The sequence below is a fragment of the Gossypium arboreum genome, chromosome 13 (genome assembly GCF_025698485.1).
Source record: "Gossypium arboreum isolate Shixiya-1 chromosome 13, ASM2569848v2, whole genome shotgun sequence".
NCBI classification, from domain to species: domain Eukaryota; kingdom Viridiplantae; phylum Streptophyta; class Magnoliopsida; order Malvales; family Malvaceae; genus Gossypium; species Gossypium arboreum.
Window position 1 is genome coordinate 259777 of NC_069082.1, and position 142715 is coordinate 402491.

General features: G+C 32.0%; 15 protein-coding genes, 1 long non-coding RNA gene and 2 pseudogenes across 35 annotated transcripts; 5 read left to right on the top strand and 13 right to left on the bottom strand.

The window, feature by feature from the left end:
- Positions 1-468: 468 nt before the first annotated feature.
- On the bottom strand, positions 469-3448 carry LOC108463678 (tRNA-splicing endonuclease subunit Sen2-1-like). Of its 5 annotated transcripts, none has more exons than XM_053023882.1 (5): positions 3355-3448; positions 3122-3233; positions 2863-2991; positions 1562-2298; positions 469-1232 (listed from the first exon to the last, which is right to left on the bottom strand). In XM_053023882.1, the coding sequence occupies exons 4-5, from the start codon at positions 2291-2293 to the stop codon at positions 1203-1205; spliced, it is 762 nt and encodes a 253-aa protein (XP_052879842.1). In that variant the 5' UTR covers positions 2294-2298; positions 2863-2991; positions 3122-3233; positions 3355-3448; the 3' UTR covers positions 469-1202. The 5 variants fall into 5 exon arrangements, with proteins under 5 accessions (XP_052879842.1, XP_017619059.1, XP_017619061.1 ...); XM_017763570.2 differs by having other exon boundaries at positions 3122-3251; XM_017763572.2 differs by having other exon boundaries at positions 469-1243; positions 3122-3251.
- Positions 3449-6168: 2720 nt separating this feature from the next.
- On the top strand, positions 6169-8955 carry LOC108463680 (LOB domain-containing protein 1-like). The gene is made up of 2 exons (XM_017763573.2): positions 6169-6621; positions 8078-8955. The coding sequence occupies exons 1-2, from the start codon at positions 6355-6357 to the stop codon at positions 8444-8446; spliced, it is 636 nt and encodes a 211-aa protein (XP_017619062.1). The 5' UTR covers positions 6169-6354; the 3' UTR covers positions 8447-8955.
- Positions 8956-11396: 2441 nt separating this feature from the next.
- On the bottom strand, positions 11397-13222 carry LOC108463681 (uncharacterized protein At3g28850). The gene has a single exon (XM_017763574.2). It carries the CDS (start codon positions 13035-13037, stop codon positions 12000-12002), a length of 1038 nt encoding a protein of 345 aa, XP_017619063.1. The 5' UTR covers positions 13038-13222; the 3' UTR covers positions 11397-11999.
- A 730-nt stretch (positions 13223-13952) lies between these two features.
- LOC108463682 (calcium-dependent protein kinase 1-like) lies at positions 13953-18401 on the bottom strand. 3 transcript variants are annotated; one of them, XM_053023884.1, is made up of 9 exons: positions 17944-18401; positions 17684-17738; positions 16744-17517; positions 15933-16076; positions 15660-15812; positions 15407-15522; positions 15139-15306; positions 14499-14723; positions 13953-14320 (listed from the first exon to the last, which is right to left on the bottom strand). In XM_053023884.1, the coding sequence occupies exons 3-9, from the start codon at positions 17468-17470 to the stop codon at positions 14180-14182; spliced, it is 1674 nt and encodes a 557-aa protein (XP_052879844.1). In that variant the 5' UTR covers positions 17471-17517; positions 17684-17738; positions 17944-18401; the 3' UTR covers positions 13953-14179. The 3 variants fall into 3 exon arrangements, with proteins under 3 accessions (XP_052879844.1, XP_052879845.1, XP_017619066.1); XM_053023885.1 differs by having other exon boundaries at positions 16744-17037; positions 17944-18398; XM_017763577.2 differs by having other exon boundaries at positions 16744-17738.
- A 1351-nt stretch (positions 18402-19752) lies between these two features.
- Positions 19753-24408, bottom strand: LOC108463683 (fasciclin-like arabinogalactan protein 15). 2 transcript variants are annotated; one of them, XR_008277157.1, is made up of 3 exons: positions 22860-24408; positions 20785-20918; positions 19753-20197 (listed from the first exon to the last, which is right to left on the bottom strand). XR_008277157.1 is itself a non-coding variant. In XM_053023886.1 (2 exons), the coding sequence occupies exons 1-2, from the start codon at positions 24154-24156 to the stop codon at positions 20842-20844; spliced, it is 1374 nt and encodes a 457-aa protein (XP_052879846.1). In that variant the 5' UTR covers positions 24157-24334; the 3' UTR covers positions 20779-20841. The 2 variants fall into 2 exon arrangements, 1 of the variants encoding a protein (XP_052879846.1); XM_053023886.1 differs by lacking the exon at positions 19753-20197 and having other exon boundaries at positions 20779-20918; positions 22860-24334.
- A 3894-nt stretch (positions 24409-28302) lies between these two features.
- Positions 28303-32796, bottom strand: LOC108461280 (protein RBL). 2 transcript variants are annotated; one of them, XM_053023719.1, is made up of 5 exons: positions 32544-32796; positions 32371-32454; positions 30757-31841; positions 30417-30684; positions 28303-28866 (listed from the first exon to the last, which is right to left on the bottom strand). In XM_053023719.1, exons 1-5 carry the CDS (start codon positions 32560-32562, stop codon positions 28667-28669), a joined length of 1656 nt encoding a protein of 551 aa, XP_052879679.1. In that variant the 5' UTR covers positions 32563-32796; the 3' UTR covers positions 28303-28666. The 2 variants fall into 2 exon arrangements, with proteins under 2 accessions (XP_052879679.1, XP_017616564.1); XM_017761075.2 differs by having other exon boundaries at positions 32356-32454.
- A 1804-nt stretch (positions 32797-34600) lies between these two features.
- LOC108462901 (ethylene-responsive transcription factor WRI1-like) lies at positions 34601-37626 on the bottom strand. Of its 2 annotated transcripts, XM_017762813.2 has the most exons (7): positions 37289-37626; positions 37073-37155; positions 36912-36920; positions 36733-36821; positions 36532-36656; positions 36180-36256; positions 34601-35312 (listed from the first exon to the last, which is right to left on the bottom strand). In XM_017762813.2, the coding sequence occupies exons 1-7, from the start codon at positions 37528-37530 to the stop codon at positions 34795-34797; spliced, it is 1143 nt and encodes a 380-aa protein (XP_017618302.1). In that variant the 5' UTR covers positions 37531-37626; the 3' UTR covers positions 34601-34794. The 2 variants fall into 2 exon arrangements, with proteins under 2 accessions (XP_017618302.1, XP_052880350.1); XM_053024390.1 differs by having other exon boundaries at positions 36180-36259; positions 36912-37155.
- An 8994-nt stretch (positions 37627-46620) lies between these two features.
- Positions 46621-59882, bottom strand: LOC108463805 (membrane-bound O-acyltransferase gup1). Of its 8 annotated transcripts, none has more exons than XM_017763735.2 (21): positions 56583-56957; positions 54708-54922; positions 54544-54605; positions 54278-54459; positions 54131-54179; positions 53934-54037; positions 53750-53814; positions 53035-53105; positions 52313-52372; positions 52109-52222; positions 51180-51304; positions 51051-51102; positions 50308-50370; positions 50009-50118; positions 49827-49919; positions 49659-49740; positions 49165-49242; positions 47997-48072; positions 47866-47915; positions 47290-47379; positions 46621-47145 (listed from the first exon to the last, which is right to left on the bottom strand). In XM_017763735.2, exons 2-20 carry the CDS (start codon positions 54838-54840, stop codon positions 47338-47340), a joined length of 1611 nt encoding a protein of 536 aa, XP_017619224.1. In that variant the 5' UTR covers positions 54841-54922; positions 56583-56957; the 3' UTR covers positions 46621-47145; positions 47290-47337. The 8 variants fall into 8 exon arrangements, 7 of the variants coding, with proteins under 7 accessions (XP_017619224.1, XP_052879674.1, XP_052879672.1 ...); XM_053023714.1 differs by having other exon boundaries at positions 46621-47087; positions 56583-56955; XM_053023712.1 differs by lacking the exon at positions 56583-56957 and adding an exon at positions 59762-59882 and having other exon boundaries at positions 46621-47087; positions 54544-54922.
- LOC108463804 (histone-lysine N-methyltransferase, H3 lysine-9 specific SUVH3-like) lies at positions 57119-59889 on the bottom strand. 2 transcript variants are annotated; one of them, XM_017763731.2, is made up of 2 exons: positions 59762-59889; positions 57119-59580 (listed from the first exon to the last, which is right to left on the bottom strand). In XM_017763731.2, the coding sequence occupies exon 2, from the start codon at positions 59384-59386 to the stop codon at positions 57383-57385; it is 2004 nt and encodes a 667-aa protein (XP_017619220.1). In that variant the 5' UTR covers positions 59387-59580; positions 59762-59889; the 3' UTR covers positions 57119-57382. The 2 variants fall into 2 exon arrangements, with proteins under 2 accessions (XP_017619220.1, XP_017619221.1); XM_017763732.2 differs by having other exon boundaries at positions 57119-59447; positions 59762-59870.
- A 618-nt stretch (positions 59890-60507) lies between these two features.
- LOC108461550 (nascent polypeptide-associated complex subunit alpha-like protein 1) lies at positions 60508-63238 on the bottom strand. Its single transcript, XM_017761417.2, has 4 exons — positions 63068-63238; positions 62894-62978; positions 61991-62124; positions 60508-61916 (listed from the first exon to the last, which is right to left on the bottom strand). Exons 1-4 carry the CDS (start codon positions 63134-63136, stop codon positions 61578-61580), a joined length of 627 nt encoding a protein of 208 aa, XP_017616906.1. The 5' UTR covers positions 63137-63238; the 3' UTR covers positions 60508-61577.
- An 849-nt stretch (positions 63239-64087) lies between these two features.
- Positions 64088-80421, bottom strand: LOC108462345 (ABC transporter B family member 15-like; annotated as a pseudogene).
- Positions 80422-80918: 497 nt separating this feature from the next.
- LOC108463522 (polygalacturonase-like) lies at positions 80919-82514 on the top strand. Its single transcript, XM_017763450.2, has 4 exons — positions 80919-81365; positions 81480-81769; positions 81847-82075; positions 82217-82514. Exons 1-4 carry the CDS (start codon positions 80919-80921, stop codon positions 82433-82435), a joined length of 1185 nt encoding a protein of 394 aa, XP_017618939.1. The 3' UTR covers positions 82436-82514.
- A 1998-nt stretch (positions 82515-84512) lies between these two features.
- LOC108462346 (polygalacturonase-like) lies at positions 84513-86097 on the top strand (annotated as a pseudogene).
- Positions 86098-92143: 6046 nt separating this feature from the next.
- Positions 92144-93753, top strand: LOC108463602 (polygalacturonase-like). Its single transcript, XM_017763523.2, has 4 exons — positions 92144-92587; positions 92699-92988; positions 93078-93306; positions 93456-93753. Exons 1-4 carry the CDS (start codon positions 92144-92146, stop codon positions 93672-93674), a joined length of 1182 nt encoding a protein of 393 aa, XP_017619012.2. The 3' UTR covers positions 93675-93753.
- A 6962-nt stretch (positions 93754-100715) lies between these two features.
- On the bottom strand, positions 100716-104075 carry LOC108463105 (WAT1-related protein At5g07050-like). The gene is made up of 7 exons (XM_017763053.2): positions 103761-104075; positions 103601-103663; positions 103394-103510; positions 102416-102668; positions 102141-102302; positions 101600-101751; positions 100716-101154 (listed from the first exon to the last, which is right to left on the bottom strand). The coding sequence occupies exons 1-7, from the start codon at positions 103961-103963 to the stop codon at positions 100920-100922; spliced, it is 1185 nt and encodes a 394-aa protein (XP_017618542.1). The 5' UTR covers positions 103964-104075; the 3' UTR covers positions 100716-100919.
- Positions 104076-118654: 14579 nt separating this feature from the next.
- On the bottom strand, positions 118655-124785 carry LOC108461484 (dolichyl-diphosphooligosaccharide--protein glycosyltransferase subunit STT3B). Its single transcript, XM_017761336.2, has 6 exons — positions 123329-124785; positions 122564-123100; positions 120245-120699; positions 119693-119815; positions 119540-119599; positions 118655-119108 (listed from the first exon to the last, which is right to left on the bottom strand). Exons 1-6 carry the CDS (start codon positions 124178-124180, stop codon positions 118979-118981), a joined length of 2157 nt encoding a protein of 718 aa, XP_017616825.1. The 5' UTR covers positions 124181-124785; the 3' UTR covers positions 118655-118978.
- Positions 124786-126584: 1799 nt separating this feature from the next.
- On the bottom strand, positions 126585-130634 carry LOC108461175 (transcription factor TGA2-like). 3 transcript variants are annotated; one of them, XM_053024215.1, is made up of 9 exons: positions 130558-130634; positions 130262-130458; positions 130032-130109; positions 129899-129947; positions 129699-129776; positions 129562-129613; positions 128292-128659; positions 127934-128182; positions 126585-127039 (listed from the first exon to the last, which is right to left on the bottom strand). In XM_053024215.1, the coding sequence occupies exons 3-9, from the start codon at positions 130088-130090 to the stop codon at positions 126893-126895; spliced, it is 1002 nt and encodes a 333-aa protein (XP_052880175.1). In that variant the 5' UTR covers positions 130091-130109; positions 130262-130458; positions 130558-130634; the 3' UTR covers positions 126585-126892. The 3 variants fall into 3 exon arrangements, with proteins under 3 accessions (XP_052880175.1, XP_052880174.1, XP_052880173.1); XM_053024214.1 differs by having other exon boundaries at positions 128388-128659; positions 129899-129958; XM_053024213.1 differs by having other exon boundaries at positions 129899-129958.
- Positions 130635-136826: 6192 nt separating this feature from the next.
- Positions 136827-137707, top strand: LOC128286574 (uncharacterized). The gene is made up of 2 exons (XR_008277187.1): positions 136827-136881; positions 137500-137707. It is a non-coding gene; the product is annotated as an uncharacterized LOC128286574 (long non-coding RNA).
- Positions 137708-142715: the final 5008 nt, after the last annotated feature.

The following is a 142715-nucleotide window of genomic DNA, read 5'->3' on the forward strand; positions in this document are numbered from 1 at the left end:
TTTCTTTTGTTATTTCGAACGTAACTATTTCGATTTCAGTCACTCGAATTTTTTATATTTTTTATCTTCTTTTGAAAATTCTAACTGTTCTTAACATGATATTAAGAAATCTCATTGCTATTACTCAAACAAGCATGAAATGCTTGCATATTTATCTATAGATCAAATGGAATATGTAATTATTAAAATAATTGTTGAGACTCATCATGAAAAGGTTAAGAAAAAATTAGATATCTAATTGATATTCGAAATTAAAAATAAATAAATGAGATACATGGTGAATGTTTTTTTAAACAATTTCATTATAAGTTTTGATCATATTTACTCTTTTTAATACAATGTCTAGAATTACTCATATCCCCTCCTTAGAAAAGGGATTGTATGAAACTGTAATTTCGCGTCATCTTTATTCATTTAGGAAAATAATTAATTAATTTTTCCTCCTGAAAAATTTCAAATCGTTAAAACTTATGAGGAAAAATCTGATTTGTATTTCTACTATTGCAAAGAGATAGAAATAACGTGGAATCACAGTTTTATACAATCGTTTCTCCCTCTCCTCAACCCATAAATAGAAAAATAATACATTTTTGTACACTCGAATCCACATCCTCTTACATTGATAACAATACTCATACCAATTGAACTAATTATCGATGTATCAAATATTTATTTATTCATAAAAAAAAAATGAAAAAGCGTTTCAACTTAGGATTATTATTTCGGGCAATTTCCTACTCCCTCAACTTCTCTTAAATTTTGTAATCCTTAAGAAGCTTGTTTTTCCGATTTTTAGTTAGTGGCAGTTACCTTATGGCCAGTCGATGGCCTTCCTCTCCTTCCTACTCTCTTCCTTCTACTCTTTCCTTTTATTTCTTTACATTTCCTTCTTCTTCCCCCCTCCATTTTCTCCCTTCTCTACCTCACTTATCCAACGACCCTTCTGCCATGCCATTTGTCTCCACTGTCAGTGCAAGCCTTAATATCGATTGTCGTGGGCCCTTCTTAAATAACCTCGAGATTTCTCCCATTCCCCCTAGGCTTCTAGTTGTCGGAATAGTGGAGGAGATATTCTGTGGTCTTTCCACGGTTTTCCCTTGGAGCTTGGCTCTTTTTCTCCAATAAAAAGTCTCCTCAACCTTTGTCTTTCACTGTTCCAGCAAGGTCATTGTGTTTGGTGGACTGACTCGTGCATGGCGATGTCAAATATGATTGCACCAATCCTTTAAAATCTAGTTACACCCTACTTAAAAAATTATTTTTTTAAAAATATTTATAAAAAGGACTTTACCAAATAATATTCAAAAGTTATAAAATAAAACTTAATATGTCAAAATAAAATCTAAAATTAGTATAAACCCAACTATCACGAACGACTAAGAAACATTTCAAAAAATCTGACCAAACCAAATCTAACTCAGTGCTATCCATACTAAATACGAATTAGATACAAATGTAGAACACACATTTTAGAAAAATAAATGAAAAATGAAACAGCATAAGATAAAGAAATAAAGATACACATGTATAGGGTAATGCAAAACAAGATTCTAAATTATACCTTCTTTGTTCCATTCTTAGGACCGGTTTGATCTTCTCGGCTTCGTTCCGGGTTCCATCTCGTGATTGTCCGTTCTTCAACAGTGTAGTGCTCTAAACATGAAGGAGAGTTTGCACCTTGGTTATTACTATTCACGATAACAGTCAATAACGTTTTTGCAACACTTCCACAAAGACGAACTGTACAATGAACATCTGACCACACTCTCAATCGACCATTTAGATCATTATCTCCTTCTGATAGTGCCAACACCGCGTACTCAGAATGAACAAGAGCTGGATGGTGACGGTAGGCAACAAAGTCCACACCATACTGCAATCCTGATCTTACAACCCAATTTTTATGCCGAAGATGAGAATACACCTTGTAAGAAACAGGAAACACTAGCTTTTTGGATTTGAAGTAGTCCCATAGCTCTTCATTACTCTTTATGGATCCGTCTTCACCGATGACTTTGAGGCATTTGAGTGAAAAACACAAATAGAAAGCTTCCTCCATATCCAATTGAAACCATTGTTTGTCCTCTTGAGCTGTAATTCTCGGTCGACCGAAACATGAACGGTTGAGAAGATCAGCTAATTCAGCATCCACTTCAACAAGTACACTGCAGCTCGAGAGCAAACCCCGAGTCTCAAATTGGATCAAAGAGGATTGGAGTTGTGAGACAATTTTAGACATGGGATCAGCATTAGCTTTGGCTTGTAAGCCTTTTCCTTTCCATCTAGGCATCATTTATCCTTCAAAATACAAAAAAAAAAAAAAATAATAATAATAATAATAATAATAATTTCGGTTTATGCTCACTTAAACTCTTCCCAGAAACTCTCTTACTCCTAATTTTTCTTGAAGTACTTGGGTTCTATGCATATCTAGAGACGGATACATGAATATGACCGACCCTCGAAATATATAAAAAGGCTTACAAAGACTAAAAATATCTATGTCCAGCATGGTTGTTAGAACTGGACTAGACCAGTCGGTTGGACTGGGAACCAGCCGGCATATTGGTCTAAATAAAGTGGTCAAACCGGTTTTTGAGCGAACCACTTGAAACTGATTGAACCGAGTAATAACTCATTTAATTGAAACCAGAACAACGAACAAACCAGTCAAAATGAGAATCGACGATCTAACCGGTTTTTAAAACCATGATGTTCGGTACATACCCATACAGAGATTCTCATCCCTCCTATAAAAAAAACCCTTCCTCTGTCACAATTCCAAAACGCAAGACATTTAACTTGCCATAACCAAGAACTACAATAGGAAAAAGAAAAAGACAACTTTAAGTTTGCTCTTACTTGAGAGAGATTGACGGCTACTTTAAACAAGAGAAAAGATTATCTCTAGTTTCGCTTATGGAGAAATATTGTTCCAACACTTGCTGAAAGTAAATAGATGGAATATTGTACACAGTTCAAGGCTCTAATCTGCAAGAAAATAAACATTTTTTGAAATTTTCATGCTTCCAAATTACCACAACAAAGACAAATGAGAGGAAAATAGGCACACACACACACAAAAAAAAAAAAAAGAATACAAATTTCATTTTGCTCTTACTTGAAAGAGAGTGACGACGGGTTTGCTTTAAACAAGAGAAAAAAGATGATCAGCTTCTACTTTTGCTAGTTGAGGAATATCGTCGAACACTTGGTGAGCTAAGAAGATGCACCTAAAAACTCCATAAAAACTGTCAACACAAGTACAAAATATACCATAAAAAACAATTAGAAACCACATAGAATGGTCAAAACAGCAAATTAAAAGAAGAATTAAAATCGTCGTCGACCCACCGATTTGTTTAAATGAAAACAAAGCCGAACAAATCCTTGGTTTATTCGAAAGATAAAAAAGAAGAGGGAAAGGAGGTTAATGGGCTAAAACCACAAATAGGAAATATTCGAAAGATTAAAAAAAAAGAGCGAAAGATGGTTAATGGGCTAAAAACACTAATAGGAAATGGGCTAAAACCACAAACATAGATCATGAAATGTAATATTTAGATTATTTTTTATCAAATTACATTTAAATTATTAAAATATTAATTATAAAAAAATACGAGAATAATTATAAATGTTAGAGATTTAAATTTTAAATCTACTAAATGTAATTTCTTAAAAGATAAAACTATGAACGAATTTAAAAAAGTTTTGGGTTCAATTAATTTCTTACATTGTTGATGACAAATTAAAGTAGGAAAGGAGATGACAATTCACACCGTGGAGAACGTGTCAAGAGCTATAACAGAATGTGTTTTATTCCTACGGTGAAGAAGGTTTAACAGGAAAGATATAAGGTCTTTCTAATGTCAAGGACGAGTATTTATAAGTGAGGGTGACCTTTTCTTATTATTGAGTCTTAACACATGTATGGTGTAGGTGTCATTAAGTCGGCCACTTGAGGAACTCAGTAGCCTTCTAAATAGACGATGATGGAATAGAGATGTCTAGACATAATCACTCATTGAAAGAATGATCCAACACGTATTATGCATATGTATATTTATAAAATCTAGTGTTTGGTAAATTTTTACATTTAATTTTTTATTATAAAAAGTTATCAAAACACCTTGAAATATCTAAATTATAAGAATAATAATATGTTGAGAGTAAAAGGAAGTGATTTTCAGAAATTGAAGGTCATAAGTAGGTTGATGTTTGTCTTCTTCAATGTCTGACCTTCTAAATAAATGGACATAAAAAGGATAAGGTTTCCAAAAAGTCTTAATTCCTATCATTTTATATTTCCACTTTTAAGAGAGGGTTAGAGCAAATAATTGATCTAAAGGTTGAATTAATAATTGGGTGAACTTTGATTTATTAAATTTATGTATTTTAATATTTATTTATAAATATTTCATTGTTAATTTAAAATTATAAATTCTTTTTAATCCACGATTCAGCTTTAATTAAATGAAATAATTGTTGTTATAAAACAAATAAGATGCGAGTTTAAAATTATTTAAAGAAAAAATTATGTAAATAACATATATTTAAGATTATTTAATGAAATAATTTTGCTAATTGTACAGCTTCCGTGGCACAAAATCACACTCTGTAGGAATAATCAAACATTTCACCAATTTTTCTTTTAAATCTTACACTTGGATGCGAAAGGTAAGAAATTATGGGCCGTTTGATCTTAGTTACCGATGGATTCCAACTGTTAAAGATATGATATATAGTACCAATGGTAAATAAGATACTATAAAGTGATGTATGAATGTTATATTCACAAAATAATCCCAAAAAGAAAAAAAAAAAACAAATTGACAATGAAACCCAACACTAGAAGAATTCAGAAACAAACCATAGATGCATCATTAAACTAAACACTATAAAGCATACCCGTTTTTATGTAAAAAAATTGTTTAGAAATATCTAATATCGTTTATAGATATTTAACATGTTTAAGATACTTTTCCAATTAATATTAGATTTGATACATATTGACTTCGCTTTACTAAATGTTTACAAGGACTAATTAAACTATTTATCTCTAAAATTGTTTGAATCATAACTCGAACTGACTTGACTCAATCTATGAACACCTTTGAAGCAAAATTGACTTTGTTATATATCTTTTTATATAATGGTTAACACTAGTGGGAGTAGAGGGAGTAATTTGCAAACTCTTTTAACTACTTCTCCACTGCAAAATTGAATTAAATTTTCTTTATCACTTCCCACTTTCTTTCTACCAAATTGGAAATTTTGTAATTAAAACATATTTAATAATTAAAATTTTATGAATATTAATATAAAATAATTTTATCCTTTAATTTTTTTGAAAATAAATAAACCAGCTTTTACCAATTGGTAAATTTATTTTTATATTCCCTTATTTTGTTTTCACATAAGAATATATATATAAATACAAATACAATCACATTGATTATAGATTATAAAATTTATATAACATCCGAATACTTACAAGTTGAATTAATAATTACAAAATATAAATCAGATATAACTTAGATTAAAATAACTCTAGAAAAAATTTACACATGACGGATTTAAATCAAAATAAATCTTAATATAATAATATACTGAGTTAAGCTTGAATACTCAAAATTAGATTATATGTAAAATTATAGATTAAGGTTTATATATTTAATATTGGTATCTTACTATGACCCACGCATATGATATATATATATATATATATATATAATTTTTTTATTGTGGAGAAAAAACAAAATAATTAAAGTAAAATAGAAAAGGGTTATTGGTATGGAAAAAAGAGTTTCAAGGGAGAATGCTTTTTTAAAGCAATAAAAGCCAAAAGAAAATGTTAAAGTCATACAAGTCTAACAAAACTTATAAAGACATTTTTCCCCTTTTTCTTCCACGGTGAAAATGCAATAAAGTAGCCACTCAACCAAGAGAAGAAGAATAGCTTTTTATTGGTGTAAGCGGTGTAAACAGAGAATGTCATAGAATAATAATTTTAATTCGAATAACTTAATAATTATTTTTGTAACTTTTTAAAATTAAGTGATCAAAATGTAAATTTATTAATAATTTAGTGGTCTTTGAATGTATTTACCCTTAACTGAGATAATAAAGGGTGGGGGAAAAGAACACGTATGCAAAGATTAGGTAGAAGAATTTAGAACCGTTGAGGTCATGTTTCATACTACATGACCTCACTCTTTTGCTTCATTTGTAGTATAAATAATAGTATACCCCTTTGTACCCAAAACTAATTTATAAGCTCCATAAATCTTTTTCTCTTTTACAATTTCATCCTGCTTTTTCATATCCTTTCCCTGAAAACTCATTTTGCAAGATATGGAATACAGTGAACCAATTCCAACTCCTACTATTTCTTCTTCTCCATCCCTTTCTCCCAATTCTTCGATCTCTTCGAACTCACCACGTTCTCCACCGTTGTCGCCGCCGCCAGTGGTTATTAGCCCATGTGCCGCTTGCAAAATTTTGAGGAGAAGGTGTGCTGATAAATGTGTGTTGGCACCTTATTTTCCTCCTACTGAACCAGCCAAGTTCGCCATTGCTCATCGTGTCTTTGGTGCTAGCAACATCATCAAGTTCTTGCAGGTGGTTTTATGGTCCTTCCTACAACTAAATTATATTCCTTGTCATGTTTTAACCCTATTGGAAATGATAATAAGGGTATTTTTTTGGTTAAATTGGATTTTAGATTTTATGCTTAGTATAAATATCATATGTAGTTGTTCAAGTTTTAGGATGGGTTTAGATGAGCGGTGTGTTTACCTGCGATTAATGTAAAAACAACGGTGGCGGTAAGATTAAATACTGTAATGATATTGTAGCACGAGACAAAAAATAAACTAAACATACTACACTGTACCCTGCCGCCCATTCAAACTCACTCTTAGTCAATTTAAAATATGAGTCTTGAATTTTGCCTAAGATCACTTACATAGTATAATATATTTAATTTTTCATCTTATATAAATTACATAAGATATAATGATAAATGAAATAATAAGATATTATAAATTTGAAATTGAGTTAGGTCAAACTTGAACTTCTAATATTAGAGCCTAAGGTTGACTCATAATTTAAACTAATCTGATTTTTCTCTAAGCTCATTTTTCAAACTTAATATTTTTATTCAAATTATCCCAAATTTTGGATAAACCTTTAAATTTAGATAAATAACTCGGTTGGTTTATCAAGTTTATTCCACTTCAATAACTACAAGTCTATTTACTTCTTAGTGTAGAAACATCACTTGCTCTCCCACCAAAACGATTTGTATTAGTCTTCCTATGGGAGGGATTGGTTGTTGTACATAGGTAGGGACATTTCATGTGGAAAGAACCCTACTTTTCTAAACAAAAATGTTGACACTCACTAATACCCACTTTGACATTGTCAAGATATGTATGTACTTAATATATATCCAACTTCTACAAATACCTTGCCTTTTCCACACATTGAAATGAAGTGATTCCCTGTCTACCAAATCTCTTTTTTTTTTTTAAAATATAAACAAAATTTTATTATAAAAAAGTCAAAGAAATGGCAAAAGAGGTGGATAGGCAATACATAGGTCAATAAATTTACCCCATACACCCATTTTTAGAATTACTCTTAATCCTTCAAAAGTTTACTGTATCAATTTAAAAGCATTCAAACCTATAATCTCTATATCAAAGAGCAAAAACAAGGGAGGCAATTAGTCGTTCTAGCACCTAAAATGATAAATTTGTCATTTAGACTTTTTAAATTTTAAAAAAAAAAAATTAATTAGTATAGTGATGAAATTACATTTTGCCCTCATAAAAACATTGATTTATTTCTAGTTTTTTAAAGTAATTTTCTAACTTTATTCCTGCTCTAAGTTGCTACAGCAGCAATGATTTCAACTGAACTAATGCTGATTTAGACTAATTGTATTCTACTTTTGTGGAGATTTATAGTCAATATTTTGACATTAAGCCCTATTGATTTGATATAGTGGTTAAAGGTGTAACATCAACGTTGGCTAAACCATGGACTATCTGAAATTTTTGTCCGCGTGCAGGAGCTTCCAGAGTGTCAAAGGTCGGACGCGGTAAGCAGCATGGTTTACGAGGCTGGGGCAAGGATCAGGGACCCAGTTTATGGCTGTGCGGGGGCGGTTTTCCAGTTGCAAAAGCAAGTGAACGAGCTTCAAGCACAGTTGGCCAAAGCTCAAGCCCAAGTCGTCAACATGCAATTCCAACAAGCAAACGTCCTGGCTTTGCTTTGCATGGACATGGACAAGGACAAGGCACCGTCGTCTCCTCCACCAAACTCTCCACAATCAGCCGTTGATGACACTTTCATAACCAACAGCAGCTACCTAAGCTTCATGGAAGACATCAACAACGATACCAACTTAGGGTCCCTTTGGGAGCCTCTTTGGACATGAATAATGCCTCAAATTATATAAAAGAGTTAATATATCATTTGGTACCTAAGGTTTTTTTTGTGTCCCAATTTAGTATCCAGGGCACAATGAGTGTTAGACATTCGTGCTCTAGTATAAAAATATAGGTATTTAATTGGGACAAAAAAAAAACTTAAATTCAATTACTGAGTTGAACATTAAAATTAAACTCAAGTACCAAATAATATATTAACCTTTCTATGAATAGTTCCTCTTTGGAAATTCTCCTAACTCAAAGCTAATGGCTCTAAAGGAGGAGAAGTTGAAGGACATTGGAGTAATGAACTTAGCTTATTTTTATGGGTTTATAATGTAAACTAAGATATAAATATGTATATGAGGGGGAAGTATAAGTTTAGGATCTAATTTACTTTGATAAAGCTAAGGCAAAGTAGATAATTAAGGCTTTTTTTGTTTCCTCCATGTTATTTTCCATGTTTTTGAAGAAATAGAAATATGATCTATATTACACTATTAAGAGTTTAATTAAATTAGTATTATTATCGATTGAGTTTTAGTTCGAATGGTATGAACATTGTTACAATGTAAGAGAATGTGGGTTCAAGTACGTTGAAACGTATGATCTTTTTATTTATGGGTTGGAGAGAGACTATATAAAATCTAAACCCAAAACATAATAATTCTTATTAATTCAAAACATAATAATTCTTATTAATTCAACTTTGTTATTTCTTGACATTTAATTTTTATTTCAATTTTTTAATTAATTTGTGACATACAAATTTCCACCCACGTACATCATAATTTAGTTTACATATATATTTACTTGATTTCTCTAAGTTTTATCTCTACGCTCGTTGTTGAAAATTTCACAACTTTTAGGTAACCAACTTTTGTTTAGTTGAATATTACTATTTTTATTTTTATAAAAGGTTTTGAGTTCAGTTTTAAAATAACAATAAATTAAGTCAATTTGAGTTCGCTTTTGAATATAAATGTAAGATTAATTTGGAAAAGAAAATTTAAAATTTTTGTTTGATATCTAAATAATATGGATTCAAATAGGAGCACTCTTTTTCTTTTCATTAAACTTTCTATTTAATGATCCTGATATGAATCTAGAGCATTATCAAGGTCAACATTTAGATCCGGCTTTACCCAAACTTTTATGGTTCACCCCAACATTCCCCACTGTCCGATTCTTTGAGCGCTTTTGGATATCAAATGGACCTCCCGTAAGATTATTTTAATGTGGCGATTTCCTTCCTTTATATCGGTTTAGCATAACAAAGACTGCTGCTCTAGCTAAAAGTAAAGGGAGCAAGCATTAAGCTACCCCCAAATTTTGATATGAGAAAATATATAATAAAAATAAAATATATATTTAAAATAAAGGATAAATATCAAAATTACATGAAATGTTATAAATAAACTTTAATTTTGTACAAATTTATATATGTTTTTTTTAAAAAAGTTATATATATAGAATTTTAGTTAATTCAATTTTCACAAATCATTAATATATATTATTATCCATATAATTATTTTATATTTACATATCACATATATAAATAATTAAATTGATCAATTTAAAAATAAACTGAGGTGTTTATTTCTTTATATATATATATATATATTTGAATTAAAATTAAAATTTTATATAATTATATTAAATCAAAATTTATGTATGTATTAAAATAATAAAAAATAAAAAAATGAGGATAATAGAACCTAATAAAGTGAGAAATTGTGATGTCTAGATGACTAGAAAGTCATGATTTCGTAGTTGAGTTAGGTTTAGGGTTGACTGCTTCCTATAAATTAAAGATAAAATATATCATCCATCTATTCTATGAAGTAATAAGTATTTAAATGTGGAAAAAAGAAGTCTTCATAGAGCTGCTTCTTTTGTTTTATTTTATATATATATATATATAAGAAACAAAAATTAGTGAAATAAATGGATTGAAATGTTGATGGACATGTAGAAATATAAGACTGAATGTAAGAAGGTAATGATGATGAAGTTCCTAAGGTTTGAAAGGATCATATGATTGGAATGTTATGTGTTGCGTGTGGATTGATGGGTATAAAGATTTATTTGGAGATTCATCTAAAAAAGGTTTGTACAAAAAATGAATTGAATAAAGATTTAAGGCTCGTTTCCTATTCGACCCGAGCATATGATAGAATTATTTAACTCAGGTTTAGCTAAGTTCAATCTTGAATATATTATATTATAATTGTATTAGTTATATATGTTAAAATATAATAATAATAATAATAATAATAATAATAATAATAATAATAATATATTTTGTTATTTTGTTAATGCTTTTGTTTCATATTCTCTTTTAAGTTTCCGATACTTTATTTTAATGTATTTTCAATGTGTTGTTTTAGAAATTTTTAATGTATGCAACGATTTTTTTTTTTAATTTTGTCTCAATGCAAAAAAATAATTAAAAAAATTAAATATAGGTGGGCAAGGTCGGGCCTCGAGCTTTTAATTTTCTATTTGGGTCGAGTTTATGTAGAAAATTAGATCCATTTTTCGGTTTGAGCTTGAGCAATAAAAAATAGTATAAATGTTATGTATGGACTTAGTCTAAACCCAGCTCAAATTGGCCCATGAATAGGTTTAGTATGTAGCGGCATTTCTAAAATAAAGTTGTAGATACTATTTTCAGAAATGGATCAACCGGTTGGAATACCATCGAAATCAATTTTATTTATTTATAGAATTACACTAGTATGTGTGTTACTTGCTCTTGTGATGTGTGATTTTCATTGAGGATGAAGGTAGGTAGACTTGGAAAAAAATTTAGTGTGTTATACCTACACCATATGAGCCAAACTTGCAGGTCAATGCCTACAGCTAAAAAGGATGCCCTGCAAGCCCATAATCTCATGAGCCTAAGACCTCACAAGCTTGTTCCATTGGGATTACACCCTTAACATGGATAGAGTATCTTCCATCCCTGCTTTATATATATATTTTTTAACATGATAGTTCATACTTTCAACAACAAGACATTAATAGATCAATTAAATATCAATAAGTCTAGAACCAATACATGAACAACCCATGGAACTTTGGGAATGATCAAAGACACTCCCTTATAAGCATATAAACATCAAACAAAAAGATCAGGACACACTCTCGTCTTGAATTCTCTCTTTCTCCTCTAATACTTTGATCTATCTCTCTTCCTCTCCTTGCACCCCAATCCTCTCCCCTTACCACCTTTCCAATTACCATTATCTCCTTCCAACTCTTCATCCTTCGAGTGAACTATTACAAACTACCACCACTTTCATCTTGAATCAACACCATCATATATAATCTAACAAACCTTAATTAGATGAAGGCTTAAGCTCAAGAAAAGCAAGCATGCATGATACATAAGATGATCATTTATCATCAATCAATTCTACATTAGTGTTCAGTGATAAACAACAAATTAAGGAATGGGAGAAACAATGATTTATATATATAATACCACTAAGTGAGAAGAATAAGAATCAAGAGAAAGATAGCACCACAGTTACAATACAATACATCAAATTTTTTTCAGCAGCAAAGAGGGCAAACAATCAAACCATTCTCATTACACTTCATGCATTCACTTGACATCCCATCATCACCAATGATCTTATGACTACCATTACATACGAAACAAAGCACAAACCTAACACCACCACACCCTTCACAAGCTCCATTACAAGTATCCAAAGGGATACCATTGAAAAGCACCTTAAGCTTCCCTTGTTCATGTAATGTAAGTACCTCATCAGCTCCACCAATGTATCTACCCTTTATGAAAAGCCTCGGTGGCATCACTTTCCCACCCAAAATCCTCCATAGTTCTTCTTTATATTCACTATGCATTGATATATCTCTTTCGTAGAATATCACTCTGAAACTTTCGAGTAAGAACCGAACACTATTGCAATCCTCGAAGGTCTTTCGTATACCTTTGAGTGTCGTCGTGTAAAGTATGACCGACCCATCGCCGCCGGCTGGACACTTCTCTTCGAACGCTAATAAAGGGTCTCTTTCTTCTTCTTCTTCTTCTTCTTCTTCTTTTTCCTCGATTCTTGGTTTTTTCTCAACATGATGGATCTCTTCATTCATCTTCATATGTTCTTTCACAGCTCGTTCAAATGCAGCTAATAAGTTAGGATCGAAGAGCGTACAAGAATTCAAATCCGGTCTCCGGAATGACGACACATCGATCTCCGATAACGGAACGGCGGTGGTGGAGCAATTCTGCCGACTACAATCCACATTCTCTTTCTCAATATTTGGCCTAATATTCTCTTTGTCGTCATCTTCTTCTTCCCCATCTTCATCTTCGTCTTCGTCAGATTCAAGATCTTTCATTAGCTCTTCTACATCGATGATTTCAGGCTGGTTTTCTTTAATAATTTCTTGCTCCTCAAATTCTTTGGTGAACAACTTGGCTTGTTCATTGGGACTCGGTGTTTTCGTATAAGAATCAATAAACCCATCAATGGCAAACACTTGAAGAACACGATCTGGCTTTAGGTAACCAACTGGTTTGATTGATTTCAGCTTCTTCAAGAATTTTCCTTTCACACTCTTCATTTTCCTTTTTTTTTTTTTTCAAATTTCCCAATCCAGAAAAAGAATCCCTGAACTTAAATTTGATCCAATTTGGATACCCAAAACAAGAAAATTGAAAATAAAATCAATGATTGAACCAAAGATTTGAGCTTTAGTTTTTGTTTGATGTACAGAAAGGAGGGGAAATGGGGGGCCGAGTTTTCAACGGCTAGAAAGCTGAATATATTTTAAATTTTGCAGAAAAAAGGAAAATTGGAATCCGATGTAGACAAAGTTACTTTTGAATACGCGAATTGAGCAATAAATTAATGACACGTGGAGAGTTTCAAAGACACACATGGAAGATAGAGATAGGTGAGTTTAAATGAAATAGTGGTTCTGTAAAGTAGAAAAGAGGGAGTGTATAACGGTCATAATGTGCTTTATAGGGTCCCTTAATGACCTCTCCATACTCGAGCTTATGTATCTTAATAATTAATTTTTTTTTCACAACTTATACTTAAATTATTTTTTATTTTTTTCTTAAATTGGTACTTAAATCGTATATTTCTTGAACATTTTTTTAGTCACGAGCAATACCTAAACTACTATTTTTTCCATATTAATATTTCAGTTAGTTCAATCTTTAGTCAAATAGTTTAAAGTCTTAATTTTTTTTAAAAATAACCAATTAAAAATTTACATGTGGCAAAAAATATAAAAAGCATTATTTTCTTACAAATTTTTTCAGGACTGTAATGATAGTCAAACCAGTCGGACCAATTTCCGGTGTAGAATTAAAATATTATTGTGCATTTGTTTTTGGCACTTTGCCAAGAAACATATAGCAACTTGGGATTTGTAATTTTGTGATCATTGGATTATGTATTTTTTAACAGAAAAATGAAAAAAAAATTCCAAAAAAGAAAATAATAAATAAAAGAGAAACCAAATTCCTTTGTGTAGAAGCATACAACATGAAGGAACCTCATTCTGATTGCAGAAAAAAAAGGTTGAAGAAAATGGAAAATCCACCACCTGCTCCTTACAATGAGCATTGCTTTGGTACTTTTTACTATACAAATCTCAGTCCTATTAACAAGTGTCACGATCCGTGAGTAAGGCTATACGTGACCGGAGCTAAGTCTCGGATCATAACACAAGAACATGAAGAGATGCATACGCTAAAGTTTAAATGCTTCTCTAAATCCAAGACCAAAACTATGTTGTAAGCCTTCCTTACCAGCACCAGCACTGCCAGCATTTGTGGTGACATGTCCTTTCTGCATCATGGCTACAAACTCGTTGTAGTCTATGCGTCCATCCTGCATATGATTGGTACGGTATACGATAAGTGGACAAACGATACAGGCGACAAAGTGCTAAATAAAGTTTATTAATTCTTTCAAGCAACTTCGTTATGCAAAGAGAGGTAACTTAAGACTTTGTTCTTGTTCTTAGCCAATATATGGTATAATGATTGTTTTAAAATGAAGAACTTACATTATCTTGATCAACTTCATGGATCATTTCTTCAAGTCGAACATCCTCTATGCCAAACTCTTCACATGCTTGTTGGAGTTCATCGGGAGTGATATAACCACTACCATCCTTATCAAAGTAGGAAAATGCAGCAAATAAATGATCTTCTCTCTCGATTTTGTTTAGGTGCAGTGTAGCAGCTACGAATTCCCCATAATCAATTGTGCCGCTATTATCAACATCAGCCTGTTTAAGGACACGTGTGTGCATTAGAGACAACTAATCATAGCTATTCATGATTGGATTTGTATTATGAATAGATCAAAGAGCAAATCGGTCATTTCTATTAAATATTTCATCCCTTTTGTACTATTAAACACTAACATGGCTGATAAAATAGCAAGTTATTGACACGTGGCATATCACATGTGCCTCATCCTAACATGCAAAGACCAATTTTTAACAGTTAAAATGGATAAATTTTTTAACACAATGGCAGGTTTGCTTTTTGATCTAACATACAGGGACTAATTTGCCAATTTTTTTAGTAAAGCAGCCAAAATGCAATCCGACTCCTAATATAAGGGCATCCCTAGCACTTTTACCAGATTCAGAGTTTTTTATCTCAATATACTACATCCAAATTGGGTATCATACTTACTGCCTGCATAAGATCATAAATTTCAGACTCCTTAAGATTAGCTCCAACTCTTTTCAGTCCAGCTTTAAGTTCTTCGAAGGTGATTTGACCACTGTTGTCCGTGTCTATCATCTTGAACATTTCTTTCAGGCCGGCTATTTCTTCTTCAGAGAGATTCTCCGCAATCACCTAACAGGCAAAAAGAAAGAAAAATCATGATAAACAAGTTATGATAGCTTGCGTATCCAGTGAAACCCCCCTTTTTCCCTTAGCATGTACTCAGACTTACCCTAAGCACCATTTTCTTGAGCTTATTCATTGCCGAAAATTGCTTCAACCGACTTAACACCGCAAAATCAAGGGGCTTGTTGGGTGCAATACCATCAACCTGTATCCAAGGGTGACCTGCATACAGTTTAAACAAATTAGTAATTGGAGAAAAAACCGAGGTGCCCAACCGAAATTTATATAGTATTTCCCTTTGGCATCGACATTTTATCTTATACACTGTTTCTGTCTGTAACATGGATAGCATGACTTACATAAAACAGCATGTGCAGTTAACCGTTTCTTGGGGTCTCGAATGAGCATTCTTCTCACCAAGTCTTTTGCACTTTCAGAGATGTTAGGCCAAGGATCTGACTCAAAATCGAGGTCACCATGCAAGACTTGGTCGAATATACCTTGCTCACTTTCTAAAGAATGGCCAAAAAGGTGAAGATCAAAACATAATCATACTGGAGTAAACCAAAAGAAGTGTCACTCGGCTAAATCAATCAAAATGGAAAAATCTTAAGAATCAGCAACTTTCTTACCAGCCCAAAAGGGAGGAACGCCACTTAAGAGAATGTAAAGTATTACTCCTGCACTCCAAACATCAGCTTCGGGACCGTAATGCTTTTGTAAAACTTCTGGGGCAACGTAGTACGGACTTCCAACCACATCCGTAAATGTTTCACCTACATGGAGAAAGTGACTATGAGGATTACAAAATGCAATGTTTAATGGCATGAATGAAATCTATGTAATAGAGAATTTCTTAATTTTGCTGATTCAATAACATATTAGGAATTGAATCACTAACTTTCAGAATTCATCAGAACTCGGTCAGTCTTGAAGGTAAGAAAACCATGCAGTTTTAATGGCAAAATGTGGATCAAATTGAAAAGATTTTGTTAGCCTAAACATGGTAAAAGTACCATGGGGGCCCCTGTACTAGGAGTCAAATTGCATTTTACCCATTTTACTCAAAAAATAAGCAAATTAGTCCCTGTACATTTAATCTAGGAGTCAAAAAATGTTGACATATAGGAACCGGTTTTAATAGTAAAAACGGATGGAAATTTTAACAAAAAGACCAATTTGCTCTTTGAATTAATGTACAGAGATTAATTTGCGCATTTTTTTAGTAACGGGGACAAAATGCAATTTGACTCCTACTATAAGGGCTTCCCTAGTACTTTTACTGCCTAAACACTTATTAGCTCATGAGAGTCGAGAAAACACATACTTGCTAAAGCTAAAATTTCAAGTAGCTTATATAATTGCTTCCCCTAGTATGTTCACTAAACCAAGTCAGCAAAGATAAGGCTTAAAATATGTACCAAATAAGTGCTCAGTATATACCTGGCTTAAAGAACATCGATAATCCGAAATCAATCGTCTTAAGAAGCGAATCCTCTTGCTGGTTAACAAAAAGAAAATTCTCCGGTTTAAGGTCTCTATGCATAACCCCTAAAGAATGACAAGATTCCACAACCCCAACTATAGTCCTTGTAAGTGCAGCTGCCTTTTGTTCCGTATAATGTCCACGTTGAATGATTCTATCGAAAAGCTCTCCACCAGCACATAATTCCATAACAACATGAACCGCCATTGCATCCTCATAAGCACCTTTTATTGATATAACATTAGGATGCCCTGCCAAGTGATGCATTATTTGAATTTCTCTTCTCACATCCTCAACATCCTCATCAGTTAATAACTTTCTCTTCGCAATCGATTTGCAAGCATATTCTTTTCCGGTTGACTTCTCCACACAGAGGAAAGTCATCCCGAATTGACCTTGTCCTAATTTTTTCCCCAAGCTATAGTATTCCTTGAAATTTCCAGTCTTTGTTTGTAACACTGACTCAGTCCTCAACCCTGCACTAGACACCCTCTTCACATGAGGAGGCTTAGGTTTTTTCGGTTTTTTGGATTTAGTCTCTTGCCTAGTCTCCGATTTCGGCATTGTCATTTGTTCTGGAGGTCTGCTTTGAACCGGTAATGCTAATTCAGGTTCTTTAGATGCTCCTTCATTACCAGTTTCCCTATGAGAAACCGAGCCCTCAGGTGATCGGTTCGGCCACATTACAGCTGAAACCGATTGGAAAAACCCATTTTTCGAAATGCTTGGTCCTACACAAGTATTACCCATCTACTCTCTTTACACTTAAATTCCTTCCACAAAAATAATACCACTAATTATCACATCTAAATCCCTAAACCAATTGATGGGCTAATAATCAAACACATAAAGATCTGATCTTTATATCACAAAATAAAAAAGTTGAAACAACTATACCTTACAAAATTAAGCTAAAATTTAACATGATTGAAGAGCCAAGTTCCAAAACAACCTAATTCATTAAAAAGAACAAAAAAAAGGTCAGGAAAACTATAAATTACAAACTAATAACCCATCATTTATGCTACAGCAATATATATATGTATACAGACACACTCATACAACTTTTGATATAAAAGAATTGAACAATTCAACTTGAAATGCTTCAAAAAAATGAGTAAAGTTGAAGAAAACAAATGGGATAATATGGGTTTTACCAGGTCATAGGATTTGGTGGGTGGGTGTCTTATCTTTTTTAAAGAAAGGCCTCAACTTTGATAATATCTAATACGAACTTTATATATATATAAATTGGTATTAAAGAAATAGGAAGAGGCAGATACGTGGTTTTGGACATTAATAAAGAAAAAACGCGTTTAAAAGTGGTTTGCTGGAAATGGCCGGATTTGGGGTTTAATCTGAGGAAAGGACCACTTCGCAGCCGGCGGCCAGCAGCCATTAATTTGGTTTTCAAGGAAAAGATCAAAGAAGAAGATTTGGTCTTTACTGTTTCTGTTTTTTCAACTCTTTGGACGATGGCTTCGGGTTCTGGACCAGACAATGGTATGGCATTGTTGACCCCTATGGCCTATACAATATAGAATATACTCTTCAATTCTTCATATTCATGGATTTAGGGTTTTTTTTTTAATTATTATTATATTTTTTACTTTTTCAAACACACATATATATGTTCAGTCCTAGAATCAATTTTATGTGATTAGTTTCATCAAAAATTTTTATTTTAAAAAATATATGATATATCTGTATTTTTATACGATATAGGAATGAAAAAAAACTCGAATTTAACGGTTTTGATCTAACCCGATTTGTTAGGATTAACTTTTTTTTTTGAAAATTTGGATTTGGACGAGGCGATGCAGGTAAAATTTAAAAAAAAATAATTGAGGTAAATTGATCTTATCCGAGATATTTATAAATTAATTTTTTTCTCGTGCAATGCAAGAGTTTAACATGTATAAAGTTATTTAGGATGTAATATATTTAATATTTTAAATATATTTTATGCATAAATGTTATGAAAGATAAATATTAATATTAAAAATAAAATATAAATCTAAATTGAATTATAAATTTAATCTTTTATGTCTAAATCTTACTTTAGTGTATATATACAATATAAGGTTGTACATTTGTGCATTTGTGTACTTGTGCGGGTTGATTTTATTAATAATAAAAGAGTTTATATTTATTACATTGATAATGAATATTTTTATTCTATAATTAATTTTAAAAAAATTATTATTAGTGTATTAAATAATTTTCCTAATAAAAATATGTTAAATATATATATATGTAAAGATTTATTTATTTTTATAGACTATATATATATAATCCAATAAAAATAATACAATTTAGAGAGTGGGATCATTCGACATAATTATGGCATTAAAGATAGCAATTAAGAAAAAAAATAAAAGAATTTTATTATATCTAAATATTTTTATTTGAATTAAAAGCATCAATTTTATATTATTTTTATTCAATAAAAATAAATTTAATTTTGGAGCAAAAATTTCGAGGTTAATTTTAGAAAAAATTGTACTAACTTGATATATGTATATCATTCATTTATTTATTTTTAATATTTACATTATAGTAGTATTATATATTATGATTGATTTAATTCTTATGTATTATAAATTATATAATATAAAATATTACAAACATAAAGATAGATCAAGTTGAGCTTGGTTGTTCTTTTAAATTGACCTAATTTTTTATCCAACCCATTTTTCAATCCTAATATGTATAATATTATATCGTAAAAGATACAACTTAAAACAAATGTAACGTATAGTAGCAAATGATAACACTATCCTATATATATTATATAATTTTTAATACATATATGCTATAATATTAAAAATTTTAGTCGATTTAATCTAATTCGATTGACATAGACATTATTATTTATGTAAAAGACATAAATTTAAATGTCTGAAGTGTTTTATCTTCCTATAATGAATTGCAGGAAATTCATATAAGAACAATAATAATTACAATTTTATTTTTCTTAAAAAAGAATATATTATTTCCAAATATAATATTGATGTGATGCTTTTTTCTTTTTGCTTTCTTTTATTATTAAGCTGGATTTGCCCACATGGTGGACTCTTTATCTTCCATATCTACTTCACACAAAACCAAACCCCTCTCACCCCTTCATATCTCCTCCCCACCACCGCCACCACCACCGTGCCGCCACATTACACACAATTGAAAAAAAAAAAACTTGTACATTTAGAGGGTATCAGCAACTAACCAGGGTGAATCATTGAATTTCAGCATGTGGGAATGGAAAATATTATATATTTTTTGGTAACCATTTTCCATATCTTCCCATGTTTAGCTGCTTGATCCCAACTTTAAAAAAGAAAAACCTAAATCCTATTGTAGAGAGCAATGCATCACACCATATTCAAAGAGTTTTAAACTATGCTGCTTCACCTGCATTTTATCAGCAACCCCGTAATTAGTTTAAAGAAAACACTGATATTTTTTTTTTTTTACTTGGACAGCAAGCAATATATATATGAACTTCTGCATTGAATTTGTTGAGGCCATATAAAAAAGAACAGGCAAGAAACATCCACCAACCCTGTTGTTGACATTTAAAATGATAGGGTAGGTAGACACATTAATTGTATATTAAATAATATGACATACTTTAGCAGCTTGGTTGTTCTTACCTGGATTTAGCTGCAAGTGTTTCTCACTATTGAAGGAAACTATATATATATATATATATATATATATATAAAACACAATGTAGTAAAAATCTAAGGCCTCTTCTTATTGTAACATTGTTAAAATTCTTTTACTAAATTCAGGTTCATTAAATCATCATCGCTACGTATTTGTTTATTTCAAACTGTTAAACCAGTAAAATTAACAGAAGAAGGTTAATGAGGTTAAACAATGGGCAGAATTTTAAAATCTGAAAAAGTAAAAGGACTAAATTTCAAATCTACAAAGAGTAGAGGGACTTGTAGTATATATTTTAGCCAAAAGATAAATAAAAAGGAGAATTATACCTTCCAATTCTTTTTAAGTTTTTTGTTTATGATATGGGGAAATGATGGTTGTGATTTTTATATTTGGCATGTGCTAAAATGAGAATCTTGACCAATTGCCACAAGCATTCTGCATGCAACTTCAAGCAACTTGCCTGTCGAAAAACATTTAGGGAATAAAAAAAAATATTAGTCATTACACAATCACGTTTTGTTTTTTCTAATTGAAAGTACAGAAGATCAACTGATACCTACATATTAACTTCATGAAAATAACACCCCATCTTAAATAAATTAATGATTGATTGGACAGAAAATATAAGCAAATTATATTAATTAAGCATTCACAAATCACTAATATCATATTAACCTTTGACATTCTCAAACTTAACTACCACGTTGGGTCTTGTGGGGGAGGGGGCGTAGAAATGAATTATAAATTATTGAAGTTAAAGTGCAATTTTACCATTATACTAACATGGCAAATCTACCCTTTTTTGGGGGCCTAGGCCACTGCTTGCCCCCTTTGCCTTCCTCCCTGCTAGGGTCTCGACTAAGTGCAATTTAGACAAGGAAACTCCAAAACATATCAATGTGGTCCCTTTGAAACAAAGTTGTTGTAATAAGAAGAAATAAAAGAACAAACATGTGAATAAAGAAATGAGTTTATTTAGGAGAGAATGGGGTATGAAGATTCTTCTAAAGTCTTAAAAAAATGGGAAAATTTGTCTTGTTATGGTTGAACTTTCATGGTCTTTTGTTACTTGACAAAGTTTTATAAGCTACTTAATTCCAAAACAACCCCTTAAAAAAGCAATATATTCCCATTATTTCCTATAATAGAGACCTTTTACCCACACTCTTTACTGTATCAAAAAATATCCATGTCAAACAAAGATATATAATATAGGGATAGGATTTACAAAGTCAATAAACTAATATTATTAGTTACCAAAGCAATGAATCTAGAAAAAAATATTGTATAGGTAGCCATTAAAGTTTATGAAAAAGATAGGGGAAAAGGTGGTGAGTCATGTCATTCAAATAATAAACTTGAAGAGGAGGTTTACAAAACACTCATTCCTCACAACCACTCGGGTGATATATGTTCAAATTCCAGATCACAATTCTTCAAAGAGATTAAAGCAACCTTTAGTCCCCCATTTTGACAACTTATTACTCTAGCAGTAGCTTTTCTTAATTTGATCCCTGAACTTAAACATATGGCACTATGAGATTGTTTTATGTCATCACAAAAAATTCATGAGTTTTTTAAGTGATGTCATCGTACCATAAAGGAAAAAGCTGCCGAGTAATAGGGCTAATGTGGGTAAAAAAGTTCAAAGACCAAGGTGGGAAGAATTGTGAAAATTCAAGGACTAAAATGTTACTTTTATCTTCAAGTCATGTCAACTGAACTCAGTAAGACATGATTAAGCAACTAAACTCATTGGCAAATTGTTGATTAAGCTAAAGAAGGTGAGATTAGTCAAGAACCATGGAATTAAAAAAAGACAAACTCCACTACTAATTTACAATTTATTCATGATTTAGATGATTTATCTAGTTTCTTATGTGCCACAAAACTAAGGGCCCTTTGGATCAGCATTTAACTTTTTATTATCTCATACTACAATATTTAATATTACCGTTATTATTATTTTTACACTAATTGCACGTAAATATACCGCCAATTCAAAAGAGAATATCCTAATCCTTTGGAACAAAGGATTGTTTAACTTTAGCTTTTAAATATTTTTCTAAATTTATTTTTCAAGTATAAGCTATCTTTTTTGTGTGGATGAGAATATAAAACTTAAAGTATAAAAGAAATTTATGATTAATTGCCAAAAGAAAGAAAATGGAAGAAAAATAATCACACACCAACCCTATATTCCTAAAATATCATTATTATATAAAAATATATACTAGAAACTAACAAAAAGACAAATGTACCCTTTGACCTATTCTGACCCACCGACACTCCCTAACCCGCCATAAAATTCCCGGCGACCACGCTACCATTTTCTAGCCGCCACCCACGAATTGTAAAATAACAATAAAATAAAATAATATAGGGTGATAATTTTAGTTACCTCTTCTGGGTTTCGCTGTAGCAACTTTGATAGTCTTCTTTTCTTCTTTAGTTTTCTCTTCAGGCGGGAAAAGTACACCGTCGATTCCTTGCACCGAGATCCTTCCGTCGGTATAAATGTCCGGGTCGAACAAATAAGCGGATCCATCGGCGTGCCCGAATTTAACAGACCCATCAGCTTCTTGAGCTGATACTTTGTGTGGTAACCTCAATGTATCGTACGATACTTTCCCGAATCTTCTCACTGTATTGTACATACTTTCTTCGGTTTGGTACTCCGGGATTATGTGATAATAAATGATTTGTTCCGGTGCACCGGGTTCGCTTAATTGATCGGTGGTTAACTTAGCCATGGCTTCATCGTTGGGTGCTAATACAGTTAAAACGTAACCCTCGGAAACTAACCGACCCATTTCAGTGGCTAATGATGTTAAATTCACTAATATATCAGCCATTTCATTGTACCCACCATATTGAATTAGTGTTTGAATGAAATCTTTGACTTGCCTCATTCCGTTGAAATGATGGTGAGGTCCACCGGGTCCTGGAGCTGGTGCCGGGGCTAGTGATGGACCTGGAGCCATTGCGTCGTAAATCGGAAGAACGGGTGGTGAACCGGGTTTCACTGGCGGGGCCGGTTTCTTCAAGCGGTGGGTTCTTGGATCAACTTCGGGCGCACCTTCTGGTTTCACGGCGGAGATTGAACGGAGATTTCTCCGACTGTTGAAATCTTGTTGTACTGATTGAGGGATTAGTAACTGTTCGATGCCATGGATAACCCCATCTGGACGGTTCACAGCATTTGGGTTAATAACCTTAGCGCTACCAATGAATTTAACCCCCATTGAATCTTCACTCGAGAGCTCAACATTGTGATTTGATAACGTACGGTGAATGATCGATCCCGTTGTTGAATTAGGCCATGAATGTGGCTCAATCCTAGTCGGCACAATGTGATAAAGCAATAGAGTTTGTAAGGATTTAAGATTACCAGGTTCCAACAAAAACCGCTTGAATTCAGGGTCTAGATTCCTTTCAAGAGCTTCATTCTTAGGAGCAAAAATGGTAATATTATGCTTTCCCACAGACTCTTCTAAGCTTTGTAACAACAAAGCTTTCTCCACTAATTCAGCAAGCTCCGTATAATGCGAGTCTAACAAGGCCACAAGCACCGAGTTAGAACTGATTTGACCCAAGTTTTTAGCCACCAATGGGGTTTCTTGTAACGCCATTGAAACCCCAAAGCCAGAGAGCAAGAGAAGGAACTTGAAGAGCAACGAAAAACCCATTATCTCCATTGAACAAGCTTAACAATTCGGATGAGTTTTTCGTCGTGAGAAAATGGGATTATAATAAAACCAATGAAACACAAGGAGAAAGAGAAGCCGGGAAGGTTTTAATTTGCTTCAAAGATTTAGCTTCGTTGTCCGTTTACCTTTAGCTTTAATTTGTTGTTCATGTTTCTCTTTCTATCTCTCTAAGTTTCTCACCTTTTAGTTTCGCTGTCACTATCAATTTGCCACATTGCTGACGGTTATGTGGTCTTTTGGTTTGTACCCAAGAAGATGAAGTGGTAATTAATAAATGGTGAGGAAGATAAGAAAAAAAGGGGTTAATTGTATAACACCTCCTCATATTATAGTTTGATTTTAATTTGGTCCTTGAATTGTGAAACTGATTAAGTCTTTTAAAGTATCAATATCAGTAATGTTGGAAGAAAATTGGTTGAATCGAGAATCAATGGTATCGTATATAATTGAAAATAGAATAAATTTTGTGAACAGAGTCAGTCGATTATAATTTTTTCTAATATTTTTTATTCTTAAATTATTTTTGAACCAATTGAATCGAGAATTAATGGATCACTGACTTGATTTTTACAACATTTTTCAATATTGTATCAATCAAGTCCTTCTATTAGTCTACTTCCCTATTTAAGTATTAAATTTTATCTCAAATTTGAGTTGGACATATTTAAAACACGTTTTAAATGCATTTTTGCATACTAAATGAACAAATTGTATCTAAAAATTTTGATGAAAAAAATATTATTATCGAAATTCAAAAGTTTTTTTTCCAACACATTAGATCTAAGCTATTCACGTAATAACTGCATGTATTTAAAATTTAATTTACGTCTTTTAAATACGTTTAATATTATATTAAAGCAGTGATTAACATCTAAACTAATGAATAGATTGATGTAAGTACTTGACTGATATAAGTACTTCAAGGATTTAATTAAAATGTTTTAAAGAACAAGGAGTAATTTAAATTTTCAATCATAGTTTGAGGGCAGATAGTGCAATTAATCCAAAGATAAGTAAGTGAAATCGAGGGTTAAAATAGCGTCGGTTGCGGTTAAAGATGAAAAGGGAACACGTGGACTTGGGAGAGAGAAAAAAATTTGTTTTCAAAGATTGCCGGCTTGTCTTGTCGATTATTGATTGATGGTTTAAATCCTCATTTAGCCCCTGAATTTGTCACTTTCTTCCAATGTTAGTAACACCTTTACAAAAATAAAAATAAAAAATACAAAAACCCCACATGGAATGAAAATTTAGGTACCAGCTAGGGAGAAAATGAAAAATTCAGGGGTTAAACGAGTTTTTAAGCCTTTTTTAATTTAGAGTTAATATATTGTTTAGTATTTAAGTTTAGCTTCAATATTTAATTTGGTACTTGACTATTTTCAATTTGATACATGAACTTTTTCTTTTTGTCCCAATTAAGTACTTATGCTTTTTTATCAGAGGACACATGCCAAATATTCATTCACCTACATAATACCATTTGATTTGAGTACCGATTTGAACATTTGAAGCGAAGTTAGAAGTACTGAATTATATATTAACCCGTTTATTTAATTACTTTTTTGTTGATTGAGGATGGGGTATGGTTTGGTTGGAAGAAGGTTCTTTTTGGCATGGAGTTCATTTGTTTCTTAGTGGACTGACCTCACTTCAAGCATCTCTTCTTCTTTATATTTATACGTTAGACAAAAATTTTAAAAAATCAATTAAATCTTTCTTTTAAATTTGTATTTAATTAAATTTGTGTCGTTAATTAAAATTAATCAATTAAATTTATCATTATTAACCTAGATAACGACATATGATAATTTCTGGTTTAATCTCAAATATTTCTCATAAAAATATTAAAATGATATAAAAATATAAAAATTATTAAAAAATTATAAAAATAAAAATATTAAATATTAAAATTATAAAAATATAAAAATCTAATAAATTATAAAAATAATTATAAATTAATAAAACTTATATAAAACATTTAAAATTAAAAAACGTATTAAAATTCTTATAAATTACAAAATATAGGGACTTAATTTCTTTTTATTTTATTTTTACATTTTCTTAATAGCTTCTTTTACATATATACTTTCTTTTTTAAATGACAATTATTTTATCAAATTGTTAGTGGAACGTCCATTTGAACAATGCATCATATATATATATATATATGTATCAATGTATACGCATTAACCACACAATTATATATATATATATATATAATCTAAGTTTGTGATTTAGCTGAATGTAAAATCGCATTTAGAAATTATTTATAGGTTAAACTAAGTTTTCGTTGAAAGCATTTATTAAGTTCAAAGTTAGGAACTGTATATGATGACTTCAAGGTAAGTAGGATGTTCATTTCATTTTTCTTTATTTATTTGTTTGGGATTCTATCTATTTATCATAATTTTTACAAATACATTTACAACTCTCTCTATAATAATCGGGTAAATATTTGGTACATCGACAATATATTTTTATCCCACAAATAATTTTAAAAAAATTTACATGTGTCCTTTTTTTAATATTTTATTTTATCTGTATAAGGCACTTATCAATTCTCGACATTGTTTGTAGAGTCTAAAACACCAATCAAAATCTAAAAAGTACAAGTTAGTTAATTAATTCTCTTTAATAATCTCTTGTTTTAAAATTTAGTGAAATTACTTTCATTACTAAGTGAAATAAAATTATAAAATTTAGTTAGAACATGTTTGACTACTGGTTATTAATTCAACCAATTTGATTGTTGAAATTTAACCTGTTGAACTGTCAAATTTTTTTATTTATTTATGATTTTCAAACTTCAGCGATTTCAAGCAATTTTTGAGTTAATTAATTCAATCCCTTTGTTTGAACTATTATATCAATCAATTCTCGATTCGTTCGATCCAGTCTTACTTCAGTAACACTAGTCACATCATTAAATCTCGATAGAATCTAAGTTTAAGGAGCATAATAAGTCTAATTGCTAAGTTTAAAGACCAAAATAGACAGAAAAAAAATACAATTATCAAATTGAATTTAATTGCCAAGTTTGTGAGGCAAAAAATTATATTTTCTAATGCTTTGAGGATGCTTTCAAAGGGATCCATATGCAACGATTGGAAACGCTTGTAGGGAACATCTCATTATAAAAATCGTGAATATATATAATTAGTCCTTGTACTTTGACCAAATTTGATATTTAATCTCTATACATAAAAGGTCAAAGTTAAGTCTTATTTTTTTTTAAAATAAAAAAATCTTATTCCAATAATTAAAATCATAAGCATTTTTCATTTAATTTTGTTAATTTGACATGTTGATTAGACTACCCTTATGCAACGTAGCATATTATTGACAGAAAATAAGATGTTAAATTGACAGATTTTAACAGAAACTACAAATGACAATAATGATCGGACTAAATATATACCAATTAAAACATAAGTGTAACATCATGAAATGAGCCAAGTAGAAAATAAAGACAAATGAGTTGGACATATCCAAAGTCATAAAACAATGAACTTATTGCTAGGTCAAGAACAAAGATTGAACAATACAAAAGATAATCATATAAATATAAATTATTACACTCCAAGATCAATGAATGAAGATGAATCAAATTCACAAGATAAAAGAACAAGGACCAAAACACTTTCATAAATAGTTGGACATTATGCTTAAAATTTTAAAACAACAAAAAAAGGAAAAACAAAATCTCCAAAGAAACAATTTTAAGATTAATGAAAAATTAAATAAAAAGTAATTTAATGTAAAATTTAACTCTTTTATTTATCATCAGATATATGTAATGTAATTAAAAATCATGTTAGTAAATGACATAATGACAAATTTAGTCTAACAGCTTATTTTTCGCCTCAAACAATTAAAGACTCCCCCATGGTGAAGCAGCCTCCTCTCAGTCTTATATTCATATCACATTCATACTCATATTCAGTATTCACGGCTAAACAGTATATACATGTCAAATTTAATTAACAGAATATAGTGTGACATAATAGTGAAGCAAATTGGAAGAAGGAATTATCTGCATGATATTTTCAAATGTATCATTTTTCAAAGCCATCTTCTAAGTAAAATTTAGGTGTCCGTGTAAAGTTGTGAGTTTCCAACATTATGATCAACTTCTTTCTGAAACCAATACCCTGTTTGAGATTAAATATTCTTTCCAAAATACCTCAAAAATCAATCTGCCAGAGAAATCTTAGGATAAAGTGAATACAACCTATCTAGAATGTTAAAATTGACCTTTGCCCTGACCATGTCTAATATATGGTGAAAACTTAAGTTACAGCTGCTCAGTGCAGACTTCAGTCATCTATCTAGGTGATATAAGCAATGCATCTAATGGATAATAACCTCATTTCCCAATATCTTAAAAAGAAAATTGATAAATAGCTCTAAGCTGTTTAGCTACAGGTTTTTCTCTTTCTTTCTCAATTTTTTTTTTCTTCAGTTCAAATGGCAAATATATGATAGTTATGACCTACTAGTAATCATCAGAGCCATCGTCAGCATATAAGCCATTTCCAGAATCCTGATCAACAACGGATTTATTTTTTGTTTTCGATGACCTACCAGTAGATTTCAAGGGTTTCATGGGCTTCCTGACCTTCTCTGCCTGTAACTCCAACCCCTTCTCTGAAAGCTTCCGTTTTCTTTTCAACTGATTGCCTCCAGCCGTGTCCTCTGCTACAATCAACGTTTGAAACACATAAGCGGTCATATTAAACTTGGGAAGCAAACATAGAGCATCAACAATCTAAAAAAGATTGACTAAGAAACTAAATTTATGTGGATCAAAAAATTTCAGTAAAATGGCATCTAACTCGAACTCCAAACAAACACGCTGGGTTAAGCATTTTTCCCCTGGAACAGCAAAGAATTTGCTTTTCATTATTTTCAGCTTTTAAGAAAACCTAAAGAAACAGATCTCCATTTATGTCATCATCTGCAATAACCTTCTCATTTATGTCATCATTTGGAAAGATAAAATAGTACTTAAAACTAAGAAATCCAGAAAAAAAATTCTAAGACATATAGCATATTAAAAACTATCTTAGCCATCAGCAAATCTCAAATTCATTAGCAATCACATAAGTTGACCTTTTTGCCATAGATGCTCACCAAGCCCCCTTTGTCTTCGCTTAGTGCAGAAAGATTCAGCTAAAACAATGTCCTATTCAAAAGCAACAGACTCAAAATGCAACAAACTTCTCAAGATACCATTCCACTTTTCGTTCTTATCTTAATAAACATCCCTTTTAGTTCACTCAGTTGCTATAGTACCTAGGAGATTTCTACACTAAACAGCAGCATCTTGAAAATTTAGCCAGAACAAACATTCTGACAGAACCATGACAGCACAACAATCCACTGAAAGCCAGGTTCCTTAAATTGGTTGCACTCAGTAATACAACCATCTCTAGATTGTAAAGGGGAGACAACCAAGCAAATCTAAGTTCAGATTATTGTTAGTATCCTTTGAAATTGTTAACATTTACGTTTATCGAAACTAGTTATCACCGACACATAAAATGCGTATCAGTGATATTGTTAGTTGTAAAGGGGAGACAACCAAGCAAATCTAAGTTCAGATTATTGTTAGTGTCCTTTGAAATTGCTAACATTTATGTTCATCGAAACTAGTTATCACCTACACATGAAATGCGTATCAGTGATATTACATCTGAAAATGACAATTACAGATAGAGATATTGCTTCTATTTCAGTTTAAAGAATTAACAATATCCTTACAAAGTTTAATGGTAGAATAGAAGTTGAATACAAGTTAAATAGAATGGTAGAATAGAAGTACAACAAAACAGAACAACTTTTTCTTGTATAAGAGAATAACAACAAAATTTGAATCAATGAACTCTAATAGATCCCTCCCTCCATCCCAGTAACTTAAGTGGCCAAGTGGCTGATTAGACCACCTTGTTACATTATACAGGAGATAATGGTGTTATGCATAATCCACACAAATAACTACTTATCAAAACACAAACTTAGGAATTTGATTTTCTATAAAGTTGGTATCACCACTGATACCTTAAGAGAAACCCAAAAGATTGGCCTAGAACTCATTTGGATTGTAAACTTATTTATTTGGAAACCTATTTTACAAATGAGACCAATGAACTTCACTGTTTTATGCAGCTAGCGTACTCTTCCACTTAAACTGGACTAAAAGAACTTTGAAACACTTACAATACATTTGAGGGAAACAATTTTACCTTCGAGTGGACTTGAAGCGTTGTGGACTGCTTGTCCATTTTGCCCATTCTGTCCATTCTCTTCTGAGAGAGGGGATCCGGAGTGATTGCTATCAATCAACTTTGATGAACTTCCCACACGCTTGTCCTGCTGTTGGGGATCATCAGGACAAGGAGTTGCAGGCAAGAAACATAACTCATCCTGTGACATATCAGAATCACTGAACGGATCCTTCTCCACTGTCACAATATCAACTTCATCATCTTCATTTATATCAGATTCTTTCACCTGCACCAAGAAGAATATTTTAGAAACAAAAAAGTCAATCAAAATATTCATACACAATCTGTTTTACATCACCTTTTCAGTTTCAGGCACCAGATCAAATTCATCTTCTCGTTCTACATACTCCTCATTTTCTTCAAGCTCTTTGAAATCAGGAGCAAATGCACTCCAGTTTTCAGTGTAGTCTTTAGCCCAAATATAAACCAAGCCAGTCAAGGAAACAGAGACAATAATAGGGTGGACAGGATGCCATGCTAAATCAATCAGTTGTTCCTTTGGACCTTCAAGGATCTTTACAAGATGACCAGCCCTGTCCCATATGTAGATCTTATGCTCTCCTTTGCTAGCAGAAGCAGATATTACCCACTCACCGTCACCACTAAAACAAGGTGCTTTCCAATGTGTCTTTGTGATTGAATCCTGAAACTCTCGAAAAAGAACTAAGCATTTGGATCCAACTGCCTTCAGATTCTCAAGAGTATCTTCCTCTTTGATGGTCTTGTTAAGGTCATGAAGAGCTCCAAGCCCATCTTTCAAAGGCAGAATATTTTCATAAATCCTGATAATTCGATCACTTGAATTAGTAAGGAGATGCTGCCCATTTCTGCTGAAAACAATGTTCTTGACAACAGCGCCACTAGAAATTGGAACCATAGCAAGCACTTTAACGTTTTTGTGATCAATTATAAGTATTTCACCTTTGGAGTTCCCCACATATACCAGATCTCCATTCTTGTTAAAGCATGCGGCCGTCAATGTGTAAGGAGCTCCATCAGGGAACTTGTTGCGTGAAGGAGGAGCAACAACATTTCCCATATCAGGAACGGTGACTGGGAGTGCAGTTGTATCTCCAGTACTGAAGTCAACAATCACTGGAGCAGATGACAGGGGGCAAGCTAAGCAGACAGATGGCATTGAAGAACCAGGATGTAAACGAGCTTGTAGAGGCGTTTGTTGCAGAACGATATGCGTAACCTTCTGACCACTAACTACATCCCAAAGTGTTAATGACTTGTCAGCGGCAGACACTAGAATTCTATGACCATACTTTGACCAGCAGACACTTGTTATAGCAGCGGAACAGTCTCTATCCTTAAGCTCCTTTGCAATGCCCCTGGTCTCAAAATCCCAAATTACACAACTGCCATCAGAGCATCCAGCTGGCATAAAATGCAAAAACCACAAAGATATATCAGTTGGTAAATAATCCCAGTGAATTGCAAATAACAAATACTTTAAAATATCATGACCAGGAATTCGTCATACTTTCCCCAGCCAACTAAATAACACACTTATCAACTTAAACAGAAATCAGGAAACATAAATAAATTAAAGAAAACCCAGAAACAAAATCGAAACTGAAGAAAAAGATGCCGCATTTGATGGGATTTCCTTAGTTTGTAAACTGTGTAACGTTATTAACAATTACCTATGGGTTTTCGTTCCCTTCTTCAAATTTTATTAAATAATAGAAACTAACTAAGCCTTGACCCCAAAAAAAACCTTAATTGCAACTCATATTAGCTCAATTCGCTAGGAAAAACTCACCCAAAATAGCTCTTAATCAAAGACCCTTAACATTCATAGCAGCAATTTTATTTTTTTCTTTTTCTTTTTTTAAATAGCAGAGAGAGAGAGAGAGAGAGAGAGAGAGAGAGAGAGAGAGAGAGATACCGGCGAGAAGGGTACCACGGCGATTAAAGGCAATGCATTTCATAAGCCCATGCTCCAAATACTCTTCTATAACCTCTGGAAAATCCCCTTGCAATGGATCTTCCAGAATCCAGACAAAACCCAATGTTAAAAAACAGAAAATAATTAAAAAATCATTTAAAGAGAGGGAAAAAGAGAAGAGGTGGTACCAATAATCGGGGCATTCATCTTCTTCTACTGCGTTTTGCCGTGCTTGAAGCTGCAACTGAGACAGACACCCTAAGTTGAAAAAAGGAGCAAAACGAAGACAAATTGAATAAACCCTTTGTTTCTTTTCTTCGATTTCGAGTAGAAGAACAGAACCTTAATCCCACGATGAACTTATTGGGTAACTAGGAAACAAAATTTTGAAGAAATAAAAGGGATTAATTAGGGAGGGAAATCCACTGAAAGAACTTACATTTATTGCGCCAAGTACATATATTATAGGTCAATAAAATACTTTTTTGGTTAAAATATGGAATAAGGACCTTTACTTTTCGTAAATTCAGTCCTTTTACTTTTAGTTCTTCTATTTTTTAGATTTCAAAATTTAGGTCTAATTACTAATATTGTTAATTTTTTGTTAAATTCATATTTATTATAATGCCATTTTTAATTACATGGTCATTAAAAGAGTATTTTTTATTTTAAAATGTCAAATCAATAAATTCAACAAAAAATTTAATTGTATTTACAACTACACTTAAATTTTGAAATTTGTAGTGTAGAAAGACTAAAATCTTAAAAATTAAATGTACAGAGACTAAATTTTAAATTTATAAAGCGTACAAGGACTTGTGGCGCATTTTAACTTTTTTATAATAATTTTAGATAAAATATTAGGCTTTAGACAAAAAAGGAAAAAGAAACTGGTGAGTTTAAACTTCAAATAAGAATTGGGCTTGGTTTTTTTTATGTGTGTTTCACCTTTGATACATTGAGCTAGAAATTCCCAAGGGTGGCTCTGGAGTGCCATGAGTTTAGCAACACTGGATTAACCTCATCATGACTTGTGTGGGTTCAGTGACCTTTCAAGTGCTCTTGAATGGGCAAATTAGAAGTCTAAATACTTGGATACAAGGGGCAGGCTTACTATGATCAAATCTACCTTGCCCAGCATTCCCCTTTTATCAATGTGCTTGCATTTTATGGTCGATCTGGATTCATAGAAATAAGGTGCGCTTTAAGGGAAATAACTCAAACCCGTATGGCTCTCTGATGATGGCTAAAGATATGATATCAACGTGTGAAACAGCCTTTGGTGCTTCTTCAAGACAACAACACGAACACCCGAGGCAGGAGCAAGAGGCTCCTTCACCAATGGCAATTATCAAGCCCGATCTTATGTATGAAGACCTGTTGTATTGCAAGTGTGGACCAATTGATGATACTGGTGCTGCTTGTATTATCAGAACAACGAGGCAACAGCAACCTGTTTTGTCGTAATTCCGCAGAAACATAGACCAAAAGGATGGCTTCTCTTACACCCAAGTCAAAAACCAGCTATAGATGGACATAGCTCCCTTAGTTTTTTTTCTTTGATGTTTTTAGGTGTATGTATTCTCCTCGGTTTGTGCTAATGCTACATTGTAGCTTTATTTGAGGCCACTAATTCTTTATTTGATTGGAAGATTATCGTTAAGGTGTTGACTTTTCTGAGAGAAAGCTTCAAAGTGTCATTATTGGGTAGTTGACCGAACCCCCAACAATTGAAGGCCTTGTCCTTGTGTTGAGGTTTTGTCCCTAGTCTCCACGGAGAACTATGTATGGTTCATAGAGGGGAGCGTCTCGGTTGGTGATACCTACAAGACTTGAGAGAAGTGTTAGTTTTGTGCGTGAGAATAATTATAAAATTAGTTAAGTGCATGGCAACTTGAACCACTAGCCTTAGGCTTATATCCCCGTACTTGCAACCAAGGTATCACTTGAGTCCCGAGTCTTACAAGTACCACCAACCGAGGCTCTCGCGGAGGCTGGGGACAAAGCTCCAATAAGGAGATAATACTTTTGGTTGTTAAGGAATTCTTTAACTACTCAATAAACGACACTTCGAATACTTCTCTTAAAGGAGTCGATCCCTTAACAAAATTGATTTTTTGGTGATTATATGAAAAAAGGTAAATTTTGTTTTTAATTGTTCAAAGATCTTTGGTGAGCTACCTTCTTTTAATTGCTTGGTACAGAAGTTATCAAAATGTAATATTTGAGTGAACTGAGATTGGGATTAAACAAAAAAACCAAAAGGAGAAAACTTTACCTTTTCTTTTTGGTCCCTCTATTCTCTTTTCATTTTAATTTAATTAAAGAAAAGAAATACATGCATATATATATATTGAATCTTTGGCATATCCATCCACCACCAAAGTCCCAACAATCCCAACTCTTAACCCCAAAATGGAAAACCATTAAACAATGCAATCACAAGAAGGTTGTTGAGGAATCACCAACTTCAACACAACTTGCCTCATCCGACAAGCATTTTCGGCCGACTGCATTTTTGTTATTCCCTAAATCGAATAACAAATCGATATTATCCTCAAACCCTATATCATCGAACACGTTCGGAAACTCCGGCGAAAAAAACGATGTCAACCCTGAATCCATGCAGAAACTCCATGCTAGCTCGTTGCCATCGGTCGTCTCCGTTCCCACCATTGTCGTCGCATTATCGTTGCATAGAGGCAGCTGCATTTGCATGTTCTGAAAATGTTGATGTTCATCAGCAGCTTCATATCCTTGTTGCGGTTGTTGTTCGACTTCTATTGGTCCAACTTCAACCGAGCTGGGACTTTGTTCGGGCGTTGGATCGAGAAATAAAATCCCTTTCTGCTTCAAACGTTCAACGTAATGGCTAATATCAAAATTGGTGATGGCATTGACTCCCCTATATTCCAATGCTGCCATATCATATGCTGCCGCAGCTTCCTCTTCTGTGTCTTTCAAAACAAATGAGAAAAACATGACTAAATTAATAAAAAAAATTCAAATTAGTCCATCTAAATGTTTCCTTGGGGAGTTAAATTAAAAAAAGAATCCATGCTATGGTCGACTAGCAAATCAAGGAAGATTCTAAGGTTAAAAAATATCATAATCCCCCTCACTTTGTTGAACTTTTAATTGTATGGCTATCAAGTGAGAGTTTTTTATTTTAAAATATCATATCAATAAATTTAACAAGAAAAATTAACTATATTAACAATTAATAGACCTGAATTTCAAATCTGAAAAAATAAAAATATTAAATTTCTAAAAATAAAAATATAGAGACTAAATCATAAATTTATGAAAAGTACATAAACTCATAACACATTTTAACCTTAATTTAATCAGTACCGGCCACTGTAATTAGGCACGTGATATCTGCCGGCATTGACTGACTAAAGATTTAAGTGGGAAGGTGCTTGTCACGTGCCATTATTTTTATGCCATAATATATGGTTGTAAATTAAGGCACGTATATTAGTTTGCTCCCATTTTTAGTAAATGCGAAGTGTAATTTTTTTCAACTTCTTTTTATCGATGTTTTCACTAGGTAAATCTATCCATAGCTCGGGTAATTTTTCAAACTCGATAAACTTAACTCGATTAAGATTAAATTTAGACAGAATTTTTTATGTTTGAAAAAAATTTGTTTAATCTGAATTCAATCTAAATGATAAAAAATATTCTTTTAAATGAATTGGCCAAATAAAAAATAGATCTAAAATTGATTTTTTTAAAAAAATTGAACTTCAACTCGATCTATCAATAAATCTAATTATAAGCAGATTGAAGCTAGTAAAAGTCACGAGAGAGAAGCTTACTATAAGTTCCTAAATAGAGATATTTGTTCCCAAAAACTCGACCAATTCGTGCTTCCCATCTCCCATTGTGGTGATGCCTGCTAATAAAACAATTATATATTTTTTAACTCTAATAAAAATAAATGATAATAATTGCGTTCACACGAAATCATTAAATTTCGCAAATAAAATCAAAATGTAATTAAAAGGATTTAAAAAAATAATTTTTTTGTAACGTACAAAAAATTTTACGAGCGGTTAATTGAACGGGACTTAAGTAACGCTTTATATGAAAATGGAGAATAGACCCGTTATCTTCCGTCTAGGGTTTTAACCCAACTCGATTTTAAATTTTTCAAGAGATAAAACTAACCTAGCAACCCCGCGGTATTTTGAAATTCCTCTCGAAAATCCGCTGCTCCGCCGCCGTAAGGATGCCAAATACTCTTCCTTTGATACCTTGTTCATTTCTTCAATCTCTTTTCCATATCTCTCTACCTGCATAACAATAAGAATATTTTAGAAATAATCCTCTCGTGAGTGTACCATAATCTAATTATTATTATTTGAATACCGAAAAATTCAAGGTGGTTTCCGGTCCCCAATACTTGAGTGCTGCGAGATCATAGGTTCTAGCTGCATCTTCCTCACTATCATAAGCCCCTGTACATAAATATCCCATTTCCTCTTAAATTAATAAAATCAAAAAAAATTATTTAAAAAAGGGGAGTGAACTGAAAATTAAGCACTTACCCAAATAAACTGAAGGAGGAGACAAAAGTGTAAATGCATGCTCGATACAAGGAATAACAAAAAACACAGTCAGTATTCTGACTAGAAACTGAAACAAAACCATAAATTAAAAAAAGAAGAATTTAATTAATTGAAATTTATTTATTTATTTATTTATTTACCTTGCCTTCCCTTCTTGTTTTGAATGTTGTTCCATGATGTCTTGTCCCAAAGGTGAGCCTCAAATCTCCCGGTCCATCTATGTCTGAAAAATGTTGAATGTTTTATGGATCAAATATATATATATCAGACATGCAAAATTAACCAAAAACCCAACATTTTTTTTTTTGTCTTCAATTTTTTTTCTAAAAACAAAACAAAACACAAAAAAAAAAAACCTGGTGACTCCTCTGTAAATGGAGCTTCTTCTGTTAGTGTTAGCATTACTGGAGATGCATTTCTGGTTTTGATTCTTTCTGACCCTTTTACCCTTGGGTTTCTCTGATACCACTGATACAACATTTTGAGGAGACTCAGATGATGATGATGATGATAATGATGATGATGATGGTGATGATGGTGATGAAAGTGAGGCTATGGAAGAATTAGAGGAAGAAGAACAGGTTGAAGACCTTTTCATTTTTTTTTTTTTTTTGGTTCTTTTCTATACACAGTTAGTATAGGCTTAGGAGATTGGCTTTAGCAACATAATGAGAAGAGGTTGTTTCTTTGGTGATATTCTACTATATATATATATATATATATATATATACACATATTTATGATATATGATTTTGGGTTATTTTGGGTTATGGAGGTCCCAAAAGTTGTTTACCAAAAGAAAGAGTTAGGAGTGAAAAGAAAAATATCTATGGGTTTATATTTAAAAAAATTAATTTGTTGATTAATTTTATTTTCACAAAATTTATCAAATAACATTTTTAGTGGTCAAAATTAAATTTTAATTTTTAATAATTTATATCTTTATAATTTTAAAGGATAAAATTAATTTTTATCACAATTTTATATTTATTAATTTAAAATTTTAAAATTTCTAAAGGACTTAAATGGATAATTTTCTATCTTAAGGGTGAGGCCCTACTAACTCCCTAAATAAGCCACTGTTTATAATTATATTTAAGTTTTGATTGAGTTGATGTCAGTATATTTTTCTATATATAAAATAGGTTATAGTACTACAAGAGTATTTTTTTATATTTTATATAAGACAATAAAAAATTAATTATATTGAGATTTGAACCTATAATAAAATAAATTTTAAATATATAATTAACATTATCATGTTAATCTGATTTTAAATCAATTTTTGCTATATAAATGTGTTCACCCACATCGATGTCATATTGTATTGTTAATTAGATTGTTGTGAGATGTAATTGATAAAAATAAATATATTAACAGTTTTAATGATTAAATATAAAATTAATTTTCAAAATATGGGGACTAAATCTTAATTTTTTTCAAAGTATAGGGACCAATATCACATTGATCAAAAGAAAATGGGAGATGCCAAAAGAGAGTATGAAATAAACCATGGAATAGGGTTAAAAGTGGGTTTGAAATTTGGAGGGGAGTGAAGGGTTGGGTTAAAATGTAACCATATACAATTAATTTAGCCAAAAAAGTAAGATTTTAAAATATTAAAAAAAACTCCCCACCAACCACTTGTTGTTTGAGTGCAGCCATGCTACCAATAGGATTTATTCACTCACATTAGCAATTTTAATTATGTAATAGAAGAATCATTGTCTGTCCAATCCATCCCCATCCCCATCCCCAAATCTTTTCCTCCATCACATGATCAAACCTTAAATAGGGGACAAATAATTTTCATCAATAATTATATTAAACATAGTAATAATTTTTTTCTCCGCTAAGTTGTTAATAAGTTTACGTTTTAGTCATTAAATTTCAGAAAGTTATAAAAAATCATTGAGGTATTAAACCGACATTGTTCGGTTTTTTATGTTTGCACCGTCACACCAATCGAAAGTCCTTTTTTTTCCTTCTATCAAATTAATTTGAATTTAATTTATGTTATTTTACCCGTTGATGGATATTGACCCACCATAACAGTTATTGAATCATTGTTTAAAGCTCGCTAGCCCAACTTTAAAAAAATAAAACTTAATAACCCAGTAACTTAAAAACTTTCAAATAATCCAGTGACTTCTTAAATAAATTTTTTTGAATAGTTTAGTAACCATTTTGTAGCCTTCTGAAATTAAGTGACCAAAGTGTAATTTCCTAATAATTTAATGACTTTGGGTGTAATTTACTTTTTTTAAAAAATTATTTTTTAAAGACTGCATTTTGTCCAAAAGAGATTGGCTTATGAAGAAAATATGATTTACAAATTTCTAGGTAGCATCTTAAATAATTAGAATATTAAAAAATGTGGTCAAAATAATAAATATTTATATATGTGGGATAATAATATTTTTGATATTCATCATGTGTGTTTTATGGTTTGTGAATTATGGTTGCTCTCCTCCATTTATAATTAATTGTTATAATGGATAAATAGATGAATTGATAATCAAAATATATCTAAACTTAAATTAAAATAAATTTGATAATTATTATATTATTTTTAAGTTAAAATAAAAATAAAATAAATTAGTTAAATTAACACCAAATGATGAATATTGTACTAATTTCACCAACAAATTATCTCCATAAATCAAAAATGTTTTCATAATTTTTTATATATTATATTTTTCATCGTTTATAAATTATACAATAATTAAAAGTGGATAATAATTTGAAATATTAGCGGTGAAATTTTTAACTTCACAAGGAGGATTAAAATGTTGCCACATGTCCTTAATTAATAATTTAAAAGGAAAAATATTTGATATATTGTTAGTTGTTAAAAAAGAGACACGTGATAATTTTTAAGACCGCTTGTGGAATAAAACAATACACTACCAAGATAACAAATATTGACACAATTTCAAAATAAAAATAAATAAATGAAACACATAACTACATTTTAATCTTGATTCGAACTCGTTTATCAAATAATAATTCTTAATTATTATTTTTGCAATACTAATTCTAATAATTTTATACATACATGGTATTGATTATTTTTAAGATTTTTTCTCCCTCTTGTTCACATTTTCATGGGTTATATATCGTATTTTTTTCGTTTTGGTATTTGAATTTGTAATTAGATTCATTTTAGTCTTTGAACTTATATTTCATCAAGATTTGATGATGTGACTAGTCTTCTTGGAACATGACTAGATTAGTCGATCGGACTAATTGAACTGAGAATTAATCAGTATATTGGTCAAAACAAAGAGACTGAATTGATTGAATTGAAAACTACTCAGAATTGGTAAAAAACAAAAATTTGGGACAACAATCAATAGGTGAACATATTGAATCAATTTCATAATATTTTTTACTTTTTAAAATTTTTATTAATTAATCAATTATTATTGGTCTAGTAGTTGAACCTATTAAATCGGGAACTAGTAGTTCAACCACTAGTCCGATTATTAGAACATTGTATGTGACAGGAAAGGATTGTATGAAACATGGATACCACGTCATCTGTACAATCCTTTCTTGTATGTGACATTTTAAGTTTGTATCATGCCATTGCTTGAATTTTTTTTCAAATGATGATGTGGCACAATCTCAGAGTGTCATGTTATCAAGCTTTTATAAATTTAAGTTCAGAGACTAAAATGAATCTAATTTTCAAGTTCAGATATCAAAATAAATAAAAAAAATACAAGTACTAAAGTGGACCTAATTATCAAAATTGAGGGGCTAAAAAATATATTATTGGTTTGGTTGAGTAATAGATGAATCGTGAAATCTTTTGAAAGATACTAAATATGAATTTTTTTAGAAAATTGCATATGAAAAAAGTAAAACATTAATAGAAAGATAAGGACCATGAATGAATTTTATTTTTGTTTGATGCTTTTGACCTACCAACATCAATGAAAATTTTAAAATATTACAAATTTATTTTCAAATACTAAAATATACAGTTCGAAAATTAGAAAACACTTAAATGGTTAAATTAGAAAATAATTATAAAAAGAGAGTAAAATTAGTAAAAAAAGATATTATTGATAGAAAAGATAAGACAATTAAATATTTTAGGACAAAACATTTATCAATCAACTATGTAACAAACACTTAATATTCATTTATTAATATATTTTTTGAGATAATATCTAAAATTACCCGTAATCTTTCTCAACTCATAAATAAAAGAATATTGTACTTCACTGCACTCGAAAAGTCTGAATCGACTACTAATACTTAATATTTTTTCTATAAAATATTATTAATGTATATAAATCACGTGAGTGGACCCATACTAAACATATTGCTTATGCCAGCCTCGAAGGTAGGAATCTAATTTGATAAATATTTTAAATTTTAATTTGGAATGATAAAACTTCATTAAGTAATAGTTTCAAATATGAAAGAAAAGGGTAAATACATATTTTAGTACTTAAACTTAGTTTTAAGGTTCAAATTGGTACTAATTTTTTTTTATCCAATTAGGTTCCTAAACTTGAATCAAGAAGCCAAGTTCATGTGCCTAACCGGATTAAAATGAAATTTAGGTACAAAATTGAAACCTAAAGTTAAGTTCAAGTACATAATTGGACAAAAAGAAGAAGCTTAGGTACTAATTTTAAAAATAAATATTTACTATAAATCTCAAAATTACACATGAACTTTAATATTTTTATAAATTATACATATAAAATTTTAATTTTAGTTTAATTATATATGTGAAAATTTCATTTTAATTCGATTATATGCATTTATAAAAATAAATTAATTTAATTACTTTTATATCTAGTAATATAGTGGCTTGTGAATACAATAAATAAATATAAAATGGTGTCATGTCAGTAACAAAGACAAAGCTAGTGAGCACGAAGGGGACTTGGTCCCCTTGGTCAAATGAGAAAATATCATTAATACTACTTCTTAAGTATTAATCATTCATTTTAAGTCCTTTAATCAGTAGTATAAATGGAAAAATTGTAGTTTTCCCCCTTCCTAAAAAATAATTATATAATTGAAGTCCTTTTAGAATAAAATTTTTAACTTCAACACCTTTAAAATTTTATAATTTTATCTCACCCTACTTGAACAAAAAATTTTAATTTTATCCCTGATTGGTGGTTATAAAATTGAACTAAAATTGAAATTCCATATATATATGATTCCACAATTTAAAATTAATGTATTACATTAATACTAAATTTAAATTAATATACAAAATTGAAACTCGTGTGTTGGCCTGAAAGTCAGGGTATTTATCACCCCAGACGTGGTGTAGGTTTAAGTCGCGCTAATCGAGTTATTGTTAGGACTTTACTCTCTTTCTATAATTTTCAAAAAAAAAAATTAATATACAAATTTGAAATTTATTTGAAAGAGTTAAAATGAGGTGAACCGACCCATACTAAAAAATTTGATTAATGCAGCCGCAAAAATAGGATAAGAAAACAAAATAAGTTGGGGTTAATTGGGACATTTTCTAAATACCTAATTATTGATTTTTATACAAAAGTGGGGGGGATTTTAAGTCACGTGAAAATGCATGCCAAATTTGGCCGGCAGTGAGAACCAGCCGTAATCCAGGTTGATTGGTCGGACCGACCGGTCCAACTGCCGGTTCTAACTGTACACTTCTGTTTCTGTTTCTGTCTGCTGGGGGTAATATGATCAATATACGAAAAAATTCACTTATATTGCAATGCAAGGAAACCGAATAAACAAAAAAGGGCATTCAAGATTCCTAAGGGTTGTTGGTACCATTTTTATGGCGGTTAAATCACAATATATTAGGTTCCTAAGGGTAATGAATGACATGTGCATATTTTCATGCATAACTAGTTTGACCATTCATCAAATACGATGAAATTACTACATTAAGGTACAATAATCTAATAGAGGTCATGACATGTTTGTAGATGCTGAAGTTGGCTTGAGAGTTAAGCTTTCGATGAATTGAGGTTGAAGGAGACTCCAAGGCCATCATTATTTGAGTAGCATAACAAGATTGAACGTATATTTGATAGAGTAAAGTGGACACTCACTTTTGAAGTCTATATTTTTTGTCTCACTTTGGATGATGAAAATAGGGTAACCCATTGGTTGGCAATGGAAGGACAGCAAGACAAATGAAACCCTTGGTTTTCTCGAGTTTGCACTGGAATATGAAAATAAGGCAAGATATCATCATCTTTCAAAACAAACTTTTCTCTTGTAGGTACACCAGGTTTAGTTCCTTTGACGTCTAAGCATCCAATCTATATTGGTAATCTTCATAAGAAAACTCAAGAAACCTTATCAAGGCTAAGAATCCACTTTGTTGGGGCAATGCTAGCTACCTCATCACATGGATCCAACCACCTAAGTTGAAATGTTGTGAAGCTGAAGAAAGATGAAGAAGAAATTCTAATTGACCAAGGCAAGAATCCAAGGAGACTAAAGGCTTTCCACATGCTAAGTAGGGTACCTAAGTGGAATTAGTAGCCATAGAGTTTTCAACACAAATTTTTGGTATTTGTACCTTCATCTCTATTGGCAAAAAATATAATCACATTTGGTTAAAAAATATTAACCCATCGTAATCACTCAAATATTGAAAGAGTCAAAAGTAATTTTTCTATTAGATCTTTCAATCTATGATACTCATTCGATCTTTTTTTCGTATTATCCCATATGAACTAAAAACCATGAATACTTGTTGACTACCTTCACTTTAACCATATTAATCTTCCAATTCTTTATATTAACCTTGATTAATTGCCTTCACTGAGGATTTGTGGTTAATGTGAATTAAGAAAACTTAGGATTATGTCTCATGTCATACCCGATACCACCCACCATAATCATCCATTCTTGGGATCTGTTTTTGAAGAAATCAAAGTATGGTACTTATCATACAAGGAGGGCCAGTTCTTCAAATCCAAGGATCAGCTAGATTACTGACACATGCAAATATTTCTAGAGGCACTTGAGTGGAATACAAAGTGAAGCTCTTATTCAATAAACCTGTTTTTAACAAGCAGCCGCATGTTATTCTCAAATATCCTATAATTCAGTATATCGGATCTACTCTATGCATCTATGCATGAAGGTTTAACATGTGTTAATATTTAAGCATGAGTTAACACACACCTTTATGGTACTATGACTTTTATTCTAAATTAGTCTTCAAACTTTAAAACATTCTAATTACATCCTTAAATTATCGATGTTGTATTAACAAATTCTTTCTATTATAAATAAATTTAACCTTAAATTAACTTTGGCATTATAAGAATGTATCATATATAATGAATCTGTAAAATTGTTTGATGTGGGAAAGTGAAACAAATTTAGATAAATCTCTGTATAAGATCAAGTTGTCAGTTAAATGCTTCTTTCATAATCAACTATAAGAATTTAAATCTCTTTAGAACAACCATTATCTAAACTATAAATGCTTGCTTTCTTAACTTTTATAAAGGATTGAGTTGTGGTATGCTAAATTGCTAACCAACTACCATAATCTTTCCATTTTATCTCTATATTTAGAATCCAATAATTAATAAGAAATTTATTTCAATCATTTTCAATCTTCTTTATCTTTAGAGTTAGATTAATTTTATTGGTTTATGTTCGTTTATTTAGTAAACGAACATGAACAATATTTTGAGACTTATTTATCAAAAAATTAAATACTGAAACTAAATTATTTTAATTTATTTATGTTTATATAAAGATTGTCGATAAATCATTTGAAATTTGTTTATTGTATATTAATAAAAGTATTATTGTTTGAAGCCAAAAAAAAATTTATTGTTTTTGTGCTTATTTTATTTATTTATAATGAAATTATTAATATTTGTAAGTAATTATTTTGTATCTGAAAAATAAGATATATGTTTGGTTTTGTTTATTTGTTTACAATTCATAAACATGTTCGCAAGTACATTCGTTGAACTTAAATAAGTGAATATGAATACAAACATATATTTTAAATAAATGAAAATAGACAGAATTTTAAAATTTTTAGCAAACATAAATGAAATACAAATAAACTTAAAATAAATAAATGAAGAACAAAATTCCAAGTTGGATTGAATTATGGCCCCACCTGTCATTCTCAAAACCTTTTACTGACTTGTTGCTCACATATATGAGTAGGGTTAGACAGAAAAGGAAATACGGAAGATTCAAGTCTATTTCCCTAAAGAGGCAATTGACACAGGAAATTCCATCCATGTATGAGGCCCATGCTTCAAGATTTCTTAGCTCCACTGGAGCGAAGTCAAAAAATTATTTTAAAGGAAAGCAAAATTAAGTTTTATATTTTTAAGATACTAAAAATATAATTTTATTATTTTAATAATTTATATTTTATTATTTTTAAAAATTAAATTAAATTATTATTATTTTAGGATAAAGTTTAATATTATCTTTACTAATTTAAAATTTTATAAAATTTTAAAAAAATTATTTTGGGGAGCCAAACCCTATCAACTCCCTAGCTCCGCTCTCACGTGAGAGTTCTCATGCCATCAAATTCAACCAAATAGTCATGGAAAAATAATAATATAATTTTATACATGTTAAAACAATGGTATGCTTGATTCAATGAAATGAAATATGGTGAGAATTGATTAACTTATTTTATAGGGATGAAATAAAGATGTAATAATTGGTTGAATGGAATAGATGCTTAATGTTATTATTTATTTGGTTATATAGATTAATAGTATGGAATAAGTACAAACAATTTTATCTTTACATTAAAAATAGTATATTATCTTTAATATGTTTTAACATTTTTAAATATATTATATTTATTAATAAAATATAAAATTATCATCATAAAATATTTTTAAATTAAATATTATTATAAAAGAATAACTATAAATATGTAAAAGATGAATTTAAAAATAATTATATATATTATTAACGCTTTATACCACATGTCATACAATAATTCTACAAAAATATAATATTTAATTTAATTTAAAATATTTTTATTAATTTATTAAACTAAGAAACAAATTTGTTTAGCTTATTTCTCTCCATTTCTTCCTAAATCTCTACCCACTTTTTTTCTATATAAACCCAGAAATAACATTGTTCTTCAATTTTTTTTGGATGAAGAAAAAGGAGGCTAAAAGCCAAAAGGAAAATTCTAATCCACTGCATGTCTTAAAAGGAACCCAAGCATCTACTTGCACAGTTGCAATATGCCTAAAATTGCAGCAGTAGCAGCAGGTCTGTCATTCAATGGTAGTTTGGTTAGACGATCAACGGCGGTCCTGTCTGTGCATATATAAATATATATGTATGGACATTGCACCATCCTATCAGTTTTTGATAGTTCTGTGGCTATGTTCATACCCACAGAATTCCATCTCTAGTTTTATTTTCTATAAAAGTCACTATAGTTTTTGTAATTCTACAGAAGAAGTCCACAGCATCCCACTCCTTTAATCTCTTTCCCATTTTGCTTGCTTTTGTTGGTACATTTTTTATTATAATTTTTAGTTTTATGGGCATTCTGAGAATGATATTTCGGAGGCTATTCCATCCAATAGCATTCCTATGAAACAAATACTAGATTTTCATGCACTCACTTCAATTTTACTTATTCAGACATTAAAATTACTCCATACCACATGATACCATGCTCATCAATCATCTGCACTTTTAAATCATTAACTTCACTAATATAGAAAACACAAATTTTCATATAGTATAGAAAGAAAAATCACACATGTGCTCTACTACTTGTTCACACCAACATCATACACAAAAGTCACTTTTATCTAAAACCCAGTGGTACAATACCTATTGCAAGACTTTAAACATATATGAATGCCAAATACCTTACAACTCTATCATCTTAAACATGGATGTTGCTTGAGTTGTTCTAAGTGCCAACTACCTTAAAACCGTTTGGCTTATTGGCCATTGCAAATCCAAGAATAGGATGGACGCTTTACATAAATGTAAAAAATTAGAAGTAAATGAAGGGCAGTGTCAACTACCTGAAAATTGATGCTTACTGCTAGGTAGTCTCATTGCACCATTCCAAGGATGAACGTTGTTTTTGTAAAATAGACTCTTGCTGAAACTGTTATTGTCACATTACAGTTCAAGCAGCTGAGCAGCCTGCAGGGTATCAGTGTGCAGAAGTATCATTTGGCCTTTCATACAAAAGTTTTTGATCCTGAGACAGTATGCAAAAGTTTCACACCATAGATAGCTCAAATGAGCAGAATTATATGTAGCATGAATCTCTATCATAATCTCCAGCAATTTCTTCCCAGTATGAATGAACATTATGGATATAGTATAGTATTATGATGCTTACCAGATCAAGGCACCAAATATGGATGATCATGCACACCAGAAAAGAACTTCATTGCATACTTTGCTTGGCATCACTTATATGAAACATAAGCTGCATGTAAAAGTTTTATTAGGTAAAAATTAGTGCTAGCCAGACAGGCATCAAGAAAATAATTAATCCTTCGTTTGGCAGGGAGGATGGAGAAGATTGAGGACGAAAATTTTTAAACTAATAGCAGGGGCGGATAGGGGGGAGGAGGAAATTTTCAATTCTAGCCTCCCCCCTATAAATGACCGAATTATAAATTAATATAGGGGAAAATTACACTTTGGCCCCCCAAGAAATGAAAAAAGAAAATTCTATTTACTCCTTTTAAAAATGATAAATCATACATTAATACATGATAAAAATTTATAATTCAAATTTGAACCCCCCAAAAAAAAAAAAAAAAATTCTAGATTCGCCTGACTAATAGTTAAGATAAAACTTGTTCTATTTTGTACTTTGACCTTTGGATTATCTTTTTTTTCCCTTTCCTTTCTCCTCTGTCCTTCCTACCAGATGCAGTGTAAAGTAAAGGCGTCTTATGCCGTTTACCTTAGTTCCCACATAAAATGTCAGCAGCATAAAGCCAAAGACATTAAGTCCTGAAAAAAAGGGTAAAGCATTAATCAGCCAGCTACACGGTACATGAGATGCATAAAACAGGGTGAAAGGTATTCCCTTACCTTCTTTGCTTAGGAACTGAGAAATCAACCAACTAAAGCCTGACGGACCAATAACATAGCCAACAAGGTTAGCAACCTGCATCAAGAAAAGCTTGGTAAATTGCAGATGCAAAGACTATTTCCCTTGGGCAGCAGATACTTGTGTTCTAAACTGCAGTTGCAAAAAGACATCTATTTCATTTAAAGTTTTGCTTGCATTCCGTACAATAAGGTTCCATCTGGTTGGCGCTTTTATCATTTACATTGTGTTTGGAAGCAAGTAAGAAGAAATTGCTTTTGGCTGCAAAAGCAAAATATATTTTTTAAAAGGATCATATATGGGATATTTAATATTATTTAGATGAGAAAATGCACAATTTCATGTTATATAGACTAAGTATGTCATTATTATGCTACAGTTCAATTATTTTTCCATTTAAAATCAAACTATGATAGAATTCTTTATCTTTAGCATCCGCTTTAAAGGAATTTTAAAAAAGCTTAAAGTAAAGAAAATGACTAGATAGGAAAAACATAAACCATATGGAACCTTAATAACAGGCATAAAAAACATTCAATAATCCAACAAACTCATGGTCATCAATTTGACAGGTAAAATTTTCAAAATAGGCTCGTCGTTGCTAGTAAACATCCCTTAATAGAACAAAGCTCCCACGAAAATTCATTGACTCAGCTCTTTAGCAAAAGATGCATTGAAGAGAAGGCTGGCAACTAAAATAAATTCTAGGCTTAAGGTCACAATTTAGCCTCTAAACTATACCTTTTTCCCACTTTTGTATTTAAACTCTTTTTTGTCCCATTTTATATTACCTGAACTATCATTTTCGTCCCATTTTACCCCAAAAATTACTAGTGACCAATAAGAGTATGCCATGTGTCACATTCTTATCGGCAACTTTTTTATTTTGGGGTAAACTAAAACAAAAAATGATAGTTTAGGTATCAAAGTGGGACAAAAAAATGTTTTAAGTACCATGTGGGAAAATAGGTATTGTTCAGGGGCTAAATAATGACTTGAGCCTAAATTCTATAACTGAAAAAAACTCCTTGACCATAAAACAGTAGAACACAACACAATATCAGATGTAGATAAAATGCTTGCATGAAAAAATCTGGAGTCTATAAGAAGTTGCAATATTAGGTTTTTCATGCACACACTAAGACTGACCATGAGACATGTGATTGTGATGGTACCACCAGCTGCTCTAAGTTCACGAAAAATAAATCCGTCCAAAGCGCCCTTGGCCTGAGAAAAAGAAAAAAAAAAAATGGCAAATTGAACTAAGAAAATCATGAAGCTTGTTAAAGAAGAAGAAAATTTTCATTTCCTTATTTTATAACAGCACTCCTCAAATATAGGGGTGTTATTTCAATACCTAATTTGATCTAGGATCTAGATAAAGCAATTGAGCCATATTTTAAATAATTTCAAGTCCTCGTTACGGAAGCCACTATAACTGAAAACTCACAAGACCAGTCGTTTATGCTTTATACAACCTCTTTTTTACTTGCATGCATGATGAGAGGCCAGCAGTTCACAACAAAAGATTATTTCCCAGACAGATGTCAGCCGGATCAAGGTGCCTTAAGGCTAACTAACAAGGTTCAAAAAGTCATAAAAAATATGTAAAATTAATAATTGCTAGAGAACATTGACTTAACCTGGAATGCATTTGTTGCTGACTTCACCAACAATTCAGGAACAAAGAATAAACATGTGAGCCATGCCCATGAAAGAAGTTTCCTATGACCGAAGGCAATAAGCATTTACATAAGGAATAGGCTACTCGTTAAGAACAAAGCAAAGAACAACCCAGTAACTTTTCATACCATTCTAAATCATGCCATACAGCAACAAATGTGAATATAACCCATATGTTGATTAGCTTTCTTTGAGATCCGCCAAGAGGAATATACATGTACCTAAAAAATTATACCATATTGTAAGTCAGCATGTAAAACATAAAAATGCAGAAAAGTGAGCAGTAGAAAAAGTGTCGACAAATGAAAACCTCACAATCCACTTGTTGAAGGATGCATGCCAACTTTTCCAAAAACTTTCCAAGTCATGACAATTATTGATACACTTTGGCATGTTTTCAGGGGCCTCAATTCCAGCTATCTACAATTATAACAGTGTAAATGAATTTGTTCATATGGGTCAAAATACCATGCTATAATCTTGGCACAAATTATTACTAAAGGAGTGATATGAACCAAGGATTAAACCATCTAAGAAGGAACTCAACAAGGCAGCATATAAAGGGAGAAAAAAGTACCAATCAGACCATCATCCTTAGACAGAACATACCAGGGAACAAAACCGAAAAAAGCGCCAGATAAGGAAAAACTTTAACCACATGAAATTTATGACCTGTAACAGTATAATGAATAGCATTAGACTTAATTTTAATAATTTATGCATTTAAAATTCGAAAACTTGTGGCATATAGAAAATTTAACCTCCAAGTTATTTTAGAGCTCATATCATAGACAGACTTTTCATTGATGATGTAAGTTTCTTATTTTCCCCTTATGGGTAGAAGCATACGACTTCCGTTCTTAACAATTGAGGAATGGTGTTAGCTAGCTCCACTAATATCTTTGTTTTAACTATACATCACTTCTCAATATTGGTTAAAAAAAGAAAATATTTCCTTAAACATTGGGTGCTTGAGAATCAATGAACAGTCAAGATATTAACCACCCTCAATGAGCCCTTTCCATCAGGACTGGTTCAAGAATGGTACCAATTATACAAGAACAAAAAGATAATTTGGATTTTCTTTATTTTCTTCTTTGAAAAGCAAACAGATGTTCTCGATGGAAAATACTTCCCAGATCAATTTCTTTTTCACTCGTATTTACAGAGATACCATCCAATTTTTAGACAGTCACTTCTCTTCTGTCCTAGGGAAAAATGGAAACTGTATCTCTTTTCACATATTACACTAGATCTAAGGCTCTGCCATTTCCTTAAAATGTAAATATGTAACCCATCATATTTTAAGGAATTCCAAAACAGATTCAAATAACTAGACATTAACTCCTTACCCCATATCCAACGATGAATATGTCCATAGGAGATAACATTTTCCATGAAGCACTGGTCATTGCAAAAAGAAAAATTTAGAATACAGTAGGCTCTAGAAGTTTCTGTACACTAAAATGTAAGTAACTCACCTAGTAGCAAAGGCATTAAAGTAAAACAGATGAGTCATTAGTTCCATAAGACACAGACCAAATACCCAGCGTAACCCATACCAAATCACCTCTTTGATCGAGTAATGATTTTGTGGCACATCTAGCTGCAAAATATCGTAACAAGAAAACCTAATGAAACTACACCACATAGAACAGATCAGTATGTTTTACTAGAAATGTACAGTCTTAGAATACACATACATAAGCAACATAATATGAGACAGAGAGACAGAGAGGTACAGTAAATGTTTGGGAAAGATAGATTTGAGAGATGGGATTTGGTTCATTAAAATGTTGCGAGGATGGTTAAGAAGATCACTATGAATTCCCTTCTTTAGTTTTGGTATGTCAATTTCCAATTCCACCTAAGTAGAGATCTAACGAATCCATGAATTTGAAAATAATCGTGAAGGTCGTGTTTTTCTGAATTGTATAACACAATTACAATATGTATGAAATAGAAATCCTCTCTTTCAAATCCAAGTTCCCAAATACGACTGAGAATTTAAAGTAGTGCATTTTGGTTGATCAGACAGTTCATATGGAAAAAATTTCAAGTTTCTATTTCTAACTTGAGGGATGAAGGTGCATGAGTTCAATAGCTCATGCACAAGTGCAGGAATAGCTAAATGGTTTCTACTTTCACATTCAACCTTCAAGAATTCATCCAATTAAATCCTTTATTTAGTAATAGCCTAGAGTAGATAACTATATTTTTTCTCCAGTTTGTTTATTGAATAACTTGCATTTCCATCAAAAAAATGGTAAAACAGCAGGCTGTGGTTTCACTTCAACTATAGAAGGTATCTAATTTCTAACAACACTCTCATCATTCATGAGCAAGGGTGATTCTGTGTATGGAGAGAAGGAGAAGAAAAAGCAATAGTAGTCATCATGAAGTGACAAACCTGGGAGGCAAATGAATTAAAACTTATGATTGGCCCTGCAATGTAAAGCGGTGCATACACCAGATAACTGAGGTATGTTGTAAAGGTATAATCATTCATATGGGCATTTCTCTCCTGCACGGGACATGTATTTTATGAGAAAATGAAGTAATACTTTCAGGCAATAGTAACAAGAGTAGGGCTCCTATCTAGTTAGCAAGTAACCTGTAGAATTTGATAACAGTTTTTTCCTGATTTACAAACATGGCATCTTTGGATATGCTTCTGCAATTACAGAAACAGAATTATCTGAAAACCTTATATTCAAGTCAGACAAGATATACATATTTTCTGTGTAAATATAAACTCTCAAGCAAACATGCAATAAGTAAACCTAGAAATCAGAAAAGTTTCTAAGGGAAAAGGAAACATAGAGAGTTCTTTCAATGGATAGATCCACAATGCAGGATATCTTAAAATTCTTGGCAAAGTTGTTCTTCACAAAAGTACTATGTGAAGGTCGGGAACACTGTTTACACTCTTGAAGCCAGAGTTTGAAGATTAATGGCAAATGAAAGAGACAAGTGTGATGCTAAACTTAATTGGAAAGACTGCACCCAGTTTAATGGATGCACAAGAAATGCAGAAAGGAAGCAAAGAAAAACTAATGTCCTTGTACAAGACTAACAAATTCTGAAGGTGAAACTACAATTCCTAGACAACTTACAATGTGATTCTCCACTGTCTAGCAACTTTGTCCATTAGCCTAACAGATATGATAACACACCTCATAGTCAAATTGATATTAATTAGAAGAAAGCAAGGAATCATGCATAACATGGACACAAGAGGACAATTCCAATGATAATCTGAACTAGAAAAAAGGAAGCGTCAGCAAAAGAAGGGGAAGGGGGGTAAGAGGGAGAAAAATAAATAGCAGAAACTACCTCTTGATCAAAACGAGATTCTTGATGAGCCCAATGGTAATCGTAGCCAAAGCTTATCATGCGCAAAACAACTTCCAAATAAAAAGAAAAATAAATAAATAAATATAAAACCTTCCATAAGATGCGTGTGAGCTGTTAAATACTAGCCAAAGAGTTAGAAAGTTAACGAACGAATATCATTCTTTCATTAAAGAAGGAAGAACTTAGAGAACCCCAAATTCAGAATTCTCAGTATTAGAATCAGGATATAGACAATAAGTATATTGCCTTTTTTTATACACATATATTCTCAAGTTGGCCTTTGTTTGTAAATCTACAAGCTGCAGTAAGGGAGATACATTTTAAGTAAATGTCCTCCTTGTTCAACTTTTAAATATCAAAGCTACTTTATGAGAATTTAAATAGTAGTGAATGCTCGACAGAAATAAAAAAGTAATTCATGACATTATACAACGAATTTATGATCACCTAAACAACCTGTTCAGTTCAACCAAAGATTAATAAACAGCATGCCAAGATGGACCATTCCAGGCACAAGCGCTTGCTAACTTCTGGTCTATACACCATTCACTACAAAACTATTTCTCTTCTGCTATTGGATACCAATGTTGGTTTCTATACCAATGTTCTATCATTTCATTTGCACACTAGCTTAGAAGGTTTTCATTTGCTACTGAATTGTAACATAAATAAGACCAGAAATGCAAGGACATACCTAAGTTAAAGCAAATGTGCCATCTAAATGTGCCTCGAAAATTGTCCAAATACTCCCAGTATTCCCTGCTTGCAACCAAAATTTATAAAAAGGCAATTACAGTAAGCAAGATTAGCATACCATATACATATATGTTATATATCATTCCCTACTAAGTAAACATCTTGCAGCTTAGACTACTCACCCAAATATAGAGAATGAGTATCCTTGATAAATACGGTTGCAAAAAAGAAAACCTAGGTTGAAAATCCAAAGTAGAAATGTGAAGTACTTTGCACGTGCAAATATCTGCAGAAACAGAAATCTAGTAATGGTATTAAAAAAAAAAGCTAGAATATAGCAAACAATTCATAAGAAATGAAAGAGAAGAAAGAATTAAACCTTTACTAGGAGAAAGTTTGATGAAGCAATTAAAAAGATAAAAAGGATGCTGTGAAAACAATGTGGACAAGGTGAACATAAGCCAGCAAAGCAAGAAAAGAAGAAGACAAGTGGTTTAAGTAGCAAACTTGAAAAGCTAAAACTAACCAAGCTCCGTGAAGATAGGAAAGGTAAATGAGAGAAAGGAAAAACCAAAGAAAGGACATCCCTCTGGCTCTCAAACAGAATAATTTCCTGAAGATATTAGCAAGCAAGGTAAAGATTCCAAAAACAAGGCTAAGAATGGGTAAGTTTGTTCGGAAATTTCTCCATTGGTCATCAGAAGCATCCTACATTTAATAGAAATACAGGAGAAATTAGGAACTGAGTATTTATTAAAACAAGTAGTGAAAAATTTATAAAAGATACCGTACATTGAGGCGAGCAGGAGAGAAAAGCCATCCGACACGCAAGCCACGGAGTTTGGAGAAATGATCTGCAGCAAATAAGCAATTGAATTTACAAAATATAGCACTCCAAGTGTATGAGAAAAGACCCAAAAGAAAATTGAGAAAGAAAGAAGAAAGAAAAGAAGTACCCCGAGAAAGGCGAAGAGAGCGGTGGATGCAAAAGATGTAGAAGCCAATTACATAAAGTATTAGAAGAAGCAGCTCAACTTTGTTTTGCTTCTGCTTGAATTTACTCTTACTATTATTTTTGCTCATATTCATATTCCTAGTCACCCAAGAATAAGATTTTTCTCTTCTCCAATGAACCAAAAGATAAAGAAAGTAAAACCCTTGTTTGGTTCACCTGTAATAATTTGAGAAAAAGAACGTTAGATTCAAAAAGCTTTGGGGAAAAAAAGCCCTAAATTTATTGATTGGCCAACCCAAATCCCTCGGGAGAAAATACCCGATCATGGCATCCATTCAAATCGATCTAACAAAAAAACCCCAATTTGAAAACCTAAACACTGTCAAATCCCTTTGCAACCAAAGCATTTGATTGCCTAAAGTTTCAAAGCTCAATTTAGAATGAAATGGAGATAAGAAGGATTTATTTGTAAGAGGGAATCAGGAAATAGGATGGATATTGTTTAAATGGAAAAGGTTCAAAAACACAATAATTGAACTCGTATGTATTTTAAAGCATCTGAAAATATAGATAACCAGAAACTTGCATAGGGTAAGCTTTTGTTAGAATACACATTCAATTTTTTAATGGCAAGAGAACTTAGTGTACCTTCAAACAACCACCTAAGCATCCAACCTCATAATGTTCAAAATTATGAGAAATTTATAGCTCCTTAATATCTTTGATCGAATGAGTAAACTCACGTGTATATCATAGCTACTTCTAGCTAACGTGTATGTTCCATTTGCACCTTTCACTTCTTGACTTACAATAACCATCAAGAAAAAAAAAGGGTTCATCTAATCAATAGAAATCAACAATACATACCATACCATAGAAAAACCAAATTTTATCAGATAACAATTAGCCCAACCAAAGTTCCGATGATTCTCGAAAGAGAGAACAATGAAAATAATTAGTGGGGAAAGACCGTTACATTCCATTCCAAATTCTAGTAATGTTAACTAAAACAACATAATAAAGCTGGCTGAAATTCTCTATGACTATGACCAAATAAAGCTCTCAAATACAAATAAGTGCACCAATGAAACAATTAAAGTTACAAATTTATCATTACATAGGCTTAATAAACATAAAACATCAAAACTGCCCCAATCCAATGAAAAGATATAAACACATGAATGCAATTAAATCTCTCATTTTAATGCTTCTATATCATAAAACTAAAGCAATCCCATTACTCTTTAACCAAATTTATATCTAAAAAAAGACTATCAGCATCATCGATCCAATAAGCATTAGCAAACCTTAACCCACAGTTTTTCTTGATGTGAAATCGAAATAAAAAGTTCAATTAAAAAATAAGAAAAAGAGGCAAGATATTTAGGACAGACAAAAGCTCATGAAAATAAAGAATTATCCAAAAAACCCATCGATCTGAAGTCAATTTACCCACATTTCGACAACGACAAAAGAATTATCATCCTTAAAAAAAAAAAGAAAAGGGAAAAAGAAACAAAAATCTATCAATCATTTAAAACTTAGCATTGCAATTGTCCAAATCCCTCTGAATGAATTTCTTCACGTAACCCACATATACTATCAGCTTGAAGTAGCCAGAAAATTCCTTCCATAAAAGTATATAGGGAATCAACCCTAAACCCAATAATACCCACCAGTCAAACGTCAACACTACGAAACCCACAAATAAATTTACTGACCTATAAAACTTCCAATCTAAAACCCTAAATTAATTTTTCATGATAAGAGCCAAGTAACCCTAAAATAGAAATGCTAAGTGCATTCACATTCAAAAAATTTTCAACAAAAAATACAAAAAATGACATTAAAAAACAAAAGAGGGAACGATCCTTACCTTAAGAAACTTAATTAATCAATATCTTCGGTAGCAAAAAGCCGGTGGTTAATCGGAGTTGGGAGTGAGAGGATTTTTATATTTGGAAAGAATGAGGAAGAGGGTTGGGAACAAGTGAGTTAGGGTTAACGAGAGAAGGGGAAAAAAGAAATAGATCGAAGCTCGAAATACAAGCAGTAAGGGAAATAGAAGAGAATGGGAGAGCTTTGGATTGTGATCATGCCGCAGGGAGATGGATGTTTGGAAACAGAAACAACTTTGAAATTATTCTCCTTTCGGTTTTCTAACCGGATCAATGAATCATCCTATCAAATATTATTAAAATTTTATTTTAAAAATTTAACAATTATTTAAAAAATTATAAAATCCGATTCCTATATTGATTCACAAGTCAATTAATTCTCGATTCCATTAAAAATTAATCCCATAAATAATTTTGGAGAAAATATAAATTAAAATTTATCATAAGTCTTTATTCTCTTCATAAATTTAAAATTTAATTAATATATTCTTATTTTTAAAAATATAGTCCTACATTTTAGATATTCAAAATTCAAATCCTGACTGTTATTACTATTGTGAAATATGAAAACAAAGTGAACCTGAAACCAAAACCTAACTTCCTACAAACCAGAGAACAACAACAACAACAAAAAAACATCATCATGCTTTGGTTCACATATGTTGTCAGTTCTGAGCTACAAAAACTAGAGATGAAAAAGCATATAGAATTACATGATTAGATATCCAAAAACCCAAAAAGTCTTTGCTTGTCTACATGATACAGCTTTTTTGTAACCTCAATAAAAGTAGCCTCTGCATTTCAGCGATCCGCATAAGCACTTCTTCTTCCCGTGTTCCATGTTGTTACTTTCGGCTTCATCCGACTGTGGAATACCGTAATCGTATGTCAACTCGGTCATTGGAGGTATGTGTTTCTTAGCAAAGAAAGCAATATGGAGAAAAGCTTCATTGTTATGTTCAAACATGATCGGTTGCCAAAAAACATTCGGGGAGCAACTATGATTCATAAATCGAGCTATGTTTCCACTGTTCTTTGAACTTATGATTAGAGGAGACGGAATATCGAACTTTTCACTAGTGTCAGATCTTTCCTCTGCTGACTCGGTTTCATGATTCCATTTGAAGGATTCATACACTCGATTAGTATTGAAAACATAATCGTTGTTTTCACCGTCATCCCCGTCTGCTTTTTCCTTAATTTTTTCAATAACTTCACCTGCGTATTCACAAATAAACGTACCTGCACGAATAGGATCCCATGACCGTAGACCCCAACCCTTGTCTCGTGTCTTAAAAACTTCAAAGTGAACTTTAAAACCAGTTTGTAAAACCCGGTTTTTGCAGTTACGAAAACAAGGGCACGAGGAACCACATTCAAATATCATAGGCATTCGACAAGCTAGAATCCCAGTGGTAATGTAAGGGAAATCGCCTCCGTTTTTTTGAATGCAGGAACAGTTTGAATTTCCTGCTTGACATGCATCACGGCAATTGCATCCGTATGAAGGTTGTACTAATTTGAATGATTTTGGATATTTAACAGTCGAGACATATGTGAAATAAGCAGGTCCCTTTTCATCATCGACCTCATTTACAAGTGAAACAGGTATGCTTTCAGCACCTGAAGTGAGGTCTGGAAGAATAAGTCCATCTCTTGAAGATGGATCTTCTTTCCATTTCCGAATGGATTTCCATGTCGAAAATGCACCCGTTTGCCCGGGAAGCCTTACTAATTTATACTTGAACATGTTACAACCCGTTTTCCCTTTCTCCATCCACGACTCTTGGACCTTGTAAAGCCCATCGTATACATAAACCTTAGAAGTTTGATGAGTAGCATCCTTGAAACCCCGAATAACTCTTACTTCATTGGCTCGGTGCAAGCTCCTTTCCAAAGCAAGATTGCCCCTCACAAGCTTCTGATCGGATGCTTCTTTATCGGCACTAGCATTCCCACCTTGCCCGGTGTATACCAAAACATCGGGATCTTCAGCATCGTCTTCATACCCTCCGGACGAAACAATGCTTATAGCCACTCGCTCTCCCTCAATATCAGCCTTCATAGGCATGAAGTCAATTCCAGCCATGGATTGAGAATGCAACCCGATTAAAATCAACTCCATTCGGAAGAAGAAAATGTCACCGATTTCAACACCAGGAACAACTCCAATTCGCTTTTTTCCATTAGTCCGTACCCCTTTCGTGAACATAATGTTGCCAGCTTTTAAGTTAGCACGCTTGAAAATCTCAGAATGTGATTCCTTTGCATCTTCCATTTGGCTAAGCTTTCTCCTAAGTGCTTCGAACCTCATAAGCACATTTTCAACAAGTTCCCGGTTACCATCATCTTTTTCAGCTGCAATGATTCCAGGTTTAAAATTAGTAAGTGCAGCCAGTGCAAGCTCCGAATCATTGCTTCTCTTCACTTTCTTTTTGACAGAACTCGGGCCAACAGATTTGCGTTTATTACTGCTTTGCACATTTTCACCATTAGAAGCTGGTGGTGGTTCGGCTCTAAACGAGCGAATCGGCATAGCAGTTGAATTGAAGAGATTTTGGTTAAGACCAGGCGTCAACGGTGTTCCTTGTGGTCCACTAAATGGAAAAAAGGGTGAAAACCCAGTCGGGAAAGGACCATTAGGAGGTGCACATAAAAAAGGCGGACCATTCGGTGCCTCCGGGAATACCGGAAGCAAAGAACGTAGTGGTTTTACATCCAAAACTTTAGATTTATCAAATGAATTCGGTGGTACAGTGTTTCCGGCTACCCCTCCTTCCATAACAAACAAAAAACAAGCCTTTTTAACCTCCTTAAACTTGTTTACCCACAAAACCAAGCTCCTATATGAACCAAAATTACATGAAAATTAGGCCTTTGAACCCCCCGAAAAATTCCCCCTTTTTTCTTCAAAACTAGCAAATACCCACTTCAGCTTTTATCCATCTTTACTTGTTTATGCACAAAAATAATGCCCTAAATAAAACCAAATTATACAATAATCAAACTTTTAGTGAAAAAATTAAAAAAGTAAAATTCATTTCCTTTTTTTTTTCTCTCTAAAACACGAATATAGAAACAAAGAGATCTAGGGTTTACTGTCTGAAAGAAACTAAAATGTTGAAAAGAAAGACAAAAGAAAAGTAAGATGATTTACCTGTCGGAAGGCAGAAAATCACAGGGAGATGGAACGGTTCGTTGAAGGAATATTTTTTTCCTGTGTAGTTTTTTTTTTTTCTTTTCTTTTCTTTTGGCCAGATCTAAATATACTGGCTTTTGGCTTTCAATTTTAGGAATTAAATTTTAAAAAAAAAAGTAAATTACTATAGACGCTTTCTTTTTTGCTATTACCAGCGCCCCACTCAAGGTCTCTTTGGCCTGGCATTTTGGACTGAGGTAAATGGTTAAAGTAGTAATTTTCATTTCCCTCAAATTATATTTTCGTTACTTATATTTAAAATGTTACGTTTTAATTATTTACGTTATCATATTGTAATATTTTGTCACTGAACTATTAATTACCTTTAATAATGTAATGATAATATGACGCAAGACGTTAAATCATCATTTCAACTGAAAATTTTAAGTTAAATTTTACAGTTGATCCCTATATTTTACTTTTAACAAATGAACAATATAAAAAACTAAGTTAAAAAATAGAGAAGAGAAGTAGAAGAGAATAGAAAATAAAGGAAAAATAAAAGTTAAAAGAACATAAAAGGATATTTTGAATTACTCAAAACAAAAATATAAAGACCGATTGTATAAATTAATCTAAAATTTTTATTTGAAATGATAATTTATCGTTACACCATTAATGACAATTAACAGTTTAATGACTAAAATATAGCAACACGAAACATAAGTAACTAAAATATGACGTAAAATAAATAAAAATAACTATTTTAATAATTTAATTTCTGAATTAATGTGTAAATAGGAAAATTTTAAAAATTTTAACATAAAGACAATGTAAACCGGATTGATGGCTAAACAGGTGAAATTACTAGTTTGCCAGTCCAATCAATCCGATTAAAATTTTAAAAGAATCTTAAAGAAAATAATAAATAAAAAATGGACATGCATTTAATTAAGGTCAAAGGGCCCCGTCGATCTCCGCCAAAATGGACACGCATTTGTTTCGTGAAGGTTAAGACCTCGATGCTGTGAAAGTTCCTTAGTCAGAGGATGTTTTGGACGCATTTCCAGGGGAAGTTTTAATTTTCGAAGTTGGTAGGGTGGTTTCGGGTCAAGGCCGTACCAACTCATACGTGCTAGCTAGAGTGAGTAAAATTCCAACAAACAAATTGGTGTATTCTTCGGTCCCAAGCCAGCTTGGCTTCCTTGAAGGACAAATTAACCTCTTCCTCCATGTTTGTCCTGACCTTGAAGGTCAAAGAATTTTGACCTTAGTAACCTCTTCCTCCCTTGTTGCAGTGAAGCGCATCCTGAGATTTCTCAAGGCATTGTGATGTGAACCATGGTCTTTTTATTGCACTCGGAACATTTCCGGTGTTGATTGGGGAAGTAGTGTCAATCTACTTCCGGTTTTTCAGTAGGCCAGAGTTTAAGAGCATTGCAGATGCTGAGATGATTTGGGTCAATACTCAATCATCTTAATTTAAAACTAATTCTGCAGATCTCAGAAGCTTTGTTAAATCAAAACTACCAATATTAAGGCTGAGATAGAAAGCAAAATCCAGTCAATTAAATGAGAAATGAATCTATTGAAATTGCAAACTAAAAGTGTTCAAGTTGCAAAAAAAATTGAGGTGAAAAATGTTTCAAACCAACCAAAACTTGGTATGGTATCAAATGCACCCTATACCGACTAAAATAGTAACAAGAAAGAAAAAATAAAAATCGTTCTAAAAGAAATTTGAAAAATAATAAGGTAATATTAGAAAAAATATATCCAACCTGAAGCACACAACCCCATCCATCACCATATATATCACTAGTGAACATCATCCTTAGGTTGTTAGCTCCATTATAGCAGAAACAATATCCCCATCTGCAGCTTTGAGTGCCTTGACAGCTTTCGACCTCGAGACTCCTGCTTGTGTCATTACCAACTCAATGTCCTTTGGTTCGACTCCAGTCTCATCTACTTCTTCATCGTCCTGAGCCGATGTTGATGGCTCGGGTTCAGGTTTGGAGATTACGTGACTGAGATCAGGAGCCTTAAATTGCTCAGCAGCCTGAGTCTGCAATTGCGAGCTCAAGTCCTCGATCTTAGCTTCTCCGAAAATAACATAGGTATCTGATGTGGGGCTCTTGAAGACATCTGGTTTTGAAATGATAAATAAGATCTGAAATTCAACAGTTAATCAGTTATTGAGGCAGGGAAGTAATGAACGGTTAACAATAAGGAAAGGGGACTGACATTCTTGCTCTTCTTGACGGTGACTCGGCTAACACCCGGAATTGGTTTCATCCCAAGTTTCAACATTGCTTTGCGACTTTTCTTTTCGCTTCTGCTTTGTTTTGACCTAGCTGCTCCTTCTCCATCATGATGTCCTGATAGTACATACAATAGGGAAAAAGAAATACGGATCTCAATCTTAATACGAATAGAAGTCAAGAAATATTAACAACCATCAATGGATCACTCTTTTATATAAAGTGCAGTTCTGCAATTAACAAGAAACTTTGAGCACAGTGATCAATAGAATTTGTTTTGCACTAGTAAATATCAAATGTATTTCACAAGCCAGAAAAACTCTTTTTGACTGCTTAAAACATTTTGCAGGATAGTACAAATTAAAATCGGTACAAAGCATAGAAAGAACAAATAAAGAACTTTATGCATTGGCAATTTAATCTTTTCACTGATGAACACAAGATGGTATGACAATTTATGAAACCTATGTTGTTCGGACTCATTCATCATCCGACACATGGATATGGAGATATGATCTTCAAGATCCCTAAAAATCTAACGGTACCCATATCAGATATCCGACACATGACAGCCAATATCGGATACTCACCCAAGTCCAAGTAACATATCATGAAACTAACCACAATATTAAAAGACATGAAAAGAGCTAAATCCACTATTTGAAATACTCTGAGATCAACTAGACTTAGGAAGTCAAGTAGAAGCATAATTCCAAAATCAAGCCCTAGTAGCTAGTGACTATGGATCCAGTTCGCTTATCCATGCATCTCAATTTATTTATTTTTTAAACTAAAAAAGCACAATTTAACTAAATACTAAACCACTATTTAAAATATTTCAATCCAAATCTAAAATTTTAAGAAACTACTGAATACGAATATTCACCTTCGGCATCATCTTCATCCTTGTCATCGTCCTCATCTTCATCGTCGTCTTCATCAACGTCATCTTCAACTACAATTTGTTCCGACTGTGAAACCAAAACATAAAAATCAATGGAAAGGAAGAAACAAATATTTTAGGAAATAAAAGGAGTTGAGAAAATGATAAAAAAGTTACATCGACTTTCTGTTGTTCGAGATGAGCGGCGAGGATCTCTTCGATTTCTTTGTCGGTCTGGGCAGCCATTTTTGGTTCAGAGAAAAGAAGAAGAAAAAAGAAAATGAGAGGCTATAATAAGAAGAATAAAACCCTAAAGGTCTAAAACCCTACAATTGAAGCTCCTTTAATAAATTAAGGAGCGGCGTTGTTCTATTAAATTACAACTTTGACCCTCTTAGTAGTAAGATGCAGCTTTCTTAAATTAATTTCGATAATTTAGATAAAAAAATAAATTTATTTTTCTTTTCAAAATTTCATTCATTTGTATTATTAGAAATTAGCGTAATTAACTTAATAACCAAACAATAACACATGACATACTACAAATATCTCATATTCATGTAGTGGCAGATATTAGGATTAAATTTTGGAGGACTATTAATTTTTTTAAAAAATTAGGAATTTAATTAAAATTAAAAAACAAATTGGGGTTTAATTAAAATTTTTAAATTTTGTGGGATTAATGATAATTTTAAAAGTTTTAAGAGAGCTTAATTATTTTTTTAAAAAGAAGTATAATGAGAGTTTTCAAAAATTTAAGGGGGCCTAATTAGAATTTTCTTAAAAAAATTTCAATGGAGAAATGAAAATTTCTCAATTTTACGGGTTTGCCTTTGTTTTTAACAGTAGAAATTGATAGAATTTTTATCAAAATGACCAATTTACTCTTTAATTTAATGTATATGGATTAATTTGCTTATTTTTTGAGTAAAGGGAAAATCCAATCCAATTCCTAATACATTATATAACATATTACTTTAAAATATATTTTTTAAATAATATTTAAAAATTGTATGCAATTTTATTTTATTAAAATTTTAAATATAAACAATTTAACAGATTTTTAAAATTTAAAATTTAAGATTCTATAATTTTACATGATATAGATTAAGTAATTTATAAAAATAAAATGAAAATAATTTATGATAAAAGGGTAAAAGATACTTATCTCTTCATGGTCAAGGTTGTGAAAATAATTTATATGATAATATGATGGTTAAGGGTGTTCATTACTTCAAGTATAACTTGGGTCTGAATCGCGTTAATCACGTTTGTTGTTTGGGATTTACCAAAAATAAAAGATATTTATCTCTTCATGGTTAGTGTAAAATATATTTATCCCTGTGATTTCAAAAATACTCAATTATCTCTTTAGGTATGAAGAAAATTTATAAATCCCATTGTGATCTATTTATAAAATTTTATTAATAAAAACATAATCATCATCGGTAAGAAATAAAAAAAAAAAGAAGAAGAAGAAGAAGAAATATACTTACGGTCAATGAGCCTTAGTTTAACGGTGATGTTCAAACACTAAAAACTTCAACATCCTATGTTTGAATCTTTTTATCAATCTTCAAAGGGGCCGGTTGAATCATTTTCATATGATAAAATAAAATATAAGTTGTGTTTTTTCTAAATCCTTTCAAATATTCTAAAGCCACGAACCTTCGAGGTTAAACAAATAGCTTAAGATTAATCAAAGCGTAGTAAGCTCCTGTAGTCCCCTTGGCTAACAAAGATAAATGGTTACCTTTGTCTTGTCTAACACAGCAATAAGATCACAATCTTGAATTGTGCTTAGCCTATGTGTTACACTGGTTCTTCTCTCCATCACTTGATCTAATGCCTCTTGCACCACTTTCTCAGATTCACTGTCAAGTGCACTGGTTGCTTCGTCTAATAATAATATTGTTGGATTCCTCAATGGCTCGGGCTATGGCGATCCTTTGTTTTTGGTCTCCAGATAGTTGCACATCTCTGTCTCTGCACCAGGTATTATAACCATCTACTAGATCTGCAATGAGATCATGTGTGTTTGCAGCTTTGGCTGCTTCAATGATTTTGGACTCATCGATGTTCCGTATGGTATGTTTTCCCTTACTGTGTTAGAAAATAGTGTTGGAACTTCCTCAGCAAGGTAACCATTAGATTCATCAGGTTCAATCCTTTTGCAGCGGTCTAATATCGTAAACAAATATCCAACAACCTCGACGCTCTTGGCCGAGTCTGATGTCATGCTTGCAGCTTGAGCAATGAACGTGCCGGTGCTAGCCAAAATGAGCAATGTTTCAATAAAGGCTTTGGTAGTGATATATCCTTGACATATGAGTTCTCCACCGTACCAAAAATCAAAAGGCATAATACAAGCAGTAAGCAATTGAGCTGATCCAAGTCCAAGATCCTGCAAGCCAAGATTGTCTAACAATCTCTTTTCTTGGACCTTCGTGTGCTTTTTGCAGCATTTTCAAAATTTGGTCTTGAGATGAGAAGGCAGTAATTGTTCGATGGCTGGAAACTGCCTCTGCAGTAAGTTTGCTGCTATCTTGTTGTACTGCTATGATGGCTTTCTCGAACATTCTTTTAAGTACAGTAATTTGAGTATGATGCTGAGGATGATGAGAGGTTCGAGAACAATCATGACAATGGCGAGTCTCCATGCAATGAATAGGCCCATAGCACATGAGACAATTACACCCGAGATGGTTCGCACAACAAGAGGCACTGCATCACCAACTAATGACCTCACCTGGAAACATACAACACTCTTGGGATTAAGTTTCCATATTCAGATGGCAAACCATTTGGAATACCAACAATCAAGTCATCTATATATTCTTTGTATATTTGAAATTTGATTTTTCTACATTTATTTTAAAGAGTTTAGCCTCTCTACTTTTTAAATTTTAGTCCCAATTCTTAACACTCTTAAAATATTTTTGTTAAATTCAAGTTTATTACAATGCCAATTTTTCCGTGACATGGCTACAAATAAGCATTTTTCTTTTAATTTTGAAATATCATTCTAGTGAATTTAATTAAAAATTTTTAACAGGTTGACAATTTGACTTGAATTTTAAAATAACAAATAAAGAGACTAAATTCTTGAAAATAAAAAATAGAGAGATTAAATTTCAAATATATGAAGAATATAGGAACTAGAAGCATTTTTTTAACTAACTGAAAGAAAATCACTACATTAAACTAGAAATAAAAGCGAATCAAATCACAATATGATGGAATAATGTGAGTATGCAATTGTAAGGCACATTGCATTCTTAGGGAGAGAACTCAAGTTCAAATTTTAGGGACGTCATTGTTGAGAGAAGAAATCATGAATCTTAAAATGATTAGTTTTCATGGACCATAAAATAGACATGAAGAATAACTTAAGCATCCCAAAGTAGCTCGTTTCCACTCAAGTAAAGTGAAGGCCGCAATTTCTTCAAAGATGGTGTAAACATCTTTTTTATCCTCCACATTCATTTCTCCAACTAGTGAAGCAAGATCTAGTGAACTTGTTGTAATATTGTTTTCCATGTTTGTTTTATAAGCTAAGTCATCCATAGACAAATCATTATTTCCTTTTTCTAGGACTTGGTCTATTTGTTGACCATTAACTCATCATGTGACTCAATTTCCTTGACTTGGCAATCTTGGACAACAGCAATTAAATCTGCATGTTTAATGGCGGATAGACGATGCGCAACGATAATAGTTGTACGTCCAACAGAGGCATTATCAGAGCTTCTTGTACAATACTTTCAGATTCAGAGTCTAATGCACCTGTTGCCTCATCTAATAGAAGGATTTTGGGTGCTTTAATCATGGCTCTTGCTATAGCAATTCGTTGTTTCTGTCAACCAGACATTTGAACCCTTCTTACGGCAATCTGTTTACAATTATCTTTAGATCATATATATGATCTATAGACTTAGTCAATATAACAAAATATATAGAAGATTCGGATGAGATTGAAAATAATATTGGTGGTGAGATTAAATATTTTAGTAGTGATGTTGAATACTGTAATAAAGAGATATTGAAATTAGTAGTAAGATATGTGTTTAAATTTAATCACAGCCGTTAGTAAAAATTAGTTAAGCAATTTGTTGATTTCTATCTAGGATAGCTAACATCATAGTGAATATTCTACATTAATTCTTGTTAAATTCTTCTTTTGGTGTTATGCTTGTATAATTAGTGTGTGCATTATAATGGATATGTTGATAAATTTGGTAAGAATACATGAAAATTCATGTATTAGGAGTTAGATTGTATTTCGTTTTCTATATTAAATAAAATAGGTAAATTAGTCTCTATATGTTAGATTAAAGAGTAAATTAGTCATTTATGTTAAAAATTTCATGTATTTGTACTATTAAAAACTAGTATTGTAGCGACGTAAAAATTTTTGCTTTCGGTCGCTAGTTGAGTCGATTTATTAAAAATTTGAAAACTGACTTTCGACTTTATTAAAAAAGGGAGTCGCCACCGATCTTTTTTTCTAGGTGTGATCAGATACCTAATAAATCATATATTTTAGAAAAGGAAACTTATTTTTGAACAAAAATGAAGGCTGAATTTGGGTCTACGCGAAAAAAAAACCAAAATAAAGTTGGGTTCGGGAGTCGGTTACGTGCGAGGAAGGTATTAGCACCAAAACAGGTGTTGTCTTGATTTTCAAAAATACGAATTCAATTTGACATTTAATTGTGATCCGATTGAAAAATGAGAATTTTTAGTTTTCGATTTTTTTAGAAGGGTGTCCCGTTTTTAACACGAGCCGACGAATTTCACCCAACATAGCGATGAAATCGATGACTTAATGTTAAATCGGTTCATTGCCTTATTTATTGAAATTAGTAAAAACATGAATAAAATCTTTAAAGTAGTGAACAACAACTGATGTAAAATGGGCGGGAAACAAAAAAATAATAGAGTTAGAAATACATCGAAACAAATAATAACTAAAGCAATTAAAAAACAATAACAACGTATGCGATATTAGACATGATAACAATAGTATTAACATGAAATAAGGATGAAAGTATATATAAACATATAATAATAATAAGTAAAGTGAAGTAAACTTAATATAAAAAACTAATAGTGCTAGATATATATATATATATATATATTAAAGTATGTGTAATAATAGGAATGAAAAGTGTATACATAATAACACTAAAATATATACATAATATATATATATATACATAATATATATATAAATGAACATATACAATATCTATTATAAATATTAATAACATAAAATATATTAATAAATATGTACATATATATTGAAAATAAATACACAATAACATTAAAATAAAATAATAAGTGGCAATAGTGAAAATAATAAGTATAATAATAAATATAATGATATACTGAAAATAATACTATATATAAAAATATATATACGCATATAATAAAATATAAGTACTAATATTAATAAAAATATAATAGGAATAAAATAAATGTAATAATAATATACATAATATGATATTAAAAATATGTATATATATTATAGCGTTTAAGAATACATACATAAGATGATATAAAAATATGTACGTGGAATAGTATATAAAATAAAAAATAAAAAAATAATAACTAATAATATTGAAAATATATACATAATATATATAAAACATATACGATATATACATATACATCGAAATGATAATAATGTAAAAAGAACTTATTAATACGCTACATAGATACGCACGTATATATATATAAATAATAATGATATTAGAAATACCTAATATATAATATTAGAAATATATACATAATATATATAATATATATATATAATGTAGTATTAAAATATATACATAATATATACATATTAAAATAATAATAATGTTAAAAACAACTATTGATAATACTTCATAAATATATATATACTAAAAATATACATAATAATAATATATATACAATAGTAAGTCGTGATATAAAAAGCTAAACATAATATAGTAATGTATAAAATAATAGTGATAGTGATAAAACATGGAAGTTAATAATATATATATATATTTAAAATATTGAAAATAATAATCTATTACTATATAACAAGCGTGTATATATATATATATATATGAGTATAAATCAAAATAAATACTAAGACTAATAATAGTAATAATATTAATTATAGATACAATAAGAGTTGTAATGAACCGAAAGTTCCGTATCGGAAATTGAGTCTTGAGTACTGTTTCCGTGAAATTTATTCATGAATATTTATTAGAAATATTTATGAATTATAGTTGAATGGTTATATAGTGTTTAATTAAGTGAAGTAGCTTGAATTTAGTTTAAAGGGCTAAATTGCATAAGGAATAAAAGTTTAATTATAGGTTAAAAAGTAAAAGGGACTAATCTAGTAATTAGACCCTAAGTGCCATGTATGTGTTAATATTGAATAACGTGTGTAATAGTTGGTATATATGTGTAATAGCTATAAGATATTTTATGTTATAGCTATTACACATGTTAGTTTTATATTTATTATAGGTTAATAATAGTATAATAAGTAAAATTGATAAAATAGAAAAGAACATAGAAAGATTAACAGAGAGCAAACGTGAAAGAAAGAAGAAAGAAAGAAAGAAATAAAAAAAGGGAAATTTGAGGATTAAGGCCCTAAAGTTTGATTGGTAAGTTGTTTTAGCTCATTTTCTTATGATTTTTATGTTTATGGATGCCTAATTCAAAGTTCTACATGTATGAGGTTAAAATGAAGAAAAATAGAGAATTTTTAGATATTGATTTAGTTGAATAAATTGAGGTTTTATGAATTAATATATTGATGATTTTTAATTGTATGATTGTTAGTAGCAAACGTAGCACCGGATACGTCATCAAAGAAGGGAAAAGAGAAAGTGAACGAAGATATCGATTAAATTCGATAAATAGTGGTTTGTATTTCTATAAACCGAGCTTAATCGTTATTGCTATATTTGATATTTATATTGTATGAAAATGTGAATGAGGTAAGTATTTTTACCATATTGAAATGAATGTGATTTTGAAATACCCTATTAATGATGTCGGGCTAGTCGGATATAGTTGACATGTCATAGGAATTGGAAGTATTGGGATATTCCGACATTGAGTCGATGAGACACTATGTGTCGACTCATCGTTAAAGTTTCGGATTTGTTCCGATGAAGTACTTTGTGTACTATAATGTTAAAGTTCGGATTTATTCGATGAAGCACTATGTGCTTATCCCGAGTGTGGGTTGGATCCGTGTATCCGTCGATTGTCCAAGTTATGTTAATAAGGGTAAATAAAGTAAAGATTATTAAAGTCTTGATTGATATTGAATAATAACAATAATGTGTTTGAATTACCATGTTTTAAAATTGATTAAGCTATTGTTTATAGAAATACCACTGAGAGTATTCTCAGCAGACGGTTTGTTTCGTACGCAGGCTAGGTACGAAAGTATAAAGACTCAAAGATACAAGCCGATCCCCAAACTCAAATTGGTGAAGTTTCTATCTTTTGGAAAATGGCATTGTACCTAGGATGTCTTTTGGTCATTTTGAAAGTATCTAAGTTGTTAAGTGATATTTTGGTATGTTTTGTAAATGTTACCAAAACTTTAAGTATGGTATGTTTTGATATGTTAATGAAGAGTAATAAGAGGAAGTGTTGGTAAATATTGTAGAGAGAAGAAATGAAGATGTTATAAACTTAGTTATCAACATTTTATACTAAAATGATTTGGACGAGAGCGGTAGTCCAAATTTGAAAATATACCAAAAATAGTATAAAGTGAATTAGATAATGAATAAAATTTGTAATTGAATCTTAATGAATCTATTTTTATATGGAAGAAATAAAATAGGTAAAAGAGTTGTATTTTATGAGATATTTACGTTTTGGTGAAATAGGGTTAGAACAATTTCTGGATTCCCTATCCTGAATTTAGAAATTCACCATAAATTGTGTATTAAGAATTAGGACTCAAACTTTATTTGTATGGCTTCCTTATTGAGTCTATTTTTAATTGAAACAAATGTCATAGTCATTGGATTTCTGTACAGGAAGAAATTTGATTCGTAGTGTACAAGGGTCAGAGTAGTCGAACCCTGAAACAGGGGAGACTTTTTCTAATAAACTGTACTAATTGGCCCGACCAAAAATTCTAGAAAAAAATTAGTAAGTAGATATATGAGTCTAGTTTCAGGAAAAATTTATGGAATTAGATTTCAAGTTTCGTAACTCGAGATATGATTTTTTTTAAAGACCGTGACGCAGATTGATAGTTTACTACGAAAACTGTTTAAGTGCTAAGATAAGTTTTGTAATGTCTCCTGCTCGACTCCGGCAACGGTCTCGGGTAGGGGGACGTTACAAGAGTAATAATACTAAATAATTAATTTAAATAGTAAAATAACTAAAAAAGATTAAATTGGACTAAAAAACAAAATATTTGGGGCGAAATCGAAATAAAAATAAAAGAAGGGTTTATTTGAACATGTGCTAAAACAGTGAGGACCGAAAGAACTATTTTCCCAAGCTTTTAAAATGACGTCGCATCAACTAGGATTTATTTGAAATCCAAATAAAATTATGGGGGGAATTTTAAAAAATACAGAAACTTAATCGCAAAACATAGAAAATGCGGAAGGACCGATTGCGTAATTCGCCCATTGAATAAAACACATGGATCCTGAGTGGGTTGGGTCGGGTCGACCCGATCCGGGGTAAAACGACGCCGTTTTGGGTGTTGAAGGCCAGCCCCAAAACGACGTTGTTTTGAGGGCCTTTAAAATTTTCATTTTATCCAGGTTTAAAAAAAAACAAAGGGGGAGGGGATTTTTCTCTCTAGGGAAACCCAGAAACCAGCCAGGAGGGCCACCGCGCGCCGTCATAGCTCCGCCGCCGCCGGCCACCGTCCACGGTGGCCGGTGTAACACCCCTTACCCGTATTCATCGCCGGAATAGGGTAGGAGGCATTACCGGAGTTCACCGAATTAATTTTCCGTTAATACGAGTTAAATACTATTTATTTACTAAAACATGTCATGGTGTCCTTTAGATTGGCCTCCAAAGCCCAAAACATACTTCGAGACCAGACTAGAATTAAATCGAAACCATAGGGAATTTTTCGCAAAATCCCAAAGTGTTTTTTTTTTTGCTCAATATAACCACTTTATAAATATCTAACCTTCCCTGCAATTTTTAAAACCGAGACCAATCCAACCAACCAATTCATTTCAATCAATTTAATACAAAATTATACTTCTATTATAATTATACTATTTAACTTACTCATCATTCTTTACTTTAATGTATATTCATTAAACAAGTCTTAATATTTATATAATCACCAAGCCTTATACATGCCATATAAATCAAAAAGGAAATTTACAAAAGCTACCGGAGATAATCTGGATAGTGTGATCCTCTGTGTTGATCCGATCCTCCGTATACTTCCACGTCAATCTGGGTCGATTTGTAAAATTTGTGAAAATTCAGGGACTAATCAGCTACTTTTTCTTTTCCTCGACTTGCTTCGGGTTCTCGATTTGCAGTAAAAATATGAAAAACCAGCTTAAGAAAACCCTTCTATGGTGTTTTTGCTGATGAGAATGCAGAAAAATAATGAGAATTCTAGATAATTCCACTTTAGTCCTAGTTTATTAAGTAAATTTTTGCAATATTCCAATTTTGCCCTTAATTCATCAATTTTCCTGCTGATTTCATGCACCTTGCCGTCCAGCCCAAATAGAATTGGGGTCTATTTGCCTTTTAAACCCTCTTTCTTTTATCATTTAAGCTATTTAATCATTTCCCATAATTTTACATTTGTTACAATTTAATCCTTTTATTCAATTAACTATCAAAACTTTAAAATTTCTTGTGAAACTTTAATACTAACTTATTAACACTCCATAAATATTTATAAAAATATTTATGGCTCGTTTTAAAAATTTTCAAACTCTCGACATCTCGTTTCCGATTCTAATTTAATTTTTTTTATTTCTAGTACACTATTCGCTATTTCAAAAATTTTCCTAACTTTACACTTAACTTATATTCACTAAATTATTAATATTTTCTACTCATTTGTCGGATTTAGTGATCTCGAATCACTATTCCGACACCACTGAAAATTCAAGGCTATTACAATTCTCCCTCTTAAGAAATTTCGTCCTCGAAATTTGTTACTGAAAATAGGTTCGGATATTGTGATCTCATTGATTCCTCTGTTTCCCAGGTTTCCTCCTCCACACCATGTCGATGCCACAACACTTTTACTAACGGTACATGTTTGTTCCTTAACTCTTTAATTTCCCAAGCTAGAATTTTCACCGGTTCTTCTGAATAAGTCATGTCAGTTGGACCTCTATTTCGTATGAGGAATTACATGTGACGGATCGATCATGCAGTCTCAACATAGACACATGAAACACGTTATGAATCTTTTCAAGTTCCGGGGGCAAAGCCAATCTATAAGCTACCGGACCGATTCTTTCAATGATTTCATACGGCCCAATAAATCGTGGGCTGAGTTTTCCCTTTCTACCGAACCGAAAAACTTTCTTCCACGGTGACACTTTCAAGAATACACGATCACCCACATTAAACTCTATATCTCTTCTCTTTAAATCTGCATATGATTTTTTTCGATCGGAGGCAACTTTTAAACAATCTCGAATAATACGAACTTTTTCTTCGGTTTCCCGAATCAAGTCCACTCCCATTAGTTTCCGTTCACTTAATTCAGACCAATATAATGGAGTTCTACACTTTCTTCCATACAGAGCTTCAAATGGTGCCATTTTAATACTAGTTTGATAACTATTATTATAAGCAAATTCGACTAAAGGTAAATACCTTTCCCAGCTGCCGCCAAACTCAAGTACACAACACCTTAACATATCTTCTAAAATCTGAATCACTCGCTCTGACTGCCTGTCTGTCCGAGGATGAAAAGCTGTGCTGAAATTTAATTTAGTGCCCAAAGCCTCTTGTAATTTATTCCAAAATCTCGAAGTAAATCTCGGATCCCGATCCGAAATAATAGATACTGGAACTCCATGTAATCTTACAATCTCAGAAATATACAATTCCGCTAACTTCTCCAATGAAAAATTTGATCTGACTGGAATAAAATGTGCCGACTTTGTCAATCTATCAACGATAACCCAGATTGAATCTTTCTTTTTCGGAGTCACAGGCAATCCTGATACAAAATCCATCGTAATGTGTTCCCACTTCCATTCAGGAATCATAATAGGTTGTAATAAACCCGTTGGTACTTGATGCTCTGCTTTCACTTGCTGACAGATTAGACATTTTGCAACAAATTCACAAATCTCTCGTTTCATACCAAGCCACCAGTACATTCTTTTTAAATCGCAATACATTTTTGTACTACCCGGATGAATAGAATACTTACTATTATGAGCTTCAGCAAGAATATCATTTTTCAATTCTGAATTATTCGGAACATAAATTCTATTACGATAACGCAACATACCACCATCATCAACGCTATATTCTGAACTCAAATTATCCTGAACCGTTTGTCGTTTCAGCACTAGTTTCGGATCATCACTCTGTAATTCACGGATCCGTTGAAGGAATGTAGATTTTGCTTTCAATTTTGCTAATACTGAACCATCTTCATTAACAGACAAATGAACATTCATTGCTCGAAGTGCAAACAATGATGATTTTCGGCTAAGTACATCAGCGACCACATTAGCTTTCCTTGGGTGATAATCAATAACAAGATCATAATCTTTCAATAGTTCGAGCCACCGTCTCTGTCTCAAGTTTAGCTCTTTCTGTGTCATCAAATATTTCAGACTTTTGTGATCGGTATACACAAAACATTTTTCCCCATATAAATAATGTCTCCAGATTTTTAAAGCAAACACAATCGCGGCCAACTCCAAATCATGGGTAGGGTAATTTTTCTCGTGTGGTTTTAATTGCCGAGAAGCATATGCCACTACTTTCCCTGACTGCATTAAAACACAACCCAAACCATTTAAAGATGCATCACTATACACAACATATGGTATACCGATTACGGTTGAGTTAACACGGAGCTTCATCAACATTTTCTTCAATGGTCAAAACTTTGTTGGCACTTTTCGACCATACAAATTCAACATTCTTCGAAGTAGTCGAGTCATCGGCAAGGCAATCATTGAAAATTTTTAACAAATCGGTAGTATCCCGCTAATCCCAAGAAACTCCGCACTTACATTACGTTCTTTGGTGTTTTCCAATTCACCATCACGACACTTTACTTGGATCTACTCAATTCCTTCAATTTGAAACAATATGACCCGAAATCCAACCTCCTCGTAGCCAAAATTCACACTTCTGAACTTTGCATACAATCGCTTTCTCTCAACGTCGCAACACACTTCTCAAGTGTTGTGCATGATCGAGCTCGGTCTTGAATAGATCAATATATCATCAATAAATACAACCACGAATCTATCCAAATAAGGTTGAAAAATTCGATTCATCAAGTCCATAAATGCAGCGAGAGCATTAGTTAAACCAAATGGCATTACCGAAACTCGTAATGACCATACCGAGTTCAAGGCGCTTTTGGCACGTCACATTCTTTAACTTTCAGGTGATAATACCTAGATCGAAGATCTATTTTTGAAAACACAGCAGCACCTTTCAACTGATCGAACAAATCATCAATGCGGGGCAAAGGATATTTGTTCTTGATTGTAACCTTATTTAACTGTCTGTAATCTATACACAATCTCAACGAGCCATCTTTTTTTTTCACAAACAAAATAGGTGCACCCCAAGGAGATGTACTCGGTCTAATAAACCCCTTATCTAACAATTCTTGTAACTGAGTCTTCAACTCTTTTAATTCTGTCGATGCCATTCTGTATGATGTTACGGATATTGGAGCTATTCCCGGGATCACATCAATCACAAACTCAACTTCACGATCTGGTGGTAAACCCGCAATTCCTCAGAAACACATCAAGAAATTCATTAACAACTGAAGCTGTTTCAACTTTGATTCAGAATCCCGAATATCAAGAATGTAAGCTAAATATGCTTCATTACCCTTCCGTATTAGCTTCTGAGCTGAAAAGGCTAAAATAATTCGGACATTATCTTTCATATTTGCAAACTCAGCCGAAATCACTTCTCCTGTCTGATTTTTCAAATCAATCCGTTTCTCTCGACAGTTCACTACAGCGTCATGTTTTGTTAACCAATCCATTCCCAGAATAATATTAAATTCCCGAAAGGGTAACAACATCAAATCAGCAGGGAATTCACAGCCTTTCACTTTCAGTGGACAATTACGACATATTAAATTAACCATCACACTTTGACCTAATGGATTAGTGACTTGTGTTTCATAATTAGTGGACTCAACAGATAATTTCTTTTCAGATGCTAGCATAGTGCAAATATATGAATGAGTAGACCCAGGGTCTATTAATGCATAAACAGTAACATCATAAAGATAGAAAATACCAGCAATTACATCAGGAGCCGTAGCCTCTTCCATTGCTCGAATGGTATAGGTACGTGCTGGTGCTCTATTCTCTGATTGACTAACTGGTTCTCTTATACTCGAACGGGTAGCCCCTGTAGCACTGCTCTGGCCCGAACGTCTACTTCTTGGGGAGTGGTTCTCTGTATCTCTTTCTGATCCACTTCATCTTTTTGCAGCTGGGGGTAATCTCGAATAAGATGATCAGTAGCCCCACATTTATAACAAGCCCCCATCTTAGTCCTGCATTTACCGAAATGATGTCTTCCACAATATTGACACTTAGGTCGGGGAGTATTCTGAACACTGCTCACACTTGCTGCAGGTCTATCAAATACCTTGAAATTAGATTGTCTTGATCTACCTCTACCCAATCTTCCCAACACGGATGTAGTTCGACTAATTTCTTCTCTAGATTTTTCAAACCAAATCTGAAAATGACTTAGAAGCACCTCTTTAAATGACTCTTTATTTTTCGATCTCTTTGCATTTTTCTCGTTATATACTTCTTCAAGCTTTTGAGCACGGTCCGATGTAACAACGAACTCTCGATTTCATTAGCCCCAATCATCATTCTAATCTCATCATTTAACCATTCTTCAAATCGATACACATTTCTTCTTGGTAGGTACAATGTCTTGAGCATATTTCTTTGAGGTAGACAAATTCTCTTCAGATTCGACCATCGACTTATTTCCTGCAGTAGATCAAGAAATTCTCTCTTTTCTTATCTAGATATCTTTTCCCACATATTTCTTTTTAAACTCGTTCGGAAAAATTCCCAAGTAAGCTTTTCTGCAGTACTACTGACTTCCACAGCTTTTCCACCAATTATATGCTTCTTCTTTAACAATGAAAAGGCACATCGTAGATAATCTTCCGGAGAACAAGTCATCTGTTTAAAAATTCTTACCAAACTTTGTAGCCAATACTCAACTTTTACAGGGTCATCATCTGATCTCCCTCGAAATTCCTCAGCTCCAAACTTCCTAAGCTTTTCGATCGGAGAACGTTTACTAGTTTCAATTATTGAAGGAGGTGGAGGAGCAACCGGAGGTACCATAGGTGGTGCAGTAGGGGGAGGAAGTGGTTGGGGATGACTTCTTTCTTGTATCATCTCCTTATACCACTGATTCATAACTCCATAAATCATATTTTTAAGTTCTCGCTCTCGCATCATAGAGATTGGAATATCACTACTTGTTCCTTGTTCCGAGTCGCACCCTATGTTAGCTTCCTCCTGCTCAAGACGTTCAGTCTATCGACATCTTTATAATCGAGAGTATCTATAAAATGACAAAGATTAGATCGGATCATACACATCACACTATCACAGATTTATATGGCATGTATTTCTAAACATTTTACACATAACACATGTTCCGAGAACCGACTAAACCGGGCTCTGATACCACTAAATGTAACACCCCTTACCCGTATTCATCATTGGAATAGGGTAGGAGGCATTACCGGAGTTTACTGAATTAATTTTCCGTTAATACGAGTTAAATACTATTTATTTACTAAAACATGTCATGGTGTCCTTTAGATTGGCCTCCAAAGCCCAAAACATACTTCGAGACTAGATTAGAATTAAATCGAAACCATAAGGAATTTTTCGCAAAATCCCAAAGTGTTTTTTTTTTTGCTCAATATAACCACTTTATAAATATCTAACCTTCCCTGCAATTTTTAAAACCGAGACCAATCCAACCAACCAATTCATTTCAATCAATTTAATACAAAATTATACTTCTATTATAATTATACTATTTAACTTACTCATCATTCTTTACTTTAATGTATATTCATTAAACAAGTCTTAATATTTATATAATCACCAAGCCTTATACATGCCATATAAATCAAAAAGGAAATTTACAAAAGCTACCGGAGATAATCTGGATAGTGTGATCCTCTGTGTTGATCCGATCCTTCGATACTTCCACGTCAATCTGGTCGATTTGTAAAATTTGTGAAAATTCGAGGACTAATCACTACTTTTTCTTTTCTCGACTTGCTTCGGGTTCTCGATTTGCAGTAAAAATATGAAAACCAGCTTAAGAAAACCCTTCTATGGTGTTTTTGCTGATGAGAATGCAGAAAATAATGAGAATTCTAGATAATTCCACTTTAGTCCTAGTTTATTAAGTAAATTTTTGCAATATTCCAATTTTGCCCTTAATTCATCAATTTTCCTGCTGATTTCATGCACCTTGCCGTCCAGCCCAAATAGAATTGGGGTCTATTTGCCTTTTAAACCCTCTTTCTTTTATCATTTAAGCTATTTAATCATTTCCCATAATTTTACATTTGTTACAATTTAATCCTTTTTATTCAATTAACTATCAAAACTTTAAAATTTCTTGACGAAACTTTAATACTAACTTATTAACACTCCATAAATATTTATAAAAATATTTATGGCTCGTTTTAAAAATTTTCAAACTCTCGATATCTCGTTTCCGATTCTAATTTAATTTTTTTTATTTCTAGTACACTATTCGCTATTTCAAAAATTTTCCTAACTTCACACTTAACTTATATTCACTAAATTATTAATATTTTCTACTCATTTGTCGAATTTAGTGATCTCGAATCACTATTCTGACACCACTGAAAATTCAGGCTATTACAGCCGGAACCTCAAAAAAGGTAATTTTTCTTTCTTTTTTTTTTGTTGTTTATATATATATATGTGTCTATATTTGCTTGTATGAAAAAAAGAAAAAAAAAAGATTTAAAAACTTAAAGGGCGAAGCGTCACCTCCTATTTCTCCGATTCCGATTCTTATATTCTGATGTTCACTGTTTTGGTGTTTAGATCTGTCTTTGATATATGAAATCTATTGCTCGGTATTGAATTGGCCGAATCTATTATATTCATTCATCAAGAATCCCCCCCATTACACTGTCTTTTGATGGCTTTTATAGCCTTTTACAAATGTTTTCCCTTTTATTATTTTATATTTGCTGTCCTTTCCCTTTAATTCCTTGCAGGTGCAGAGGGCGGTGGACGTGATGGGGCGATGCTGCAGTGGGCAGGTGGTGGCAGAGGGCAGGTGGTCGAATGGGACAAGGTGGCTAGGGTTTTTAGTTTCTGACAAAAGGTTGTGGGATAGTTGCGTCTGTGATGGGTTTTTAATTGGGCCATTAGTTTGGGTTTGGGTATTTGGTTGAGTTTAATTAGGTTGGTTTGGGTTTTATTGTACCTGGGCCAAAATTGGCCTGTAACAAGTATGGTTGACAGAATAACTAGGCAATGACACACATGTTGACGAACAAAAACTAATTTTCAATAGTAGAATTTGATGAAACTTTTAATAGGTAGATCAATTTACTCTTTGATCTAACATAAAGGAATTAATTAATAGATGGAGCAAAATGCAATCTGACTCTTAATACAGAAGCCTCTATAGTACTTTTACCTGATAAAACCTAATAAAATACAAAAGATAAGCAAGCAAAGCTGTGTGTAATATCCTTGAGGCAATTGGGAAATGAAATTATGAGCATAGGAAGCTTTAGCAACTTCAATAACCTCTTCCATTCTACCATCTTTCTTTCCAAAAAGTAAGTTCTCTTTAATGGTTGTTGCAAACAATGTGGGCTTCTGACGAACCAACCCCATTTGTGACCTTGACCATTTGAGTTGCAATTTATTAATAGAAACACCATCAACAAGTATTTCCCCTCCAAGTGGGCCACAAAACCTTTGCAACAATGATATCATAGTTGATTTTCCTAATCCACTACTACCCACCAAGGCCATAGTCTTTCTTGCAGGAATTTTGAGACAAAAATTGTTGAAAACTATGCTCTTTGGCCTAGAAGAGTATGCAAACTTGACTTGCTTGAATTCAACTTCCCCTAAAATGTTATCCAAAATTTCCCCTGCCATATTATCTAAATCTATTTTTGGGGTTCTTTTTATCTTTTAATTTTATCAATAAGTTTATAAACTTGCTTCTATGAAAAGAGATTGTCTATAAACACTAACCATCTGTACCATGATATGACTGCGGTAATTGGATGAACCCTATCTGTTTAAATAAATAAAACAAAAATTAGATTGTGTCATGCACAAGGAAGAAGCTGAATGAATCTTGTACTTGCATGCAACACAAAATGTATTATCCTAATTAATTAATTAATTGCCGCTTAAGTTGTAGCCAAGCAAGCTCCACGTAGCACACTGTATTTCATACAAACACACAAAACAGCTGCTTTCTTTAATCCTACACTTCCACAATTATTCTCTTTAATCCTGAATCTGCAAAACTATAAATATCCATTTTCATGAGACTCTTCTCATTCATCAATCTCCTTCTTAAAACTATAAATATCCATTTTCTCATAAATTCTTCTCATTCATCAATCGACTTTCTTACCAAACAATACAGCTTAACTCGGTTTCAGTTTCAGCTTCATTCATTCACTCAATTTTCTGATCTATATATATATAAGTCCATCCTTGTCTCAATTTTCTTTAGAGCAAAGCTGTCTCAAATGATGAAGCTCACTCGCCCTTTTCATGGAATTATTCTGATTCTTTTTGTCATGTTAGCCATAAATTCAACGTCTGCAACAACAAAGTACAATGTGTTAAGCTTTGGGGCTAAGCCTAATGGAAAAACTGACTCCACCAAGGCTTTCCTCATGGCATGGGAAGCAGCCTGTAGCTCAGCTGACTCCACTATGATATATGTACCCAAGGGCCGGTATTTGCTCGGTTCTATGGCCTTCAAAGGTGGCTGTAAAAGCCCTCAAATCACTTTTAGAATTGACGGTACCCTGGTAGCCCCTCAGGATTATAGACTACTAGGCAAATCTACCGATTGGCTGAGCTTTGAAGGAGTGAATGGCGTTTCAATCCTGGGTGGTGCACTTGATGCCAAAGGACCATCTCTCTGGGCTTGCAAAGCTTCCCACTCCAACTGTCCTTCCGGAGCTACGGTAGTATTCATTTTTAACTTCTTATATGATTCTAGGCTACACAATACTATATAATGGATAAACCTTTATCATCCATGAATTAACATGCTAATTTTGATTTGTGTGTGAGAGCAGACGTTAAGCTTTACCAACTCCAAAAACATCAGGATCCGTAGATTATTGTCTTTAAATAGTCAAATGTTTCACATCGTGATCAATGGATGCGAAAATGTACACGTACAAGGAGTTAGAATCATCGCCGCAGGTGATAGCCCCAACACCGATGGCATCCATGTCCAATTATCCAAAAATGTGAATATCATAAAATGTTCAATTAAAACTGGAGATGACTGCATCTCGATTGGTCCCGGTACAAAAAACTTATGGGTCGAACAAGTCACTTGCGGTCCTGGTCATGGCATTAGGTACTTTGATATAAAATTATTTCCTTTTCATTATTATTGGTATAATTGGTTTGTTTTGATTTATTTGCACTTTGCAGCATTGGAAGTTTAGCAAAAGATTTGAAAGAGGAAGGGGTCCAAAATGTCACTATAAGAAAGACAATTTTTATAGGCACTCAAAATGGGTTGAGGATAAAGTCATGGGCTAGACCTAGTACTGGATTTGTTCAAGGGGTTCGGTTTATGGATTCTTTGATGGTAAATGTGCAAAATCCTATTGTAATTGATCAGAATTATTGCCCACACAATCTAAATTGTCCTAATCAGGTATAATATATTGCAATTATAGTATTAATTCCAAATATTTTTGGATTAAAATTGTTAAATCAATAGCAAATGGAAATGCCTATTTTTTACATGTCACTTGAAGCAGTTGAACTAATCTCACTTATATTTCAATGATGATAGGTATCCGGAATTAAAATTAAAGATATCGTATATGAAGGTATTCGAGGAACGTCATCCACACAAGTAGCTATAAAATTTGATTGTAGCCCGAAGAATCCATGCACTGGGATAAGATTGCAGAATGTCAATTTATCATATTTGAATAAACTTGCTCAATCATCTTGTTCCAATGTTCGTGGGAAAGCATTGAATTTAGTTCGACCAGAAAGTTGCTTATAAATTTTAGAGATCAATCAACAGAAAAAAGAATTTCTCCTTTTTTTTATACATGTATTTATTGGGTGAAAATTATTTATTCTTTCTATATAATAATAAATAAATGTAAAAATTATTTGATTTATTCTTCTCTACAAACAAATTTTAATTTGACTTAATGTTACAACCGTCATTTTTGAGACACGTCATTACATCATTCCTTAGTTTGTAAATTAATTGCGAAGAATAACTCAACAATCAGCTTTGCAAGTTGAATAATCTTAAGAGACCTTCCTAAAATTTAACTTGCAAACATCCTTACGAATTAGAAAAACTGAATTCTAATTAACAAACTCAAATACGCGATTTGTTTTAATTAGGTCACTCATTCTCATAGCATAACTCAATAGCTCTCTTAATTGAATTTTGCTAACTTGCTCTAACTATTAGAATAAAGACACAATTATAGCTCTTACTCTAATTAAAATTATCCATATTTTGAAGAGCACATGGAACAAGGAGATCTTAATGATCCATATTCAAATCCAAATGATGATGAACTTAGTCAATAACTAACAGATGATGATAATGAGCATATGTTAAATATTAAATAGGAAATAACTCAACAAATATGCACTAGAACAATTAAATAAAATTGCATATGATGTGTGTTTTCTTCTTAGTTTTATCAGTAATTATATTATCAACTACTTTTTAGACTAACATAATCCATATGATGATTTAATTTTAATTTTGTTACTTGCTTAGAAATTATTTTTACCATACTAATAGCTTTTTGTAGTAATTAATTTTTTTAAAAATCATGTAACTGTGTAATTATAATTTGTACTACCAAATATAATATAAGAAATTACGATTATTTGTAATTACAATTTGTACTACCAATAATTATACTCTATCAACCCAATACGTCTAGGGAATTACAATTCTTTGTAATTATAAGAGAATATAATTATTATTCTAGTAATTACACTTTCATTCAATTACTTTGTGCTGTTCAAATAGATTCGAAAAAATAATAATTATCATACTATAATTATAAGTAAATTGTAAACCCAATAAACCAACTTTTCGCTTGATAAGAATGGATACATATAAATTAGAAAAGGCTTTACGTTCCTTCAAAAATAAAACAAGGCCTTATATTATATCAACATGAAATTAAACGGCCTCCTTCAATCTCATTCCATTTTTATTAAATATTTATATAAAATTTAACCCATATTTTAATTACAATTATAAAGTTATGTTTATTATATAATTAATTTTTATTTTATAAAAAATTAAAATGGCCTTCTAAAAATATAACTAGAGAAAGTATTTTAATAATTTTAAAATTGAATTGATATCAAGTTAATTCGTGACATGAATATCAGTAAAACATTAATACAAACATAGATATAGATGTTTTGATTTGGTTTGAAGTGATGGGGTTTGAGATGCATCTCCTACTTCTAATAATATGGATATGGATAATGGTAGCTTTAAATAAACTCCCTTTTGATTTTGTAAAATAGAAGCAATGATTGTATAAACTACCATAAATTCAGGGTTTTGGTAGCTTTAAAAGAACTCCACATTGCTAAGCCAGATTAATAGGAAACTGAGTTTAACAGCAATCATTGCCAAATACAATATAAGCTTATATGACTGCGGAAGTTTGATGAAAGGTATCTTTGGGATAAACAAAAGAACAATTAGATTGTCTCATGTGCAAGCAAGAAGGTGATGAAATTCCTACTTACATTCAACACCAAATGTATTATTAGCATCTAATTAATTAACTGCAGCTTAAGTTGTAGCCAAGCAAGCTGCGAATAGCACACTGTATTTCATACAAACACACAAAAGCCGCACCTTTCTTTAATCCTACACTTTCGCTATTATACATTTATACTCTTTAATTCTCCTGATTTTGCTAACCTATAAATATCCATTTTCTCATTAATTCTTATCATTCATCAATTGACTTTCTTACCAAACAATACAGCTTAACTCGGTTTCAGTTTCAGCTTCATTCATTCACTCAATTTTCTGATCTATATATAAGTCCATCCTTGTCTCAGTTTTCTTTAGAGGAAAGCTGTCTCAAATGATGAACCTCACACGTCCTTCTCATTCCATTCTTCTCATTCTCTTTTTCATGTTAGCCATAAATTCAACGTCTGCATTAACAAAGTACAATGTGTTAAACTTTGGGGCTAAGCCTAACGGAAAAGCTGACTCCACCAAGGCTTTCCTCATGGCATGGAAAGCAGCCTGTGCCTCAGCTGACTCCACCATTATATATGTACCAAAGGGCCGGTATTTGCTCGGTTCTATGGCCTTCCAAGGTGGCTGCAAAAGCCCTCAAATCATTTTCAGAATTTAATGCACCCTGGTCGCCCCTCAAGATTATCGAGTACTAGGCAAATCTACCGATTGGCTGAGCTTTGAAGGAGTGAATGGCGTTTCAATCCTTGGTGGTGCACTTGATGCCAAAGGACCATCTCTCTGGGCTTGCAAAGCTTCCCATTCCAACAGTCCTTCTGGAGCCACGGTACTATTATATTTCACTTTTCATTTTTCACTTAAGCTCGTATGATTCAAATTAAGTGTTTATCATCCATGTAATTGACTTGCTATTTTCGATTTGTTTGTGAGAGCAGACGTTAAGCTTTACCAACTCCAAGAACATTAGGATCCGAAGTTTATTGTCCTTAAATAGCCAAATGTTTCACATCGTGATCAATGGATGTGAAAATGTGAATGTCCAAGGGGTTAGAATCATCACCGCAGGTAAGAGCCCCAACACCGATGGCATCCATGTACAATTATCCAAGAATGTAAATATCATAAAATGCTCAATCAAAATTGGAGACGACTGCATCTCGATTGGTCCTGGTACCAAGAATTTATGGGTCGAACAAGTCACTTGCGGTCCTGGCCATGGCATTAGGTACTTGAATATAAAATTAATCTTTTTTATTATGTATTATTATTATTGATATAATTGGTTTATTTTGATTTATTTGCACTTTGCAGCATTGGAAGTTTAGCAAAAGATTTGAAAGAGGAAGGAGTCCAAAATATTACAGTGAAAAAGACAATCTTTTTAGGCACTCAAAATGGGCTGAGGATTAAGTCATGGGCCAGGCCTAGCAATGGATTTGTTCAAGGGATTCGGTTTATGGATTCTTTGATGGTAAATGTGCAAAATCCTATTGTAATTGATTAGAATTATTGCCCACACAATCTAAATTGTCCCAATCAGGTATAATATATTACAATTATAATATAAATTTAAAATATTTTTAGGTTACAAATGGTTGAACCAATTAAGGTCTTTGATTTTTATTTTTGGGTCTATGCTACTTGAAGTGATTAAATTATTTTGTTTATATTTCAATGGTTATAGGTATCTGGAATTAAAATTAAAGATATCATATACGAAGGTATTCGAGGAATGTCATTCACACAAGTAGTTATAAAATTTGATTGCAGTCCGAAGAATTCATGCACCGGAATAAGATTGCAGAATATCAATTTATCATATTTGAATAAACCTGCTCAATCATCTTGTTCTAATGTTCGTGGGAAAGCATTGAATTTAGTTCAATCAGAAAGTTGCTTATAAATCTTGGAGACCAATCAACGGAAAACGAAATTTCTCTTTCTCTTTTTTATACATGTATTTATCGTGCTGAAAATTATTTATTCTTTCTATATAATAAATAAATGTAAATTTTATTTATTTATTTGTAACGTCCCCCTACCCGAGACCGTCGCCGGAGTCGAGCAGGAGACATTACAAAACTTATCTTAGCACTTAAACAGTTTTCGTAGTAAACTATCCATCTGCGTCACGGTCTCTAAAAAAATCATATCTCGAGTTACGAAACTCGAAATCTAATTCCGTAAATTTTTCCTGAAACTAGACTCATATATCTACTTACTAATTTTTTTCTAAAATTTTTGGTCAGGCCAATTAGTACAGTTTATTAGAAAAACTCTCCCCTGTTTCAGGGTTCGGCTACTTTGACCCTTGTGCACTACGAATTAAATTTCTTCCTGTACAGAAATCCAATGACTATACCATTTGTTTCAATTAAAAATAGACTCAATAAGGAATCTATACAAATAAAGTTTGAGTTCTAATTCTTAATACACAATTTATGGTGAATTTCTAAATTCAGAACAGGGAATCCAGAAATTGTTCTAACCCTGTTTCACCAAAACGTAAATATCTCATAAAATACAACTCTTTTACCTATTTTATTTCTTCCATATAAAAATAGATTCATTAAGATTTAATTACAAATTTTATTCATTATCTAATTCACTTTATAATATTTTTGGTATATTTTCAAAGTTGGACTACCGCTACTGTCCAAATCTGTTTTAGTATAAAATGTTGATAACTAAGTTTATAACATCTTCATTTCTTCTCTCTACAATATTTACCAACACTTCCTCTTATTACTCTTCATTAACATATCAAAACATACCATACTTAAGGTTTTGGTAACATTTACAAAACATACCAAAATATCCTTAACAACTTAGATACTTTCAAAATGACCAAAAGACATCCTAGGTACAATACCATTTTCCAAAAGATAGAAACTTCACCAATTTGAGTTTGGGGATCGGCTTGTATCTTTGAGTCGTTATACTTTTATACCTAGCTGCATGACGAAACAAACCGTCTGCTGAGAATACTCTTAGTGGTATTTCTATAAACAATAGCTTAATTAACTTTAAAACATGGTAATTCAAACACATTATTGCTATTATTCAATATCAATCAATATTTTAATAACCTTTACTTTATTTACCCTTATTAACATAACTCGGACATCGACGGATACGGATCCAACCCACACTCCGGGATAAGCACATAGTGCTTCATCGAATAAATCCGAACTTTAACATTATAGTACACAAAGTACTTCATCGGAACAAATCCGAAACTTTAACGATGAGTCGACACATAGTGTCTCATCGACTCAATGTCGGAATATCTCAATACTTCCAATTCCTATGACATGTCAACTATATCCGACTAGCTGACAATCATTAATAGGGTATTCAAAATCACATTCATTTCAATATGGTAAAAATACTTACATCATTCACATTTTCATACAATATAAATATCAAATATAGCAGTAATGATTAAGCTCGGTTTATAGAAATACAAACCACTATTTATCGAATTTAATCGATATCTTCGTTCACTTTCTCTTTTCCCTTCTTTGATGACATATCCGATTGCACGTTTACTACTAACAATCATACAATTAAAAATCATCAATATATTAATTTATAAAACACATTTTCACTTTCTACCAAACTTTTACAAAATTCCAATTTCATCCTTTTCCATTACTAATCTTTTTTCTTTAACTTAAGCTTCATATTCTCTTTTAATCAACTCATTAACAATTTCTAACTCATAAAATTCATTATAAAACATAAATTTTGAGCTCTATTCAACTTAGTCCCTATTTAAACCTAACTTAGAAATTCCTTTAACTAATCACTTCTAACTTCAATTTCTATCAATTTAACCCATAAAACCTCAATTTATTCAACTAAATCAATATCTAAAAATCTCTATTTTCTTCATTTTAACCTCATACATGTAGAACTTTGAATTAGGCATCCATAAACATAAAAATCATAAGAAAATGAGCTAAAACAACTTACCAATCAAACTTTAAGGCCTTAATCCTCAAATTTCTCTTTTTATTTCTTTCTTTCTTTCTTCTTTCTTTCACGTTTGCTCTGTTAATCTTTCTATCTTCTTTTCTATTTTATCAATTTTACTTATTATACTATTATTAACCTATAATAAATATAAAACTAACATGTGTAATAGCTATAACATAAAATATCTTATAGCTATTACACATATATACCAACTATTACACACGTTATTCAATATTAACACACACATGGCACTTAGGGTCTAATTACTAGATTAGTCCCTTTCACTTCTTTAATCTATAATTAAACTTTTATTTCTTATGCAATTTAGCCCTTTAAACTAAATTCCAGCTACTTCACTTAATTAAACACTAAATAACCATTCAACTATAATTCATAAATATTTCTAATAAATATTCATGAATAAATTTCACGGAAACAGTACTCAAGACTCAATTTCCGATACCGTAACTTTCGGTTCATTACATTATTCTTCTCTACAAACAAAATTTAATCACCCATAGCACTTGATTGATGTAGAATCCGTATGCTCAAAAATCTTTCAATAAATCACAATTAAAGTAGAGATGGAATTGGTTGAAGGATTATTTCTATTAACGATACGTAAAAACCTCTTTAAAAATTTACTTAAAAATTTAGAGAAAACGAAAGACATAAGAAAGAGTTGGTTACCATCAAATTCTTTGTCACGTGTTTAATCTCCCACTAAACATATATGGTAACTATATGAAAAGTACCATGATAGACTTTAACATAGGTGAGATTCTTACATTTTGGATATCACTATAAAAAAGCTTCAAAAATCAACATTAATTGAAACCATATTAAATGGTCTAGATATCACCACTAGAAGCTTCGAATATCGTTATCGAAGACTTGATTGAAATCAAAACCATATTGAACGTTTCGGATATCACCACCAGGAGCTTTGAATATCACCATCGAAGACTTTAAACCAAACAAATTTCTTATTGAACATTTTGGATATCACCACCGAAAGCTTCGAATATTGCCATTGAAGACTTGGCCGTAATTGAAATCATATAAACTTTTTGGATATCACCACCAGAAGTTTTGAATATATCACACCATTGAAGACTTTAAACCAATCTAAAGTTTTGAATATCACCATTGAAGACTTTAAACCAATCTATTGAACATTTCGACTATCACCTCCGATCATTCATTTTCTAACAAATTCTATCTCCTTTTGTTCTTGAAAAATTCCCTTATTTACACGTGATGTAAAGTCCAAAACAATACAAGTGCTTCATGATATAATGCAGATGCTATGATGATATCAATGAAGGATGTGGTTATGATGTCGACCAAAATGGCTATGTGCTTACGAAAAGAGTTATGTACAATTATGCACTGTTAATGCAATGAAGGAAAAGAGGCAAATGGTTATGGCAGATGCAAATGTGATGCAAACACAAGGGTGAATAAGTTGCTAGATGCCCCCTTCACTCTTCCCTAAACTTGGCTTCATTTCTCTTTTTATTCTCATTTTTCACACATTTTCAAAACTTCATATGAATAATTCCAAATTCATGCGTAAATTTATATCTATAAGGAAAACCCATTTCATCTAAAAATTAAAACCTCTGAAAATTCAATACGAAATTTCGAAAGATAAATGGAAAATATTGATTAAGTAAACATTATTATGAAAATTAAAATTTTAGGAGAATCAAATAGAGAAAGTTGTGACCATTGATGAGAATCCTAGAGCAAAGAAGAAAGATATTCAATGTTACGAGTGTGAAGAGTATGGCCATGTACAATCTGAGTGTGCAAACTTGAAAATGAAGTCTCTCAACATAACTTGGAGTGATGAGGATGCCTTAAGCAACTCAGATTAGATGGAAAACACTTGAGCAATTATATGGCCTTCACTACTAAAGTCAGTACCCATGTTTCGGTAGGCTTTGACGTTGATGATGGTTTAGAAGACAAACTAGTGTTGACTTTCTGCAAACCTACAATACTATGCTGGAAAAAAGGAAGTATGCGAAGTGAATGCAAAGCTGATAAATAAGAACTTCAAACTCCATGAAGAAAACCAAAATTTAATCGAATAGATGAAGGTGAATGATTCTCTACTTAATGATAAAACCGTCCGTTTGGAAACTACACATGAAGATCTTGTAGTTAGTCAATCCATGCTAGAAAAAATCAATGCCGAATAGTGGTAAACTTAATGAAATTCTTGTAGCTGGAAAAAGGAGTGAAAGAAAATGTGGCATTGGATATGTTGAGAAGAAGGGAAAAATTGTGATGAAAAATCCAATAGTTTTTGTCAAAGCCACAAATAATATTGATCAAGGTGAATGCTCCAAGAAACCTACGTTGATTCATGTTAAAAAGAAAGTAATCTCTAATCATTTAGTTACTTGTCATTGTCGTGGAGCTTCTAGTCATATCGGACCTAGAAAGATCAAATGTGGAAACAAGCAGTGACAGAACCAATGCCCATTGCCTTGGCACTGCACGAGGTCAGAAGAAAAAAATTTGTATGGAGGAGAAATGAGAAGTCACCTCATGGAATGGAGGAGTATAAGAAGAGATATATTATCTGTCATTATTGTAATATGGTTGGTAATATCATACCATATTTTTATAAGATGTTGAATGACTTAAGACAGGGAATTATTAGAAAACAAGTTGCAACACAAACTCAATACAACTAGAAACAAATATGAGTGAGAAAAGATCAATGGTTGATTGATGCTAGAGTGAAACATGAAGTGACAACTGATATAATAACTTCTGAAAATCAGTATGACGATATTTCTACTCCATCAAGATCTTGTGATAAATAATCTTGTTGTTTCACAAGTTACAACTATCACCTATAGAGCTGTTAATGAGTTAACATCCATTGCACTCCAGTTGAAACATCTTATTGAGGAGGAGTGTATTGATGCTACTACTAAGGGGGAGTGTGTTGATGCTATAATTATGGGGGAGTTTTCTTCTGTATCATACGTGTTGTTATTTGTTTTATTTAATTATGGTTTTTCGTAAAAAAACGCTTAAGGGTGAGTGAAAGTAGTAAACTATCCACACAAGAGCTCCTCCCACCCCCTTAGCTATGCCCCTGTATCTGAAGTCCCAAAAGTTCTTGATTCGAGCTGATGCCACGGCCTGGCACCGTGGCTTTTGTCTGGGTAGTTTACTACTTTCACTCGCCTCGGCTCACCCTCGTGACTTTCTCTTCCAAAAAAATAAACTTGCTATTTCACGCCATGACCTCCAAGAACCCATGTCACGACTTTGGAGTAAGACAAGTTATTGTCTAAGAAGGCTGCGGCCTTGCGCCGTGACATGGACACCAATAATAGCTGCAGCCTTAGGAGGTCGTGCCTTGCGCTAAGGTATACGTTTAGAGTGGAAAGGTAGGAAGCGTGTATATAATTAAGAAAAGGCTTTACATTAATTCAGTATCAAGTTAACGGCCAGCCTTCAATCTCATTCCATTTTTATTCTTTTAAGAAATATTATTAATAATAAGAAACAGAGTTCAACAGCAGTCATTAGTAAACCATTAGTAACATCAAAGTAAACAAACTCAAACCTGAAGTCAGAAGAAAAAAGCACCTTGTACAAGGAAAATTAGATTGTCTCATGTACAAGGAAGAAGGTGCATTCATCACAAATGTATTATAATTAGCATCTTATTAAATGTATTAATTAACTGGCGCTTAAGTTGTAGCCAAACAAGCAGCGGATATTCCATACAAACACACAAAATGCCAGCTTTCTTTAATCCTACGCTTTCACAGTTATACTCTTTAATTATCCTGAATCTGCTAAACTATAAATATCTATCTTCTCTGTAACTCTTCTCATTCATCAATTAAATATCCATTTTCTCTGTAACTCTTCTCATTCATCAATTAAATATCCAATTTCTCTGTAACTCTTCTTATTCATCAATCACCTTCTTAACAATCAATACACCTTAACTCACTACTTCCATCACTGCCTCAAATGATGAACCTCTCACGTCCTTCTCATTCCATTATTCTCATTCTCTTTTTCATGTTAGCCATAAATTCAACGTCTGCATTAACAAAGTACAATGTGTTAAACTTTGGGGCTAAGCCTAATGGAAAAACTGACTCCACCAAGGCTTTCCTCATGGCATGGAAAGCAGCCTGTACCTCAGCTGACTCCACCATCATATATGTACCAAAAGGCCGGTATTTGCTCGGTTCTATGGCCTTCCAGGGTGGCTGCAAAAGCCCTCAAATCATTTTCAGAATTGACGGCACTCTGGTCGCCCCTCAAGATTATCGAGTACTAGGCAAATCTACAGATTGGCTGAGCTTTGAAGGAGTGAATGGCGTTTCAATCCTTGGTGGTGCACTTGATGCCAAAGGACCATCTCTCTGGGCTTGCAAAGCTTCCCATTCCAACTGTCCTTCTGGAGCCACGGTACTATCATATTTCACTTTTCATTTTTCACTTAAGTTCCTGTATGATTCAAATTTAGTCTTTATCATCCATGTAATTGACTTGCTATTTTCGATTTGTTTGTGAGAGCAGACGTTAAGCTTTACCAACTCCAAGAACATTAGGATCCGTAGTTTATTGTCCTTAAATAGCCAAATGTTTCACATCGTGATCAATGGATGTGAAAATGTGAATGTCCAAGGGGTTAGGATCATCGCCGCAGGTAATAGCCCCAACACCGATGGCATCCATGTCCAACTATCCAAGAATGTGAATATCATAAAATGCTCAATTAAAACTGGAGACGACTGCATCTCGATTGGTCCCGGTACCAAGAATTTATGGGTCGAACAAGTCACTTGCGGTCCTGGCCATGGCATTAGGTACCTGGATATAAAATAAATCTTTTTTATTATGTATTATTATTATTATTGATATAATTGGTTTATTTCGATTTATTTGCACTTTGCAGCATTGGAAGTTTAGCAAAAGATTTGAAAGAGGAAGGAGTCCAAAATATTACAGTGAAAAAAACAATCTTTTTAGGCACTCAAAATGGGCTGAGGATTAAGTCATGGGCCAGGCCTAGCACTGGATTTGTTCAAGGAATTCGGTTTATGGATTCTTTGATGGTAAATGTGCAAAATCCTATTGTAATTGACCAGAATTATTGCCCACACAATCTAAATTGTCCCAATCAGGTATAATATATTGCAATTATAGTATTAATTCCAAATATTTTTAGGTTAAAAATAGTTGAACCAATTTAAGGTCATTGATTTTTATTTATTTTGGGTCTATGCCACTTGAAGTGATTAAATTAATCTTGTTTATATTTCAATGATTGTAGGTATCTGGAATTAAAATTAAAGATATCATATACGAAGGTATTCGAGGAACGTCATCCACACAAGTAGCTATAAAATTTGATTGTAGTCCAAAGAATCCATGCACCGGGATAAGATTGCAGAATATCAATTTATCATATTTGAATAAACCTGCTCAATCATCTTGTTCCAATGTTCGTGGGAAAACGTTGAATTTAGTTCGACTAGAAAGTTGCTTATAGATCTTGGAGATCAAACGGTGGAAAACAAAATTTCTCCTTCTCTTTTTTATACATGTATTTCTCAAGTTTGAATTATTTATTCTTTCTAGATAAATAATAAATAAATGTTGTAAAAATTCTTTGATTGGTTTTAAAGAAAAATCTTTTAATTCCCAGCCAACAAAATTTTACTAGAAAATAGAAATGTTACCCATTACGAACAAAACATAAACGCACAAGGTTAAAAACAATAATGCCATGTTTGATTCAGGAGAATGGCAAAGCCCTTCCATCCCCATGCAACACGCCACACTGACTCGAGCGTTTGATTCATTGAGTTGGTCATTTCATGGAATCATCATTCAAGCATATCTGTCGCTTTGTTTGTTGTTTCATTCAATTGAAAAAGTTAAAAATATCAAATATCGTAGTCTTGACACATCATACCTCTTCAATACTTGAGTTATGACTGATACTATCTCTATAGTAAAAAGTAAGGCCGTCGATATTGAATGGGTAGCTTAACTCTTGAACCAGTCAAGTTATGTGTATCCTTTAAATGTCACTGAGTTCAAGTGCCAATAATGGTGTAAGCAATTTACTATATTATAGTTGTTTTGCTACATTGCAGTATGGAGTATGTTAGTGCCAATTTTATCTCTTTGCTACAACGTCGATTGCAACGAGTGGCATAGCTCGCAGCAGGATAAAAATTGCTGATTGACATATAATTTACCAAACTTTGAGTTTTTGTTTGATGGATATCAAAGTGTGTCTATTGCCCATTTATGAAGCTTAGAAATGTAGGAATCAAACCAAGTAAGGATCAAATCAATAACTTTCAGCACAATTCAAAGTAGAAGTTCGAATTATAGCAAGAGTTTAACATTAAGGAAATTTCTACCATTATGAAGATAATTGAAGACCTTTATATATGACTATTTATGTAAAATAAGTGATCGTAACTTAACAAGTCTTTTTAACTCTTATATATTGACAACTTGTTTAGATTGGTTGTATGACTGAGAGAACACTTGTTCATATAAAAATTGTTTCATTGAGTGCAAAATTGAAGGTAAACTGAAGTGTCACTCAGTTTACATCCAAAGTTTCAAGGAAAAAGTCTTAAAGAGAGAGTGATCTTGTTTAGCGTATATGAATGAGGATAAATCACAACTTGTACTTATTGAAGTTTAATGGATTAACTCTTCAAATAAGTCCTCATAAACATAGGAAGTTTTGGAATTGTGTAAACAAAGTTTTGTTCCCATAGGAATTTATTTCCTTTTTTAACGCTTTTGAGTTTTAATTAAGGTTGTTTGAATTGGATTGGACTGGACTTGGAACTGGTTGGGATATCGGTTTGGAGAAGGGCATTGAACCAGTTGACTTAGGAACTGATATTAATCGATTGAACCAAGAAAAAAATTGATTGAACAGGGTGGTTGAACCATATTTTTAATATTTATGATTTTTTATGAGCTATTTAATATAATAGAACGGACTAATTAAACTAATCAGATTAATCGAATTAACAAACTAATGATTTGACTCATGGACAAATCCAATTTTTTGGGGGGATTAAATTGTATATCTTTATGATAATAAAAATTCAATTTCACCATTTTAATAGCCTATATCTTTATAATTTTTAAAAGATTAAATCAATTTTTATCATTCTTAAGGGGTTAAATTGTAATTTTACCATTACTAATTTAAAATTTTATAAATGATAAAAGAGTCTAAATGAATTTTTTTTAAAGGATACTAGACCCCTACCAACTCTCTTAGCCTCGCCACTCATCTAACCGATTTGATCATTGATCCAATTCTGAAAACTCTGGTATTCATTTAAAAAGAGGGCAAAAGATTATTTTTTTCAATAAAAAAACTCACTTGAGTTATTGTGGCAAGCGTCAGATCCATTATCTCAAGTAATTGCTCACCACTTGCATTAACTTTGTAATCATTAGATGCCAAAAGGAAAAAAAAATATAATTGATATTGCTAATCCAACATGTATATCACACCTATCTATAATCATCAATTTATTTATACAATTCCCGTAGAAATTAATTAAAAAATAAACAATATGACGTCATTCTACCTATATGGGAAACCTGCAGTTGATATTTTATGTTACCATTTTCATTTTCAATGCAAAAGTTTAAAATGTGATATTAGTCCTTGTAATTATCCAAAATTTAAGATTTAGTCATTTTAAAAGTTAAAAATTCAACCTCCTATATTCTCATCATTTTTTTCAATTATATGCAATGTCATATGAGGGTAGTTTAATTGACATGTGAAGTTAGTAAATATTGACAAAAAATACTAACAACATTAATGATTGGCTTGAGATTTTAAATCAGAAAAGTAAAAGGATTTAATTTTTAACTTTTTAAGTATAGGGACTAAATTTCAAAATTTTAACTTATTAAAAAATATATGTTTTGAAACTTATTATTTTAAATTAGAAAAATTAAATTAAAGCATAAACTCTCTAATAAGATAGATGGTAAAAGTTGATTATGGAGCATTAGTTTTAGATAAGTCTCCACTCTCCACTTGAAGAAAAATAGAGATTCATCACTTCCCCCAAATCTTATATATTTTAGCAACAAATTAGATACCACAAACATCACATTAAAATTAATGTGTTATTTGATAAATTGTTGAAAAGTTGTGGAAAATTAAGTACTAAATTTAGATAGGTGCCTTTAATGTAACAATACGATAGATTTTTCTACGAAAAAATTTAGGTACTAAATTAAAAAAAAGTAAAAATTATATTTAGAAATGTAACCTAAATGGGTAAAATATTTTTACCTCAAATAAACGCACCCTAAATGTACTTAGAAATGTATACCCTGGCTGAATGTAATACTAGCAGTAGCAGAATCTATACACTAGCAGAATGTGTTTAGTGGCGAAGGAGTTTTAGGATTCTGGCTTTCTTCTCCCTTGCAAAATTGCCACTATCCTATTGAGCTGCCTCACACATTCTGTCCCATTTTTGTCGAAGGGAATCGTTGAGCATTGGGAATTTCGAAATTGGGGCGAGCCTATGATTGCATTCCAGTCATTTCAAATCTCTTCTATAGCATCCAAGACGTTGTTCTCTTCTTCTATTCGTCCCATTGTGATCCTACAAGTGATGATGAAGCTTGAGTTGCTAATTCCCAAATTGGTGCTTGTGGTGCTGCACTTGATGATACCGGAGCTGCAGTTGGTGCTGACACCCGTGATAGCGAAAACAATTATTGTGCAGTTGTACGCGGATCAACTAATTTCTTCTAGTCCCAGTTGTAGTCTCTTCCTTCTAGTTCTTCCCTCTTATGAGAATGAGTCTATTTACAGCATTGGTAAACAATGTCCTGTGCGGAATTCTATTTAAAAACCCGAAAATTTATGGAAATTAACAGGTTAATATATATATATATATTGTTTAACCTGGCACTTGGTATGGAAATAGAAATCAATCACCATGCGTCATCTAGATTACCTTCAGATACGGTCTTGTATAAGCATTGCAATCCCTACAAGTAAATTCAAAGTAACAATCAGCATCTGATACTGAAGCCTGTAATTTATAATCAAGAACATATGTAGAGTAAGTATATTGAATGGTGACTCACACACCACACATGCACATATAAGATAAACTACGAATTAATAAGAGTAAATTAACAATAGAACTTCGTAAGCAATGCAACCAGATATTTTCGTAACAGATTGTGTGCAAGTAAATTAGGCCCCTGGTACAATCAACTATAACTCTAGAGACCTTAAGCCTCTAAATGATACCAACATATACTAAAATTTGGCATAGGGATAAGCCAATTGCATTTTCCATTTGATGCTTTTGGATTGGACATCTAGCAAAAGGCTAGGGAGTGGTTAGATTCATTGATGGTCTTCTCACCGATTTGGGGGTAGAGGATACTCTAAAAAGAAAATTATAGAGATGTTAGAGTTGTGTAACCCGAATCTTTGTTAAAGAAATAATACGGACTATGTTGCACAAATAGAATCCGTATAGAGCTACACTTCCTCTATTTAATTTTGATTGGAATAAGGTTTTTAGCCTTTAAATAGATGTAGTCGGAACTCCTCTTGTATCATTCGATTTTCAGCACTGGCGAATTTTCTTCTCCTCTACCCATGATTTTTTCCTGAAAGGGTTTTCACGTAAAATTTGTATGTTTTATTTTTCTTTCTTATTGCTTTGTGGTCGTTTTATATTGTCATTATCAACGTTTAATTTTACAAGAGGAATTCTCGAAAATTACAGAAAGACTAATTTATAATCAAGAAAACCTAATTAATTCTTTATACTCAATAGAACTTAAGGTGATCTTTAATTGAACGGTGACCCACACCCCACACATGCAAATACATAGGATGAACTAAGAATCAATAAGAGTAAATCAGCAATAGTACTCCATAACCAATGCTACCAGATATTTCCACACATGCAAATACATAGGATGAATTACCATGTTGATGTCATGTCAACAAAGTTACAAATGTTAATATTTTCATCTATTTTGGAGTAATTTGACAAACAATACGAGTATAAAGACTAAAAAAGATGAAAAAATAAATGGAGGGTTAAAATGAATTTTTTATAAAATTAAAAGGGTCAAATAATTCATTATCTCTAGTTTTATTTGCATCATATTTAAGTAACCTTGGAAAGATAATGCAAAGCTGAATTAAAGGCAAAGGAACATAAAGCATCTTTAATAGTAATCCTTACAAATCCATTAACAATAAAAATAATTAACTAATAGAAGATTGATTGAATAATTAATATTCTAAAACATGATTAAGGTTTGCTTCAGTGTTTCCATTAATTGGAACAATATGGACCATATATAGATTAATATCTGTGCACCATATTATGATTAATATCTGTGCAGCATATATAGATACACACATTGAGTATAACCACATGTCTCATCCATTTTATGAACGAGATGATATTCAAATAAAAACCTCTAAATAATATTGACTCTAAATTGAAATTTGGTCCAAATATTTGAAAAAAATTAACATCCACTTTTTCTAACTACTTATTGATTATGTATCATATTTATTATAATTCATTAAAAGAATATTATTGAGAGAGAGTGTGAGATTATGGCATTTCTAAGTGTGAATCATTTGTAGAATATAAAGAGTGAAATATTTGCAAGTGGCGTTTGCACAAAAGTTATAACATTTGAGATGCAATAAGTGAACGAAGCACTCGTTTGGGTACTTTAAATTATGAATTCTAGTTAGGCAAAGAGAACATTTTGCCCTACAATGGGGAAGAACTTTAATTGATGGGATATTGATTCTGCCAAATTTAGCTGTGTAATGAACCTACCCATTTACTTTTCTTCTACATTTTTCCCCCCAAAAAATTACAGACTAATAATAGAAGGAATCAAGAACATGATGAATGGAAGAAGTAGGTTGTTTGTCAGCTCGAGCAAAAAGAATAATGTTATTCGTAAAGAAAACGTAAGGGCCCGATCTAAAACATGTTAAAGGCAATCATTTCTTTTGAGCGCATGCTTGTTGGATCAAATGACTGAGGTATTCCGTGCATAATATAAAGATGTATGGGAGAGCAAGTTGTCTTGTCGGAGTCCACGGGATGATTGGAAACTTGCGAGTTTGCCTCCATTAACAAGCACAAACATGGAAGTTCAACAAATATAACTTAGGATGAGTTTGATTCAATTATCAGGGAATTTAAAGAAAGCATGAATTATCTTGACGAAGTCCCATTCAAGTCGGTCAAATTTTTTTTCCAGATCAAGCTTCATGGCCATGAAGCCTTGTTTACCCTTTTTAGATCATAATGAGTGGATCATTTCTTGAACAATGACAACATTATCAGAGGCCTATCGTTCCAGAATAAAGCTTGTTTGGAGATGAGACTAGCTAATAGACCTAAATTGATTGATGGACGAAGTTTCAAGGCATTTTGGAATAAACATTTAAGTCCCCAGAAATTAAAACTTTAGATAATAATTTCACGTACCCGTAAATAGAAGAGTAATACATTTCAGCATATTCGGACCTCACGTCTTCTTACATTGACAACTATGCCCATACTAATCACTTAAGACTCAATCAATTATTTCTAACATAATTATAACATAAATAATAATGATACTTACACGATATAAATATATTAAATGGAAGGCAAATAAATTATTGGTACATTATGACATCGTCAATGCCGGTGGTGTCATGTCAAGCAAGGCGATTAGTTCAATAGGGAAGGTGATGTAAATACCATTACAACCAATAACATAATGTATGATTAACATTTATTTAATGTAACATATTATATGAATCAAGTATGCTAAAAAATTGTATAAAAAAAGTTGCTAAAAATTTAAAAAAATGATATTTTCTGGGATTGGAATTAATATTATAGAGATATATATAAGATTCAATTAAAATGTATGTGCACTTATATTACTAAATTCAATAATTAATTTGTTAAATTATTAATGGTTTACAAATTTAAAAATATAACTAATCCACTTACATTAATTTACACATTTTCATAATTTTTATATGATTAATTTTGAGATAAATATCAAATTTACCTTGAATTTTATGTGCAATTTGATATATGAATTTTGATGTAGTATAATTATACATAAGAAACTTTTATTATGTTTTATAAGTACACATGAAACTTTGATTTTGATTCAATTCTACATATTTAAATAAATTCATTCATTTATTTTCATATTAGATTAATATAATTGTTAGTGTATAAACGTCAAATGGTGCTACATTGACAATGTTATTCTTGGTTTATGAAAATGAATAAAATCAAATAAAAATTTATATATAAAATTGTACAAAATTAAAATTGATGTATATAAAATTGTATATTTGATCAATGATACTTATTCATTAATATATTAATAATTCAACCGTTGAATTTTTCAATATTAATATAATTATCATATACGAAAAATTTTGAAACCATTTGATATCTTAATGCTATTTTTATATATTATATACATATATTTGAGGCTAAACTTTTCTTAAAATTTACTCTCTCTCGTATTTTCATCTCATACAAGATCCTTCATAGCTTAGAATTATACTATAGGGTTGGGGGACAGGGGTACATATGTGACATATGTATCTGACTTTTTTTATTAAATTATAGAAACAAAATGGGGGATGTAAAGACAAAAAACCCATCCCTTTTATTCTCCCAAAGTGAGGATTAAACTTGAATTATTTTTGGATGGGGGATTCTGGCATTTGCTTTGGCATAGTGATGGCCACTATTGAGAGCTTTTCTTTAGCATCTTGATTGGCTTCAATATCTCCGATTACTAAGATGGTGCTGCCATTTGGTTGGATACTTTTAACTGGCTCTGGAATCTCCTCTTCTGCCTCCTTGTTTTCTTTGTGCTTTCCCCATAGGACTGAATAAAGTCCTATTACTATCAATATGGCACCTATCACCCTGAAATAAAGTACAAATTTATGTCAACAAAAATAACTATAAAGTGGTGAAAGTATCGTGGAGGTCTTTGTACTATAAGTTAGATTGCATTTTATTTTTTTTATTAAAAAAGAGACAATAGTCTCTCTAAGTTAGATCAAAGAGCAAACTAGTTCTTCTGATAAAAATTTATCTATTTCTACTGTTTAAAACTAGTCACTGTACACCAGCATGAGGTACAAGTGACATGACACATGTTACTGTCTGGTTTTTCCGTCAGCAACAGAAAGAAGCAATTTGTTTTCTGATTTAACGTACAAGGATTAATTTATACTTATTTTTTAAGCTAAAAGAGCAAAATATAATCCGGTTTTCGTACAGAGATTTTCATGATGCTTTTATTATGCACGAAAAGAAGTTAATAGTAAAAAATGAGTGTAAAAGAGAAATTAAAAAAGAAAGCTACCCTCCAAGAAAAATCTTCTCAGCCAGGATGAAAGACCCCATGATTGCAACTATGATCATCATCAAGGGGCTGAAAGCAGTGGCAAATACTGGGCCTCTTTTCTTTATCACCATTCCTTGAACATAGTATGATATGCTTGATGTCACAATCCCCTGAAAGAAAAACACATTAAGATTAAACTTTAAAAGATTATGGCACACCACCTAAGACATGGGTAAAAAATTATATATACATATATATTTGCAAAAAGTTTATATAAATAATATATGCCTCAGTTTTTGCTAAGCTAACACGTAAAATATCGATAAATAAGAATTTTCCACTATATCTAGTGGATATACAAAATCATTACCACTACAAAGCATCACAACAAAAATAGGCTTCAGTTAAATGTGAAAAATTAAAATAATATGGGTTTAAATTTTATTATGTGTATATTTTATTCTTTTCTCAATTGGATTGATAATAGGTTAATTTGTGACATTATCTTGATCAAAATATAAATATATAATAATTAGAGGAGAAGGGAGAGATCTATTACAGCATAGGCAGCAGCAAGCAGGTTCATGTCCCAACCAATTTGCCAAACAGAGGCTTTATGTTCCATCACAAATGTCACTGCAATTGCTTGTAGAGTGCCCACAAAGCACACTAGTGATGTTAATGAAAGTTGATGATCCTTGTATGTCTTCAATGCTTTAGCCTAGTGAAAACATTATACGATGAAATCACCAAAAATAAATAAAACAATGAAAGTTAAAATCAACTTGTTGGTTTGTTTTAAAAAGGGTAAATTATTTTGGTGTTTAAAATTACCTGCAAAACAAAGAGGGAAGCCCAAGCAAAGGTGGCAAGGAGAAGGAGAATGGAGCCTTTGAACCAATCTTTGTCAGTAGTTTCAGTAGTATGAGGAGCATAAGATTGGTTAGTGTGGATATATTTCTTACTCCAAAACAGATCAATAATGGGTCCTTTGTACAATGTCATAAGCATTGCCCCAGCTACTGTCACCATCGTCCCTAATATCTTTGCTTGGCATCTCACTTTCTTTACATCTATCTTCTCCATCCTATATACAAAAAATTCAATGTACTTAGACATTAATCAAAACTTTTGCTACAAACACGAGGGACATCAACACGTCAGATATTATCTCCGGTTAGAGTTTTGGATATTATCTCCGGTTAGAGTTTTGTCTCATGATTCTGCTGAGAAGCTTGACAGGTTTACAGAGTGAAATTATCTAGGAATGCCTGAATGACTGGACTTGATTCCATAACCTATGGCGGTAAAAATATCATAAAGGCCCTTATACTAAGAGTCAGATTGCATTTTATCCCTTTTACTCAAAAAATGAGTAAATTAGTTCCTACATGTTGGATCAAAGAGTAAATTGATCATTTTATTAAAAATTTCATCCATTTCTACTGTTTAAAATCGGTCCCTATATATCAGCATGAGGTGTACATGACATGCCACGTGTCATTGTTTGATTATTCCATCAAGGAGGCCAGTTTTTAACAGTACAAATGGATGAAATTGTTAAGAGAATGGACCGGTTTGCTCTTTGATTTAATGTACAATGACTAATTTATCGAGCTTTTGAGTTGATGGGCAAAATGCAATATAACTCCTAATATAGGGGCTTCTATGATATTTTTACCAACCTATGTCATATAACCATTTATGGTTCATTTATAGCAGAGTCCGGAGACAACCTCCCAACATGAAACAATACCAGACTTGTTGGGCATCAGACACTATCATTATTAATGAGCATATGTATATATCTACCGGAAGATGACAGCCATGATAAACGTCATTGCAGGAAGCACATTGCTCAAAGCACAAGAGAAAGTTGGAGAAGTATATTTCAGCCCAGCATAGTAGAAATTCTGGTCAATCACAGGCCTAAAAAGCAACAACAAAACTTTGCTTAAATTTAAGGTAACAAAGCAAAATTTATGAATAAAAAAGAAAAGAGTCCTAATAAAAACTAACCCCAAAAGAGCCAAGATAAATATTTGCATAAACACTGAGAATGTTATCTTTGGTTGCCCTCTCCTGAAATATGTTGATAAAACATAGCAAAATTCAGTATATATTTGTATGAATTGATCTCAGCTGCCATATATGTTGAATTTGAATGGTGTTTATAAACCTTTCGAAAATCAAAGCAAAGGGAGCTATGACAGCAGTTGCAAAGGCATGACGGTAAACAACCAAGACATAGTGGCTCATGCCTCTGTTAAGTGAAACCTTGGTGATGATGTTCATGCCTGCATACCCAAATTGCAATGAAATCATTGCAAAATAAGGCTTGGAGCTCTCAAGCAAGTTACCACAACATCTCATCTTCTCCATTTTTTATGGAAAAAAGCCAGAAATTGGTAAATAGGGGAGAGTTTGTAAAAGGAAGAGAGACGAAAAAGAAAGAGCTTGAGGAAGTGTTTCTGTTTCTCCCTAAAGGAGAAGTTGGGGGGATTGGACTCATATTTATAATGGTATATTGAGGGGAACACTCCCATGTCTCAAGCATGTGTGGGTGGGAGTGTCAATATGTTATTTTACAGTAAGGAAAATTTATTTGGTAAAGCTTGGTAATGCCAAATATTACCACCTTTTATGCTCAAATATAATTTTCCTTACCTTACTGTTAGAGCTAAAGAAATACAAGAATTTGGCACTAGGATAAGATTGGAATTCTGAAAATTTTAACATCATAAGTTTTGAGTTCGTATATATTTTGGGGTTAAACTATACAATTAGTTATTAAATTATTGGTAAGTTTTTGTTGGTCTCTTAATTAAAAAAAGTTACAATTTGGCTTCGGAACTATTTAAAAGTTTTATTGAAGTCACTAAATTATTCAAAAGTTTTTATTTATGTCACTTAGTTGTTAAATTTTTTTTAAAAGTTCCACTAATGGGCTCCATCAACAATCCGACAATCGGTATGGTAGATCAAAGTAAAAAGCTATTTGAATTTTTGTTCGCAGATTCTTGACATCCAAAACGGTTTCATGAAAAAAATAATTGTAGAAGAGAAGGGGAAAGAGAACTTTTGATTTGTACAAATAATGCGAACAGAGAAAGTCATATAGCATTTTAAATGAAAACTTTTAAATAGTTCAATGACCAAATTATAATTTTTAGTTAAATAATCAAAAAAAAATTTACCCGTAATATAGTGACTAATGGTGTAGCTTACCCTTTTCTTAGCGTGCTTTGTAATAATTTATTATAGTTATTGTTATTTGGATATGTATTTTTTATCTTACAAATTATAATTATGATTGAATATGATGTGTTTTGAGTTAATTTGTAAGAAAAATCGAAGCTTTGAATTATAAAAAATTCAAACATGGAAAATTTTAGGTATAATGACAAATTCAATCCCTAACATTTATCCCTTCTTTTCATTTTAGCCCAATTCTTTTTTTTTAACTCTCAACTTTTAAAATTTAATCAAATTACTTTCTTTTAGATAGAAAAGTTAACCAAACCATTAAAATTTTGATGAAAATGACATGGTAATTTGAGTGGTCATCCATGCGTTGTTAATAAAAATTCCACAGAGTTCAAAAAATTCATAATTTTTTAAAAAGAATTGTCTACATTAACAATAAAGTAAATGTGGATTGCTACATTAATGTCCTTAAAATTTTAACAGTTAGGTCATCTTTTCCATTTAAAAAAAAGTAATTTGACTATGTTAGTGCCAGTTATAATTGCTAGATGCAGCTCCAGTTGCAACTTAAGAAATATCTGACAGGTTATTGTAACTTATCTTATTTGATTGGTATTTTTTGGTCAAAATTATTTGTAACTTTAAGTGATGATCAATTAGAGTTTTTAGCAGTATGATAATTTTCATATTCAGAGTTATGTTAGTATAGGTTTTATAACATTTTCGAGTCTTATACGAGCTTACAAAAGCTTCTTGGCTAACCAAAGGTTGAATTAGGACCAAATTGTAAGGTTCGCAAAATATCAGGTTGATGTCGCAACTTTGGAGGTTCCTCGTCGCAACACAACTCACTGACTAGGTCTCATCGTGACATGATCGTCTGTTTTACAAAAGGTCCAAAATAGCATTAACTTGCATCACCTAAAAGCAATTTTCATTGACAATAACCACTAATTTAGTCAAAATATCTTTCCCGACTGTTCAATTTTAACATATCACATCATTTACATATACATTTATATTACATAACCTTACATTCCATATTAAACACTTATGGCATTATCTAAACATTACCAAATAGGCATAAGCATTCATATATGATCACAAGTACTTCATCTTCTCATATAAACCATTTAAGTGTCAAAATCATTTACACAATCCAACCATTTGACCATTTATAATCCATAAATCTAAGTTCAATTATGGCATGATCATGTAATATGCAAAAACTTACTCGACCTAGGTAAATGTCACATATTAAACAAAAATGAGATTATACAAATATTGTTGAGTCGAGGATTACTGTCCGGATGCTAGATCATGCCTGAAAATTTAAGAGTTACCTATACCTATGCACAGAGAAAATAAATCGTATGTTGAGCAATAAAGCTTAGTGGTATTTCTATAATTCAAGTCAATATAATACAAGCTTCAGTTAATTGTATAAATTCAATTCACATTCTAATGTCAATCAACTCATATACAATTCATACCAAATCTCAATCAACATACCAACATGTATATGCCACAAGTGTACCAAATTTGTCATATGAATTAACCATACAATACCTCGATTAACCAAGCTAAATAAACATATTATACTAACATACCAATACAAATAATGTTTGCATTTCTATTCAATTCTCAACATTTGATCATATCCACATTTCATTTCGGAATCAAATCAATTCATTTGTTATCTTTCCATATTGGCCCTCATGCTTTTTTAATCTGTCCGCATGATCTTTCACATACTATCGATAATCATATATTGCATATATGTACCTATAGTACAATTTCATAAATTAATTCATTTTCATTTTGAACATCCAATTCACAATTTATATCCCCTATTAACCTGACTCGAACTCGTACGGATACAAGGATCTCAACCAACACACCAATTTGACACTTAATGTCTCATCAGAACGTTTGAAGTACATAGGTTGTGCCCAGCGCTCATCGGTATGACTGAAGTAAAAGTTGTGCCTAACATTCATCAGAACGCACAAAGGAAAATGTGCCCAGTGCTCATCGACATATAGTTGAAGTAACCCATACTCAATCTATCCTATGGTATACTAACTATATCTGATTCTGCCCGAACAGTTAATAAGGTAATCAATTTTCCTATTTCATCATATAGTACAATTCATAATCTATCATTCTCAATTCATCATCATTTCACCATTTTAATACATCAAAAAACATGTTTCATTTCAATTCCATATCAAATATCATATATCAATTAAGTCATGCTACTTTCTATTGTATTCAATTTAGTCCTCTATCTCGATAATCAATCTCAATCATAACAATTCAATTCAAACAACCATTGTCAACACCATATTATGCAAAATATCATTAATATGAAATAATTAAATTGATCCCAAATCATAGAAATACAAATCGATATCTTGCATCACTCATTGTTGGCTCTTGCCTTTCCTTTCCCTCTCAACAGCCCAACATCGTCTTTAACTACGAATAATGATTCATACTTAAATGTTGTGTCTCAAGACAGATGACTTCTTATCTCGAGATAGATCTCATTTTATTTTAGGTATTTTTGTTTCGATGTCAACATGTCTCGAAACACTAGAAGTGGTGTCTCAAGGCAAGGTTCTTCATGTCTTGAGACCATCCTCCCATGTTTTCTTACTTAGCTTCAATGTTTAAATGTCTCAAGACAAAAGGTTCTTATCTCGAGACCTGGAACATGGAAAAACTAATTCAGTTTCAAAGTTTACTTGTCTCGAGACGAAGGCCACTTATCTTGAGGCTTAAATAGAATTGTCTCGAGACTAGTTTGCCAAGTCTTGAAACATTAAGCAAGTAGATCAAAATATAAGGTAATTTTTTCTTATGGTATTGAGACATGATCTTGTTGTCTCGAGACTCAATGGTAAAATGGCCCTAAATGCACATTTTTCTAGTGTCCAAACTATACCAAATGGCACCTTAAGTGCACCTAAATTTTGCATCACCATAATATCATCAATCTATGTTAGAGTATGTAAAAGCAAGTTGTTAGTCAGTTATCAAAACTGATAATTTGTTATAGGTTGTTAGCAAAGGTTAGCATATCTCTCTTGTGTATATAAACCTCACTCATGTACTCATTCAAATAGATTGATATACAGAAATATACTTCAATCAAATACCAAATATAGAAAGATGGCCACTTAAACAACATGCCAAAATAATCTAGGTACATGTTGTTCCAACTCAAACACACTCACACATATATATACATACAAAAGAGGTAACAAAATGATTCCTGAGTTGAGTTGTTGATAATGAATGCTTCAACACTTTTAATCTACAAAAATCCTCATCCTAAACCTACACACAGAAATAAACAAAACTGTATGCTGAGTATTGAATATCCGATGATACTAATATAATTCAAATTCATTTCATTAAAAATAAACTAAAGATAATATATGCATATATAACAAGTATCAATTACATTAGTATTAACAAATTTAACTAATCATTTCATTCTTCCAACTTTTTTTTTTAATTTCTGCATTTCAATATCAATTTCAATGCTTATTCATTTTGGCCTCTATTATTCGACAAAAGATAACTTTTAGAATTTACATATTCTACTATCTCGAGTTATCGATAACAATGACTTTTACTATTTGTTTATGGCACAATTCTAAAAAAAAATTATGAGAAATAATTTTTACAAAAGCTTTTATAATAAATAATAGAAAATTACAATAATCAAGTAAAAAACCTTGAAGCAAAAATAAAAATTGAATAAAATATTTAAAGTAAGAAATTATAAACAATAACTAAAGAACTTTCTGGCATATCAAATCCATAAACATTCTATCTTCAATTGCTAAATGCGGAGGGTTAGGCATATAATGGATATTTTAACAAATCGATTTTTCTGGCTAAAATTTAAAGTTCAGAATTTAGGGTTCACCTTCTAATTAATATTTTAATAAATCAGTTGTTGTATTTAATCGTATAAATAGATCATTAAATTTAGAGGAAGGATGTAATTAAAAATAATGTTATAGATTTAAATCTAATAAAATAATTTTTACAATGTTAATAATTAAAACTGAATTTTGAAATCTGAATAGTAGAAGGGCTAAAATTCATAGAAATAATCGTATAAGGATTAAATTTCAAATTTACAAAGAGTATAGGCACTTATAGCATATTTTAACGTTTTGCTTTTTTTAACATTAATCTCGTTATAAGTTCTTATCATACCAGCTCTTTTTAGTATAATGCTTAAAACTACCCATAATACCTCTTCAACTCTTAAATAAAAAAATAATACGCTCCGGCGCATTAAAACTCACATCCTCCTTCACTGATAATAATTTCGATACCAATCGAGTTAAAACTCAATCCACTTTTCGATATATGTGAAATAAATGTTTTTGCAATTTAATGACGTTAAGTTTTTTTTTTTCTTTGAAAAGAAAAGAGAGTGGAGATATACGTGGCAAATAGTGGTTGGTATCTGAGTCACTTTATTTTTTACATGGTTTAGTGTTGGTGATGCAAGCATAAACTAAAGTTGCATTATTATATAGATAATTAATATATAAACATCTTACTTTTTTTACTTAAAAAACATTATAATTATGAAAAATCAAAATTAAGAAAAAGGGAAGAATCATGATCTTGAAATTAGGCAAAAACACATAAGTTTCGTATCTAACCCTCCCTATTGACTAGATAGTTGATTTTTCATCCAACATGATATGTTGTAAATGGTATGGAATTTTAAGATTTGTCTGCCTATATATATATATATTTTTTAAAAGTAATGCATGGATTTCTTCAATTTCTTTTTTATGTGAAATATGTTTAGATGACAATAAAAAATGTTAACAATAAAATGGGAGTATCGGAATTTGTGTTTTTTCGAGATTGTTCGATGTTTAAATTAATGAAAGGAAAGTGATGAAAATTCAAGATTTGGCACATGATTGGCCAAGGCATGTAAGTTCTTGGTCCGATAAGAATATGGCTACAGCTTCTTTGTTGGTTTTATCAGATGCCATTGTTAGGCTTTGACAATTACATCATGTTTTTGTCTTAGACTCGAAACCTAAATTCTATAGATTAATAAAAGGAAGAAGATTGAGTGATAATGAAGCAAAACCATTGTATTTATTTCCTTTGAATTGTGGAATTTAATGCAGAGGAAGATTGAGGGAGAAAGAGTTAGGGGCAAGGAAAAAGACAAAAGAACAAAAAGGGTGCCAAAGAAAGGATTAAAATAAACACAGTAGAGTTTACATAATTTCAAATTCCATATTTCTATAGTTGAAACTGAGTGGACAACAACAACGTTGGGTTGGATAAATGAAGAGGCTGCCATATCCTACTCCTCTGCCCTACATCATTTATATCTTGGGTTCAATCATGTTTTATATTTATATTGTATCTATACCAATATTATACGAGATTTATTATACGTAATTATATGTGTGGGTTTCTCAGTCTTATCATATACAATTGTCATGTGTGGACTTTAATCTAATTTATCGACTTTAGTTTAGATTGTACCAATTCTTAGTACGTTTGTGCTGAAACAGTTTGATACTAATCAATTACTCTGTCTTGTATTTATATTGTAGTGTACTTATAAAACTTTAAAAAAGAGTTAATTAAGTTGGGTCCCAATTCGGTTATGAAATTACTACAAACTCATTTCTTTTATTAAATAACAAGTATTACTATGTAAGATCTAGATAAATGCATATAATAATATTTGAACCTAGAACGCTGTAGTATTTAATATATTCAACTTTAGCATTTTATCTAAAACTTCATTTATTTATTATGTTTTTTATAAATATATTTGTTATATATTTTTTACTCATTGTGGGTGTGTCATAATTTAATATATATCAAGCTCTTTACTGAATTAGTATTACGAGTCAATCAATATCATTACGAGTCGGATAGAAAAATGTGAACCACCAATTCAATAAAATATAATTTATAAAGGAAATAAAATGTTGGGACATTAAGGTTGAAATGAGTATATAAATGAAATTGTAGGTTCAATATTTTGTTTGTTTCGACCCACATATATATTCAGTTTTTGTTGTCCCACTACCAAGGCACCTAACACAATAATTTGCTATCACTAGAAAAGTATGGTATCACTATACAAGGTTGTGAAGATGCCATTTTCGTTGCCTCATGTGAAAGTTTAGTGGCCTTAATGCATTTCAACGATTGAGCCATTTGTTGAATTCGGTGGACGTAATTTAAATTCCTTGAATCAATATTCTAATTGTTAAACACATTTTTTAATATTTTAATTATTTTGAAAATACACTAATAAACATTTTCTAATTGTTCAATTCGGTGTATTAATTTTACATCGGAAAGAAAAGGGAAGATTTTTGGGTAAATAAGTGATTGCGCTGCACAACCTATTTTAGACATGTTTCTTGGGGGGAAAAGGTAATAGCCCTGTGACAAGTGATATCAAAGCCACCCTTGACTACCTGATTTCTAGCCAAGCGCCTCAATGGATGGGTTAGGCAAGGTGGACAAACCGTGATAGAGGAGTCCTGACGAGGGTGTTACAAGATTGGATGGGGAAAATATCAAGCTAAGCACTTTAAAATAGGTAGACTGTATTAATCCTACATCAGAAAGGAAAAAGGGAGATCCTTGAGCATATAAACGAGTGTACTACACATCTTATGATACAATAAATGGGTGTATTGCACATCTTACAATACAGATGTTGGGTGTACTTCCTTGACTCTTTACTCTCGCTTCCTTCTAAACAAGATTACTAGCCAATTCATTAAATCCTTAAATTTGTTTGACCATTCTCATTGCTTTATAGTAGAACTTCTCTTCCTCATTGCTTAACTTAGTAATGGGAGTAGGTTTGTAGCCAAAATCCAAAACGCTTAAATGAAACTTTACTTGTTCACTCCATTTAGAGAATTTTAACTCATTAAATAAGGTAATAGATGAGGCATACGAATGAAACAAAATAACTGCAAAATAGTACATAAATACTCAAAATACTGAATTTACTCCTATGAATTCAGATGAACAAACAATCAAATATATCTTAGATCTTCTTTGGATAGATACTACAATAAACTATATGGATATTGACAATTTTATACACACGTGACTTACTTAAATAAAGTACTTAAAAGGAATCATAATTTAACGGATTTTACTTCAACTTTTATATATATCAAAATATCACCCATTAATAAATTCTATGTGCTAGCCTAATAATTAGGGTGTTCATCGCCCTAAGTATGATTTAGGTTCAAATTGCGCTGATTGCGTTATTGTTAGAGCTTTATTCTCCTTTTATAATTCAAAAAAAAATATCACCATTTATAAAACAAAATCAAATAATGTGCACTTACTTAAAAATTCAGATAATATGTACACCAAGATTCTATAAATTTAATTTGAACCCTCAGCCATATATATCTAATGACGTGTATGCCATTTAAATATAAGTACTCATCCACTTAAACTAAATCCAATAATATATATATATATATATATCTTCCCAAAATATTTATTAAAGTGAGTCCAAAATTAATTCTTAATAATACATATCATTTTCATGCAATAACTATAATTATATATTAAAGTAGTAGACATGTAGATGTTTATCTATAACTATATATTAAAGTAGTAAAGATTAGGCTACTGTTTGAGTTTCTATTTTGTGACAGGTGGGTTCTTCAGTTGGGACGTGGGGACACGAAGTGGAAGAGAGGGAATTAGGGAAAATAACTAAAGAGAAAGAGAATAAAGAGAAAGACCATGAAGGGGAAAATAAAAATTGTGCTTTTGCTTCGTGGAGTTTATTTCCCGTTTTAAATTTTTATAAGTAAATTATTTTTATGTATATTTTGATATTTATAGTATTAATAAAATTTTAGATTGAGTTGGTATCACGAGTTAACCATATATCAATTCGATTAGAAAATTATGAAAATACCGTTCTATAATTAAAATAAATAATATTAATTAGATGCATATGATAAGATTCGAATCTACTTGAATTACATTAATAAAACATTTAATTTGTCACTCAATTATTACTTTATTTTAATATTTTAATATATTTTATTATGCACACTTTATCTCCATTAGATGTATATTTATACCGTTAATAAAACGCTTGACTGAGTTTGTGTCACGGGTTAACTGAGTGCCAACTCAGTTAAAAAATTACGGGAATAGTTTTTCATAATTAAAATGAGTAATATTAATCGTGGGTGTTTTAGTCTTTCCACTCTAAAAAACCAATAAAAATATGTATATGATAGGATTTGAACTCACATCAATCGCATTAAATTTTTTAATTTGTCACTCAACTAAAGTTTTATTTTGATAATTTTATACATTTTAATTTTATTATGCACACTTTATTACCTCTTTCATTATATATATATATATTAATAATGTATTTGATTGAGTTGGTGTTACAAGTTAACTCAACACCGACTCAAGATTGATGACAACATTATGATAAGCAATTTAATATATTTTTAAATTTTAATAATGTTCGTATTTTATATATTATTATTAATTAATTGTAAAGCATACGTTTTATTATTTATTGTAATATATTTTAAACAAACATTTGTATTTTAAATTTATGATTTTCACGTGCATATGCGTGTGATAGGATTTCTAGTATTAATAATGTATTTGATTGAGTTAGTGTCACAAGTTAACTCATCACCGAGTCAAGATTGATGGCAACACCATGATAAACAATTTAATCTATTTTTTTCATTTTAATAGTATACATATTTCATGTATTTTTTTTTTGGTAAATTAAATAGCTTTACACGACACTATTAAAGATAACGCATTAGCCCGTGTAATGCTAATATGGTCTACTTGTACTAAATCTCGCACAAAATAAGGTTGACCTTCAAATACTTGGACCTTAGTGAATCTTGTCGCCATAACCTTACCCATATGATCAGCAATTGCATTGTAAGTTCTTGATATATGACGAAAACAAATCTTTCAGCCACGACGCAGCATTCGATGAATAGAGCGTAATTCCATCAGTTGACTATGAGTTGCTCCTCCCTCTACAATCTTCTCCATCAGCAGAGCATTATCACTCTCAACCTCTAAGTGATGAAACCCCTTCTCCCATGCTATACATAGCCCTTCCAAGATAGCTCAATTAAGTTAACTCAATATGACTCAAGATTGATAATAACACCGTGATAAATAATTTAATCTAATTTTTTTCATTTTAGTGATTCATAATGATTTGGTTTTAAAATATTAAAATACATATTTTATAATAATTCAATTATTATTTTCAAATTTATTGTCTAATTAAAGGTTGTATTATCAAAAGTGCTAGTTTACATATTGATATGATAGTTAATTTAAGACCCATACCAAGTTTTTGTACTGAGTCTTAATTTGAGTGACATCGTTATCGATGCAACAATATAAACAATATGAGTTCGAACGCACATAAGCGCACGTAATATCCACTTAATTGTATCTATACATTTGGTTGTTTCTTAACTTGACCCTTTCCTTTTCCTAACCAAAATTTGATCATGGATCCTTCCAAGAACAAGTCTTAATGTTTAGCCATTGTGGTATATATAACCTTTGAGACAATGGATTCATTTTTGAGAGATTTTCCTTCATAATATTTTGTGCAACTTAATAGTAATTCCTTGTAAAAGGAGGTTGGAGTTTCTTGGTTGAGGGGATTCCCTCAATTTTTTTCACTTCATGTTTACGTAAGGGCATTGGCTCATGGAAGTAGGAAAAGCCCATCAAATATATAGTTATACAAGTTTCTTTTTCTTTTGTTTAAAACAAGTCACAATTTAGGTATAGTTAGGTATATTTTTGTAAATATTAAGATTCATATATGTTGGAATATAAATCAATAAGATGCACTTTGTATGAGAAATAGTAATTCAATTGCGTATACACTAACCCTTTCCAACATTTTTGCTCCAATTTTCTTGTTAGTTCAATTCATTATATACTTTCACCTATACTCTTAAATCAGATGATATTACACACTTAAATATGCTTAAACCCGTGATCTTTTAATTGTTACAATAGCAACGGTACCAACTGAATTAAAACTTAATATGTGGTTAAATATATCTTAATTTATATGGAATTAATTTGAACCATATAAGACATATTAGATTATGGCACACCCACAATATGGGTGAAAAACAGAATTATGTAAAATATATTCATAAAAAATAATATAAACTAGAAATTCTATCCCCCTTGTATGCATGCGGAAACCACAAATTTAGAACACAAATATGCAGAGGCAGATTTAGGGGACTGGTAGGAGCCACGACCCCCCCTAAAATGAAAATTTTATTGTTTTGGCCCTTTAAATTTTTAAAAATTTTAAATTAGTAAATATAAAATTGTACTTTGGCCCCCTAAAAATTATAAAAATTGATTTAATCCTTTAAAAATTATAAAGATATAGACAAATTAATTTCACCTCCCCTAAAATGAAAACTTTTGAATAGTCCAATGATCATTTTGTAACATTTTGAAGTTGAGTGACCAAAAAGTAAAATTACTAATAGTTTAGTGACGTTAGATGTAATTTCCCTAAAATAAAATAAAAATTGATCCACTTCCTTGCATTCTCTTTTTTTCTCCTTTTACATCTACTTTCTTATCATGCATTTAAGACTATATATCAATGTCGCCTATATAATTTATGTAAATCCCTTTTGGTCAAAGCAACCAACATATTGTCAAGAATTAAAGAAAGCATCAAAATTAAAGTTCCATAGACTTCAAGCTAACCTTGATCATGTAGCCAAGTGGATTGGCAAATTATATTAGTGATTAAATAAAAATTCATTCAACTTTCTCTTGAAAGAGATAGCTCTACCATTCAAGAAAATAGTTTTTGCAAGAGATAATGGCCCATAATAAACTATCCATCCTCTAACGTAGAGAAGTACTTATTTTTTAGGGTAGTCTTAGTCAAGTTTAGAACTTGTTGAGAATGATATACTCAGTTAAATAATCAATCCACATAATGATAAAAAAATGATTACGACTCTTTTATTACATCCAATATCAAAGTTCTCATGCTTGAACGTTTCTCTTTTTTCTTAATAGTGAGAGGGGTTGTTCGAATTTTAACCCGACATCTTGATGTCAGTAAAAATTTAAACAACGCAAGTCATTTCGAGCTATAACATTGGCTAATTGACTTCAAATGGATGGTTTAAAGAACCAATTCAAGACTTATTGTTTTTTTTTTCTATGTTCATTTTAGTCCAGAATTCATGGTTGTCTCTCCCAATAATATTATCTTTAAAGTTTGAATTTGGATTCTCTTCTTGAGAGTACAATGTACTCATCATTACACCCGACATTTGTTAGCTACGTTAAAAAGGAAAGGAAAAGTGAATAAAATTTTGGGTGTCATATTTCCATTTGGTTCTTCAAATGTTATTCAGCCAAGTAAAATAGCTCTCTTTTTTTTGTTTTTTTGTATAAAGAAAACCCTTTCAACATCCACTCATGTTACCATTCTTTTCCTCCATCTTGATGGTTATTTAAGCTAAAAGTTCTTCTTCATAACTCTAGGTAGCCTTTCCAACAAATAATAATAATAATAATAATAATATTATTATTATTAATAATACCAATCCATGAATAAAATCTTTTTTGTTGCAATGCAAAAATCCAAAGGCTCTTTTCTTTCCACCTTTTTTTTCCACATTTTATGTATTCTACTTTTTAATGAAAAGAGGATTAAAAAAGAAATTGAGGTGACATTTATTTAAAGCATAGCAAAGCACTTGTTTCCCTCATTGCTTACTTGAAAAAAGAAGGGTTTTGAGTTATTTCCTTGACCAAAAAGCCTTCAATTATTAAATCACATTCAAAAAAAAGTTTTGGTCAAAGATGATCTCTTTATCTCCTTCCAAATTGAATCTCCTTAAACCACTCATGCATTCCCCTTTATAGCTTTTCTCTTTTTGTGGTTTGATTTTTTTTTCTTATTAGATTACAGAAATTATTATTAAAATAGAGATTATGCACAATGAACAAATCTATTTTATAATTACAAAAAAATCTACTTAATCAAAGGGTGAAATAAATGATTGTAGGCGTTGATATTTAAATTTTAAGATTGATTACGTTGATAACTAATAAGTGTTCGGTGTAATGGTTACATTAAATTGTACTTTATAACTGGTTAGATTAACAAGAGGAAGGAGGTGATGGAAGAAGTGTTGTTTCACCTGTGATTAGGCAGAAAGCTACTGAGAATGAGAAGCTTTCAGGTTAGAAAGAAGAAGAAAAAGACATGGTGTGTATTGTGTGTTGTTGCATGAATCCTTTTATAGGAGAGAGAAGGTTTGATAGTGCTTAAGGGCTACTAACAATAGGATCTAATCTTGCTTCCTACCGGTGATGGTGATATAACATCTTATGATATGACGTCTTAGGATAGTTAATAATCCATGATTCTGGGCTTCCTCACATGCACCTCACATATGTTTGGCAAAGGTGGGTACTATATAAGGTCCGCCTCTAGTGAGGTGGATATGCATGATTCGTTGGAGGGTCGACTCTTCACTGGAGGACACATATTAAGCTTCACAAGGGGCACATATTGGAGTTCGCAGAGTAGGTATAATAGCACTTTTAAAAAGAGAACACAAATTCAAATTTTAAAGGCAACACTGTTTGAAGAAATCCTAAAAATAAACTGTAAAATGAACATGAAAGATAGAAAAAGTTGAAGTAAATCTCGAGTTAATCCATATGACCTTTGGTGACAGCTAATTGCTAATTGCTAATTTGCTAATAGCTGTAGAAGGTGAGGTTGATTTGAAGACAGCATACACTTTAATGAGGAAAGAAATTTTATTTGGTGGGTTTTATTCTTCCAAGTTTAAAAAAATGCTTACCACATGATTCAGCTAAGTATTTTTGTATGTTTAAAGAAAAAGGTAATTGACCCTTACATCTATCTCAAGCTATTTTTCTTTTTAATTTTAGATAATGAAATTTAACGGATTTTATTTTGTTTATATAATTCGAGAATATAATCTATACTATTATATTATTATTTTATATAAAAGGAAAACCCAAAACATTCCCTACATGACACGTGTCTAGGATATTTTTTATAGGTAAATTTTGGAATTAGTCACTCACTTATGAAAATTTTAATTTAATCACTAATATTTTAGATCATTTCTATTTTGATCACTCGGAAGTGATAGACATGGCCTTTTTTAATTGGTATAATAACACATTTAATTTTCAATACTTACACATTCTATCGATTTGATCCTCAAACACATCTAATTAAATAAAGATTATACTTGAACATATAATTTCAACTAAAAACTTCTAACATGAATCTTAATACTTTTGACTACAATTTCAAGCGTCAATCCACGGATCTTGTGTATACTTTGACGTCTGGTTTTGCTATAATTCTTAGATTATGATAACTTTGTTTCTAATGTTCCAAGTTGTTTGAATGGCTCTAACTGAATTTCAATAAAAAAATAATTTAAAAGATATAAATCAAAATAGCTTGAATTATCAGCCACTGCTATGAGTTGATTATGATGACAATTTAACTATATAAGTTTTGTTTGGTTCAAATTATAGATGTTTTATAAACATTGACTGAGTTGCAAGTTATGTTGTTCTAAGTTGAAACATAATATAAATACACATGTAAAATATAAAAAATAATAATTTAAAATCAATATAAAGTCATCCTACATTAATGCATTTCCTACCAGTAAGTGTTGAATACAGTAAGAAAAAACACATTGCACTCCAAAAAAAAAGGGCGAATTCAAACTTTGAAGATGATATTATTGAGAGAAACAGCCATAAACTCCGAACAATACCAAAAAAATAATTCTTCCTAACCTTTAATAGAAAGTTATGAAGCATAACAACCAAATAACTGAATACTATCAAATCTGCAAAAAAAAATGGGGTTCTAGAATCTTCAAAAAAAAAAATCTAGAAAACCTAATAGCCTTGAACATTGTCACCAACTCAGTTTCAAGAAAAGTATAATTCATTGCTACAGCTACTCTATAATTCAAGGTTCAAACTCAAAAACTCAAGTACAATTACAATTACCATGTCCTTGTCAAGATCAGTAAAGTCTTACCACCTATTATTTGGTGGTTTAACTTTATAAATACGAACTATCCAGTTAGACGTCGTAAATGCCTCTTCCAAGTGTTCTAGTTTAATGTCTTTATTCCCGATTTCAACACCTCGAGCTCGATCATAGCTGCCGTATCAAGAAGCAATTGTGGGTATTTTTTTTTTAGCAGTGTAACTATAATAGACATGTATTGTGTGGTAAAGTATCATGGGCAATTTAATCCATATAGATTAAATTAAGAAGTAAATTGGTCCTTTCTATTAAAAATTCCATCTATTTATTCTGTTAAAACTAACGTGGCTGACAGAATAACCAGTGACATATGACGTGCCATGTGCACCTTATATTGACATACAAGGTCCAATTTTTAACAGCAAAAATGGATGGAATTTTTAACAAAAAGGCCTATTTGCTCTTTATCTAATGTATAGGGACTAATTTTCTCATTTCTTGAGTAGAGCGGTAAAATGCAATCTAACTGACCTACATGTTACTTTTACCTATATTGTGTGCATATTCGATATTTTAGTACAAGCAAGTTGAAAATGCCAACTTACCCAGGAGGTTTGCCATATTCTGTCATCATCTCTCCGAACCGATAGTACGATAGCTTGTACCTAATCACATAAATACGTATATGCATGAAGAATTTAGAACACAGAGGCACTGGAGAGTGCTAAAGTATGAATATAAACCAACTGAGAACTTACATGAGGCAGTTCAACATCTTAGGAGCTGCACCTTTGTCAATGCGATATTCGCCATTAACGAGGTAATCAGGTTCCTTGATTACAGGGAATACTCCACCTCCAATTCTCACCATCCACAAAAATCTATTTCACAATAAAATGTAATTTGAATACAATTGCATAAGTATAAATTATAAACTTAAATGCAAATATTGTCTAGACAAATGACCATTGACAATGATTTTCAAATTCTAGATGGTGGCATGTATAGTTAATAACAAATATGGCTTCCTATTCTTTTTTCAGCTTTCTCAGCTCATGTTGGGCAGATTTTTATACAATCTCTTATGTTAGGCACACCAGACATCTACAATACCCGGACCTGGGGATGAGTGCCAAATACAGATACATGTCTAACATGAGCATGCTCAACTATCCAAATATGAATAGTGCGAATGTTAAAGCAAAAAATCAAGAACAATGAACCATTCAATGCATCCTTCACAAGGCCTAATGTTTTGCACATAGACAAAAATAATGAATGGAATAGGAGAAAATGATTTCCAATCTTACTTGTTAATATCATCAGATGAATAACCAGTAACACCTCCGAAGACAACTAAAACATAATCCACATCAAGTGATCTTATTATCTCATATGCCTCGTCTTCATAAGATGACATTGCACGCCCCACAGTAGCAATATGTGTATTATTCCAAGTGTTGTTATCAACAATAACAGTTCTGTTTCCCATGGCAGTGATTTGATACCCATAATCCCACCAAGACATCACCTTAGCATCCAGAGGAGTATTTTGCCGAAGCCAAAAGTATGCCTCACGATAATCATCAAAGATAACTCTATTCCCATGAGCACCTCTTGCAGCCAGCACAATTGAAGGAGATGAATAAGCCTCTGAAGTGACCCATGTACAGTGGGTAGCATACCTACTGAGCAAGTAAAAAGCACCAAAGAGCAATGCCATAGCTCCATTTTTCTGGAAAGGCTGGGATTGATCGAGTGAAGCCTATTTGGAAAATAAACAAGATTGGTTATTTATAGGGTACATTCGCAAACAAACCAAAAGAACCTAGAAACATAAACTCCATGCATTTTCTCAAAATTCGTCTAGCGGTCCAAAAAACCATTAGGACATGTATATATAAAACTGAATATGATGAATCAGAAGCCACAAGGCATTAATACAAAAACTGGAATTCAATGTTTTAGAAGCTTTTTCAAGAGACTAAGAAAACAAATGACAGTCAATGGCCATTAATTTGGGGCAAAAGCTGATGCTTGATTTAAGAAACAATTACCTGGTTATTAAAAATAAAGCATTACTTGCTAAATGGAGTTGGAAGTTTGCTGTTGATCAGAAGGATTCTTTATGGAAAAGAGTCATTATGACAAAGTATGGTTCAGAAATGGCTTCCAGAGGAAACACTCAGATCAACTTAGTTGACACTAAGTACTTCATTTTACTTCCTAATCTAGAGTGAGAATGATTCATAAGACAGAATATATAAGATATGGAAGAAACAGATAACTAACTTTTGATGCAAGAGCAGAGGCATCTGTTATCCATGTTTCTCAACCATATGATCATGAACTTAGGAATCCAAATAATACTAGTTAGCTCGTAAGCTTATTGGAGAGAATATTACTTTAAAAGCAATAAATAAAGAACTCAAGTTCTCTACAAAATTGATCCACAAAACAATATAAATAAGTTCAATCCAGCTTCCCTGTTTTAATTATATATATGTAAAGAAAAGCAAGTTCAAAACTAAAGAAACCTTTAAATAAGCTACCAACTGTGACGTACTCAATCACCAAAATATGAAAGTTAACTAAAATAGAAGGAAATAGTTGTCAGAATTTATATTCCATTAGTCACCTTACAACAAAATCCAGAGAAAAGTAAACCGATGGATCAATTATAAATATCTAGAATGTCCTTAATTAGTGCCATTAATGAAACTCTTTCCATAATCTTTTATGGCACAAAATCTAAGTGATTTTGATTTACATAACTTCTACCCTATAACACTGAAAGTGTAATGTCACACTGGGACTGGAAAGGAGAAGCAAGAAATAGAAAAGTGCAGGAGGATTTGGCAAAGGACCTTCTTCTATTTTGGAGCTTTGAGCAAAATAGATATTTCCAAAATAACTTGGTAAAAGATAAAAAAACGTTAAATAAAAAATAGGAATCAGAACTAATAGAAGCTACTTTGGGCCTTTGGCCGGATTGTCTGTAAGCTGTGATTTCAAAATCACAATAAAAATGCAGTAATTGATGGAAAGAGCTCCCACAAACAGCTTAGTGGGATTATTAGGCCTTACATCAGTAACAACAAGCTTCCTAATCAAGTTCTCTCATTTCACACGTAACATTAGAAAATGATAGAAACTCTCTAAGAAAAGTTCATTAAATGAACACAGTAACTAAATGATGCTACTGAATATGCCAGAAAAAGGCAGAATAACTAGCTATTCAACAATAAATGTCTAAAATAAGTCATTATCATCAATGCATTACAAAGCCATTCTGTAAACAGAGTAATAACAATAATAATAATAAATGAAACAAGCAATGGACCCTTACTAGTTAGCAAAGAAAGTGCATGAAAACAAATTCTTATTACTACAAATGTCAGTGTTCTGGTTTTTTGTTTCTTAGACAAAGGACCACAAGCATTGTTATTTCAGTAGCATAAACTCAAATCTAAGGGAACAGCAGGCATATTCATGTCAAACAACTGAGGGAGAGATATCATAACAGTAAAGCCAAAGCGTTACTAATTTATGTGCATTACAAGAGACAAACAAGCAAAATATCAGAGGAAGGGAAGAGAAATAGAGAGACGATGGCAGGGGAGGATAACCTTAGAAGAGGCCTTTGCACTGCTAGTTCCTTTAGTGGAACCAATCTGGGCAACCTTGGTCTTTGACCTCAACAGAACAGTCAAATTCTTCACAGTGGCAGAAACAGCAATAGCACTAATAAGGCAAACTGCAGGCGTAGCAACAAGAATCAACCGAACCATGACGCCGGCAAAATACATGCTTGTGAGACCATACATGACAATAAATATAGTGGCATCTGACAACCGTTTGAAGCAGAAGTAAAGACCAGCTGGGAAAAGAAAAAGCAGGATATGGAAATCAAACATGAAAGATGACCATGCTGTTGGCTGATGCTCAGAGACAGATGCAATAATGGGGATGTGATCCTTCGCATAGGTTGGATCCAACAAAGAGTAAAACCTTCCTGTCCATGGTGAAATATAGCCTGATGCCATGCCTACTCCCAAAGCAATACCTCCCACAGCTACAGCACAGGTCACAGTGATCCTCAAAAACTCTTGAAACAAATTCGTGTCACTAAGCATGTGCTTCACCCAATCCAAAAAGTAGAAAACCTGCACAAGTAGTCCAAATGAACTAAATGCATGCTTTTATTTCCAGCTTACCACTAAAACAGATAAACTCACTAAACAAATTTCTGCAAACTAACTTCATATTACTAAAGACAAGTTTCCCCCCATTTTCAAACACTAATTGCTTAAAGTCTTAAACTACTATAATACTACCACAAGTACATTTGAAGAGACTAAAAAGAAATGAAGCTTTGATATAATGTGCAAAACCTGCATCAAGAAGAAGACACCCATGGCAGCCATATGTTCACCAGATTGTACATGTTGAAACCCAACAAATCGAATCTGCATTGCCAGCAACATTCCCAAAATATACAGACAATTATAAGCAACATATAGCCTCATGGAATACCTCCCAGTTATCAAAAGCACCAATACATAGAGTGGGATTAAGTTAATAATAAAAACATATCCTCCCCAAGCTGAAACCATGTAAAAATAACCAAAAGCAGAAGCTAAACCCCAAGCCAAAGAACCCGTATTAACCGCCTTCACGAACAAATAAAACGTGAAAAGCAAAGCAAAAATGGCAACTCCTTCATTATCATAAGAACCGGCTACGGACCTAGATATGTAACCAGGACAAACAGCAATCAAAATCGCAGCAACAAGCCCAGCCCCAGAATCCCAAATTTCTTTCCCAAAGAAATAAGCAACAAGGGTCGTATTTGAAGCGAAAAACGGAGCTGTTAAAACACAGACTTCACGTATATGGACTGCGAAACGAAGGAAATGAAGGAGGCGATAAATGAGGGCGGCGGTGACCATGAGACCAGGGTAAAGAGTACCACCCACGATTCGGCCTAAAGGGTACCAGCTTTCATAGTCGAACCAGTTCCAGAAATCGTAGAAACCATGCTGGGTAACGTAAAGGGTAGTACGGTAGTTGAAGTAAGGGTCGAATTCATGGATCATGGATTCATAACGGAGGACAGAGAAGAGACGGGTAATGAAGGCTAAGATGTAAACAAGACAGAGGATTAAGACTCGGATAAGGAGTTCTTGTTGCTTTGTTTTGAGTTTGAAAGGTTTGAGGATATCTGATGTGTAAGAGTTCGACATTGTTGGGTTGCTGCAGATTTTGGGTTTTGGATTTTTTTAGAAGATCATGTCATGAAAATGGGGAAAATGTGGTGAAGATTCAGCAAATGGAAGGGAGTGTTTTGAGATACACTGTACTTTGTAGTTGACGTCGTTCTTACCGAGCTTGTCTAAAAGTCAAAGCCCTTTTTGGGTAATTAATAAAAGGGTAAATTTCAGCTAAGATAACTAAACTATTAGTAAATTTACGTTTTGGTGAGTTAACTACCGATTGTTTATGGTCGTGATCAGTGGATTCCATCGAGTAGGGTTGGGTTAAGTGTAACGTTGGTACCGCTGTTTTTCATTCCAATGTTGCTTCATCGTTCGCCCATAACGGAAGCTTCATTCACGGTTTCTCGAGTTTGCTTCCTAGTATTTTGAAGCCTCGTATGGCTGAGCTTACAGCTATTTGTGAACTACTCTCTTGGCTTGAGCTGATGCATTATGACGGTGTAGTAAATTAAATCTGACTGTCAAGCTGTTATCATGGCTCTTATTTCGTCAAAGCTACATCGTTCTGAATTTGGTGTCATCCTTTAGGAATGTGCTTCACTGAGTTCGTCTTTTCAGCATTTGTCCTTTCGGTGGATACGGCTAACAGTTGATACTGCGGCTCATAAACTTGCTCAAGTGACCTTATTCTATACATTTCGTCAAATGAGAAGACTCCCCACTTTTTCCAGTGCTTTTTAGATTTGGACCGTTCATGTTCAATACCAATACCAATACCAATACCAATCACATTAAGGGCATAAGATTGGATGCATGGGGTAAATTTTTTAGTTTGAGATTCATATTCGGTTAATGTTATGGTTTGCTTTTGTTTTTGCATGTTATTAATGAATTTTACTTTTGAAAAAAATTTAATTTTTGTAACTTTATAATATTTTCATAATTTTTTTATTTTTAATATATTTTAAATTTTAAAAATCATAAATATCACCTACCACAACTGAGATGTGAAATATGATGAAAATGACAAAAAAAATTTGTTAAGGTTAATGATCTAAAAACTACTTGAATACATTTTTACATATCCAACAACCAATTGAGTTTAAAAAAAATTGGGGACTTAATTGATTTCTCGAGAGTTGAAATCCTTAAACCCTTAAATCTTTCTTTCCTAACTAAAATCATAATTTTCTTTCTATAACATATGGAAAAAAATGGTTACTTATAATTTGGTTGTTGAATTATAATCATTTTTCCAGTTTGTTATTTTTATTTTTATTTTAGTACTTGAATAATTATTTTCATCTTCATTTACCCTTAAAAGTAGAAAGATGTTGTGAGAATGTAACACATGGCCCACTCTTATTGGACACTAAAAATTTTAAGGATAAATTGAAATGAAAATGGTAGTTAAAATATCAATGTGCCTACAAACAAAATATAGTAATAAAAAAACCTTAAAAACTTATCTTTTTTTCTCCAAACCCTTTGTTTCTTATCTTTTTCTCCCTCCCATCAACCTTTCTTTCTTTCTTTCTTCTTTTCATTCATTTAACACTATAGAAAGCGAATAGCTCTTTTTCAGCTTCTTAATTTATTTATATTTTGAGAGCATTTCAGAATAATAAATAATTTCACAAATCGATTTAAACCTATGTAAGCTTAGGCTGGTCTTATATGTTCTTTTGTTTGTTTTTCCACTGTTTAGTAAGTCTTCAATTATAAAAGCTTTTATTTGCTCATATAACATAATTTTTAGTCTTATTTTAAGGACGATTTTATTATTGTCCTCTCTAATTTGGTAAATGCTCGATTTTTTTGTCAATTTTTGCTCGCCACTTTAGACCATACAATGCTGATTTTCTTATCGTATTAAGTACTTACAATTACTCCAGATATATCATGCTTAAGTTGTAACAAAACTAACTGTCTACATGTCATAATGTTCTATAAAAACCCTTATTATGTTGCTAGAACTAATATTTCACCATTTACAACGAACATTTTTTTCTTGAATTATATAGTTTCATTCATTGAATGAATTAATAAATTTATCTTTCAAAAAATATCAAAATAAAAAACATATATATCAAAAAACAAATATAATTCAAAAATTGTATCGTGAAAATATATATACACTATTTTAAAAAGAAAATTACAAATTTACATTTAGAAATAATAGGGTTTTATTTTAGTATTATAATTTTATTATTTCTCAAAATACGGATATTTATTATTAATTTTCATAATCCTTTTAACTTCTTACAATACATAAATAAATGTTTTCTTTTAATAATCTCATCATAGATTCTAATCGTTACCTTCTAAACTCAATAAATAGGAGGATAATGCACTTTAGCACACTCGAATCCATGTCCTCCTACATTGACAACAATATCTATGCCAATCGAGTTAAGACTCAATTGACGTATTTTATGAAGCAAAAAAGATGATTGATTTATAAAAAGGTGTTCAATAAAAAACACATGAATCAAGGGTTAAAGGAGGACAATCCAAATGAGTAACACAAACACTAAAAAGGTGGGGGCATTCAAAATCTGGTCTACAAAGGCAGCTAATGATGATATGATTGATTTTGAAAATATATAACAACAAATTTTGTGTTTGGAGAAACTGCTCGTAATCTAGTACTCCTTTTACAACAGGCAATACAAGAAAGACTAAACACCTACCCTACACATATACATGATGGGAATGTTACCAGGTGACGGGAGAGTTTCACTCTCTTGGTCGAGCAAGCCAGAGGGAACTAAGAGCTCGTAATCTGGAGAAGTAATCATGTATCGCAAGAAGTGCACGAGCAGACTGGCGAGTTGTCAATATCCGGTGCATTTGTTGTAGGGTTTGCTGCCGTAGATTGTCCGCCTGATAATACTAACGAATTAGTAAACAATGACCCAAAAACGAAAGAAGACGCAATATAAGGGCTCAAAAAACTTCCCCTCCACATTAAAGTAATACCAACAGATCAGAGTCTCGGTTTAAACTACACCTATAATCACCCAACAATTGATGAGTTTCTTTTCTATCACTCGATTATGAAAAGTTACAAAATAATCATCTAACTACTCGATTTTTTTCCTTTTTGGTCACCATTCATTAAATAACTAACAAAAAGATGATGATGCAACTTTTAAAATTGACATAATAGCAATTTTTAACCCTCAATATTCATACATTATGTCAATTTGGTCTTGATTCTAAAAAATTTAACCCTCAACATTTACACACCGTGTAATTTGGTCTTTTTTACAATTTTGCTTTTCTTTGTGACATTTCACTTAAAAAGCTAAATTTGATAAAGAAAATATACCAAAAATGAAAGCATGTGAGAATCCAAGATAATAATTTTCATATTTTATTATTCTTATAAAACTAACCTCCAATGTCACAAAGAAAAGCAAAACTGTAAAAAAGACCAAATTAAAAAAATATGAAAATGTTAAGGGTTAATTTTTTTAAAATCGAGACTAAATTAACACAATGTATGAATGTTGAGTATTAAAGTTGGGTAACTATTTTGTAACTTTTCATTGTTAGGTGACCAAAACAGAAATTTATTAATAGTTGAGTGACTACTAATATAGTTTACCCTCATATTATCTACAGAAAACTTCCAAGTAACTCGAGAAAATCTTCAAAGTTTCATGTTCTCATTTCAAACTAATTACCGAGATCATTGTTACCGGTTCAATGCATTCTCCAAAAAGTTTCAAATAATGGGCAAAAAGGGATGGAAGAGAAAAGAAAAGGCATTACCTGACAAATAAAACCCTCAAGAGTTCCTAGCTTTCCCATGGCCATGGCCATTTGACCCATATAGTTTGCTACATTCCCAGTTGAGCTGGAAGAGCCTAAGGATCCAGTGGACAATGTCTCGGCCAGAGACTGCTGCAATGCTTCCATACCTTGTGATAATGCATCTTCAGCCTGCTGGGAGGATTGTTGCAAGTTGCTAACTCCCACCAACTGTTGCTCTGTCAAAGGCTCCAATTGGTTTACAAGAAGCTACAGGCATAAACATTCAATTCTAAGATGACAAATTATAAAGAAAACAAAATATTTAAGTAATACGAGGTTGGGAAGATATCGAGTTACTGACACTATAAAAAAGTACCTGAATCAGAATTATGCATAACACGTGAGCATGGCAGTCATACGGGGCAAGAAAAGATCCGAGGAACATGTGCCTAAAAAATTCATATGGCCTTACCTTTAGAAGCTCAGATGACCGAAAACCACCAAGCCACAAGAAACACCTCTCGGCAGGTGTCTTCCACATGCCTGATAACAAATGGAAAACATCTGCCTTAGCTACGTTGCTCTTCAGCCTAAAAATTTCATCATAGTGAGCCATAACACCATCAACAATAATACGAAGTTCTGCATCGCCTGCATGAGAATTTACTGCCATTCTCAACTCATTAATTTGTCGATTGTGCTCTTCAAGCCACCTTCCATATTCTACATCAAATGTCATGGCACCTACAAAGAAAAGAATTGACCGAAACAAATAGTGAAACTGATAAATAAATAACCTCCACCATCACACTCCAAGCATTTGACAATTTGGTAAAAAGACCTTTCCAGTCCCCTCAAATTTTGAAATTGAATCAGAGCAATTTACTCCCTGTCAGTTTTGAAAGTAAGCAACTAAGGGCAATTATCACGACACTAATTTCTTACATCAATTATACATAATTTTGATTGGTATAATAACAAATTTAGCCCTCAATGTTTACATTTTGTCAATTTGGCCTTAGATCTAAAAAAAAATCAACAAATTTAACCTCAAGTTTTACACATTTACACAAATGTTGCAGGTTAAATTTGTTAAATGAAGACCAAATTAATAGAATGGATAAACTTTGAGGGCTAAATTTGTTATTATATCAAACAAAATTATGTACAATTGACCAAAAACATTAACGTTATGATCAATTGTCCTTATTTGCACACTTTCAAAATTGAAAGGACTAAATTGCTGTAATTTTTTTGAGATGGACCAATTTGCTCAATATCGAAATTGAGAGGCACTGGAGATGCCTTTTTACCAAACAATTTCATGATACGCAAAATGGTGCCAGTTGCGTGCGATGTAACAAAATGGGGGACAACATGCAGCCTCCCTACATAGCATAGTAGGGGTGTATATCTATATATTCCCGGACAAAGCCTTGCGCACTGGCCTGCCCGTTTTTACTAGCACTTATCTAGTCATGCATTAATGGAACCCATGTCTAGTATATGGTATTTTTATTCTGAAACGAATAAATTCAATTTTATGCAATCTACAAAGAACTTATTTTGACCGTAAACGTAAGTGCTCAAGAGAAGGTAGGGGAAGCACCAATTGCATACAACATGATGGAAATAAATAATATTACCATTTCCACCCAATGAATGACTTTGATCTCCCGAGCTTGATATGAAGATACCCTGCAGGGAAAGGCAGCATCATAAGTAATACATGCATGAATAAATAACTGAGTACACAGTGCATGCGATGAAGGACCAAGCTAACCTGCTGTCGTGCCCGCTGGAGCTCCTGCTCAAGTTGTGTCAACTTCAAACGACTGCTCTCCAGCTGTTGCACATATGCCTACAAATGGAGAAAAAGGATAATATGCCTCAATATAGGAAATTAAATCTACAAAATCCCCAAAATACCATAGAAGACTCGTGTCATCTACCATGCATTAACTTTAAAGGGAAAAGACATACTTTCTTCCTCAACCGGCTTTTTCTTGCAGCCTCGCGATTTTGAGCAAGTCTGCGAAGAATCTGTAGAATATTATCAACCAAAAATCACCAATATGACCAAGCTATTATCCATGCTAATAATGAAGTGTCTAACCTTTTGATCCAAATTACTCTTTGATCGGTCACTTGAATCGGAAGCTGCAACAGCAGCATTCACTTTTTCACTATCAAACTGCACAAAAGCAATAAAATCTGAGACCAGCAAGAACAGCAACGATTACAACATACAAAACTTGTCCCACTACATGATCTTGGATAGATGGATCAAATAACAATGTGCTCTACTTGGGACTGAATTTAAAATAAGATCAATAAAAGCTATACCCTCAGATTTTTTTCATCTGTTTCTGCATCTGTTGAGATGTCAGTCCTCGGACTAGCATCAGCCATATCGGATTCCCCCCAGTTTTCTGTAGACCCCTAGATATGGAGACTGGACCTGTCTGTTGACCTCTTTCCAAGTGCAATCCCTGAGATTCGACTCGGAGGGCAGGTGGATTTATAGTAAATGAATTTGGAGTCTGTTTCAGGCGATAAAGAGAGTAAAATAAATAACCGAGCATACATGATACAACAAATAGATTACTTGCTCATTAACTTATAAGAGAAACAAAATCCACCTTATCCAAAGTGCCAATACAGCTGCGATCGGTAAGAAATGGTTGGCCACTTGCTTTTGCAGAATTAAACGCACTGTCTGCATTGCCACATGTAAAGCCGAGATAAAGGTTTGCCATCCACACTCTCAATTCTAAAAGCTGTGAAATTGTAAACTGAAAAGAATAAAGAGGGAATTTACAGAAGGTTATAAAGCAGTGACTAATTCCCTCACCGTGGATGCTCTCAGAAGACGGAAACAGCTGGCCTCGAATGTGCTCTATTCCCATGAGCAGGGATCGAACCCCTAACCAAGTGGTGAAGGGAAGAGGTTAGCAACCACCACACTACACTTTGCAATTGACTCAGGTGTAACTGTTAGATACACGTATGTATCTAAACGGGTATGTTCAATCAATTATAAGTTTTTCCGTGTATTTGGAGGAACCTTGGAGGGTCATATCCTCGTACACATCAAACATAGAAGAATAACATACAACTCAACATCAAACATAGGAAAAGGGAAAACAGAAAATGTAGACATTTCCAAATACAACCTCAGTCTCACATTTCTACGAAGAAGCAAATCAAGATTTACAAAGGTAGACAGCAAAGAATACAAACACCATGGTGCCATGGAACAAGCAAAACTCCTAAATACCATAAAGCACTAGCCAACAATTTAGAAGACTATACTAAAATAAAAAAAGAAAAGAACTTCTTGAAGAGTATTTGAAGATAATTTCAAACTTTTTTGAGGACTCATAACCCTGTTTAACACCAATACCATGTAACAATGCCACTAACAAGAGTGCTCTTTGGGCAAGTATTTCTAGGCCTCTTCACTCTCTATGAGCTCAAAAGTAAATGTATCAAAGAACACAGCTTTTCCAAAGCCAAAACCAAAACCAAATGGACTAAATTTGCAGCAACCTAAAATTGCATAAAAAATCAAAAAACCAAATTAGAGAAACCCTTAAAAAATCCAAATTGACCGCCAAAACAAAATCATACCCAGAAACCAAAATCAATTAAAAAAAAATCAAAATGCATAAAAAGTTTCAACTTTTCCAAAGTAAAAGAGTAAAAATTAGTAAACTTTCATGATTGTAATCCAAAATGATAACTTTAAAACAGAAAAGTTTAAGGACGAGAAAACTCACCCGGTGAAAATTTGAGGATGGTGATGAGGACGAATATGAAAATTGAAGACTTTGAAATTGAAGGTATTAATATTAGTAATTACTTTGGATAATGATATTCCAATCTCTAGACGTCCACTGAGAAATAGTTCCACTTCCCGAGAGCTAATGGTCCTTTAATTTTGCCTTTTCGATTAAGGAGTACTATTTCTAGTGGGTCACATTGACTTTACTGTTTTGGCTTTTTGTGTATTTTTTTTTCTTCTGTTTTCACTGTAAATAGTGCAGAGATACGGACAGAGTAAAGAATACAGCTATGCTTTGCTACACTGTTTCTGCAAGAAAATTAGCTTTGGATTTCTGTCTCCGGTTTGCATATGATGATATTAGTTTTTTAGGTTAAAATGTGCCGTTAGTCCCTATACTTTGAGAAAATTTTAGATTTAGTCCTTATAATTAAGCTTACTATTTTTCTATTTAAAAATCATAATCCAATCACTAAGATCGTAAGTATTTTCTGTTAAAATTTTTCAATTTAAAATTTTAATTAAATTATCATCATATGGCGTAATATATAATTGATAGAAAATAAACATATTAAAGTTAATTTTTAAATCAAACCTCAAATTCTACACATATATAAGGACTAACAACATATTTTAAGCTAATTTTTATTATCATATGCCTAGTTTTTATATATTTATGTTGAGTGGAACAACCATGATTCACACAGTGTTGAAATTTTAAGTTGTTAATTGTTTGTACAGTCAACTTAGAATAAAAGTGCATGAGGATCACTATTGCTTAAAATTGTGAAAACTGTGTAAATAAAAATAATGTAAAATGTAAGTTTGTTTATATAGTTCGATTTTTTATGTTCGTATCTATTTTTTTGATACAATACTTAAAATTAATAGGAGGATAATAAGCTTCTATACACTCGAACCTATGTCTTCCTTCATTAACACTAATGTTCGTACTAATTGAACTAAAACTCAATTAAAATAATGTTTTAATATATATATCATATTTTATATTTTTATATAAAATATTTTATAATATTTTATAAGAATAAATATTAAAACTACATACAAACTCTTATTAAACTCTTACCAAAAGACCTTTATGCTAGCAAATGTGTAAAGTCAGTGTCATTTTGGAATGGTACGATGGAAACTGCAGATAAGAAGATGGTTAAATTTTGTGAATATTTCTCGTATTTTTATGAAAATTATGAATTTAGTATTTATATTTTAATTTGATTAATTTTAAATTTTTATTTTTCAAATCTATTGATTTTAGTTTTTATATTTGTCTAATTTTGAAATTTTAGTTCTAACTCAAACATAATGGTTAAATCTATTTGGTTAAATTCAATAATTAGTCATATACTATACGCACAATTATAAATTTAGTCAATATTCTCTAATTAGATCATTCTAAATCTCTATATTTTTCAAATTTTGAAATTTAAGCCCGATGCAAGCGAAAGTTATTATCTATCAACAGGATTTTAGTGAACAATATGTTATATATATGATAATATGTTTTAACATTAAATTTTAAAATAATAAAACTTAATGAATTTAACTGTTATCGTTTGATGAGGACTGAAATTTTAAATTTTAAAAAATATAAGGATTAAAAATACCAAATTAAAGTATAAGGATTAAATCCATAACATTAGTAAAGTACAGGGGCTAATAGCAGAGTTTAACCAAGAAAACAAAATACAGTACCTCAATTGTCGCATTCTCTCTCGAAGGTCTCTCTCGAAGGTCTCTCCAGAACATTTCAGTCAACATGAAAATAAAATATACCAGGACGACGTCGTTGCATGTGTCAGCATGATGTAATTCTTACGACTATTCTACGAGTCGATCCCTAATTCAAATTTTAATTGTCAGGTTTTTTTTTTCAACACGTGGAAAACTATTAAGTCTTTTTGACTTTTTGAGAAAAAAAAATGATATTTAATGCTTTGCTGTTTGGTCTTTTTCTTCTGATTTTTTTATACGAGTGTAATATCTTGATTTTTTATATAATGTTTAAAATTATTTGTAATCCCTTCTTAATCTTTAAAGAAGAAGATAATATGTTTCAGTGTATTTGATTAAATTAAAATTTAATTGACTTTTCTTGATTGTTGTTCTGTTAAATTTGTAAATAGATTTGATAATTGCATATTTTATGCAATAATTTTTACGGGGTTGAAGAGATGTTTAGATGTCTAAAGTAGTGAAAGAGAAGGTAGACTTAAGGGTCATACCTCTTACGAATTTCGTTTATTGTTCTCTTTGTCGCTATTAGTTAGGATGTCTGTATCCTTCACCCAATAGGACTAGTTATATATATAGCTTTTTTGTTGGCTGTGCCATCAACTACCATCGTTGAGGTTGCACGTTGTCTATGCATTTATAGCAATTTGTTTGCTATCTTAGGCAAGGGGTCTGAGTTCTTAACAAGTATAACAATATGTCTCCTCTTACTCTTAGTTCAAAGGCAGGTTGCAAAATTACTTGGCGAAGACCTGACTACTCGCATATTTTCTAACATCTTCAACCTTGTATTAAGTATAAAGTGGCCATTAGTTGGTTGTTTTACTAGAAATTATTCTTGGGTAATTTTCCGATAATATGGCTAAGGTAAAGTAACGAGTTCTCTCAACTTATTTTCTTTTAATTTCTATTAACTTGGTTGTCACTTAAGAATTACGTATGAGCATAAATTAAAGAATTAATTTAGTTTCATTGGTATTATATGATTTATGAAAAATAAACATGGTCACGAGTCGTTCATTTTTGTGATAAATGACTTGATTACTATTTGATAATAATTGATTTTTCATGAAAGAAGATGTAATGGTTACCATGAGATAAAATAGGATCATATTGGGAGAACGGATATTATCCCAAAGAGATTAAGGATATCCTATTAAGGTAACACATTTATGACAATGTCATTGGAAGAGGACTAATCAACTTGTTTTCGTAATGGTATGTTGTTGGGGAGAGTTCAGTCACGATACTATAGTGAAATGACTTCATGACTAGATGAGTTTATAATTAATAGGCAAAAAGCTAGAACTTAATTATAAATCATTTGAGCCTCAATTGCATATGGCCAATTGGTCCATTAGCAAGCTTGTTAAAGCCAAAAATAAATTGCATGTTAAATCAAATGAAAATGGTGAAATAGGAAACATTTGGAAATGATTAAGGTTTTCTCTAAAATGAAAATGAAAATGGGAAAATGAAATTATTTGGAAATGAATGTAGTTTCACTTGATTCGACTCAACTCAAATTTTATTTCAGCAGACTCGATTTGAATTTTTTTTTAAATTAAGTTAGTATGATAAAATAGGACTCGTCAACTCGATTAAATGGAAATTTTTTTACTTGATTCGATCAGACGTTAACCCTTATATCAAAGTATGAGTTATATATACATAGTTAGTCGCTTAAGATTGAGGTGAGCTACACTATGAATATCACAAGTGAATTAATCCATAAACAGATTCAAGAAAAAATTCAACTTGAGTCATGTCCGATATATTGTCAATCCAAACAATCACACCCATGTTTCTATCTTTTCAATAGTCAATCGCTCTAATACTCAAGATAAGGTATTTCCTCAATTAGACTCGATAAACAACATAATAGCCCTTGAATCAATTGTTCATTTGATTCCTCAAACTATGGATCATTTAAATTACCTACTAATATAAGTTGTTTTCTTGCATCATGATTAATACATGTGATAGAATTTAATATTAGTTAAACCTTAGATAATCAATGAGTCAATGTTTGCTTATTTATTTTACTTTTTGTGCCAAATTTATTAACCAATTTGATTGAAAAATTACAAACATAAGAACAAGATAACTATACCAAAGGTACAAAATCTCAACAAAATCCTCCACATTTTGGCTCAATAACAAAATCAAGCAAAGGAACCAAATGTGTATATCATTAGACTTTGCTGAAAATTCATCATTGAGTTGATTACACTACTAAAAGTAATGCACATTTGCACGTACATCTATTCATGTTGTTAGTATGGGGTAATCTAGTGCAAACAAACATGAACCAAGACCTCATATTGAGAAGCAAAAATCATGAGTTAAAATACAAGTATCCCTTACTCTTGCTAAATTTCCAAGCAACCCAACCCCATGTCTGTAACATTCCGAAATAGGGCCTAAACGGAACAGTGGTTGCGAAACCAAAATTCAGGGTAAAAAAAAAATATATATATATATATATATATTATTATTATTTTGAGGTTCATAGTATGATTAGATGATTGTGTGAAAATTTCGTGATAAAATTCTATGCATAAAGTGCTTAAATTGAGGTTAGGGACTAAATCGAATAATTTGCAAAACTTGCATTCTAGAAGTTTTAGTATGAAATTATTTTGGAATATTAATTAGGAGATCTTAAATGGTAATTTGACCAATTTTAAGTTCATGGACAAAATTAGGACATGGAAGGAATTTTTGAAAGTTTAGTAAGGAGGGCATTTTGGTCATTTGGTTATTAACATTAATAAAAGGTAAAAAGATGATAAAATTGTATCATCTTCTTCAAGTTACCAGCAGAACCTTACCTCTCTCCATATCTGGGGTTTCTTCAACTTTCAAGCTTCATAGTAAGTGATTCCAATCCCCGTTTTTAATGATCTTTACGTTTTTTAAGTCCCGGTAGCTCGATAAAGCTTATGCTAGCAATAATTTAAGTTAGGAATCAAATTTGAAAAAATACCCATAGGTGAAATTTGTGTATTTTGATGTTTTATGATGGAATATGAGGTTTTAAATTATGTTAGACAACTTGTGCTACTTGGTTTTAAGTGAAAACGAGTAAAAGGCTTAATCGGTAAAAATACCTAATAGTCATAAGTACATGTTAGTGTGTGAATTTGATGTTGCCATAGAAGGAAAAATGATCAGCATGTCATAAAACATAAGAAAATAGGATGAAGTTTAATTTACGAGCCTTGGGGCAAAAGTGCAAATATGTGAAAGTTTAGGGGCAAAATGTAATTTTGCCAAAGTTTGAGTAAAGGGTTGTTTTGATAAATGTTGATATTAAATAAGCTAAATTTGCTATTATAGATCAAGAAGAGCGAAATTGAGAGTAGATCGGGAAAAGAAAAAGTAAAGGACTAAATTGTAAAGTTTAGTCACATTTTGTATCGAGGTAAGTTTACAGTAAATAAATGCAATATTATTTTATTTTACATTATTATTGTCAATTTCAGCATTTATATATTTATGTTATGAAAATATTTAAAGTCGAATTTAAGGTGAAGTGACAGAGGAAAAGTGTTAGAAAGCCGGTTGAACCCTAAGAATGTTAGGATATTAGGGTTGATGAGATGAACGAAATGAGCCATGTAAGTCCATATTAGAAATATGGCTTTGGAGACAGGATTGAGCCATGTAAGTCCATATTATATATGGCATTGGAGACAGGAATAATTCATGTAAGTCCATGTCAAAGACATGGCATTGGCGAGATATTGATAGACAGAGCGACCCTAGTATCCTTAGTATTCCGAGTGGTTCAACGGGTCAGGATCTGAGTTAAATTACAGTGAATTAACAGCAAAGGAAAAGTAGATTATACTTATGAAAAGGAAAAGTCGGTAAGAAAGAAGGTAAGGAATAAAGAAGAAGATAGAAATTGAGAAGTAAAGAAATTTATGATGTTAGATGATATTATGCATAATTATCCATTATGTTGAATGTTGTGATTTATTTGCTTGTAAGCTTACTAAGCCTAGTGCTTAATCTCTTTATTTTCTTCTTCTTCTAGTACTTATCTAGCCACTCGGGGATCGAAGGAAACGTCGGAGGCCGATCACACTATCAAAGAAATAACTCGGTATAATTAGACGTTTTGTTTTGTGTATGGCATGTATAGAAACTTAGCCACTTTTGGTATAATATGAACAATGAATGATATGTAAATACTTGCTAGTGATTAGCTAATAAAAATGGCCGATGATATGCATGTTTATTAATATGTATGATTGAATGGTGATTATCACATGAAAATTATGAAAAATGTGAAAGTAACCTAAAAACAGATTCAAGTAACAGCAATGACGTAACTTTGAAAAATCACTAAAATTTCATAAACATAGTTTGAAGATGAATAATATATGAAATTAAATCTTATTATGTCTATTTTCTTATGGAATAAGAAAAATAGGTAAAGGTATTATATTTCATGATATATCTGAGTTTTAGTGAAACAGGTCGAGCGATTTCTGAACCCCTATTTCAACTTTGGAAATTCACCATAAATTGTACAAAACTAATTAGAAGGTATACTTTATATGGTTATAATCCTTGTTGAGTCTAGTTTTAAGAGAAACAAACGGCTTAGTGATATGAATTTTTTACAGGAAGAAACATGGTTCGTAGTAACAAGAGGTTAGTGCAGATCGAGTTTTGAAACAGGGAAACTTTAACTAATAAACTGTACTAATTGGCCAAGTCAAAAATCTATGAAAAAATTAGTAGATAGATATATGAGTCTAGTTTTAGGAAAAATTTACGGATCTTAATTTCGAGTTCGGAACTCAAGATATGAATTTTAGGCGACTCACGACGCAGAATGGCAATACATTCGAAATGCTTAAATAAACAATTTAAACCTATTTAAGGGATAGAATAAGTTTAGCAATGCCTCGTGCTCGATTCTCGCAACAGTCTCGGGTAAGGAGTGTTACATTTATTGGTATCGAGCAGGTTTAGTCGGTTCTCGGAGCAGTTAGTGTGAGAAAAGTCTAGCTATACATGCCATACTTGTATTTTGATAGTGTGACGACTCGACGATTTTTAAATATTTTGTTTTATTGTAATGGATCCCGAGTGAGCTGGTGATGATGATGTAGAAAGTAATGCGCTTTGCTCCCTGAAGGGTAGCACCATCGAGAATAGGCGATGAATGATTAATCGGGGAGGAGTGACTCGAGAAGTTCTCTTCCAAGCTTTGAATGATTTGTTTGCCGAGTTCGTTCGCATCACGAATCCGCAGTTAGACCTCCACCCCTCATGATTCTCAGGCTACCCATGTAGCTCAAGCTCCCCCAATCACAGGTACAGTGATAAGAGAAAAACCACCAGTTGATAGAATCAGGAAACAAGGGGCAGAAGAGTTCCGAGCAACAAAAGATGATGATGCAGAAAGAGCAGAATTTTGGTTGGAAAATACTATCAGAGTCTTTGATGAATTATCTTGTATACCCGAGGAATGTATGAAATGTGTAGTATCACTTCTTAGAGACTCAACCTACTACTGGTGGAAGACACTTGTATCAGTTGTACCAAAGGAGAGGTCACTTGGGATTTCTTTCGGGAGGAATTTCGTAAAAGTACATCATCGAGGTTTATTGACCAGAAGAGAAAGGAAATTCCTGGAATTGAAACAAGGTAATATGATGGATCGATGAGATTGTGCATAAATTATCGGCAACTTAACAAGGTAACAATAAAGAAGAAGTATCCATTGCCTAGAATTGATGATCTGTTTGATCAATTGAAGGAGCTCTTGTGTTTTTCAAGATAGATTTGAGATCCGGTACTATCGATTCATGAGTTAAAGAGTCGATGTCCCAAGATCGCTTCCGGACTAGGTATGGTCATTATGAGTTCCTTGTGATGCCATTTGGCTTGACTAATGCTCCTGCCATTTTTATGGACTTAATGAACCGAATTTTTAGACCATACTTAGATAAGTTTGTAGTTGTGTTCATTGATGATATTTTGATTTATTCTCATGATGAGACTAAGCATGCAGAGCATTTGAGAACAGTTTTACAAATTCTGAGAGATAATCAGTTGTATGCCAAGTTCAGCAAAAGTGAGTTCTGGTTACGAGAAGTTGGTTTTCTTGGACATATTGTCTCAGGTGAAGGTATTAAGGTTGATACGTGTAAGATTTCAACCATTGTTGATTGGAAGCCTCCTAGAAATGTATCAGAAGTTAGAAGTTTTCTTGGTCTTGCCGGATATTATAGACGATTTGTGGAGGGATTTTCTATGATAGCTACCCTGTTGACGAGACTGCTACGGAAGGATGTTAAGTTTGAATGGACTGAGAAGTGCCAACAAAGTTTTGACAAGTTAAAGGCATTGTTGACGGAAGCTCCTATCTTAGTACAGCCGGAACCGGGTAAAGAATTTGTAATTTACAGTGATGCATCCTTGAATGGGCTCGGTTGTGTACTCATGCAGGAAGGAAAGGTAATTGCTTATGCCTCTAGACAATTGAAGCCACATAAGAAAAATTATCCGACATATGATTTAGAGCTAGCTGCTATTGTATTTGCATTAAAGATTTGGAGACATTATTTGTATGGTGAAAGGTGCCGGATATTTACCGATCATAAAAGCTTGAAATACTTGATGACTCAAAAAGATTTGATTTTGAGGCAAAGAAGATGGTTGGAATTGCTTAAAGATTATGAGTTAGTGATTGATTATCACCCAGGTAAGGCAAATGTAGTTGCTGACGCTTTAAGCAGGAAACTTTTATTTACATTGCGAGCTTTGAATACCAATTTAGCCATGTCAGATGATGGTTCTATTTTAGCTGAATTTAGAGCTAAACCGGTATTTCTTGAAGAGATTTGTGAAGCTCAGAAAGATGATAATGAGTTACAAGCTAAAAGAGTTCAATATGAGTCAGGCATAGAATCAGATTTCTGGATTGGTTCTGATGGTTGTTTGATGTTTAGAGACAGAATTTGTGTACCAAAGAATGATGAGCTTATTCGGAAGATTTTACAGGAAGCACATAGCAGTTCTTTATCTATTCATCCAGGCAGTACAAAAATGTATAATGATTTGAAGAAATTGTATTGGTGGGTAGGAATGAAAAGAGATATTTCAGAGTTTGTTTCTAGATGCTTGATTTGTCAACAGGTAAAGGCCGAACATCAGGTACCCTCAGGATTATTGCAACCTATGCTAGTTCCGGAATGGAAATGGGACAGAGTTACTATGGATTTGTGACAGGATTGCCGTTTACACCGAGAAAGAAAGATGCAGTATAGGTTGTGATTGATAAGTTAACAAAGTCGGCTCATTTTATCCCAGTTCGTATGGATTATTCACTTGACAAGTTGGCCGAGTTGTATATTTCAGAGATAGTCAAACTACACGGGGTACCATTATCGATCATTTCAGACAGAGATCCAAGATTTACTTCACGGTTTTGGAAGAAATTACAGAAGGCTTTGGGCACAAAGTTGAGTTTTAGTCTGACTTTCCACCCTCAAACCGATGGTCAATCGAGAGAGTTATTCAGTACTTGAAGATATGCTTAGATGTTGTGTCTTTGGAATTTCAAGGCGCTTGGGAAAAATATTTACCATTAGTAGAGTTTGCCTACAATAATAGTTATCGATCGAGTTTGAAGATGGCACATTATGAAGCTTTGTATGGACGTAAATGTCGCACACCTTTATATTGGATGAGCTTAAAGAAAGCCGAATTCTGGGGTTGATCTAGTTAAAAAAAAGAAGAAAAGTGAAAGTTATCGAAATTGTTTAAAAGCGTTTGAGAGACGGTAAGTCGTATGCAGATTTAAAAAGAAAAGAGATCGAATATCAAGTTGGTGACAAAGTTTTTTTGAAAGTATCCCCGTGGAAGAAAGTTCTCAGATTTGGCAAGAAAGGCAAACTAAGTCCACGTTTTATTGGACCGTTTGAAGTGATTGAGAGAGTCGGACCATTAGCATATCGGTTAGCTTTACGGATTGAGTTAGAGAAGATTCATAATGTATTTCATGTGTCTATGCTACGTCGTTATCGTTCAGATCCATCACATGTGATTTCTCAAACAGAGGTTGAGATTCAGCCAGACATGACTTACGGTGAAGAACCGGTAAAGATTCTAGCTCGAGAGGTAAAGCAATTAAGGAACAAAAGTATTGTACTTGTGAAAGTACTATGGAATAGACATGGGGTAGACGAGGCTACATGGGAACCCGAAGAGGCTATCGAAACAGTACCCATATCTCTTCACGGTAAGATTTTCGGACGAAAATCCCTAAAGGGGGGGAGAAATGTAACATTCCGAAATAGGGCCTAAACGGAACAGTGGTTGCGAAACCAAAAATTCAGGGTAAAATATATATATATATATATATTATTATTATTTTGAGGTTCATGGTATGATTACATGATTGTGTGAAAATTTCGTGATAAAATTCTATGCATAAAGTGCTTAAATTGAGGTTAGGGACTAAATCGAATAATTTGCAAAACTTGCATTCTAGAAGTTTTTAGTATGAAATTATTTTGGAATATTAATTAGGAGATCTTAAATGGTAATTTGACCAATTTTAAGTTCATGGACAAAATTAGGACATGGAAGGAATTTTTGAAAGTTTAGTAAGGAGGGCATTTTGGTCATTTGGTTATTAACATTAATAAAAGGTAAAAAGATGATAAAATTGTATCATCTTCTTCAAGTTACCAGCAGAACCTTACCTCTCTCCATAGCTGGGGTTTCTTCAACTTTCAAGCTTCATAGTAAGTGATTCCAATCCCGCTTTTAATGATCTTTACGTTTTGAAGTCCCGATAGCTCGATAAAGCTTATGCTAGCAATAATTTAAGTTAGGAATCAAATTTGGAAAAATACCCATAGGTGAAATTTGTGTATTTTGATGTTTTATGATGGAATATGAGGTTTTAAATTATGTTAGACAACTTGTGCTACTTGGTTTTAAGTGAAAGCGAGTAAAAGGCTTAATCGGTAAAAATACCTAATAGTCATAAGTACATGTTAGTGTGTGAATTTGATGTTGCCATAGAAGGAAAAATGATCAGCATGTCATAAAACATAAGAAAATAGGATGAAGTTTAATTTACGAGCCTTGGGGCAAAAGTGCAAATATGTGAAAGTTTAGGGGCAAAATGTAATTTTGCCAAAGTTTGAGTAAAGGGTCGTTTTGATAAATGTTGATATTAAATAAGCTAAATTTGCTATTATAGATCAAGAAGAGCGAAATTCG

What these genes read in the sequence shown, in the direction of transcription:
- LOC108463678 (XM_053023882.1), bottom strand. Translation starts at nt 2,293, where the DNA reads ATGATGCCTAGATGGAAAGGAAAAGGCTTACAAGCCAAAGCTAATGCT. An exon ending in CTAAGAATGGAACAAAGAAG is followed by an intron (nt 1,233 to 1,561) that starts GTATAATTTAGA and finishes GGGTGTAACTAG; the next exon opens with ATTTTAAAGGATTGGTGCAA.
- LOC108463680 (XM_017763573.2), top strand. Translation starts at nt 6,355, where the DNA reads ATGGAATACAGTGAACCAATTCCAACTCCTACTATTTCTTCTTCTCCA. An exon ending in ACATCATCAAGTTCTTGCAG is followed by an intron (nt 6,622 to 8,077) that starts GTGGTTTTATGG and finishes GTCCGCGTGCAG; the next exon opens with GAGCTTCCAGAGTGTCAAAG.
- LOC108463681 (XM_017763574.2), bottom strand. Translation starts at nt 13,037, where the DNA reads ATGAAGAGTGTGAAAGGAAAATTCTTGAAGAAGCTGAAATCAATCAAA.
- LOC108463682 (XM_017763577.2), bottom strand. Translation starts at nt 17,536, where the DNA reads ATGGGTAATACTTGTGTAGGACCAAGCATTTCGAAAAATGGGTTTTTC. An exon ending in TCAAGAAAATGGTGCTTAGG is followed by an intron (nt 15,307 to 15,406) that starts GTAAGTCTGAGT and finishes TTTGCCTGTTAG; the next exon opens with GTGATTGCGGAGAATCTCTC. An exon ending in TTTATGATCTTATGCAGGCA is followed by an intron (nt 14,724 to 15,138) that starts GTAAGTATGATA and finishes GTCCTTAAACAG; the next exon opens with GCTGATGTTGATAATAGCGG.
- LOC108463683 (XM_053023886.1), bottom strand. Translation starts at nt 24,156, where the DNA reads ATGGAGATAATGGGTTTTTCGTTGCTCTTCAAGTTCCTTCTCTTGCTC. An exon ending in TACAGCGAAACCCAGAAGAG is followed by an intron (nt 20,919 to 22,859) that starts GTAACTAAAATT and finishes GTTTTTCGACAG; the next exon opens with GCAAGTTGCTTGAAGTTGCA.
- LOC108461280 (XM_017761075.2), bottom strand. An exon ending in TGGTGCCTGAAACTGAAAAG is followed by an intron (nt 30,685 to 30,756) that starts GTGATGTAAAAC and finishes TTCTTGGTGCAG; the next exon opens with GTGAAAGAATCTGATATAAA. An exon ending in CGCTTCAAGTCCACTCGAAG is followed by an intron (nt 28,867 to 30,416) that starts GTAAAATTGTTT and finishes TGATTGTAGCAG; the next exon opens with AGGACACGGCTGGAGGCAAT.
- LOC108462901 (XM_017762813.2), bottom strand. Translation starts at nt 37,530, where the DNA reads ATGAAAAGGTCTTCAACCTGTTCTTCTTCCTCTAATTCTTCCATAGCC. An exon ending in AAACCACCTTGAATTTTTCG is followed by an intron (nt 36,657 to 36,732) that starts GTATTCAAATAA and finishes ATTGTTATGCAG; the next exon opens with GTAGAGAGATATGGAAAAGA. An exon ending in AAATACCGCGGGGTTGCTAG is followed by an intron (nt 36,257 to 36,531) that starts GTTAGTTTTATC and finishes TTTTATTAGCAG; the next exon opens with GCATCACCACAATGGGAGAT.
- LOC108463805 (XM_053023709.1), bottom strand. Translation starts at nt 54,840, where the DNA reads ATGAATATGAGCAAAAATAATAGTAAGAGTAAATTCAAGCAGAAGCAA. An exon ending in ACTGTTATCAAATTCTACAG is followed by an intron (nt 52,223 to 52,312) that starts GTTACTTGCTAA and finishes TGTCCCGTGCAG; the next exon opens with GAGAGAAATGCCCATATGAA. An exon ending in TTTAATGCCTTTGCTACTAG is followed by an intron (nt 51,103 to 51,179) that starts GTGAGTTACTTA and finishes TGCAATGACCAG; the next exon opens with TGCTTCATGGAAAATGTTAT.
- LOC108463804 (XM_017763731.2), bottom strand. Translation starts at nt 59,386, where the DNA reads ATGGAAGGAGGGGTAGCCGGAAACACTGTACCACCGAATTCATTTGAT.
- LOC108461550 (XM_017761417.2), bottom strand. Translation starts at nt 63,136, where the DNA reads ATGGCTGCCCAGACCGACAAAGAAATCGAAGAGATCCTCGCCGCTCAT. An exon ending in TCGAACAACAGAAAGTCGAT is followed by an intron (nt 62,979 to 63,067) that starts GTAACTTTTTTA and finishes TTGGTTTCACAG; the next exon opens with TCGGAACAAATTGTAGTTGA. An exon ending in GGATGAAGATGATGCCGAAG is followed by an intron (nt 62,125 to 62,893) that starts GTGAATATTCGT and finishes ATGTACTATCAG; the next exon opens with GACATCATGATGGAGAAGGA.
- LOC108463522 (XM_017763450.2), top strand. Translation starts at nt 80,919, where the DNA reads ATGATGAAGCTCACTCGCCCTTTTCATGGAATTATTCTGATTCTTTTT. An exon ending in GGTCCTGGTCATGGCATTAG is followed by an intron (nt 81,770 to 81,846) that starts GTACTTTGATAT and finishes TGCACTTTGCAG; the next exon opens with CATTGGAAGTTTAGCAAAAG. An exon ending in ATCTAAATTGTCCTAATCAG is followed by an intron (nt 82,076 to 82,216) that starts GTATAATATATT and finishes CAATGATGATAG; the next exon opens with GTATCCGGAATTAAAATTAA.
- LOC108463602 (XM_017763523.2), top strand. Translation starts at nt 92,144, where the DNA reads ATGAACCTCTCACGTCCTTCTCATTCCATTATTCTCATTCTCTTTTTC. An exon ending in ACTGTCCTTCTGGAGCCACG is followed by an intron (nt 92,588 to 92,698) that starts GTACTATCATAT and finishes TTGTGAGAGCAG; the next exon opens with ACGTTAAGCTTTACCAACTC. An exon ending in ATCTAAATTGTCCCAATCAG is followed by an intron (nt 93,307 to 93,455) that starts GTATAATATATT and finishes CAATGATTGTAG; the next exon opens with GTATCTGGAATTAAAATTAA.
- LOC108463105 (XM_017763053.2), bottom strand. Translation starts at nt 103,963, where the DNA reads ATGGAGAAGATGAGATGTTGTGGTAACTTGCTTGAGAGCTCCAAGCCT. An exon ending in TTTATCTTGGCTCTTTTGGG is followed by an intron (nt 103,511 to 103,600) that starts GTTAGTTTTTAT and finishes GTTGCTTTTTAG; the next exon opens with GCCTGTGATTGACCAGAATT. An exon ending in GAGAAGATTTTTCTTGGAGG is followed by an intron (nt 101,155 to 101,599) that starts GTAGCTTTCTTT and finishes ACTTTATTTCAG; the next exon opens with GGTGATAGGTGCCATATTGA.
- LOC108461484 (XM_017761336.2), bottom strand. Translation starts at nt 124,180, where the DNA reads ATGTCGAACTCTTACACATCAGATATCCTCAAACCTTTCAAACTCAAA. An exon ending in GTGCAAAGGCCTCTTCTAAG is followed by an intron (nt 120,700 to 122,563) that starts GTTATCCTCCCC and finishes TTTTCCAAATAG; the next exon opens with GCTTCACTCGATCAATCCCA. An exon ending in AAGATGTTGAACTGCCTCAT is followed by an intron (nt 119,600 to 119,692) that starts GTAAGTTCTCAG and finishes TTATGTGATTAG; the next exon opens with GTACAAGCTATCGTACTATC.
- LOC108461175 (XM_053024213.1), bottom strand. Translation starts at nt 130,327, where the DNA reads ATGGCTGATGCTAGTCCGAGGACTGACATCTCAACAGATGCAGAAACA. An exon ending in AGAGTAATTTGGATCAAAAG is followed by an intron (nt 129,959 to 130,031) that starts GTTAGACACTTC and finishes AATATTCTACAG; the next exon opens with ATTCTTCGCAGACTTGCTCA. An exon ending in TCCAGCGGGCACGACAGCAG is followed by an intron (nt 129,614 to 129,698) that starts GTTAGCTTGGTC and finishes CTTTCCCTGCAG; the next exon opens with GGTATCTTCATATCAAGCTC.